Source organism: Toxorhynchites rutilus, chromosome 2, assembly GCF_029784135.1.
Source record: "Toxorhynchites rutilus septentrionalis strain SRP chromosome 2, ASM2978413v1, whole genome shotgun sequence".
Taxonomy (NCBI): Eukaryota; Metazoa; Arthropoda; class Insecta; order Diptera; family Culicidae; genus Toxorhynchites; species Toxorhynchites rutilus.
The window spans coordinates 256,071,168-256,189,752 of record NC_073745.1 but is presented as its reverse complement, the minus strand read 5'-3'; the positions used below and the strand labels follow the sequence as shown (position 1 = coordinate 256,189,752).

At 37.6% G+C, this 118,585-nt stretch overlaps 6 protein-coding genes across 6 annotated transcripts; 1 reads left to right on the top strand and 5 right to left on the bottom strand.

The window, feature by feature from the left end:
• Positions 1–21,613: 21,613 nt before the first annotated feature.
• On the bottom strand, positions 21,614–23,653 carry LOC129767487 (farnesol dehydrogenase-like). The gene is made up of 2 exons (XM_055768456.1): positions 22,604–23,653; positions 21,614–22,464 (listed from the first exon to the last, which is right to left on the bottom strand). Exons 1-2 carry the CDS (start codon positions 23,165–23,167, stop codon positions 22,288–22,290), a joined length of 741 nt encoding a protein of 246 aa, XP_055624431.1. The 5' UTR covers positions 23,168–23,653; the 3' UTR covers positions 21,614–22,287.
• A 4,864-nt stretch (positions 23,654–28,517) lies between these two features.
• On the bottom strand, positions 28,518–29,106 carry LOC129766831 (uncharacterized; the record flags this gene model as incomplete). Its single annotated transcript, XM_055767430.1, has 2 exons — positions 28,518–28,562; positions 29,059–29,106. Coding segments are annotated over 2 exons (93 nt in total), but the record flags the coding sequence as incomplete, so codon positions are not given.
• Positions 29,107–43,858: 14,752 nt separating this feature from the next.
• LOC129766830 (elongin-C-like) lies at positions 43,859–44,206 on the bottom strand. Its single transcript, XM_055767429.1, has one exon. It carries the CDS (start codon positions 44,204–44,206, stop codon positions 43,859–43,861), a length of 348 nt encoding a protein of 115 aa, XP_055623404.1.
• Positions 44,207–56,344: 12,138 nt separating this feature from the next.
• LOC129768117 (uncharacterized) lies at positions 56,345–97,334 on the bottom strand. The gene is made up of 4 exons (XM_055769549.1): positions 97,050–97,334; positions 96,844–96,921; positions 69,084–69,253; positions 56,345–57,614 (listed from the first exon to the last, which is right to left on the bottom strand). Exons 1-4 carry the CDS (start codon positions 97,200–97,202, stop codon positions 56,489–56,491), a joined length of 1,527 nt encoding a protein of 508 aa, XP_055625524.1. The 5' UTR covers positions 97,203–97,334; the 3' UTR covers positions 56,345–56,488.
• On the bottom strand, positions 69,355–87,471 carry LOC129768116 (little elongation complex subunit 1). Its single transcript, XM_055769548.1, has 3 exons — positions 85,281–87,471; positions 77,398–78,255; positions 69,355–71,254 (listed from the first exon to the last, which is right to left on the bottom strand). Exons 1-3 carry the CDS (start codon positions 86,938–86,940, stop codon positions 69,708–69,710), a joined length of 4,065 nt encoding a protein of 1,354 aa, XP_055625523.1. The 5' UTR covers positions 86,941–87,471; the 3' UTR covers positions 69,355–69,707.
• An 8,246-nt stretch (positions 97,335–105,580) lies between the features above and the next one.
• LOC129768903 (cytochrome b5) lies at positions 105,581–117,439 on the top strand. The gene is made up of 3 exons (XM_055770845.1): positions 105,581–105,840; positions 107,124–107,317; positions 116,679–117,439. Exons 1-3 carry the CDS (start codon positions 105,724–105,726, stop codon positions 116,755–116,757), a joined length of 390 nt encoding a protein of 129 aa, XP_055626820.1. The 5' UTR covers positions 105,581–105,723; the 3' UTR covers positions 116,758–117,439.
• The last annotated feature ends 1,146 nt before the right edge of the window (positions 117,440–118,585 follow it).

Sequence of the window (118,585 nt, the reverse complement as noted above, 5' to 3'; positions counted from 1 at the left end):
TGGGGCCGGGGAAGGTTTTCGTGATAGTTTGAGACCCCTCCCCCCCTCTAAGGGGGGGGGGGGGGGGGCTGCCACACAAATTAAACACTAATTTCTAAATTACTCCAGAATTAATCCAGCAAATGAAACCAAATTAGGCGTATGGAGGTTTTAGGGTGCAATAAATGATTCCATGGTAGTTAGATACTCCACCTTACCGCACCCCCCCCCCCCCCCTTTCTTAAGATGGGCTGTCATACAAATGAAAAACAAATTTCTGCATAACTCGAAAACTAATGAAGCAATTAGAGCCAAATTTGGCTTTTAAGATTTTAGGGGGCACGAAACGTTTCTATGGTGAATGGACACTCTTCCCCCTCTCTATGGGGAGAAGAGGGAGGGGTTTGTTTTTATTCTATCATATTTTCTGTATCAAACACTTATTCCATGTAACGGAGAAACGTGTTTTTTGCAAGTGGTTGAAAAATCTTTAACGAGAATTGTGTCTGAAAATAATCTGATATTATAATGATGAGTTTTGGTAGAAGTACTAGGAATTTTTTAGCAAAAGGTAAATTCAACGGGGTCGATTTGAAGATCAATCAATGAACAGTTCTGCGATTGGACTCATGAACTTGCGCTTAGTAAGAAAACGTGAATGTTTGAAGGTATATATAACCAAAACAAATTGTGGGCGGGACGAAGTTTGCCGGGTCAGCTAGTTAAAAAAATAAAAGAATTTAATTTTTGATTCATCCCCTTAAAGTCAGAAAATACCTTTCTCAATTTTTTTTTTAAATTGTAATTATTAATTTTATCCCAAAAACTTATACTAAACTTGATTGTTTCTATCAATTAAATAAAAGCTCTCTAACTCCTCTACAATTTGTTTTTTGACGCCAAACTTCTATCTCTCTTAATTTCGCTGCAATATCAATATAAACAATTACTGATGAAAAATCAAAATTTTCAAAAATCGCGATTTTTAACTCACTGTACTTATAAAAGCCACTTAAATTCCGCTTTAATTTTGAAAAGAGTAATTTTTTTTCTTGAAGTTATTCATATTTGAATTATAAAAAAAAATGTTTCAAACTGTATATAATCGAGTCCTAAATTTTACATAATCGAATCATATATAATCGAGTCCGACCTGCATGAGGAACTAGGTTAACAAAGAAAATATTGATTAAGTATGTTATTCAAACTAAATTGTAACGATCACGCAGGAACTGTTCAATCACAAAGAAATGTTCGAATAGTTTCATAGGAACATTTTCAGTTGATTCCAATATTCCGGACATATTCGTCAGGTTTGATTTAACGTTCGAAGATGTAAATTCTGAACCTTCCTGAATATTCTCCATCTCAATAGAACTACTATCTTCAGCGTTTTTCTTAGCTTTTTCCACACTTTCCAGTATATCGGTATCTGGCATCAGGTCACAGCAAATCAGGTTTTGGTCCTTTTTGCACTAATCAGTGCAAATCGAGCAATCGAACGGTATTGTACTGTCGACATCAGCAAGCTCACGACGCATAAATTATGCCAGCGGAATATCACCATCATCATTGAAGGAAAATTCGGCTTCCTGAAGCAATTTTAAAGATTTAACCTTATTGATTCTAGAGGGTGAATGTATTTCAATTGTATCCAATACCAATATATCTGAAGGGTCCTGGAGTGCATTCGAATACAGTAATAATGCTGAATAACATGAAGGTTGAAGAGGACAAATATCCTCCATTTTTTGCAATCTTCGTTTAACTAATCGAACTAATTAATCGAAGATGGCGAAAGTACTGATTCAGGCTCTTGATTATGTCGACGTCCAGCTGCTGAGTTACGAAAGTAAAAATTTGTGGAAAAATTGTAAACCTATCGATTTGAGCTTTGGTCGGAGAGATTTTGGGCTCGCTAAATAGTTATCAACGAACATGACCACCTTTGAAAAGAAATAGAATAACACATAATCCCAGAAATAATACCTTCCAATTTCCATTTGAAAATTGTTCGTCAAATTGCATGATCCATTCCTCGAAAAGCATTAGGGCCATCCAGACCATCGTGGGTTTTTTTCTCTTTCCATTGATCAGCAACGGTAGTTTACCGCTTCCGTCCATATTGGTTGTGCTTTAATGTTGGGAATTCCCATTTTCTGGACTAATTCGCAAGCAATATCCCGAAGAATAGAACCTGAGAGAGGTAAATAATTCTCTCTGGCTTGATAAGACAGAAATCCATTGACCGCTCCATCTTTTCGATTCCGACCAACCTTATTTGCTTTTGGTCTAGATTCAATTTTCCATTCCGATTCCATTTTTTCCATTTTCTTTAGATTGATTGAACAGTGTTGATACCGTACTTTGTGCAATACTGAAATCTTTTGCAGCTTCATACCCCTTCCGCCCATACTTTTCGACCTGCTCGATGACGCTCAAACGTTGCGCTATGGTTAGCGTTTTAATTGTTCGCTTGAAATGTTTTTCATGGTTTTACATACTTGAAAAGATATTGCTTGATGACACGAACACTTCGTATTCACTTCCAAGAGCAATTGAAATCAGAGTTGATAACACACAAAAAACATGTACGCGAAAATCAATCGAGTTAGGGAGGTGAAAATCCATGAAAAATGAATCAAAATGCATCGAGTTAGGGAGGTATCGAGTTATGGAGAAAAGACTGCTTGTAAAATCGAAGGTGCCATGAAATCCATCGAGTTAAAGAAAATATCGAGACACAGAACATCGAGTTAGAGAGAGTTGACTGTATAATCGAGTCAAAAAAAAATTTTTTCATCCGTTTGTTATGCATATGTTTTTTGTTTATTGAAAATAAATGAAGAATTGAATTTTTGATTCATCCCCTCAAAGTCAGAAAATATCCTTCTCACATGAAAAAAGCATTCTTTTCCAGTATCTCTCAGTATCCAAAAGCGTTGACGTAGTACGAAATGAAGACCACTTGGACCAATGATCATCTGAATCGGTCCAGTAGTTCAAAAGTACTAAATTTTTGAAGAAAGTAATTTTTGGGAAAAAAGGGGAAAATTATTTTTTGGACCATCGGGTAACTTTGAAAAATCATAACTCAAAAAACGAAAAAAAACGTCTCCCTGGTTTCGAGATATGTGAAAAATTCTCAGCTTTCCAGAAAAAATATAAAAAACTATAGCGCTTTTGGTCCCGAGAATATGAAAACAATAAAAAACAAATACAATCAATAATAACGGGAGCAGAATTCAAATTTTCTGCAGGTGTAAAATTTTTCAAAAAAGACCAGGTGATTGGCTTTAATTTTATATGTCGATCATCTGAATCGGTCTAGTGGTTCAAAAGTTATGAATTTTTGAAAAAAGTCATTGTTGGCAAAAATGCGAAAAATTGGTTTATTTGGACCACCCTAAAATGGAAAAGGTCACCCTAACAAAAAAAAATAAAAAAATACGGGTCTCATAATTTGCGATAAAGAACAAAACTACCACTTTTGACGAAAATCTGAGAACCACTATATCGGTTGGCATGGAATGGCTGTATATATCTACAAACAAGAGTAGTACCGAATCTCAGAATCAAAAAATTAAAATTTAATTTAAAACAAAAATAAAAATTAGTTTTAATATTTTTCAATATTTGATTTTTTGATGATGAAAGTGTTTGAAAATATTGATAGATACACCTTAGTAAGATGTACCTTCAGTATTTTTTTTCCATATTTTTGTCTCAAAGCTATTGAGATTGGCGTGAAAAAAACGAAAAGGTTTGCATTTTTCATTTTGCATTTTTCACCGTAGATCCTATGGTACACCATATAAGGACTCAAATATATGGTACTACTGCCCCATTTGTTTTATTTATTACCCTATACAATATTTTCCATAAGGCTGGTGATTTGGTTTGGGGGCACTTTTTACTCCCTTACCCAGAATCAAAATTCAGTATTTTTTTTAGTACTTCAATCTTTGATAATTTTTCTTGATACACTGTAGTAAGATGCACATTCAATATTTTTTTCAAATTTTCATCTCGAAGCTTTTGAGGATGGCGTGAAATACGCGAAAAAGTACGTTGTTCACTATAGATCCTATGTTAAACCACATAGGGGTTCAAATAAACCGCCAAAATTTATTATTTAATATCCTATACAATACAGCTGGTGATTTGGTTTGGGGGCACTTTTTACTCCCTTACCCAGTCAGGCCAGATTCTTTGATCCATTTTTGCAATAGGCTTTGATGGTCCAAACACGTGTAAGAAAAGCAGTTGTCAAAAATTAACTGAAGATTCAAAATAGTCGTACTTGTCAGCATAAGTGAGAGACATGAGTACCAACATAATGCCACAAAAAATCTAAAACCGATTATACGTAACCCGCGTAAATTCGAAAGCCGCGATACTTTTTGAACAGACCTTGTACATAGTATTCTAAATTGTAGGCTCGCTCGCTCGCTCGTTTAAAAACAAAAAACTTTGAAGTAGCTCCATACATACAAACCAAATGTGAAATTTCGTGGTATGGGTGCGTTCGTAATTCATCGGATCGTTTGACATTTATTCGCAACCGAGTTACTCACAACCAGCGTTGCCAATGTTCCAGTTTAAACTGGATTCTTCCAGTTTTTTTCAAATATCATCCAGTTTTATCCAGTTATTATATGTGTGCCTCAGTTTTACCCATTTTATGTAAAATAAATTAATAATGTATGAACAATATCCCTCACTCACCTTTCCTGTCCCTGGCCCAATTTAGTTTTTTTGACATTGATCGTTCGTTAGATCCAATTTGCATTTACCTTGGATCAATCTTTCTTTTATTTCACACTCAACTCAGTGTTATTTTTCTCTTGCTTACACTTCCGAATTTGATACGGTATGCGCGCAGTGTTTTTTAATTTATATAAGGGTGCTCATACACTGTTTGACCGAAGCCAAATATTTGACTCTTTTTGACAGATAAAATTTTGTCAACGTGTACTGATCAAATATATTCTACACAAAACACGACAAGCAAATATTCAATTATTGGATGTCTAAAATATTTTTTTCAGTCTGTTCTTCGAACCTGTCGATACATGGTTAGGTTACCTTGAATATTTCAGCGGATTTTTTCCATGTTCGGTGTTTGACATTGTTTACCACTGTTGAAAATTGAAGAGTGGCAAACAAAATAGTGTTTGTACAATTATCAGGTTTGAACCTTATCTGTAAAAAATATCAAATATTTGACCTCCGGGCAAACAGTGTACGGCCACCTTAAGAATCAGATATTGTAGGTTCTTCAAAACATTCTGAATTCGAGACTAATTGAATTATCATTCAACCACGACTAGCAATTCATAGCATCATAGCAAGAAATCAAGTTCATTCGCGTTGACGGCAGAATGGTGTCGACATCTGGATACGACATTAGTTTGTGTGAGGCCAACTCTTCTCTATCAGATTAGTCGGCCTAAGGCAGTTTTCAATTACTAAAATTTGTATGAAATTTTTTTTCGGCGTTATTTACCTACAAAAAGTACGTTGTTCTGACCCTAATTTAAACTATTTTTTATGAATTTTCAGTTATTCTCACCAAAACTTACCATTATAATATGAAATTATATTTGAACACCATTTTTGTACGGTATTTTTCACTATTTGAAATCGAAAGTGATTTTCATTTACATAGAGTACCAATTTGGTTTGAGAAAAATAATTTTCATGCATAATTTTGATTTTAAAAGTGTGTTCATTTTTTGTGCAAACCCATATTGTCATGCCTACTCTCCCATTTCGTAATACGAAGCTCAATGCCGTCAATGCTATGCTGGCTTTGAGTTTATATAATCATCAAATGTAATAGGTCCTCCAAATCATTTTCAATTTCTGAAGACCTTAGAGTCAATGAGTTTCATTGACTTTGATTGATATGAGCATAACATCCAAGTAATCTTGTCCCCGTTTATATCAATGGGATTTTAGTTTCTCAAGGTCTCTCAAAGGATTTTTAGTTCTAAATAGCAATAATATTACGCATGATCTCTCCTATTTCATGCATATTTCGAAAAAAATGTATACACTGCATAATATACATAAGCACTACAGTGTTTGTTTAGCAAGGGTGTATACTATAGTTTTCTTTCCAAAAGTATAGTTTCGAGCAGGAGGAAATACTTAAGGATACCTCTTTTTGATCTTGATAACCAAAGTTGGACAAGTCTGATATAAAAGTAAAATACCAAAGAATAATATCAAAATTGGAGAGAAATAGCTTTTCAATACCAATATTGTATACCTTCAATACCACAGTCCCCTTGTTGCTTTGGTATTGGATGTGCTCTTTTTAGTATTGAAATAATATTATGAGACCTGATGAAAAATTATTTTCCAGAATTTAGACACATAGATCACTGCATGAATTAATGCACGGAGACGTCTGTTTGGCAGATTTGTGTGTTTTGTTTGAGTTCCCATTCGTTGCAATTTTCAACTAGCAAATGGGAGCTGAAACAAACCACGCAAAAACGTCACACCGAAGAAGGATTTTTCTTATTCTACGTTCATCGTGAGGGAGAAAAAGATAGCAACGAATATGGTCAAACGGAACACTACAGAAATCGAAATTCGCGTCAGTAGAAAAAGGACAGAGGATTGGAGTTAAATTCCGTATCCCTATGCCCCTCGTCATACATCATCGTCGTACGTCATTTTGATATCCTCGACTGATATGATTAATTAATTATTTCGCCATTTTATGAACTGCATATGAATACGAAATGAAGTTTCAAAGGAGATTCTATTTCTCAATCATTAGAATCGGTAAAAAAATCATTTTAAAGCCGATCTTTTTGAAACAAAACGGTTTAACAGGATCGTTTTTTAAAGAGCTATCTTTCAGTTTTTTGAAAACTATGGGCCCTATTCCAGAAAAAGAGTCGAGGAGACGAGCCCTCGTCTGGTTTGTTTTGGTATTCCAGATGACGAGCTCGACAAAAAACATCGTCTGACTCAACGAAAAACAAACGAGAAACTCGTCTGGCTCGACGGATTAAAATCCAGTGTCTGAACTGTCAGCCCGACGAGCTGAGTTTGTTTTGATCCAGGTGTGTATATATGAATAAGGTATGTATATATAAATTTCAGGTGATGTAATCATGCGATATGTACTATGAACCATACTGGAATTGCTGTCGGTATTGTTCACAAACAGATTTTCCCGACTACGTCACTCATAGAATATACAGATTGGAGATACTAAACAATCTAATACGGAGTCTTAGCTTTAGTTGCTTTTAGTTTGTAAATTTACACTAAACCAACCGATATTTCATGTACAGCTATTCCTACCACAGCGGGTCAAATGAACCATCTTTAAAATGTCGTTTATATTACTATTATAGCGAAAAATATAATATTTAGCACAATTTGATAAGGAGTAAATTAAGTACAAGGTTTTATGCATCCAATATTGGATACGAAAATATCCTACTGATGGGGAAGAATAATCTTCAGAAGCTATCCTGTTAATTGCGATTGATTAAAAAATCACAAAACCAAATGTATTTGGTCACAGTGTTACATGGATAGAAAACATTCAAATAAACTCTTTCACATGAATGTAATTTTAAATTCCCAGAGGAACTGGCAGATTATTTTCAGTAACGATTAGATATTTCCACATTTTCCTCGATACTGGAACCCCACCAGTGGTTTATGCTAACTCTATAATCATCTGTTAATAGCACTTGATTGAAACATTTTTGGTCACAGTGTTACATGGATAGAAAACATTCAAATAAACTCTTTCACATGAATGTATTTTTAAATCCCCAGAGGAACTGGCAGATTATTTTCAGTAACGATTAGATATTTCCACATTTTCCTCGATACTGGAAGCCCACCAGTGGTTTATGTTAACTCGATAACCATCTGTTAATAGCACTTGATTGAAACATATTTGATCACAGTGTTACATGGATAGAAAACATTCAAATAAACTCTTTCACATGAATGTATTTTTAAATTCCCAGAGGAACTGGCAGATTATTTTCCGGATCTTTCTCGATGCTGATTGGCATCCAAACGGAAAGAATTCCGCGCGTGTATGTGTGTGTGTGTATAGCGGCTGCTTCGAGATCTTCCCGGGGAACCGTTTGTGGCATCACTCTCCTCCTGATGGATTCATGTCTGGCCTAAGGTGCACAAACAGGCTCTTGGTGACACCGTTCATCAGCGCTTTCATGATAAATGAAGAGCTTCACCACAACAGCGACAACATGCTCCAATCGCTGTTCAATTAGAACTGAGTGGATTTCCGAGCGGCGCTCGCTTATATACCGATTGGTGATTTCAATAGCCTGTTTTGAAAGCAATTTTAAGACTATTGAAACAAGTTTTTGGATCAAAAAGTAACAAGTATAGAACGCGTAGACATTTTATCTTTCGAATGAAGTGTTTCTCATACCATTTTGTTCAGTTGTTTAGGAGCTATTAACGCTCAAAATCTCGGTCTCCGGCGTAACGCTTTCGTTTTCGAAACTTTGATTTTACACCCGGTATAGAAATGAAAGACGTAGTCCTACGTCAAAATAGCTCTTAAACAACTGAACGAAATGGTATGATCAACACTTCATTCGAAAGATAAAATGTCTACGCGTTATATACTTGTTCCTTTTTCATCCAAAAACTTGTTTCAATAGCGTTAAAATAGCTTTCAAAACAGGCTATTCAAATCACCAATCGGTATATAAGCGAGCGCCGCTCGGAAATCCACTCATTCGTTGCGTGGACACCGACTGGACAACGTCGTTGCCGGACGGCGAGGGATCGAGTGCCTGTCTCAAGACAATGAGGGTGGAGGTGTAATGCTGGAGTAGAGTGAAGTTTTCCAAAGCCCCTTTCTCAAGGCTAGAGACGAATGAACTGAAAAAGTTTAAAGTCTCTATAATACAAAACCTAACCTAACCTAAATCCACCCAGTTATAATTGAACAGCGATTAGAGCATGTTGTCGCTGTTGTGGTGAAGCTAATTTCGTTTATCATGAAAGCGCTGATGAACGGTGTCACCAAGACACCGTTGTGCAGGCCAGAAGGGAATCCATCAGTAGGAGAGCGATGCCACAAACGGTTCTGCTTGAGACATCGGAGCAGCCATCATACACGCGCGGACCTTTTTTGTTTGGTTGCCATCCAGCATCGAGAAGATTCCGGAAAGATGTAATCATTGCTAAAAAATAATCTGCCACTTCCCTTGGAATTGAAAATTACATTCAAGCGAAAGAGTTTATTATGTTTTCTATTCATATAATACTGCGATTTGTGACTTTTCAATCAAGTGCGATCAACGTAAGACCACGTCTTCCGGCAATTTATTAAAGGTGCAATGAATCTTAAGAAGGAATTCCCGCTCTACGCGCACTGGCAAACGATATTTACTCAAAAATTTCTCAAACGAGAAATGAAATTGTTAGAAAGGATGAGCGAACGCAAAAATTATGTAGACTGATTTGATGCAACAGATATTTTGTCTATTGGAAATGGAATACAAATCGTATCACAATACAACCAATGCATTATGTATTATACAACTTTTGGGTGAATGCTTCTTTTGCTGAACATTGTGCCTCCAACGTAACGCTCTCGTTTTCGAAGTCCCCCAAATATTCATTTATTTATTCATTCAGAAGAAACTAAAAACAAATGATCACTAAACCAACGATAGTCCTACGTCGCCCTTGCGGTTATACCACAGATATAACCCACTTCCTGTTTTTTAAGAAACCGTTTCATTACAAGCCGTGTTTTTAATTCGTATGTGTGTGACATCTATCACCCATTGCGTTCTGGGAAGCCGAATCATTCTTTCGTTGCTATTGGTATGTCAAATGAGGCGATGCTTGTTGCTGTACGACTGGAAATGGATAACGTTCGTGTGTATGTGCATCATAAGAGAGATATTACTGTGAGACATAACAGGCGATATCAGCAAGGTTATTATTATAGCTTATGGTGCCACACAGTATGGATATTCAATAGTGACCAATGCGCTCACCATCAACAGCAGATACTAAAACCTGTCCTGCAGAAATTGAGCAATTTCACTCCCCAGTTAGGTAGTTATCCTACGTGCGACAAATGCCACCAAGAGTTCATAACCGTCAACAACATTTCCGAGATGGAGCCAGAATTATTGACTGATGGCCACCAGCTGTCAAATAATCATAACATTTCCGAGACGGATTCAATCGCACAGAAATCCGAAACGTTAATCAAGAGACAAAACGAAAAACTCTTTTCAGGAAAATAGACGGAGATGAAAACAACACGTTAATAATTCAGGCTGCAAGAAAAGGTAGCTTGGATCCTCCGCAAAAGAAAATCCGTCATTAAAGTAGAAAAGACTCGCGGACGGAGGTTTGATGAAATACAACATACCATTACACACAGGTAACAACATGTTGTTTTCATATTGTAAACATTGACAGATAATCTATTTCAGGAAAAAAATCATTAAAATTTGAAAGACGTTGAAATTTGAAACACGAACTTTAATTGCAAGTTGAAACTCATTCGAGTTGATTAAAACGATTCAATAGTTCATTCATATTTCATCCACATTTTCCGAAGACCTTTAACGCTCTACAACCTGCCTAACCTTGCCTTTAGAAGGGCTTCACGGATTTTTCACGGAGACGGGCTTCACAGACTTATTTTTTGGTCTGGACATCAGAATTCAGGCAATAACAAAACAAACAACCCCTGCTCTACAAACAATATTTCCCTTCATATTAAAGTGACGATGATGCTGGTGTACATATATATATACACACCTATACACATTTATATACACCTTCATCAAAACCAATATACACATCTTGGTCACAACCAAATGTAAATATTGATATTGATATCCGCCAAAAATGAATAAGCTCTACTAGTCTACCTAATAAAACATTTCAATGAAACTCGTGTACTGGAATAGAATATTTTGCTCGTCTCGTCAGTGACTGAAGCCGAGACGAGACGAGACGAATTGCTCGTCTCGTTTTCTGGAATAGGGCCCTATTATTGGCAACCCTGCTCACATCTAATCGCGGCTTATATTTATGACAGACATACAACTGTACTAGCGTTGTACTTCGAAAATTGTATGTCTGTCACCATGTACAGCGCTAGAACCATGCAAGCAACTCAGTACAATCGCTGTACCTGTACCGACCTATTTTACCGCTGTACATGGTTACAGTTGTACTGTGCGCAGCGCCATAGACGGTTGGTGGTGGGTAGCATGAACAAACCGCACTTGGTAAACGTTCTTTTCATTGATTTTCTCATAAGTTAATTGGAGGCTTTTTTGTAGTGTTTGATAGTTTAGACGTTAAATAGAAACCCTTTTCATTGAAATATGTGGTGAAAATTGGGAAAATTTCTTATTGTCAGTTTGACACACGGTACAATGTACAACCAAAGTATGTCTGTCATGGTACGATGGTACCTGTACAACGCTGTACACGTACAACGCAAGTACAGCTGTATGTCTGTCCCTGGTATTAAGTGAGCACATAAATGGTCAGAACCAATGTATGAGAAACTGGGAAAGCTTCCAAATTTCGCTAATTTGAACCGTTTACGGATTCGGAGATCATAATGTATAGCACACCAATCAAAATCTTAAAGAATTCGATTGGTATGCAAATCATCAAAACCCGTTCGTAGCGAAAATAGTTGTTAACGTTAAAATAATTTCATAAAATCGTTATCTGTTTTCTGGTTTGAAACCCTTACTGGATGACGTAGTTCTACGTCAAAACCTCCATATACAGTGGCAGGATTCTCCGCCATTCCACTCCAGCATCAAGCCGTGTTTTGCAGTGGATGTACCAAGACGCCTAGAAGTATATCCTAAGTTGGGCCAACTTGCTAAAACCACTCTTCAGCCATCTTGGAAGTCTACTGTGTGTTGTTTGTAAACAAAACACAATACGCTTGTGTTCAAGCTCGCTCGTGATCAGTCTTTCACGCTTCAAGCAAATAATTCCCCTTCTGCTTTCCTCCGTAGTGTTTTCATATACCGATCCCCAAACCAACTTAGCATGGAAACACACTAGACGGCTCTACCGCGCGATTTTCACAATGACAAGTCGCAGCAGGAGCTTGATGTAAAACACATTCAGCGGCTTTCGGCGGTTTCACTATCCGCCATTACCATATTTTTATAGACGGATGCAAGACGAGTCTATGGTACAAGGTACAACTGTTTGGACAGTAAGTGGATCAGAGGGGTGGTATATAAAGACAGAATGATGGGAAACTGAAGAGGGGATGTTTACTTGAGCGAGAGGGTGTATAAATATGATAAACTCGTTGTTGAATGATTCTAGTGACTGGTTTATTGTCTAATCAAAGTATATGTATAAAAGTATTGCAAGTAATTAGTTTCAAGGTATTTAGAATACAACATCCTCCTCCTTCTGAAAAGCAATTGAATCAAAGAACAAATGAATGGAATTTTATAAGGATTACAAACATTAGGTGACAAAATCTGAAAATCTAGTAGGAATTCTGATTTCTCTTTTAGGTCGACCTACACGCGCTGTCAGATCCGTTGGTTGTTGGTCTACCTCCTCACTCGATGTGCTGGCTAGATCTTTATCGTTTCCAGTAGAAGATGGCTCAGCGTTATCCCGTTCATCGCGATTGTGTCGGTCAAAGACACTTTTCGTTGAACTCCCATGTGTATTCTGATCAGAATCACTTCTGTTTCCATTTCCTCGAACATCAACATTTTGGCCGGATTTCACATGCGTAGCACTTCGACGAAATATTCCACCGTCTTGTGTTTTTACTTCACATGATCTGTCTGGAAGTTACCTAACAAGAGTAGCTCTCTCCCAGTCCGATATAATATCTGGTCGACGCTGCACGAATACATTGTCCCCAACCCGCAATTTTGGTAATTCCTTGGAACGCTTGTCATAACTTGCTTTGGTCACTTGTTTCTTCTCTGTAATACGTTGTTTCACTGCCGCAGACTTTGGAGGTTGTAACTTATTAGTGATCCGAGGTATTACGTCTCGCGTGTCCCTTGAAAACGAGCGTTGGTTTGGACTGGATCCAATTGTATTGGGAGTATTTCGATGTTGTAATAGGGTTTTCCAGAAATCAGTGCCACTTTTTGAGCATTTTCGATACAATTGCTTCATAGATTTGATGGCTGACTCGGATTTACCATTTCCTTGGGCATGGTACGGTGCTGACGTGACGTGTTAAAACCCCCAAACCTTCCCGAAATCACACCATTCCTCATTATTAAACTGTGGACCATTTTTTTTGTCCCTTTTATTTATTTTAGGCTCATTGGCATTTTAGTTGCCGAATTTAGAGCCGAATTTTAATCGTGTACATGTCACATATTTATCATATCTATAATTAGCACATTACACAGTTGCCATTTTTCGGCGTTAGAGTATTCCCTTCTATACCATTCCATATGGTACACATTTACACAGTAGCAGCCATTTAGGCGTGAGAGTTTTCTATCTGTTCTTCCATTATCCAGTTAGACCCGGAGACAGTTGATTGATCACAGCGGACAGCGGAGACAGTTGATTGATCATTGTTAAGTTATTTATAGAACAGCAGCCCGATGTGTCATGCAGAGCAGAGCAGTTGTATGGATGAATCGATCATATTTCGACCGTGGATCGATCTCCATCGCTGATGATTGTTGCGTGGACGTAGTTATTCTGTAACAACACAAAGATGGTCAATGAGGGCCCTGAGTTTCGAACTCACGATCGATCGCTTACTAAGCGAACGCGCAACCAATGTGGCTACGGAGGCCCCCAACTGTGGACCATTGTCCGTAACGATAACCTCGGGTACTCCATGCCTAGCAAAATGACGCTTGCAAATTTGGATGATCGTTGGTGTTTTAGTATCGTTCAGGAAATCTACTTCAATGAAATCAGAAAAACTATCCGCCATGACCATCATGTGGAACTTTTTTCCGTCCTTCTTCGCTTCGCCGAGATCGATATTTACACGTTAAAAAGGAAAATCAGGTATCTGATGTGTACTCATAGGTCCGACATGTTTATATATTCGACGATATTGACATGTGCTACTTCTGCAAATGCCGCATTTACTTTTTCCATCGCAAAAGTTTCAACTTTTGATTCGTTGGACGTCGAATCTGTAGCCGTTCTTGACAATAGGTCAGCAATATGCATCTCCACACCTTTCTTGTATATCAGCGTGATATCGTGACGTTGAAGTGTCATCCTCATGCGTTGTAATCTCAGCGGAGCCTCTGTGATTGGTATCCTAAATATGTCTTCTAGTGGCTTGTGATCGGATTCTATCAGTACTTGACGTCCCGTTACATACTGTTCAAATCGTTTACACGCAAATACTATCGCCAAACATTCACGTTCTATTGGTGCGTATTTGCTCTCTGTCTTCGTTAGTGTTCGCGACGCATATGCGATAGGTCGTCCTTCTTGTAACAGGACACAACCTACACCATACATGCTTGCGTCACATTGTATAGTCAAGCTCTCAGTGACATCATAATATCGTAGCACCGGCACCTGTGTTGCTAAGCATTTAATCATCTGAAAAGCTTTCTCTGCCTCTTCCTGCCATACGAATTCACTGTTGTTTTTAATTAATTTGCGCAAAGGAGCACTGATGTCAGCTAACCTCGGTAGAAACTTTCCCAAATGGTGACCGGAATAAATCGCCACAGTAAACAACTGCAACAGAAACAACCGCTTAGAAAAAGTGTAGTAGGCTAGAAATATTTGGCGCGGGAAAAACATCATGTGCCTCACATTTCTATTATAAATTTATTCTCTTGTTCTCGTTTTTCGAAATTTATTCTGAGGACAATGTAATGGGGACGAAGTCCCCATTTGGCGAGGATAAGGAATCGAGGCGGCCCATGCCGCCAAGATGACGCAATCCGAGTCCACCGCCGACCCGCCGTCGGAAGCGGCGGTGTCTCGCACGCAAACCTGGGATCCACTGATTGCCCGGTTAGTTTGAAACATAGGATACGATCCTTTAGCAATGTCCGACCGAGCTCTAGCGAGCGTCGGACGGTATACGTCTGCCCGGGGCGTTACGTTTGCCTGGGGCGATACGTTTGCCCGGTTAATTCTTGTTTTGAAATACAATACCGCGCCACAATATTTATAGCCTACTACACATTTTATAAGCGGTGGTTTCTGTTGCAGTCGTTTTCTGTGGCGATTTATTCCGGGAACCTTCCCAAATACGTGCTTAATCCCAGGAACGTCATTAACTTCTTATTTTTTGAAGTTTCTATATTCAGCACAGCTGAAATCTTCGCAGGGTCTGGTTTCACTCCGTTATCCGTCAGCATGTGACCAAAAACGGTATGGAAGACAGTGCTATCTTCACTCTTTCTCCCTTGGATGATTTCCCCCACAATAAAAACAAGGCTTCTCCAGTTTCTTTGATGTGGTCACTCGTTTCATTTGAATTTGCTTTACTTGATGACATATGTTCATATTTCCTGGCGAGATCTTCAATTTGCTGGTGTTCTTGAACTTTCTTCACCATATCGCTCACGAAGAGATTCCCTGCCCGCAGCAGCTCCTTTCGCATCTGATGGTCCTGCATGCCCGCTATGATTCTGTCTTTAAGAATTCCCTCTTGTTGAGCCGCCGTATATCCACATTTTGCCGCTTTTTTCATTAGACGCTTGACAAACTCGTTTATTTTTTCCTCATCCTGTTGACAAATCGTGTTGAATTCCGCTCGCTATACACGCTGATCACGAACAGGAACAAGACATTCCTCTATTTTTTGTAGAATCGTTGCATAGTAGAATCGGTGTAAGATTTAGCTCTTCCACTAAAATGACGCCTTCAACATCAATGACTGCCATCAAAGTCGCGACTTGCTGCTCCGGTGTTTTTGCGTTCACCCCTGTGGCTAGTGCATGATAGCTCCACTGCAATTTAAAAACTTTGACAGCTCCGTCGTCATCCACTCCCAGCTTCAGAGGCGCTGGAACGGGAATGTTGGTCATTTTAGGTTATGTCATACAAGCCGACTAAATACAATCCTAAATCGTTGCTGAAAATTTGGTTCACTCCCAAAATTTCACTTTCAAACGACTTTTCGCGAGTTCATCTACGTTTTGATTATACATTCGTCTGTCCCAAAAGCATTCATTGCTTCAAAATCGATAAACTTCTGACACCATGTTATCAACTAAAGTAACTCGTTGTTGAATGATGCTAGTGACTGGTTTATTGTCTAATCAAAGTATATGTATGAAGATATTGCAAGTAATTAGTTTCAAGGTATTTAGAATACAACAGAGGGAAAGAGAACTTGATCACAAACGTCTGAAATATTGCATTTCTCGACAATTTGGATGAAATACAATTATCTGCAGCTACATGACCGCAGAGTGGTGTGTTTTATATCATACACATTCCATTATCGAGGCTCCGCGGCGGTCTGTCATTGCAAAATCCACGCGGGAGAGCCGTCCAGTGTGTTCTTAGGGTAAGGTGACACTGGCTCGGAGTACGCACGAAAATTTGATTGTACGAATAGAAACAAACAATTTTGTTCGATAGAAGCTGAATTCGAACGAAGCAAGGGGGAAGCAATGTAACCACATCAATACAACTCAATGTGGTTGTTTTCTCTCACTATTGCATACAATTTGTACGACCACTTTTCTGCATCCAGTGTTACCGCCGCCTTATGCTTAGTGACGAAACGGCCTCGAAACGGGATGTATCACACTCGATGTTAGGGTGGGTTTAGACTAGTAATATATTCATGTGAAGAAATATGATGGGATTTATAGAAATCGTATCAACCGTTTACACTAGCGTGAACTTATATGATGAATATATTCATATTTTCAGTGAATTTATTCACCTGAAATACAACTGCATCCAACTTTAGTGATTTCTCACCAGTGAGAAATTCATAAGCGTTTACATATGCTGAATTCATTCAAGGTCTATATACCTCGAAAGGGTGTATCATATATATTCTCGCCCGTTTACATCTATTTTCGCGTGAATAAATCCATCTATAGCTATAGATCTTTCAACGACGTTGACGCGCCCCTTAGAGGGAAATAGTAGTCGAAAAAATCAAAACAGTAAAGTAAGTAGAATTAGTCTTTCAAAAACTTATCCGCCTTCTCAACAGAATGCGACTGAAATTTTGATATACTGTCAAAACTTCAATCGCATGAAAAGCCCAGCAAAAATGAAGGAAATTCATCAAAATCTTTTACCCGCTTCTTTCAATGTAATTCTTGCAACTGAAACTAGCTGGGACGAAAGCGTAAGAAGCGAAGAAGTTTTTGGAAATAATTTTAACGTATTCCGGCACGACCGCAACTTATCGTTATCTCAGAAGAAGTCTGGAGGAGGGGTCCTCATTGCCATTAATGCAAATTTCACTTCTGAGGAACTTATAACCGAAAACATATAGAATTTGAGCATGTATGGGCAAAATTATCTATAGCTGGCGAAGTACACATATTTGCTTCTGTGTATTTCCCACCCGAACATGCAAATAAAAAGTCGTATGAATTATTTTTTCAGACGGCAAATCGAATTGCAGAAACACTAGAACCAGAAGTGAAATTGCATATCTATGGCGACTTCAATCAAAATAAAGTAGACTTCATTCCCGATAATGATAATGAATGCATTCTACTCCCAGTCGTCGGGGAAAATGAAACCCTACAATATATATTTGACGAAATAGCACATCTCGGTCTTAACCAAATAAATCATGTAAAAAATTTCCAAAAATATTATCTAGACCTATTATTCACTAACATCACCGACGACTTTTGTGTGAATGAGTCCATGACTCCTCTTTGGAAAAAAAATTTCACACAGCAATTGAATACTCAATCTTTATACATAATAGACAATTGCCCATCGACTGGGAGTATGAAGAAGTACCGGAATATAACAAGACGAACTTTAACAATCAAATGTAGCCTACAAGCCATAGAATGGCAAACTTTATTAAACAGCGAACGAGATGTCAACTTAACTGTACATATTCTTCACGAAATTCTGAATAACATAATATCAGAATTTGTGCCGAAGAAAAGAAGACGAAGAAATTTAACCAGCAAATATCCTATTTGGTTTAACGTTCAAATAAGAAATCTAAAGAATAAAAAACAAAAAGCACATAAAAAATACAAAATGGACAAAAGTCATCAAAATTTGCTTGAATATCAAAATATTTCCCAAGAATTAAATTTTGCAATTAAAAGTGCACACGAAGAGTACAATAGAAAGGTCGAAACTGAAGTCAAATCATGCCCGAAGAAATTCTTCAATTACGTAAAGTCTAAGCTCAAAAGCAATAACTTCCCATCGCAGATGCATCTCGTTGAGGATGTGAGGAATTCTTCGAACGAAATTTGTAATCTCTTTGCAAATTTCTTTCAGGAAGTATATACATTTTCCGAAGAAAATCGCGATCGGAACTACTTTTCATTTTTACCGGATGGAGGCGATCTGGCGTAGTGGTAACATCCATGCCTCTCACGCTAAAGGTCACGAGTTCAATTCTCACTCCCGACATTCTTCCAAAAATGGAAGTAAAAAGTGACGAACCAGCCAAATGAGTTGAAAATCACTATAATACAGATAAAAAAAAAAAAATATTTTTACCGGATTATCCAAATGACATATCGGTGAACTATCTTTCACAACAGGAAATATGCCATGCACTAAAAAAATTAGACGGAACAAAAGGACCAGGACCTGACGGAATAGCACCTATATTCCTAAAGAACCTGGCTGAGGAACTCACCCTTCCCTTACATTGCATTTTCAATATGTCACTACAAACTGGAATATTCCCAGAAAAATGGAAACAATCTTTTTTGGTACCTATCTTTAAATCAGGCGCTAAATCTGACGTACGTAATTATCGTGGAATTGCCATTATCTCTTGCATTCCTAAACTATTCGAAGCAATAGTCAACGAAAAAGTCTTCCAACATGTAAAGAATAGAATTACGTGTATGCAACATGGCTTCTTCAAACGCCGTTCAACTGCAACTAATCTGTTGGCTTTTGTGACTTTTATTTTGAATGCAATGGAAAATGGCAAACACGTAGAAACTCTTTACACTGACTTCAGTAAAGCATTTGACCGCATCGACATTCCATTACTACTCTTCAAATTGCAGAAAATAGGAATGGAACAAAGACTCTTAAACTGGCTCAATTCTTATCTAACAAACCGTGAACAAATTGTTCATTTTCAAAATTCTCTTTCAAATTCAGTAAAAGTCACTTCGGGAGTCCCACAAGGCTCTCATCTTGGTCCCCTTCTTTTCATTCTGTACGTTAATGACATCTCCTTCGTTCTCAAGCGTATCAATGTACTAGTGTATGCCGACGACATGAAGCTTTTCGCGGAAATTGGAAATGAAAACGACATCGAAGCATTTCGAAACGAAATACATGTATTCCATACTTGGTGTGATAAAAATCTACTAACACTGAATGTGAAAAAGTGCAACTCTATAACATTTAGCAGAAAAAAAATTAGTGGGTTATATCTATGATATAACCGCAAGGTTCACGTGGAACTACCTTAGCTTAGCAATCATTCGTTTGTATTGATTAAATTCTTGATTGAATGAAACAGTTTCCAAATTCAATTGAGTTCAATATATTTGCTCTGTGAGTGAAAAAAATGAACAAATGCCGTGTAAAGTCAATTCATTTATTGTGATTGATTGTTCTTCGTTACAAGTAAATTTAATGACGGACCTTTTACGTTTGGTATGATGACTAGAACAAAATATATGTACGGAAGAATTATCAAACGTTTGATGAACCAGCCTAAGGCTGAAAATCTTTCCAATAAAGACAAAAAAAAATTATCAAACGATTATTTTATTTTACATTTCCCTCTGAAGTTTACATCCCAAAAGTGTACATACTTCTCGAATCTCGAATTTGCTTGAAACTGGGAAGTTCATTCGCTTCTAGTGGCTGCACGATTTTCCCAGGTTCCTAAGTTTAGAAGATCATGTTAGGACAGACATATTCCACTCTGCACAAAGGCAAGCGAGGACAAAAGTACTCGCAGTTTGCATTTATTTGCAGAGCCGATTTCCCCAGAAACCTTGGTTTTGAAGTCTGTGTTAGGGAAACACATTTCAATCGGAACAAAAATACCCCCGATTTGTATGATTTCTTAATGCCGATTTCCCCACGCTTCATGGATTTGAAGTCTGTGTTAGGGAAACACATTCCAGTCGGAATAAAAATACCCCCGACTTGCATGAATTTGAAATACCGATTTCTCCAGGCACCTTGGTTTAGAAATCTCTATTAGGGAACACATTTCGGTGGGAACAAAAGATCCCCCTACTTTCGTGTGTTCTTTTTCTTCTTTTTGGCTTTAAGAGGGTTTAAACTTTTCAGTTCACTCGCCTCTAGGCTCTTTCGTGTGCTTGCAATGCCGATTTCGCTGCTTGGTTTTAAAGTCTGTGTTAGGGAATCGGGACAATCAAAACGATGCAGTTAGGGCGTTTAGATAACGCCTAATATTTTACAGTTATTCAATTGTTTATCTAATGAAAAACAACATTTTGTTAGTTGCGATAGATGCGTAGAAATATTCCCTATCAAGTGATGCAAACATCTCTCCTATCCAGTACGAAATGTTCGAGCTATAAGCATTCGAAATCTTTCATTTTTTCCTGCATGTTCTGTGTTTAGGTTTTCATTTTACCCTCCATATATTCCGGTTAGACGTAGTCCCACGTCAAAACATGTACCAAATATTGTAATATGTCTTGGAAATCAAAATGTAGAAAAATGTGAAATAGTTAGAGATCTAGGCGTCGTCCTGGACTGTAAACTCACATTCATAGAACACTACAACTCTGTAAAAAATAAGGCGAATAGTATGTTAAGTTTTGTCAAACGCTTCTCACATAACTTCCAGGACCCATACACAATAAAGCTTTTATATATTACATATGTAAGGCCAATTCTGGAATACTGTAACATCGTTTGGAACCCGTATATGGTCGTACATGAAGAACGCATTGAGTCAGTCCAGAAACAGTTTCTCCTATTTGCACTTCGTAAACTCAACTGGACCTCATTTCCACTTCCTTCATATGAAGCACGTTGCATGCTCATAAACATCCAAACACTAAAAGAACGACGTGAATTTGCAATGCTTTCTTTTGTTAATGACCTAATTTCGCAACGAGTACAGTCAGCTGAATTACTAGAAAAACTAAATTTCTATGTACCTGGGCGTCAACTAAGAACGCGAAATTTGTTTCTAACCAAAACATCCAGAACAAATTTTGCAAATAACGCCCCTATCAATCGCATGATGCGTATATACAATCAGCACTGCGAAATAATTGACACAACAATGAATAAAAAACAGCTAAAAAGAAACATGTACCGCAAAAATAATATTTAACCTAAGAAAACATTGTAACATTAGTGTATAAGTGTGTAGTCTACATTTGTTTGACGAAAATGAATAAATAAATAAATAAATGTAAACCCGCCATTATCTAACAATTTAATATTCATAAATGCAAAAACTTGCCCACTGTTTGATTAAGCGATTGGATTTTATTATTTTTTTTATTAATTCGTTTATTTTTACAGGCTCAATTACATAAGTTTAAAGGAGCCGAATTCTTAACTAAACATATTATGTTAACTATATCTATATATCTATGAACAATTTTCCTTAATTCTATTGTTAATAAGGTAGAAAACCGATTACTCGCGGTAGACTCGAGTTTAGAAAGGTGACATATTTTTATCAGGAATAGGATGGGATATAAGGATATGTTGACAATGTTCATACTCACACTCTCACTCACACTCATCACACTCAATTCTTAAACCTATCTTATAACTACTATGTATTTACATTTCAACTTATTCTATTGTTAGTAAGAAGAGAACCGATTGCTCGTGAAGGAAGAAAAGGAGGGGATAAGGGTATAAGGACAATCACACACGATGATCGATTTAATTATTTGTTGCTGTTAGATCGTAATTCCGCGGCAGGATCCTATTTTGGATTTTAACTGGAGAATTTCCGAGCCAAAGTGAGATAGCAAAAATTTTCAATTCCATTGATTTAATGCATCATTTAGTTTTGTTTAATGGTTAAGATTTTATTGTGATACCACTATGCAGACATTCTTGGAACTATGAATTATTTCATGAGAACGTACCCAAAACAATTTCGTGCGTTGTGTTCTAATGTTTGCAAACTTCCGAATCAACTCATAGCACATCCTCTCCGACTGGTTTGATGGTCAGTTCATGGATCTGTACATGTGGGGGTGTTCCTAATACGTACACAATGGCATCAGCAATGTCTTCCGGTTGCAACGTGGCAATATCAGCTGCCCAACCCTCTTTAGGTAGCATATCGGTTCTAACGGCTCCCGGACTGATACTCTGAAATTATTTTCATAAGCTGTAAGCTGTTGTGCAACAAGCGAGAGCGAACATCTTTGAATTATTCATTCCTAGATCAACTGTTGCGTCGTGCTGCATTTTGATTGCGTTTTATTTTTTCTAAGTTTTAATAACTTACCGTGACCTTGATCTTTGTGCCTTCCATTCTAAGCTCCTGTCGTGTGGTTTCCGTGATTGCAGTAATGGCAAATTTGGAAGCCGGATATATGTTGAACTCGGGAAATGCAGGCACGTTATGACCAGCAATGCTATTGATGTACACAATATGACCATCCACTGAACGTGTTTTCATAGAATGAAATGCTTCCCGAGTGCACAGGACCGATCCTAAAACATTGGTGTTCAAGGTTTCTCGCAACATGCTGGTATTCCCTGGGGTCAACAAATTAGTATCAAAACTCACTGCAGCATTATTGATCAAGATATGCACGCCACCAAGCTTTTCATCAATCCAACGAAATGAGCTTATGATATCGCTTTCCTTCGAAACATCACACTTTATCGCGTGAAGACGATCGCGATCGGTTTCGTCCAGTTTTTTTTTTAACGCCTCAACTCGGTCCACACGGCGTGCAAGCCCGACCACAATTAAACCGCTATCGATCAGTTTCTTCACCGTGGCAGAGCCAATTCCCGCACTAGCTCCAGTTACGACGGCCACCTTTCCAATCCATCGATCCATGTTTTGTCCCAGCGAAAGATTGTCTCTTCAGTTTGAGCTTAAACCTCAGAATGTCTGAGTACATTCAATTGTATGTCTCCGAAGGTATGCTCTTGACACGGGACCTTGTTTTGGGGTTAAAAATGAAAGTATTCATCTATTCGATTATTTTTTTTAAGACGCAACATTCGCGAAGAACAAGTGGAAGAGAACTGGGCAAAAATGTGCAATCAAAGAGTATAAGAGGGATGCAGAGACCCTGTTAATCCGGTTCAATCGATTCAACCGTTTTTCATCGACGTGCGACTCGAATCACACCTTAAGCGGACCTTACACCACGGCAGTGGAACTTCATGCAAATCACTCGTCGAAAAGTGTCTCCTTTTTCACCGCTTGTTTACATCGACGAATATATTTTTTTCCACTATGTTTCGTAGGAGAGTGTATGCATACTGACAGATTTCTACTACGAGGTGTTTAATGAAGGATGAAAGGTGGGATTGTTTATGTTTATATATGATTTATCGTACAATTTAATTGAATGCATAAAAGATGTTAACAAAACTGGAGTTCAGCACCTTTTGACGTAGGATTACGTCTTTCGGGAACATATTGGGGTACAAATTGAAAATCGAAAATCGATTACATCGTGAAAATTGTCCAATTTCAAACGCTTTTTGCTCATTTCATGATGGATTGATTAAATTTTTGCGTCAATCGATTTCGGCACTCCATAACAATTTTTTATATTGAAGAAAATAATATATGTCATGAAACCAACTATCGAAGAATTGAAAAATCTCATCGCCTATCCTAACGGAAATACCCACTTCTGATTGGTCAAAATTGACGATACATGCGGCGGGTCCCTAACAGAGACATCAAAATCAAGCTGCCCGGGGGAAATCGACATTGCAAATACATGAAAGTAGGGGGAACTTTTGTTCCTACCCAAATGTGTTCCCTAACAGAGACATCAAAATCAAGCTGCCTAGGGGAAATCGACATTGCAAATACATGCAAGTCGGGGGTTGCTTCGTGAAATTTCATCGTTTATTGTGAAAAATTTAACACAAGTGTAAGTGTAAAATTGTATATGGTAGCAGTTGTGTTAAAAATGACTTGATATATGAAACGATTAATTTTATTTCCTAAAATTAAAAACCAAGGTGTGTTCCCGCTCGAGAACGGGTCGTTTGGTTTAAGCTGTCTGTTTTGTTGTGCCTCATTTTCACCCAAGTGAAGTTTAAACGGCGAGAAAAATTGGAAAAGTGAAGAAATATCAGAAAAAGTGATTTCTCATATCCTCTACATATAGTATTAAGTGTTGTTAGTCCAATTAAAATTCGCATTTTATTGAATAAACACTCAGAAATTAAAAATTATAAAAAAAATCCTTTTCCATTTCAAATATGTTTTCTCATGTTTAACATGTTTTTACTGATGAGAAAAAATAATGACTGTGTTCGGTATTGGTAATTATCTTATATTACATTGGTGATTTTTTTTCTTTATTTCATCCATACATATCACAGGAGGCATCTCGTCTAGGATCACAGAGGACGGTTTTCATCATATCTCGTTCCACTTCGGTATCTTCTAACTGATACGCACCATCAACGACTGTTTACCATCCTTCTGCCATCATCACTCGGTAAACACTGGTGGAGTTAACATACAATACCCAACAACCAAACAAAACGGTCCTTTTCAGGGCCACCAAATCATTATCAAAGAGTTTAACGATGTAATTCTTCAAACATATCCAAAATCAACAGATAGTCTAATGGAATCCTACGTCAACTATGCGGTCGTGCCTCGGACACAACCCTCCTGTGAATTTTTAAATTTGAACAAATATTGATAAGAGATTCCCAGCAATTCTCGATGTTTATTGCGTAATTTGGTTACTGTAAAAGTTGTTTGAAACGAAGGTTTAGTGTAATGATTTTATTTTGAGGATTATATTCACAAACATACAAGTATGAAAAATATAAATTGCATGTACATGATGCGCCGCTAGCCCATACATGCAAACGTGGAGACGATATACATACATCCTAGAAAAACAGGAAGTGGGTTATATCTATGGTATAACCGCAAGGGTGACGTAGGACTATCGTTGATTTTGTTTGAAGTTGAATCTAAATCCATCCTGAATGAATGAATAAATAAATATTTGGGTGACTTCAAAAACGAGAGTGTTACTTTGAAGACTCAAGGTTTTATGCATCCAATATTGGATACAAAAAACCTTGTTCTGAAGAATAATCTTCAGAAGCTTTCCTGTTAACTGCACTTGATTGACAAATCACAAAACCAAATGTATGTGGTCGCAGTATTATATGGATAGAAAACATTAAAATAAACTCGCTTGAATGTAATTTTCAATTCCAAGGGGAACTGGCAGATTATTTTTCAGCAACGATCATTTCTTTCCAGGTTTCCTCTCGATAACCAGCAAACGAATAGAGTTGCGCGCGTGTATGTGTGTGTGTGGCGGCTGCTTCTATGTCTTTCCGAGGAACCGTATTTCGATGCTGATACTCTCTTGGTCACCTTCTCTTCTCCTTCTGATCGATCGGCTTTTCTGCGCTCCCTCACAGTCAAAACAAACTGATTGCATTTCAGGTCAGGTCAAGCCAGGTAATGAATACCTCGATCCCTCGCCGTTCAGCTCGTTCAGTAACGATGTTGTCTTGTCGATGTCCTCAGGCGTCGTGCACTAATTACGTAACGCAAAAATCCGGATTTTGAACCTCCCCCCCTTTCGTAACGCAATTTCCTATCTCTAATAAACAGAACGTAACGCAACATCTAACCCCTCCCCCCTTATCGCGTTACGTAATTTGTGCACGACGCCTCACGAAAAATGAATGGGTTTCACCACCAGAATATCATTTCAGTATGCTTTTCGTGCGTGATTGAATCGAGAGAAGGTGTGGTTTACGATGGCAATTTGGAAGGCAAACTAGAGGAGAATGAACTCTCTGAGTATGAAAATTTCGGCGACTGAGCAATAATCGATTGAAAATTATATAATTTTGGCGATACGAAACATTTTCCGTTTTTCATGTTATGCATCCATTATTGGATACGAAAATATCCTACCGATGGGAAAGAATAATCTTCAGAAGCTTTCCAGCTAATTACACTTGATTGACAAATTACGAAATCAAATGTATTTGGTCGCTGTGTTCGCCATATAATTAGAAAACATTAAAATAAACTCTTTCGCATAGATGTATTCTTCAATTCCCAGGGAACTGGCAGATTATTTTTCAGCAACGATTAGATCTTTCCGGAATTTTCTCGATGCTGTATGGCATCCAAACGAAAATTCTCGTTTCAGTTTGGCCTGCAAAAAACTTTTCTGAACTCTAATCCATCAAATTTAGAGCCCTGAAAAGGGCCGTTGATTATATGCTAAGCTAATATAGCACCCTCTCCTTGGATTCGACGGGCCAGCTGAATGTCCTTGGGCATGATGTGACGCGTTTTACGTGGATAGCACACAAATTTGTATCTTCGAATAAGCCTCCTGCAGCGTCATAACCGCGGAACTTTGGAAGCACAAGTCGGTTTTGAAGTCCTGAGCACGATCCAAAAGCTGCAAAGGTAGCTTGCGGATCAGCAATTCGGTCGACTTCCGATAGCGATGAATTTCACGCAAAGTTCCCGGTCGATAGCGATGTGGCTTCTTCACCTATCCTGCGGCTGGTGCGCTTATCCGAGCTGCTTTCGTGTGCCTTACCACTGAAAGACTAACCTGCTATCTGCTTGGTCCCAAACAAACGAGTCGTCACGGTGCGAGAGTAGAGTAAGAAATGAACGAAAGCAAAGGAAGCGTCATTTTATAACCTGTTTTCGAAGCTATCATTAAGCTATTGAAACAATTTTCCGACTCAATAAATAGCAATCATATAACTCTTGGACATTTTATCGTTTGTATGAAATGATTATCACTGTTCCGTTGATCCGAAGCAGAATGAATCACGCTTAAAGAAGGAATGGATTTTTTCTTGGAATTTACTCAGCAAAAATAATGCCCTTTCCCAACACTTAAAAACGACAAACGGTAAACAGTTTCATCAAAGTGATTTCTTCGATATGGGGATATATTCACTACATCATGTCATGTATTTCATATTCTTCATTATGAAATCCATATCCATGGCACCTATCGGTATCGAATTATCATCGACACCACGATTTTCGCTAAATGCTCCTTTCAGTTCGGCCTGTAAAAAACTTTTCTGTACTCTAATCCATCAAATTTGGAGCCCTGAAAAGGGCTGTTGATTATATGCTAAGCTAATATAGCACGCTCTCCTCGGATACGATGGGCCAGCTGGATGTCCTTGGGCATGATGTGACGCGTTTTACATGGATAGCACACAAATTGGTATCTTCGAATAAGCCTCCTGCAGCGTCATAACCGCGGAACTTTGGAAGCGCAAGTCGGTTTTGAAGTCCTGAGCAATTCCACGAACCAAATGCTGCAAAGGTAGCTTGCGGATCAGCAATTCGGTCGACTTCTGATAGCGACGAATTTCATGCGAAGTTCCCGGTCGATAGCGATGTGGCTTCTTCACGCTTCCTGCGGCTGGTGCGCTTATCCGAGCTGCTTTCGTGGTGCCTTACCACCGAAAGACTAACGCCCAAGGACATCCAGCTGGCTCATCGTATCCGAGGAGAGCGTGCTATATTAATTTAGCATATAATCAACGGCCCTTTTCAGGGCTCCAAATTTGATGGATTAGAGTACAGAAAAGTTTTTTACAGGCCGAACTGAAAGGAGCATTTAGCGAAAATCGTGGTTTCGATAATAATTCGTTACCGATAGGTACCATGGATATGGATTTCTTAATGAAGAATATGAAATACATGACATGATGTAGTGAATATATCCGAAGAAATCACTTTGGTGAAACTGCATTATAAAATTATTTGTGTACGAATGCCGCAATCGATAGTCGACTCTAATTTGCGCTGGGTAATTTCCTCGGAGGACTCGATTCCTCCTTTGAACATTAATAATCTCTTTCTGGCAAAACGATGTGGTATGAATCACATTATTTGAATGATAGAATGAAGAAGTTTTCTGCCAATTTCCTTCAACCTCCAAACGTATCTTTCTCCCGTTTGTCGTTTTCGCGTTCGCTAATCCTTTCTCACAACACCCATTTCTCGTTTGAGAAATTGTTGAGTAAACATTGTTTGCCAGTGCGCGTAGAGCGGGAATTCCTAAAGATTCATTGCACCTCTAATAAATTGCCGAAAGACGTGGTCTTACGTTTATCGCACTTGATTGAAAAAATCCAAAACGAAATGTATTTGGTCGCAGATTTATATGAGTAGAAAGCAAATAATCGCTCGAAAATGACTTGATTTTCGCGATGTGAAACATTTTCCGTTTTTCATGTTATGCATCCAATATTGGATACGAAAATTTCCACTGATGGGGAAAAAAATATTCAGAAGTTTTCCTGTTAATTGCGATTGATTGAAAAATAACAAAACCAAATGTATTTGGTTGCAGTGTTATATGGATAGAAAACATTAAAATAAACTCTTTCGCATGAATGTATTTTTCAATTCCCAGGGGAACTGGCAGATTATTTTTCAGCAACGATGATAGCAACGAGAATTCCGCGCGTGTATGTGTGTATGTGTGTGTGTGTGGCGGCTGCTCCGATGTTTCAAGCGGAACCGTGGCATCACTCTCCTCCTGATGGATTCCCTTTTGGCCTTAGGTGCACAAACAGGCTCTTGGTGACACCGTTCATCAGCGTTTTCATGATAAACGAAATTAGCTTCACAACAACAGCGACAACATGCTCCAATCGCTGTTCAATCATAACTGAGTGGGTTTACGAGCGGCGCTCGCTTATATACCGATTGGTGATTTCAATAGCCTGTTTTGAAAGCAATTTTAAGACTATTGAAACAAGTTTTTGGATGAAAAAGTAACAAGTATATGACGCGTAGACATTTTATCTTTCAAATGAAGTGTTTATCATACCATTTCGTTCAGTTGTTTAAGAGCTATTAACGCTCAAAATCTCGGTCTCCAGCGTAACGCTTTCGTTCTCGAAACTTTGGTTTTACACCCCGGTATAGAAATGAAAGACGTAGTCCTACGTCAAAACTTAAATCGTATAATTATCGTTTATATTACATCATATACCTCATATACAAATTCATATGCATATGCCAGTTATACACATCATAATGTGTCCTGGATGTATGTATATCGCCTCCAATTTTAGATTTTTGACGTAGGACTACGTCTTACATTAAAGGTGCTAAATCAGAAAACAGGTCACGTTTCTATGAAATAAAGTTAACGTTAATAACTATTTTTTCTACGAACGGATTTAATCGATTTGCATATCAATCAAATTGGAAATTTTCTAAGATTTTTTTTTGTTTGATATGCTATACATGACAATCCCATATATATGGTTTAAATTGATGAAAATTGGAAGCATTCCCATTTTTCCATACATTTGTTCTGTCCATTTGTGTACTTTCCCGAACAGAGCTGTCAATAAGGGGTATCTTATGCAGCCGCTAAAACAGAAACAACGAAGGGGGATAGCGGAAAAAGAAAACTTGCGAAGTAAACTCCACCCTTGCATAATTAGTAAGCTGTCGTTAGCGTATAAGTATTGCATCTCCTCTGAGGAAAATTCTCAGAATCTTTCTGTGCCCGAAACAACAAAGGTCGCTTATTCTGTTCGTTTTGTGTTTAATGTTTCGCTACCGAATATTTCACTTGGAGTGCATCTGGCAATGCAATTAACATAACCATCCGAGTCATGGCAATGAAGGCGAAAAAAGAGAAGAGTGCAAATGATTATAGGTCGCTTCTAAACATCGATGTTTGGTTTTTTGTGTGTTGCTTGTTTTCGTTGCGCGAAACATAGAAACTTAGAGAAACTTTGTTGACGGTTTTGACCAAGAGTCGAGAAACGATTTTTCATAAACGGTCATTCTCGCGATGTTTCATTTTTAGCACTGCAACTGTGCGCATCTGTTAGACGCGTGTCTGTTAAATGCTTGTTGAATGACGATGCACTTCTTCTTTTTCTTTTGAGTTATACACATATCGAATCGGTCCCACTTTTTTGCTTGAAGCCTGTTATCTTCGTGTTGACGGCATTGAGCTTTGTTTACCAGTTTAGGGGCGCCAAAAATAATAATTGACTTTCAGGCAGAATGAACACGTTTTTAAAATGAAAAATTATGAATGACAATTAACATCTGTGTATTAAATTAGTATTCTATTTCAATGAAAAACATTTTGTTTGTAGGCGGTGAAAAAATTTCATAAGAAAATTCTTTTTGAAGACAATTTTATATTATAATGAAAAGTCTCAGTAAAAATGTCGCAAATGTATAGACAAATGGTTTTTTTTTATCTGTATTATAGTGACTTTCAAATAATTTGGCTGGTTCGTCACTTTTACTTCCATTTTTGGCAGAATGTCGGGAGTGAGAATTGAACTCGTTACCTACAGCGTGAGAGGCATGGATGTTACCACTACGCCAGATCGCCTCCCACATAGACAAATGGTTCATAAAGAACAGATCTTTTAGATGAGCTGTTCATCATGATGAGCTGGATTGCACACCTCTAAAGCACGATTTTAGACTCCCCCCTCCCCCTCCGTGGACAAGCGTGGACATTTTCATACCCCTCCCCCTGTTGTCCACGTGGACATTCTTCCTTATTTTATTAGAATAATTTAGAAAATAACTGAATGAAAATTCGGAAAATTCCAAAATGGCGACTAATTGTTAAAAATTAGTTATTTTTCATGCAAAATCACTGTTCAGAATCTCATAAAAAATCGAAAAAATGAGGCTTTGTGACGCTTTAGATAATCCATTTTTAAATGCTGATAAAAAAATTCAGCCAAATCGGTCGAGACCACCAGTTGAAAAAACATGGTTTCGAGAAAAATTCGTACAGCAATACGATATTCCTTGAGGGGACCTCATATTTTTGGCTGTAACTTTCCAACGAAATCATATAGCACATTGAGGTTTTACGACAGAGAAATGAGTAGCAAAATGAATACGGTCCGCATCCGAATATGAATCATACAATTCCAACGATTGATCTTGAGCATTCCCAATCGAATAAAAATAAATGGATTCAAAATCATTATCAAATACAATTTTAGTTCACGATTTTTAAACACTTTCAAAGAAATGTGCTGCCATCACATAAAATACATATTCAATACTAGAAAATTAATTTACTTCCACAGCATAATTTCAGAAGTGTGCTCATTCAATCTGGAAATCTTAAAGGTTCCAGAGGCGTTGGCAGTAGCAACAACAATATTTGAAGTGGATTGCATAATGTATCATAATATGTATTCCATCAGTGCCGAACATTTCGATTTTTTGAAGCGCACAAAAACGAACCGAACAGTTTTATATGCATGGATTATTTTTTATCAATTAAAAAAAAATTCAAGAAATGAAAAGATTAGATAGAGAGCATGCGCTGATATCTATTGATCCTTTGTCTAGATTGAGGAGTAAGAGTCGAAATTTTTAAGGGATTTTGCAACACTTTCAGCTTCGACATAAAAGATGACATGAAGAGAAAAAAAAAGCATTTTCAAGCTACGAATTTCTAGTTCAGGGATATCGTATGTACATATTTTTAATTTGATGTGTATATGCGTTGTAGACAAAAGACATTGGGCCCTATTGTAGAAATCGAGGTGATAAGAATTTTGCTCGTTAGCTCTGTTTTACTATTATATAAATCGAGCAATTCGATAGCAACGAGCGAGTGATAGTTATCGATGCAAGTGTCAGAACTTTTCGAGTTGTTAGGTTCGCTTGTTGCATATCTTCAGAGAATTATTTTGTTTTGGTTTGCGTCCTTAATATTTTCCTTTGGGAAACATTTCAGAAACGCTTGAATATATGCAATTTTCAACACATGTTCGTTTGTTTTGATCAGTATTTGTTTTACGGTGCTGCCAGAATAGTCTATACAAGGTAAGTGTTCAATCCACCATTATTTATATTAATCAAGTTATAATTAAGAATGCAGAACTTACTTCCAGAGCATAATTCAGTGGCTGAAAATGAGTGGACAGACAAATCACCAATCGTTGAACCAATGAAAGCGAATGTATACATTGCTCGAGGTATTTGTGGAGGCAGTTCAAATAGAATCCCGGTTAAAGAAAATTGGAAGGAATTCATTGAGGAGCCTCATGCACTGAGACCTGAAATGTCTTGCAAAACAATGTTTTTTTTTAATTACAGATTTGGATTGACATGAGGTGAAAGGTAAAGAAAACACTAGCACACAACAAGCGAGAATTTAGGGCCACAGGTGGTGGCCCAATACAATAAAGCTATTGACGCCGCTACAACAAGAAATCGGCGCTAAAAGAGTATCACATGCAACAACAAAATTTTTTTGTCAAGAAAAGTGGGATTCGTGCGTGACTCCTTACGAATTCCATAGATTGCAGTTGTGAAAATACATGAGAAAGTTCATTTTCTAATACTTATATTTTTTGTAAAGCAAATTGTTCCATGATGTCGTTTTTATTACACATCCATGCGTGCATTACGTCTATTATGCTTCATACGTCGAGGGAATATCAGTTTTCTCCAAAACATAACCATATTAACACTTTTGGAAATATAGATATTTATAATTTTCATAGCAGATGTCTCAAAAAAAGATTTGGCATCCTTTCTATAGTACTTTGTGAAACATTTCGCACTCGTTTTAAAATATTTTAGCACGGCCACTGACATTCGAGCAGAGTAACGAATCGAGCTGTTTTCCTCGATTTCTATAATTCCAGATTTTACTCGGTGTGATAGTGATAGTGATTATATCGAATCCTCTATTCGATTTCTATAATAGAGCCCATTGTCAGAAAGGATAAAGCGTTCTTTGTTTGCTTTCAAAATTTCTATAGATTTCGAAAATAAATGCACAATAACAATCCAATCAACCTGATTGTTTCGCTTCCATTTGGTTCATAGAAAGTTTCAGTAGAACTATTTACTACAGAGGTATTCTCTATCGAATGAAAAATTATCCTTTATTTTGTATTATGAATATTTCATGCACATGCACAACGCACAAAAAATCGATGGTCAAATATGCCCACCGCAAACTTGAAAATATTTTATACAAGTTCCAGTTGTGGCTTTGACGAATGCATTTTTTTATAACAGAGTTATAGCGTTTTAAAAATCACTCAAAATTTTCGAAGTCGCATTTTGCTCCTCTATTTTTATTTTTTGTCGAGTGTAATTCTTTGCCCACTTCGGAATACGATCGGTCACAGGAAATGTCGGTTCACTTTTGGTCATTAACGCAATACGAAACTGCTGATCCGGAATATTTAGGTTATAGAGGATCATAAAAAATCTCTCATGCTTATGGTTAAATCTCAACTACGAAAGAATTATTGGACTTTTTCTCGAGACCGGCTTTTACCTTAAACTGACTATAATTCGAGAAGTACGCTGCTTATCACAATTCAATCGCTTCCATTTGAGGAAATTTTGCATAAAATTCTGCTGTGAAACATTCAAATTAGTGGAAGATAACAAGAAGGATAACAGTGTGGTGTCAAGGAAGGAATTGTAGAGTGGTTGGAGAGCTTTAATTTAGTTGATAGAAACAAACCAGTTTATCATGCACATTTGGAAAATTAACAAAAAAAACACAATATTTAAAATTTGTTCTTTTCGCTACATCTAAAAGTTACTTCGTTTCATTAATTTAAATGTTCTACAACTGCATTCAACGCAAAATTCTCTAATCTTTTAAATGAACAGCATAATTATTCTAAGTAGTGTACTTTCTAAATTTTAGTCAGTTCAAGACATAAAAATTAGGCTCAAGAAAAGTTCAACAATGTCCTAGTGACTAGTGATGCATGGGCAATCTCATACAAATATGAATATTGATTCCCTTGAAATTTCTGAAATTGAAATACTTTAGAAAAATGTATGATAAACTATGCAGATGTTATTATCCTAAGACTAGTTGTTCTCGAGATATAACAAAATGTATAGAAAATTATATTTGATAAAAAATCATTCACCCATATCATTGAATCTCAACTCATAATGGTTACGATTTCATGATATGGATCGATTAGTTTTAATTAGTTTTGGACTATAAGGGTCTATGCATACCCCTCAACTACAAAAGTTCGATCATAGGAAATAGTTTGGTCATTCACAGTTCACGTGAAATATTTTTATAATACAGATTTCACTGAAGATCAATGATATTAGAAAAAATATATGGCATGCTCATCAGATGGATGTCAAGAGTGCGTTCCTTAACGGCACCCTTGACGAGGAAATTTTAATGCGTCAACCCGCTGGGTTTGAAAAGTGGAAGAACCTTGTTTGCAGACTGAATGAGGCTATTTACGGTCTAAAGCAAGCTTCCCGGAATTGGATCCAGCGGTTTCATGACTTCATTAGCAAACTGAGGTTCAAACGCAGCGAGTATGACATCTGCTGTTACCAGTTGTCACGCGATGGAGTCATCGTTTTGGTTGTCATATACGTGGATGATATATTGATAGTGAGCAATTCCATTAAGGCGATCGGTGGAATAAAGAAGTTGTCAAAGATGTCAAAAGCTTTCTCGGGTTGAACATCCAGCGAGACTTGCAAACAGGAACAATGACCATCGATCAAAGAGCGTACGTTCAGAGCGTCCTCGAGCGGTTTGGTATGGAAGAGTGCAAGCCATCGCCCATCCCGATGGCCCCACATCTGAAGCTAATGAAGGGTAGCAAGGAGCATGCTGCAGATAAGTCGTATAGAGAGCTCGTAGGGTGTTTGATGTACCTAATGGTGACCTCGAGACCAGATCTTTGTGTGGCAGTGAGTTACTTTTCTGGGTTCCAGTGCGGTGCGACTGAAGAGCACTGGGTGCACCTAAACACCTAAAACGTGTATTGAGATATTTGAAGGGATCTATCGACTATAAGTTGGTGTATCGTCGAGCGGATTTATCTGAGATGTTGGAAGCGTACGCGGACGCGGATTGGGGTAACGATCCTAATGACCGGCGTTCGGTATCCGGATTTGTCGTGAAGCTGTTTGGATCAACGGTAACGTGGGCTACGAAGAAGCAAACGTCAGTGGCCTTATCAACCACGGCTCTGTGTCAGGTCAGTTGCGAGGTTGTTTGGATCCTGAATCTGCTCAATTCTGTCGGCGTAAAGGTAGTGGAACCTATAAGTGTTTACGAGGATAATCAGCCTTGTATATCTGTCACAGTGGAACCACGTAAGAATAAGAGAATGAAGCACGTTGAAATACAGAACTTCTTTGTACGAGAGCTTATGCAGAAAGGAAGATTAAAATTGAAATATATATCGACCGAGGATCAATTGGCGGATGTAATGACGAAGGGGTTGGCATCGTCAAGATTCCGTAAACTCAGAGACGTACTTGGGGTAATTAATTGAGAGGGGATATTAACAGTGTAAATGAGTAAAACGCAATTGAATTACCTAAAGTTGATTTACCTTGTATCTAGAGAAACGTCAAATAAAAATATAGTTGTTATTGAGCCTTCTGCGAAACACACGCGTTTTATTTTCTCTGCTGATGACACTTTTTCAGCATAGAGATAGTGAGATAGGCGTTGACGGTAGATAGAGTGAGATAGCGATAATCGTGCCATACGGCTGGTGTAAACACACTAGACGGCTCTGCCGCGCGATTTTCGCAATGACAAGTCACAGCAGGAGCTTGGTGTGAAACACGTTCAGCTGCTTTCGACGGTTTCACCATCTGCCATTATTATATTTTTATAAACGTATGCAAGACGAGTCTATGATACAAGGAACAACTGTTTGGTCAGTAAGCGGATTCACATTCCATTATCGAGGACCCGCGGCGGTCTGTCATTGCAAAATCCACGCGGGAGAGCCGTCCAGTGTGTTTTTACGCTTAAGGTGGCCGTACCAGGGGTATGACTAAAACGTCAAATCTCTCATATTGCCAGTGTACCCAATATTGCTGCGGTTCACTGACATTTTGGTTCTGTCAATTACTGTTGTTTACAACTCGGTCCGGTTATATAGTCGAATAGTGGCTAACTCTAAACTCCATGTTAAATATGAACACCTCCATGTGAAACCGAAATATGAAAATCGCTCATGCAGTTAGAAATAAAGCATACTATCTCCCTGATTGTTGAAATCAGGGAGATAGTATGCTTTATATTTCAGTCCTCGCAAATGATATGTTGGTAAACAAATGACGTCATATTGATTTTGATTTTGGGTAGCCTATATTCAATTGATGTCTAACCCCTATGTGTTAACGCGGTTAACACATAGTACACTGTTTGTCGAGTCGGATACTTTTTTGTGTCCGTCCGCTGTCATTTTTCAAAGAAGAAAATATTTATAAATGAAAATGGCTTATCCAGTAGCATCATATGGCGCTATAGCCGTAGCTCTGGCCACTGCAGCTATGATCATTGAGGAGGATAGACCAAGAAAACAAATACCGTTCCGTTATAGTTATATTTATAAGAACATAAAGGGTGTGTCAAATCAAATTGCATCACGGAAAAAACGCTGTAGAAATTTAATTTTTAGGAATTATATCTTCAGCTTTCGCTTATAATCAGATAAGAGTGCATAGATCACGTTGGCCATGCTTCACTGTCAATTTTTCGTAAATTTGGAAAAATGTCGTCGAATGAAAAAGAGCGTCGTGAATCAATCCTGCGCACTCATTTCGAGAATCCGGAGTTGTCACATCGGGACATCGGTAAGATGCTGGGAATCGTCCAATCCACGGTCAGCAGAGTACTAAAACGATACTTCGAGAACCTAACCATCGACCGGAAGGTGAAGAACGGCAAAAATGGATGCTCCGTCAGTGAAAAAGATCACAAGCGCGTAGTTAAGCAGTTTAGACGTGATCCGAGAAGTTCGGTCCGGGATGTCGCCAATAAGCTGAATTTGTCAAGTTCATTCGTCCAGCGGACCAAGCAGCGGGAGGGCCTGCGTACATACAAGGTTCAGGAGGCTCCTAACCGCGACGAAATACAAAACATGGTGGGGAAGACGCGAGCCCGGAAGCTATACACCGAAATGCTGTCGAAGCCGCATTGCCTGGTAATGGACGACGAAACCTACGTCAAAGCGGACTTTCGTCAGCTGCCGGGCCTGTTGTTCTTCTCCGCAGAGGACAAATTCAGCGTTCCGGAGGAGATTCGCAAGCAGAAACTATCCAAGTTTGCCGAAAAGTACATGGTGTGGCAAGCGATCTGCTCTTGCGGAAAGTGGAGCGCCCCCTTCGTGATGACCGGCACGGTAAATGGACAGGTTTACCTTAAGGAGTGCCTACAGAAGCGCTTACTACCACTATTGAAGCAGCCCGAGGGCCCGACCATCTTCTGGCCGGATCTCGCTTCGTGCCACTATTCAAAGGACGTGTTGGAGTGGAACGAAGCCAACGGGGTCACCTTCGTGCCAAAGGAAATGAACCCGCCCAACGCGCCGGAGCTTCGCCCAATAGAGAAATATTGAGCGATTATGAAGCAGGCCTTCCGGAAGAACCCAAAAGTTGTCAAATCGGAGGCGGACTTCAAGAGAAAATGGATTTCTGTTCAAAAAAACTACAACCTGAAGTTGTACAGAACCTTATGGACGGGGTAAAGAGGAAGGTGCGAGCATACGGGCTTGGGCTCGAAATATGAATAAAAAGAAAATGCCAAAAGTTGTTTAATAGTTTTTATTTTACTGTCTAAAATTTTCAAAAGGATCGGTCTACTGGGCGAATTTCTACAGCGTTTTTTCCGTGATGCAATTTGATGCGACACACCCTTTATATATATATATATATATATATATATATATATATATATATATATATATATATATATATATCACATTTATTGAAATAAACTTTAAAACCTCAAAGTAAGTTTAATGAATGCTCTATGTACAACAATTATTGTAAACCAAGCATTGTTCAAAATTAAGTTATGAATTTTAGTTTCCTTCAATATGACTGTGAAGATTGCCGACACACATCGCGCGCGACACGACATGCTAGGTTGAATCGAACAAGTTGGTCCGACCTGAATTGCCAGTTGCCTAGTGTGTGCGTCCATGTGCGTCCTTGCTTTTTGTAGATGCCTTGTGTGTACATTTGGAAGACAAAACGACACAGCTGGATTGATAAACAGCAAAAACCAGGGAATTAAGAACCGGCAAAAAAAGTAGACTCGGCAACCTGTATTATAGCGAATAAAAATGTATTTAGAGAAGTGTTTTATTTTCGACAAGGTGGATGCACTTTCGTAACTTTACTACAAAGCGCACGTGTGCTAAAATGAAATATGAAAAGTTATTTGACGGAGCATTTTCCAAGCATCTCTATAATGATAGGGAAAATGGGGGGACTGTGGTCACCCTAAGGGAAATGCGCATTTCCTGTGTCCACATACTACTACGGTTTCCGTTTTTCAAAGAATATTGTAGCTCAACTTATTGTTAATCAAGATAGCAAGCGGTTTTTATTATGAAAATTCAAAATAGTACGTTTTTCATCATTAGAAAAAAAATTTAAAAATCGAACATTTTTTAGTGATAAGGTAAAGTGATCACTCTCACATATCATGCTTGAAGGGATAGATTTATGCGTGTTTTCTTGTCCAAATTTGTTTAAACCATTTTTGAAATAGTAGGTAATGTATGAAATGAGCTAGGCCTATTCATCTAGAGTCGTAATTTAAATTTTCTCATGCGTGCAAAAACGTGGTAGGAAACACATAACGTTTTTCATAATGAGGCTTGGTTTTCGTTGGTGTGGCATATTTTTTCTGGTTCAAAACCACAAAAGGGACCCCTTTAATAGCAGTTAGGACCCCGTATAATAGTTTTTGAAAACAGGACATTGTCCGTAGTAATCCTCCACTGACACCTGTTGAGGTTGGAGTTGATCGTCCTTCTCCAACGGTAGTCCTACGTTGTGTATTTTTGATTTCCCTTTACTACACGCCGGTAGCAAGGGTTCTCTGGTTCGTGTTAATGGTGAGGGCGATTTCTTGCCTGATGATTCTCCAGACAAATTGAACAGGCAGCATCCTGCGATTATCTGGGACGATGAGATTCCTTCTGATGCCAGCGGTGGCACCAGATTTGGTTGTGCTTGTTGCCGCTGCTGGGATATGACAATCTCCTCAGCAGGGGCTTTGGATTTTTCGCCGCCCATTGGAACGAATCAAACACGATGCATGATGTCCGAACTACACTCTAATACTAACTTTATTTTATTCATTTGAATTGACGCGACGACAGGCGGACCCCAATGCTGAGGCACGCAGTCCTACGGTTTACATTGCCTTATCGCAATCTGACACTCTGCTGACTCGGCTCACGCGGCGCAAAACTGTGGGAACTGATCCAGCACAGTGGGAAAGTGAATATACTAATTGGACATAACAACACCTTTGCCCCCGAACAAAAAAGTAATTTCTATGGGAAATAATCGCTGAAATTGAACAAAATATCTGTTCACCTCTCCTATAATATGTAAACAGTTGTATAAACTGTTGATTTGTCTGAAATATCAGGTCATTGAATTTCACTACAAATTTCTTAAATTCGGAACGCACAAAACTATGGCCAAATAGCTACCGAGAGAGCGATTTTCGTTTTTATTTATATTTTCACATCCGACAGCTCCATTTAAGTACAGGGTGACTCAAAAGTCATAAAATTCTTCAAACATAAGGTGATACGGTATCAATAGTCAATAGTTATTCTACCAAACAAGCGGGTGATCACTTTACCCCACGTGACCACTTTCCCCCACTACCCCGATATGGAAATGATTAGAGCCGCTTCAACACTATCGGTGACTAAATGCTGAAGGAAAAAATATACGGAAGGAGTGGTAAAGACGGACACCCTAAGTAAATGTTGATTTTTTTTGTGAATCTCACAAAAAAGTATATAGCTGTCTCACCACAAATTGATAGTCTAGGTCTCTTTTCATAATAAAATTAGTCTGTGAGGCAGAAATTTTGAAAAATGAATGTGTCCGGCTTCTTTGAAAAAAAATATTGAGTCGGGAAAGATGCACACTAACTGAAATTCAAGTTTATGTAATCGATAAGTTTTGGAGGTCTTCAAATATGCCTTAAAAATAATCGAACAAAAAGGCTCGACTAGAATCACCTAGAAGTGCTTGTAATTTTTCTCATTTTTTCATGTCTAAAATAGCTTCCGGCATTTAGAATGACAAACTCGGATTATGTTTTAAAAACCGCTCTGCTGATTTGTCCATATCTGGTTGCTCTTGCAAACGTAGCTAGAGGGCATCTGTTATAAAAAAACAAAGAGGAGATAATCAAATTGTTTTCGAAACATAATGTTTGCTTTTCCCTTCGGTGGGGTGTCCGTCTTACCCGACTTGATTAGTATTTTATTTTCGTCAACATTTCTGGAGCAAAATTGAGAAAACTTCACCGCTGATTCGATAAACGGGAAGAGAAGTAATGGTAAAACATTCACGTTACGAAAAATACCCAAAAAAATTACTCGATCACAATGAGAACCTTATTTTCTGCGGAAGAAAATTTACATCGAGTTGCTTACTTTTTTGTTTTTTTATCAGTTTTAACAGAAAGCCAGCTAGGTGTAAACAGTAAGCGTCAAACGTATTGATACACTGTATTTCAAGTTTGTACATCATTAAAATTTAAAATAAAAATGTAATTTATCAATTATACAGAGGTGTCCGTCTTTCCCGACTTTCTCCTACTTAACTCTTTGTGATCGTAAGTCTGTTCTCAGCCACCAAACATTTTTCACCGTCCCGGTCGTTTGCCAATTTTAAAGTCTAGTGAACTTGTTCACGGATTAATACGCTATGAATAATAGATAACATTACTCGGTATAAAGAAAAGATTTTTCGCGTGGAAAGATGAATGGATAGTCACGATGGTGAGTAGCTAAGGACACAATAGCTATAGTAAAAAAAAGGTTGAAACTAGGCGGCACCATTTACCATTTATTTAATTTTATTATAAATTACAATATGGATATGAGAGGAATACGAAAATTTGAACGAAAATTGGTGGAACTTCTTGTAGGTGATTTTCGTGATGGATACCACACGAAGGATAATTATAAGGTACAATTTTTATGTAAAAACAAAACATTCAAACACATTGCACAGTAAATTCATACCTACATACCTACCATTCTACGTGTCAATTTAATACGACCGCAAAGGGTTGTTCAGTTGTTTGAAACTTATATTCATTCGTTTGATTGAAATTCCATCACCAGCAGTGATAGAACATTCTCGAAGACAAAAAGCGACGCTTATAGCAGTAGTACGAACTCATACAGAACTACAACGGTCGGAACAACTAGACATAGTTGTTATAGGTTCATTGTGATTATCACCCTTATTCTTTTTTACGGCCGTATTTGGCTTCCGTTCGACGAACTTGATTCGAGCAATTTCGTAAAATACAATCTTGTTTTCGTACGAATCCGTTCGAACAAGAGCTTTTTCGAACGTAAACATGTTGAAGTAATCAGATGCAAGACATCATGCATCACGCAAATTTCATGCAAGATTTCATGAAAGCAACGAGGGAAGTGTAACCCATACTGTGATCGTTCGTTAGTTGAGCTGGAAAATCGATACAATTATTGAGTTTTACTCGCTAACTGGACTGCAATATATCAAATTGAAGAAATCTATTATTGATACATAACAGCTTTGCAGCCCTGTTATAGATAAGTTCAGTTGAAGATACTCCAGTTAGCGAATGACTTCCGTACTATGAGGATGGCAGCGATATTATGTTAGCACTAATTGAGATCGGTGATGCGATGTAATGCATCACAAAAATGAAACAAAATGAAATATAAATAATCTTCATGACTCATATTCATAATTCTCAATGGCTCAATTTCTTCTGTGATGGATTGAGCAGTAGAAACAAAACGACTTGATCTCGAATTATCCGAAAAACGTAAATACTTATTTAACAAACGAACAGGATTTGCAAGAAAAAAGTGACGTTTGGTAGGCAGATGAAAAAACTCATTCGTACGAAAACTAGAATAGGCGTTCCGTTTGAATTGTTTAATTGTATGAAGTTCGAATGGATGGATTTGATTCGTACGGCAATAAGAATACAATTGGGGCATACATTCGAGCGTTTTCTATTCGTTTGAAAACAAAAATGAGGGTGATAGTCTGCAAACAAACAATATTTCACCGAAAAAGCTATTGCTCCCGATGGCTTAGAATAAGACTTATAATAAGAATAAGACAATGGAAAGAAATCACAATACCATAGCTATCCATAAAAATGAAAGTAACTGCATAATTTCATGTGTATTTTACCTCAAAATATCAAGAAATCGTAAGTATTTTCAACTCGTTTTTTTGTTTCTTCCCCATAAACATATTCAATGTAATCAATGGCGATATATTTTTTTTTTTGTTTAACGATTCATATGTACTCCATATGGTGAAACCCTGTTATGTGTCACACTGATATTCATTAATCATTTTCAGTGAAACAGTTGAACTTCCTGCCAGAAGCTAATTTTCTTTTTTTGCTCGTAACAAACCGTTTGACGGTTATGAGCACATATAACAAACGGCCCTCTTCAGGGCTACTATTTAGAGTTTCAAAAGAGTTAAAATAACAGATTTCTGAACAATGAACATTTAAAAAAAATTGTTCTGAACAATCACAGTCCTACATCAAACTTCTGTCCGTGCCCCTAGACTCAGACCCTTCTACTTTTATATGAGGGGCTCAAAATGAAAGAGGTGTAAGTGGTATCATCGATTTCTCTACATCGACTCTCTCATTTGATCATAACTTAACTGCAAACACACTCCCAGCTGTATTTGAGAATGTGGAAAATAGGTCAGAACCTTATCTATCGGATTCTATAGCATACTCAAATTGGAGCGTTTTTGTAGTTGAGTTATTAACTAAAGAAAAAGTTGATGAAGAAAAATCGATTAAATCACTTATTCCCCCTTCATTCTGAATCCTTCATATAGGAGGGTCGTTCAAAAAGTAAGTTTAAGTGCCCCAGCGCCATCTCATATGAAAAGTTGGAACTACAAAATCTTTACCATGTTATTTCACAACATTTCTGAGCAGCTTGCAAGAAACCTTGGTCGGATCGGACGCTTCGTTCGTGTTTTATTAAGTTTCAAAATGGAAGTGCCGCTTAAAAAAATGTTTTTGAACGACCCTCGTAATTAATTATGTCTTTCGGTATTAGTAATCAAGAAGCCTTAGAGGATTATTCTGGTCTAAAATCAAAAATAGAAGTATTTTATTTTTGGACAATTTTTCATAGCGTTGGGTGTAAAAAAGAAAACACATTATTTCTATATGAAATTGAAATTTTTATTCATCGTTCTGAATGAACATAGTCGTTATATTCTTGCAAATTATTATAACTATTATAACTACAGCACTCGAAAATTCCCATTGATTTATCGTCTTTCCAATTCATATTAGGAGAGAGCTTGATTACAAATATTTTTAAACCTGACTAAAACAATGTTATCAATTGTACTTTTCGAAATAATTTCTAACTATACCGGTAGTATCACACACCCTAGATCCTTGCATCCGCAATCGAGTTTGAGTTTTCATATATTCAAGAAATCGGCAGCCATCAACAGCTCGATCACAATATTATCTGAAATGGGAAATTCGGGGACCTCCTCCAGGCTGTTCATGTAGCGATGTTTAAATGCTAAGTATTCGCATATCTTTTCGAGTATTGTAGATGATATTTCCTTGAAATGGATGATATTTGTTTCGGTTTCGGAAAATTGACCCGGACCGGAGAGCATAGCTTGGATGGTGTCTGAGATGAAGGCATGCTTGCGCTTCACAATGAACTCTGCTCCCTCCGCTGAAACAAGTTTTATGAATTCCGATACTGGTCCCTTGCAGTCCAAAAGGGAATATTTTGATTCCGTGCATTTGTTCATTGTTGGTCAACTTGATTGTTTGATGATGATCGAGATGAATGTGCTGTGTTTCAGACAACGGTATCGTATTTTTATACGATCGCCAGGGTATACTTTAGCAGATGATCTTTACCTGCGACGAATTGATTATATAAGAAGCCTACGTTACATTTTTTACCCACTGGGGCATACAAAAACAAGAAAATATTTCTTCTCCTTAACACTCCTACACTCGTGCAAAAAATCGTAATTTGTGTACTCTGGATTGTGCGCGTCTCTCTGATATTGCTATTGTGTATTTTCAGGAGTTATTGGTTTTTATTCAAATGAAAGAATATCATTGAGTGAAAAAAACTCCAGAAGTAATAATTGTGATTGTTTCTGTGGTTCGAGATTTACTAACTTAAAAAGGAACAATCGATACTGTCTTCGTGGCGTAAGTATGTATGGGTTGATGGAATGGGATCTGGTATCCGCTGAATATAATCTGGTATAATTCAGAGTGCTACGTACAAGCAGAATTCAGAGTAGGCAGAACAGGGTGATTATATTAGTTTAACGCAAATCATTTGTTGTTCTCAATTGTTGACGAATATATACTGGTCAAGCTGCATTTGAAGAGCTCGGTCCAAGTCAGTTTTTCCCAGATAGTATATATCTATATATCTTTAATCCGCGCGGCGAATGACATGAGACTGCGAAGTTTCTTCTTTTTTTCTGGAAGCCACCTTATTTATAGCTCCTTTGAAGTCGTGTTATCGATTCGACTATCAAGAATCAATAACACAACTTCAAATCTCACCAAATGACAAACCATAACACGTTATTCGCCTGTGGGAACACCGTGGCTTGAACTATCTCACGTCATTCACCGCGAATAATAAAGGGGATAGTGAAATATTGGGCGCTCGTTAGGGCATCGTTCTATAGACATTGTGGTAAATACAACTTCTCCAATAGCCCTGTCATATCGTATCAAAAATTGATAAAAATCAAGGTTTATCAGCTGCAAAAATCCAAAACAAGTAAAGAGTAAGGTTTCCATCCATGTGACACCTCAAACGGTGCGAAATCGAATTCAAAAAACCAGGTTTTAAGGGTCGAGGGCACCTAAGGAACCATGACGATCAGAGGAAAACATTTGGAAAACGGCTCAACTCGACACAAGAAAACATTATACTGGATTCTGGATTCTCTTCTCTCGAAATTTTAATTTTTTAAAAGCGATTTAATTTTTTGTGCGCACGCATCAGTCACGTAAAAAAAATCAGTATAATAAGCCAATTGATGACTAGAAGGAGGTAATTTGTTCAGATGAGATGAAAATAACGTTATTTGAGTCTGATGTTATCGCGCACAAACAGAAAGTATTTGAAGTTAGCAGTCAAACATGGAGGAAGTAAATTATAAAAATCAGAAAGTTAGATTTTTTATTTAATCGAAAATTTTGGTCACCCTATTTTTGATAACATAAAAATTAGCGCTCTATTATATGTAACAACTTTGTCGAAGACAGTCTTTGTCTAGAGAATAACTGTCAAGCTATAAATGATAATTTCCACTTAAATGCATCTCCTAGACCATTGTGCATTGGGCAACGTAAATACATTCATTATAATTAATATTTCGTGTACATATATATATATATTAATATTTCGTGTACATATAAAAATGTAATGGTAGTGTTGCCATGAATCGGTCACCCTGGCGACTGTTAGCACACCACGTACTGGTCCTGCCGAAGAGCAGGTCACGTATATGACAGAAGGATAACGTTAGGAAATTATATTAAGAGAATGGAAAAGATGACCTAACAAAAGAAAAATATAAACAAAGTATTGATTGAATATGGTTGATTGTGCAACTTACACTTATTTCGATATACTTAAAACTAATCCTTAGAAGTAGCCTAACTAACATAAATTAGTGCTTATAATAAAACGGGATTGAACGTAAGTGGAACTTAAAAACAAACGACATCTTATGAAACTAAACATATATGTACATTTATAGTATATTAAACTTAACCTATTGTTACCGTGAGTAAACGAAGTACAAATCGAAGCCAACACTGAATTTGTAAGTTATAGGTAGTAATGAATTAAAAAATAACATAAAAAGATTAAACTGGAGAAATGTCCGCGCTTGAGAAGGGCACATAAAGTTACTGTCGGGTTTTTAAATAAGAGCGTTACAAAAGTTTTTTTTTAATAAAACAAAAACGGTTTTGGATATCAATGAAATTTGTTATTCATGTGAAAGATTATTTGATGCAATTTCACGTTAGATATTCGTTCGAATTTCATCAATCGTCGCTGGCTTGTTGGAATAGACCATAGACTTGACGTAGCTCATTCAAAGTAACGTGCCGGTCTTGATCATCACGGTAGAAGTACGGCCCAATGATGCCGCCGGATTATAAACCGCACCAAACCGTATTTTGCAATGCAATGGTGACTCAAGAAGTACGTGTGGATTGCTGCCTGACCAATAACGCATATTTTGCTTATTGACGAAGAAATTCAGCCAGCCTCATCGCTGAAAATGAGTTTTCGATGAAAATCCGGATCATTTTCAAGTTGTTGCTCAGCCCGATTCACGAACATACGACGCTTCTGGTGGTCATGCGGCTTCAGTTCTTGCGTCAATTTGATCTTGATATGCTATAAATTACAATCCCATAGTCTGTATATAGTTTAAATTTATGAAAATCGGAAGCATTCCCATTTCCTCGTACATTTGTTCTGTCCATTTGTGTGCTTTCCCGAACAGAGCTGTCAATAACGGGCAACCTATGCAGCTGCTAGAATAGAAACAACGAAGGGTGATAGCGAATAGAGAACATATGCGAAGTAAACTACACACTTGCATATTAAGTATGCTGTCACTAGCGTATAGCGTAAGTATTGGCGATCTAACGTACAAATCTACACCTAGACGGCGCTGCGGTAAAAGTGATGATGGTTTTAAATTTTGCAATGTTAGTTTATGGAAGGTTTGTAGTTCTTTCCATAACTCACAATGTTATTGTCGTAAAAGATTATTTGATTGCGCAATTTTATATATAACATGTTATTTTCTTACTCATTAATATAAAGAAAATAAATTGCGATATATGACCAATTAGTGCATTGTTCTCGCAAAAGCAAAAAGGATTGTTACTTCTCGAAATGACTCTACAGAACCACACAAGCCATTAAACCTTTCCAAGGCCCCCGGAACTTTTTACTAAAGAGTTATTCAAGAAATTTCGACGTATTCGCAAATAATAGCTGAAATGATAAACCAAAAAATTTAAAAAAAATATTGCGTAGTCCTAAGTCCCAAGCGGTCGTGTCTCGGATAAAAACCCCTCGAATTTTTTCACTAGACGCTCAATTGTTGATCTGGCAGGACGATTATGACGACCATAAATTGGACGCAGCGCTCTTAAAGTTGAGGCCATTGACTCCGAATTTCGGTAGTGAATATATCTCTCCATTATGAAATGGCAAACCTTACTGAAGAGAAATGTCAAGAGGCGTATGGCGTCGTTTGCTGCCCCTATCGAACTACTTTTGTAGCGTCCGTATTGAAATACCCGTTATATAGCAAATGCTTAGGATATATACAGGACAGGAATTTTTCATTCTGAACAAATTAATCGGATATGTTTTTATTTGAATTTCTATTATTATTATTATTCAAACTTTAGTCATTTTGTTCACTCCTAGTTCTGTAGCTTCTATTTCTACATCTTCAACAACTACGTAGATTTAATAATAAAATGATGATGGTCCCACCACATTCCCCTGCAAAGGTCTGAGCGAGACGAGTTATCTTATTGATAATAATTATATTACGGTATATAAATTTTTCCATCAACTAACCAGTGAGCAAATTAAATTTAACAAGAAAACGGACTGGTTATTTCGCAGACATAAATTACTAAAGTGCACCCGTGGCCGAGTGGTTCGCGTCCCACACTATCATGCCGGGTGTTCGGGTTCGATTCCCGTTCTGGTTGGGGGATTTTTCGTCAAAGAAAATTCTTCCGGCTTGCACTGTGGTCACGCGTATTCTAGAGCTTGCCACTCCAGAGTACATTCAAGGCGTGTTATTCGGCATAGAAATCTCAACCAAGTATTAATGAACGACGCTAGTTAATGAATACGTTGAGACGGCAAAAGTTCCACAGGGAACGTTAACGCCATTCAAGAAGAAGAAGATTACTAAACGAACGAACAATTTAATCCATTATCTAAACGTATTTATTCCATGGCATGTCGAGAGAATTTCCAACCCGGGAAGACCCTAGACCGATCGGGAATTGAACCCAATACCTATGTCAGTATTAGCCAAGAATTTACAAGGGAATTCCCGCTTTATCAGATCCCCGGTCACGGTACTATCGTTTCCGAGTTCGAGCAGCTGAGCATACCCAAGACTAATTCTAGCCGATACTTCAGGCCCATTACTTATCCCAAGGCATGTCAAGAAAGTTTGCAACCCGAAAAAATACTTGACCGATCAGGAATTGAACCCAATATACCTATGTCAGCATTAGCTCTGAATTTACAAAAGAATTCCCGCTTTACTAGATACCCGACAACGACCTACTAATGCGATCCTTTTCGAGACCAGACAGCTGAGCAAACCTAAGCCTAATTCCAGCCGATCATTCAGGCCCTACATTCAACCTAGGGTGTAACGTGTCAACCCGAATCTGCAATGAGATCTGCCACAACACAGAAAAATCTTGTTATAATTATCTGTTGAGAAGATGAATTTACAAGTATTTCGATCGAGCTATCCCTAGCCTCACTCCGGTTTCCACATTAAACCCCTTGGAATGCTTTTATTTTATTCGCGGAAAACTGCTTTTGCTTATGTTCTATCTCATGCTTTTCTATGTGTTTCAACACGCGCGGACTCAAACTATTGTTTAAATTAAGTGGAGGTCACGACTAATGGAGAATAAAAAATTCAAATTAAACAAACTTATAACGTACCATCATCATCATAGTAATAAGATAAGAACACAAATATCCGTTAAAACTTCGTCATCTTACATACTAACAATGGTTAATATTGATTTTATACCGGGTTAAAAATCTAAATCATATTTCAAAAACTCTTTACAAATACTACGGAACGTTCGAAGGCTAGTTGCTGTCTTTGTTTCATTGGGTAATGTGTTGTACAGTCGATATCCCGTTTAAAAAAGTGAGTTTTGGGTACACGACATTCGAAAATTCATGGTTCTGAGGCACTTGCTTGTCTTGTGTTATATCGATGCATATCTCTTCCATGCGTTATCGCGTTTTGTAGATAATTCGGTGTCATACCGTTAGTCATCTTATATATGAACGTAAGCGTACAATATTTAATACGCTGTCCCACTGACATCCATTGCAGGCATTCGAGCATAAATCTCCGTGGAGTTAGACGATCACATCTCAATATCAGGCGCATCGCCTTGTTTTGCAAAATTTGCATTCTTTGCATTTGCCTCTTATTTGTGAGAAATAGCACAGAGGTACAATAATCAAAATGTGGAGCAATGAGTGCCTTGTAGATCGTGATTTTACTTTCAAAGGTCAGGAATCGATTGATTCTACATAGCACTCCATATTTTTGAGCTGCCTTCTTTATAGTATAGTTTTTATGTTCGTCGAAGTGCAGCGTTTCGTCAAGAATAACGCCAAGATATTTAATCGATGATGCTCTCTCCACCATTTTCCCATCAATACTTATACTAAGACCTTCGTTTTCAAGATAACGTGTCGATACTACCATGTACTTTGTTTTATTTATGTTTAACTTGAGTTTTTTCCATTTCAACCTTTTTTCGTCTAAGTTTTGCAGTTCATGGTTCATTTTTATGTAGCAATCTTGCAATGTCTCAGCTTCAACGAATATTACAGTGTCATCAGCAAATAAGTTTACGTCACTGTCATTCAACACATGTTTGATGTCATTGATATAAAGCAAGAAAAGTAGCGGCCCCAGAACACTTCCTTGAGGCACACCCAGATTCACTGGTTCCGCCGACGATTTACTGTCCCTATAAACAGTGATTTGTGTTCGCCCTTTCAGGTAACTTTCAAACTAGTTCAATACAGGTCCAGTTACATTATAATTAGAAAGCAATTTTAATAATTCTATTGTTTCAAAAGCCCTTTTCAAATCAATAAATACTGCCAATACTACTTTTTTCGACTCTATGGCCTGTTTAGGAGATGGCCTGTAGATATCTTCAAATGCTTTGCTAAATCTCCAAGGTCCTGAAACATCATATTTGATGTATTATTCATGGCATATATTACTCATGAAAGTAAGATAAAGTGTTCTGGTGTCCGAAGTAATCTGAGTGAATTCAGGTGTTTCAGTTTGGTTTGTTAAATTCAACAATCAATAGCAAAACGTATTTCAAAAACAAAAAAAAAAGGATTTTGGTCGTAGTTGAATCTCGCTAGGTTATTTTTAACGACGGATTCCAGTGAGAGCGTGCGAATTCATCATTTTCAGTGGTTCGAGCTTCAATATTCCTGAACTGATTTAATCCCTTCTTTTCGCTTTGAGCTATGTATTTTCAATTCATTTGAAACATAACCTTTCAAAGGCAATGAATTCACGACAGTACACATTAAGTAACGCAACCTTCACGTTGTATTCAGAAATTGTCTTTAGTTCACGCAGCTAATTCGTGTGTATGTCTTTAATGCTGTTAATGCTGTAAAAACGGGTCCCACGAAGTGGTAATTTAGGTTTCGGGAATAGTAACAAGTCACACGGGGCCATATCTGAGAGTTGGATTAACGTGGGTTCAGAATTTGATCGTTCAAGCATGCCTTCGGCCACTTGATTGCGATGAAATTTTTGACGAAAATTGAGTTCTTTTGGCACTGGTCGTGTTGCGTCTTTTTTTAATGCCCAAAACATCAATCGAAATCATAATTTAATTCGCGGGCTAGCTATCTCAAACTTAAATGACGATTTCCGAGTACCATTCCTTTGATTTGGACGACGTTCCCATCAGTTAAGAGGTGGATGGCTGTTCTGAACGTGGCAAATCGTTCATCTCTTCTTGGCCGTCCTTGAATGCCTTATACTATTCATACACCCGTGTTTTCGACATAGTTGGGTCACCAAATGGATTCTGTAGCAATTTTAACGTTTCGGCACAAGGAATTTTGTTTGCAACACAAAATTTCACACAATATCTTTGTCCAATAGAATTATCCATAATATGTGTGACAGTGAAGCTAACTACTCGACCACGGGAGCACTCCGTTTATAACTTATTGGGTATAAATAAACAATCCACGACATCCAATACTCTATTAGAGGCGAATGAACTGAAAAGTTTAAAGTCTCTTTAATTCAACATCATCATCATCTAATACTCAGTCTCGCTCCAACTAGCGAGCAGTTAGTAGTCTCTCCTAAAGCTGATGTCATACACAACGGCTTTGCTCGATACAAAGTTCAAGAGCAAAATCACTTTGGAGGATCGAAAAAATTTTTTTGGAAACAATCAGTCAGTGAAATGAAACAAAATCTTTTGTCGCTTTTTTAACATTCAATGCGCTGAATCAGACTCAGATGCTGAAACTGTTAAAAATTTGTATACTGTAACATTTGGAAAGTGTAAATCTAGTACATTTGGGTTTCCTTGGAATAGAAACCACCCAATACCGAAACTTCTGCATGTTTGCATCCCCACTCAGGTAGAAGCGATAGAAATAAAAATAGTTTAGTCACTTGGCGATAATTTACTTCCTCCATGTTTGACTGCTGGCTTCAAATACTTTCTTTTTGTGTGCGATAACATCAGACTCAAATAACGCATTGAATGTTAAAATGGCGACAAGAGACTCTGTTTCATTTCACTGAGTGATTGTTTCCAAAAAAGATTTTTCCGATCCTCCAAAGTGATTTTGCTCTTGAACTTTGTATCGAGCAAAGCCGTTGTGTATGACATCAGCTTCAGGAGAGACTACTAACTGCTCGCTAGTTGGAGCGAGACTGAGTATTAGATGATGATGATGTTGAATTAAAGAGACTTTAAACTTTTCAGTTCATTCGCCTCTAATAGAGTATTGGATGTCGTGGATTGTTTATTTATACCCAATAAGTTATAAACAGAGTGCTCCCGTGGTCGAGTAGTTAGCGTCACTGTCACACATATTATGGATAATTCTATTGGACAAAGATATTGTGTGAAATTTTGTGTTGCAAACAAAATTCCTTGTGCCGAAACGTTAAAATTGCTACAGAATACATTTGGTGACCCAACTATGTCGAAAACACGGGTGTATGAATAGTATAAGGCATTCAAGGACGGCCAAGAAGAGATGAACGATTTGCCATTTTTTGTACTCGGAAATCGTCATTTAAGTTTGAGATAGCTAGCCCGCGAATTAAATTATGATTTCGATTGATGTTTTGGGCATTAAAAAAAGACGCAACACGACCAGTGCCAAAAGAACTCAATTTTCGTCAAAAATGTCATCGCAATCAAGTGGCTGAAGCCATGCTTGAACGATCAAATTCTGAACCCACGTTAATCCAACTCTCAGATATGGCCCCGTGTGACTTGTTCCTATTCCCGAAACTTAAATTACCGCTTCGTGGTGATTTAATACCGTTACTTAATGTGCACTATCCTGAAAATTCATTTCTTTTGAAAATTTTTTTTTTATCCAAAATATATATTTTTATTAAGGCTCATATGGCGTCAACCTGACGGGGCCGGGAGTTCAATATTTCGACAATGTTTGCCTTATAACTATGTTAGTAATATGTAACCGATTACTCGCGGTTGGCTCGAGGTTAGTATTACAAGTGTTTTCGTAATTGTGATGTTGCTGTCTCCAATGCTCTGTACCTGTGCCCGACACGGGATACTTCCTTTTGGGATGCAGCTGACCATTAATCAGCAACGCCCCCTAGTCTGTACCCCATATCTAGCGTGGTGCGTCTTCTCGACTCGAGGAATCCAGGATAGAATGGTCACTAGCCGGCGCAAACATCAGCTCGTGTAGAGTTGTCATGAGCGGTACAACCTTTGGCTCTTGTTGAATGATCAGTGGACTGCACAACCTTTGGCCCGTGTATCTGTAAAGAGTGTGTGTATGTATTGCCTCGACTAAGTAAAAGTTTATAGATCGGATAGGAGGGATATGAAACAGGGACACAACGAAGGAAACATCATTAAACGTTGACATCGGCGTTTCTGAGGAACAGGTATAGATGAAGCAGAAGATCAGGATCACGGCTCCTAAGATATCCCGGACGGCGATATCCGATTGTCTGCCTTTTGCTCTCAGTGCTCTAGAGAGCTGAGAGCGAGCAGCATGGAACCGGATACACGACCAGACAACATGCTCGATGTCGTGGTAGCCATCGCCACAATCACAAAGATTGTTTGCTGCGAGCCCAATGCGATAGAGATGCGCGTTTAGGTTGTAGTGATTGGACATAAGCCGAGATATCACGCGAATGAAATCACGACTTACATTCAATCCCTTAAACCAAGCTTTCGTCGAAACCTTAGGAATAATCGTGTGTAACCAGCGACCGAACTCATCTTCACTCCACATGCGCTGCCAACTAACGAGTGTGTCCTGACGAGGAATGTGAAAAAATTCATTATAGGCAATTTGCCTTTCAAAAAGTGTGCCTTCTGAAGCGCCCACCTTAGCTAGCGAGTCCGCTTTCTCATTCCCCGGAATCGAGCAATGAGAAGGAACCCATGCTAAGGTAATGTTGAATAATTTTTCATATTTATGTTTCAAATGAATTGAAAATACACAGCTCAAAGCGAAAAGAAGGGATTAAATCAGTTCAGGAAATATTGAAGCTCGAACCATTGAAAATGCTAAATTCGCACGCTCCCACTGGAATCCGTCGTTAAAAATAACCTAGAGAGATTCAACTACGACCAAAATCCATTTTTTTTTTGTTTTTGTATTACGTTTTGCTGTTGATTGTTGAATTGAACAAAACAAACTGAAACACCTGAATTCACTCGGATTACTTCGGACACCAGAACACTTTATCTTACTTTCATGAGTAATATATGCCAAGAATAACGCATCAAATATGATGTTTCAGGACCAGACTTTGGAGATTTAGCAAAGCATTTGAAGTTATCTACGTAGTTGTTGAAGATGTAGAAATAGAAGCTACAGAACTAGGAGTGAACAAAATGACTAAAGTTTGAATAATAATAATAATAGAAATTCAAATAAAAACATATCCGATTAATTTGTTCAGAATGAAAAATTCCTGTCCTGTCTATATCCTAATCATTTGCTATATAACGGGTATTCCAATACGGACGCTACAAAAGTAGATCGATAGAGGCAGCAAACGACGCCATACGCCTCTTGACATTTCTCTTCAGTAAGGTTTGCCATTTCATAATGGAGAGATATATTCACTACCGAAATTCGGAGTCAATGGCCTCAACTTTAAGAGCGCTGCGTCCAATTTATGGTCGTCATAATCGTCCTGCCAGATCAACAATTGAGCGTCTAGTGAAAAAATTCGAGGGGTTGTATCCGAGACACGACCGCTTGGGACGTAGGACTACGCAATATTTTTTTTAAATTTTTTGGTTTATCATTTCGGATATTATTTCCGAATACGTCGAAATTTCTTGAATAACTCTTTAGTAAAAAGTTCCGGGGGCCTTGGAAAGGTTTAATGGCTTGTGTGGTTCTGTAGAGTCATTTCGAGAAGTAACAATTCTTTCTTGCTTTTGCGAGAACAATGCACTAATTGGTCATATATCGCAATTTATTTTCTTTATATTAATGAGTAAGAAAATAACATCTTATATATAATATAAAATTGCGCAGAATTAATTTTCTTCCAAACTCATCGCAATCAAATAATCTTTTATGACAATAACATTGTGAGTTATGGAAAGAACTACTAACCTTCCATAAACTAACATTGCAAAATTTAAAACCATCATCACTTTTACCGCCGCGCCGTCTAGGTGTAGATTTGTACGTTAGATCGCCAATACTTATACGCTAGTGACAGCTTACTTAATATGCAAGGGTGGAGTTTACTTCGCATGTTCTCTTTTCGCTATCCCCTTTCGTTGTTTCTATTCTAGCGGCTGCATAAGCTGCCCGTTATTGACAGCTCTGTTCGGGAAAGCAAACAAATGGACAGAACAAATGTGTGGGGAAATAGGAATGCTTCCAATTTTCATCAAATTACACCATATACAGGCTATGGGATTGTAATGTATAGCATATCAAACAAACAAACAAACAAAAAAATCTATCCGATTCGATTGGTATGCAAACCATTAGAATTCGGTCGCAGCAAAAATAGTTATTAACACTTTGACGGCCATGAGTGCAGTACTGCAACGCGAAATCTTCCAAAGTTTCAAACGTTTGCGCTACAGCACACGTTTTACGTTAAAACTAATGTGTTTTTCGTTTCCTACTGGCCTGAATACATAGTAGGACACTTCGATCTCATAATTTGGAGTCACTGCTTGTAATGTAATAATATCAATCTACCAATCTACCAATTACAATTTATCACTGCCCGAAATGCTCCGAAAAGTTTTTATGCCTGGATTATTTTGAAAGAAGACATTATACGAGTTTAAAATAATGTTATAAAAAAAGTAAATTCGAAAAAATAAATTGTTTTATAATGATTTTTATCGATATTTTACTCGTTTACCTTGATCTGGGGCCGGGTAGTTTTTACCACTATATGGCAGATGGGGATGAAGTTTTACACTAGATGGGTTTCTGGGACCATCTGGTATATGAATCAACCATTGGACCCTCCAGATTTTTACGAACTTTTCGGTTAAAACACCTATTTCCGTCAAAGTGTTAATTCTAACTTTATTTCATAAAAACGTGACCTGTTTTCTGATTTGGCACCTATAATGTAAGACGTAGTCCTACGTCAAAAATTTCATTTCTTCGTTTTAAAAATGGCTAGTCATGAAACTTTACAATAAAAAAAATCTTCAGAAAATATGATAAAATAATGGATACTTCGCCGTTACGAAGTGGTATTCCAGTTTCAGTTTTCAGACTTTCTGATTTATCCACCTAATTGATACAAACAACTAGGTACATAAAATAAGTTGGATGGAAATAAATTAAATGCACGATAAACCAAATTGGATGGTTTCAAGAAGAGCAACTTTAAGATCTTGGAACATAAAACAACGAGCGTGAATGAAGCAAATAAAGATTTTTTTCTGAATAAAGAAATATGCATTTTTTATTATCTAATCTATAAGATACACCCGTAGAAACCCATTCTTCATTCCCATAGCTCGTCCTCGTCATCAACCATTGCTTCAGGTTGACGATTAACATCGTTGAGAACCTCGTCATCTCCCTCCGCTTGATTGTAATCATACTCGAAATCTTCTTCGCTACCGAATGGCGATTCATCCAGGGCACTCACATTGATAATATTGTCATCCGATATACGATAGGAAGCTCCCACCAAAATCGGCCTTAACTCCTCCAACGTTGTTTCAGTTTTAAGCGTCACGCGATCCACAACTGTCTGAAGAGGAATCAAATGCTCGCCCCGTTCGTAATCGTAGAACTCGTCATCACGAAATTTGAGTATTCGTATCTGATGCCCAGCATCGTCCAACAAACGTTGAGACCGTGTCCGTGGGTCCGGCTCTTCAACTGGATAATCTACAGTCAATAACAGCTTGTACTCATCGCAAGTCGGATCCAGCTGTTCGTCATCATAATTACCACTGTCATTACGGGCTCTGTTGACAGGCATATAACAATCAATGATTCTGGGCTGATCATCATCACCGTCCGCTTCATCGCTATCTACTTCAGGAGATTCAGGAGATTCTTCAAAGGCGTCCCGAAAAACTTCTGGATTTTCAATTTGGTCTGCTGCATTCGCCTCTTCCTGGTCTTCGCTACTCATCATCACTATCTCGCCCATTTCTTCATTGAAGTACATTTTCGAAAGTAATACTTCTGCCTGAGTGCAACCATTCGTAGCTGAGGTTGTACTTTGTTCCTCCTCGACGGGAGCCGAAGCACCTGGATCGTTCTCAGTCTGTTCATCTTTGGGAAAATTCAATCCTTCTAGGAAATCTTTTCTCACAAACACCGCCAGTTGGCTCACACAACCAATGTCCATTGATTCATTGGGTGGAGGCCCTATACCGAGGTATTTTACCGTGTAATCCGAAAAGCGTAGACAAATGTTTTGGCACCACTCCTGGAACTGTGCCCGAGTCCACTCGAACTTGTGGTCCTCATGTCGGAAACCACTCGGGAAGAGAGCATCGAACAGGACATTATACTCCGAATTCGGGGTACTGAACATGGCTACCTTCGGACGTATAAAACCGAACACATTCTGTGGAACTTCCTCGAGAACCGATGGGAAGAGATGCTCGATGCTGAAAAGATAGACAATAATTTTTATTAATTATTGCTTCAGATTAGTGCGACAACTCGAATGTGTAGGACAGTTTCTTCAAATTTAACTTTACATTCAATCAAGATTCAATTTGCTACTCCGCCGTTTCTCAAAAAATCAGGGGTTTATTGCAAGTTAAACATTAATGATTCAATTGTCTTCCGTCTCCCGAATCTACCAATCCCGCTAAAAAGACATCAAACACGATCCACGATTATTTTTACAATTCTTTCCACTTCTTCATATAGGGGAGCCGCGGGTAAGACGGACAGTGGGGGTATGATGGACAGGTGGTTGATTTGTATAGTTTCATTATCAATTTCAGATTTATGTTGATGGGAAACCCTTCTACATGCTATTCTATAATATTTAAACCATCCTATGACAATGAATGCTGATCAAAAGTGGAATAGAGAAACAAAAACCGAAAATCAAACATGATTCCGCGTGTGGATGTAACTTTTGCGGCTTCGATATTAAGCATTTTGAGTGGTTTAATTGCAAAAATGAATTCGTTGATGGTTATATTTCGGTTTGTGAGTTGACAGAGAAGCGTTATTAGGTATGTACGGAAAAGTCAATTCATTCGTCAGTGGTAAACTTGAATTATTGAAATAATTGCACATTTGAAATGGACAGTCATATCCATAATCACATCCAATGCATGATGGAAAGTGAAGGGTAGAAGGGATTGAACTCTTTTTTATATTGCTTTCTCTTTTTGTTCTATTTCAGTTACTGGACGCACAAACACTGGGAGAGAGTGAAATTATTTCTCTCATTAGCGATAAACCTCTACGCTTCGTATATTATGAACCTGTCCATATACCCCCCACTACATGTCCATTCTACCCGCACCGATAAAAATGTTGTACTTTTCGGCTTGTTTTAATTTCAGTAAAAAAACATGGAAAAACACATTTTTATAAAACATTTGGCCAGTTATTTCGAAAACCAGTATATTGAACTGTAAGAAACTGCTTTTAATTTTTTGAAAACATGAGTTTCCAAAGATACAATTGACAGACCATTGACCAAAATAAGTGATAACCAGAAAAGCAGAGTTTTAAGTACGGATTTCATTTTGTTTTTTTTTTGCATCTGAATCATCACCATGGTTTTGATGTTTTGAAATCGTTTGCGAAAGCACTTCAGTACCAACAAAATCATCAAATACTTCTATTCCTAAGACTTAGCACCATAGTAAACTGAAGAAGAACTGGAGCGATCGATCGAAAATTCTCCGTTCAATGTGATGAAATGAAGTTAGAATTGTTTCTTCGAACACCATATTTACTAGATCAAACCACCAGCAATTATAATCTTTTTCTTAACCTTGAAAAACTAGAAGTTATATTTGTGATATAGTTTAACTTTTCCAGTGAAATGATTATCATGCTACTTTGTTCAGGCCCGGAAAGGAATTATTTATTACTTCTTCCAAATAATACGGTTTCTTCGATATGGTGAAATATTATCTACACCATATCAAATCAATATCGTGTTCTCCGCTATCGAATCCATAGCCACTTTTTGTACACAATCGGTATTATCATCGATACTTTGCTTTTCGGTAAAGACTCCGTTCAGTCCGGCGGCATGAAAGAAATGGGATTGGGAGAGAAGTGTTAGAGGCGAATGAACTGGAAAGTTGAAAGCCTCTTTAGAACAAAGAAGAAGAAGAAAAGAAGAGCATAGTTCTTAGGGGCTATCCACATACCACGTGGACAACTTTAGGGGAGGTAGGGGTTACGAAAATGTCCACGGTGGGGGGGGAGGGGATTTAGATAATGTCCACGTGGACACGTGAAGTATATTTTTAAGCAAAACATTCATATTTATAGTCAAAATTCAATGAGATCTGCTCTATATTTACAAGATATTTTGAACTTTACGCCCACCCTGAATACTCTGTACTGAAAAATAAATAGATTGAGTTGCCTGAGAGTGCTACCCGGTCAGACATCCATATTTTTTCATATGGCTGGACTTCTTTCCGGAGATGTATATTCTGAAAGAAACGCGCATGAACTGGCATCGATCAATTTATTCCAATCGGTAATAGAGGACCATGTATTCCGTCAGGATAAAGACAAAAAAGAATTTTGTAATTTTTGTAGTATGAAAAATCACGACTTATGTGCAGGTTTCGATTCAGCTTCTGCTCTTCATGACAAAACGTATTCGTATTTATTTTCCGAGAGCTCCCAGCTTCTTGCATGAGTGCACGGGTCGTTTCTGTGGAGATCTGTTTCTTGCAATGATGTTCTTCTTTATTGATATCTGGTAATTTTTGTAATACGCTTCTAGTGACTTGCAAGGTTGCAACCGACTCACGATTCGTTTCATGACTTGACTTGGATGGCACTAACGTTCCCAGTGGAACTTTAGGCTTCTCAACATAGGTATTACTTGCGTCATTTTTATTAGTACATAGTAGTTATTTGAGATTTCTATGCCGAAGAACACGCCTTGAATGTATTCAGGAGTGTAAAGCTCTAGAATACGCGTAACCTCAGTGTAAATCGAACTCGCACCCCCAGCATGATAATTACCCCAATTCTGTATTTCGCCGGATTTGCATTTTGTTCGAAACCATCATTTCGTTCGAATTATAATTTCGTTTTCTCTATCTCGAATGTTTTGCCCATTTATTTTTCGAAGAGAAGCAGATCGAACGAAATGCAAAAACAACTCGAACGGAATACAGCATGAAATTCTATCAAGTCGTTCGAAATATTTCGAATCGATCGGAATACAGAATAGAGGTGAATGTGTAACGCTAGCCACTCGGCCACGGGAGCACAAAAATACATATTTATAGCAAATTGTGAACAGCAAATCATTCACAATAAGGTTGAGTTAAACAAATATTGGGCAAGTGAATATAACCCCGAAGCAGGTTTTCTGGGTCTGGTAGGACTGGAAGAAAATTTGCATTATGAGTTTCTACCATGCAACTAGTCTCGGTGAATTCCAACAAGTACTGTTCGCAGCTGGACGTATTAGAATCAACGATCTAGAACGCTTCAAGAGCGCTTCTAAAACTACACCCGCCTTATTCACCAGATATTGATTATCAACTGTTAGGCGGCTCGCACACCGCAGCAATAAGCAACTAGCAAACTGCAGTACACAATATGCAACAGGAAACATATTTTGTTGTTCTTCGCATACCAGAGCAATAAAAACCCCTGACATTATGCAAACAATCGCCTTAATGTACGAAACTTGTCAAAATATGAGCGATAAGTTGCTATTCAACCGACACGCCGTGTTGCTAGCGACATGTGTTGCTCTGTAAAGGCGACAGCGATATCGTATTGCGTCGGTGTGCGAGATCAACAAAGATTAAATGGAAAAATCCATTGGTGATAATATTGCTTATTGCATGTTGACAGTTGCTAGTTGCTCATTGCTCCGGTGTGCGAGCCGCCTTAAGATCTCTGTAAGACGAGAAAATATTAGGCTGTCAAAAAAGTCCTGCGGTATTTTTTTTGAATTTTCATTTGTTCATAAAATTAGTTACAATCATCTGTTTTAAGTCAAATATGCGCCGTTTTGTTCGATGACTTGTTCCCAACGAGATGCCAACTTCATAATACCCCTGTTATAGAAGCTCGCTTGCTTATTGGCAAAAAACTCGGATAGCCAATTTTCACAGGCCTCTTTTGTGGTTAACTTCTGACTACCTAGCTCGTTCGCCATGGACAAAAACAGGTGGTAGTCACTTGGTGCAAGGTCCGGACTATACGGCGGATGCAAAAGAACCTCCCATCCGAGCTCCCGGAGCTTCTGGCGCGTCACCAAAGAAGTGTGTGGCCTGGCGTTGTCCTGATGGAAGACAATGCGGCCTCTGTTTATCAAAGATGGCCTCTTCTTCATGAGTGCTACCTTCAAGCGGTCCAGTTGTTGGCAGTACAGGTCCGAATTGAGCGTTTGGCCATAGGGAAGCAGCTCATAATAGATTATTCCTTGACAATCCCACCAAACACACAGCAGAACCTTCCTGGCCGTTAATGAGGGCTTGGCCACCGTCTGAGCCGCTTCAGCGGGCTTCGACCACGACCGTTTGCGCTTCGCGTTGTCGTAAGTGACCCACCTTTCACCGCCAGTCACCATCCGCTTCAGAAACGGGTCGATTTTGTTGCGATACAGCAGCGATTCACATGCGTCGATACGGTCAAAGATGTTTTTTTGCGTCAACGTGTGTGGCACCCATACATCGAGCTTCTTTGTGAATCCAAGCTTCTTCAAATGGTTAATAACGGTTTGATGACTTATCCCCAGCTCTTGGCCGATGCTACGGCTGCGACTATGCCGGTCTTTCTCGGCAAATTCAGCGATTTTGTCGCAATTTTCGACGACAGGCCTTCCGGAGCGTGGCGCATCTTCGACGACCTCTACACCAGAACGAAAACGTTGAAACCATCGTTGTGCGGTGGAAATGGAAACTGTATCGGGTCCATAAACTGCACAAATTTTATTGACAGCTTGAGATGCATTTTTGCCTTTGTCATAGTAGTACTGTAAAATATGTCGGATTTTCTCTTTATTTTGCTCCATATTTGCGACACTATAACTCACGAACGACTTAACCAAACAAAACACTGTCAAGGACTATATTACCTTTCCAACAAGCTATAGTATGATTCGATACAATGAATACAACTAGAACTACGCGCTTACAACGACACCTCGCGGAAATACCGCAGGACTTTTTTGACAGTCTAATATTTCGCAATCCGCGACCATGAATGTACATGAATAGATTCTGAGACATATTACGTTCATATTGGAATTTAAAAAAATTAAATGGAAATTTTGACTTGGTTTTATTTGATTACTTGAAACCCGTAGTCCTGACCTCGACTGAAATACTATGATATTACCGCTAAAATTGATTATTATAATATAAAATCATTATTTGACATAACCTTCCTTGAAAATTTTTCAACACTCGAAAATTAATATAATTTTAAATTACATAGAATACATATTTGATACGGAGAAGTAAATTTTAATTAACAATTTTTATTTTCAAAGTGTGTTCAATCCACCAATTCATTGTCATTATCCCTTCCCAGTAACGAAGCACAAAGTTTAATGCAGTCAATACAAATAACGTTTTTTCCTTTGACAGTTCGGGTGTGTTGAACGATCCAAAACTAGCAATACATTACAATATTTAGACGATTTGAACAGCACGATGATATCAACGTCGGTGAATTAAAAGCATATCGTTACTAATAAGGCTATTAATTCTATTAAGAAAACATGTAATAGAAAATTGAAACAAACTTGAAATTCGATTTAAGCGAAAAATATAGGATTCTCTTCATTTTCTTCCAAAAAATGGAGAAATGTCCACGTGGACAACAGAGGGATGTCCACGCTTGTCCACGGTGGGGGAGGGGGGTGACTAAAATCATGCTTTTTCTGTCCACGTGGTATGTGGACAGCCCCTTAGGCGAGTGAGCGAGAGCATCCTCATGTCACTTCGCAATCACAACTAAAAGGATTTCCGAGCGGGCACCGGCTTATATACTGATTTGTTTGATTTCAATAGCCTGTTTACAAAGCAATATTTAAGCTATTGAAACAAGTTTTCGGGTCAATAATCACCAAGCTTATAACTCTTGGAAATTTTACCTTTCGAAAGAAGTGATTATCATACCACTCCGTTCAACCGGCAAAGAGGTATTAATGTTCAAAACCTTGCACTCCAAGTGTAACGCTCTCGTTTTCGAAACATTGAACTTACACCCCGGTACAGAAATGAGAGACGTAGTACTACGTCAAAATGATTCGTTGACGAATCGGACTATCAAAATGATAAGGCTGCGTCAGAGAACCGTTGTGAGAAATATAGCACTCGGAATGATTCCTTTGCCGGGTTGTCATTGTTTCGAAAAAACTCAAAATTTTGAATAAACATTATTCTTCTTTGTTCATTCCATAGAGGTATTACACTCGAAAGATAATTCGCGTTTGTTAAGTGATTGGTGGTATTATTATTTTGAATAAACATTATTCTTCTTTGTTCATTTCATAGAGGTATTACACTCGAAAGTTGATTCGCGTTTGTTTAGTGATTGGTGGTATTATTTAGTAAGAAATTTCACCATGGAAATAATCATGTGAAAGAATCATTCTTGGTTTTATTTTTGTTTTGGATGAGAGAAAGGTTGCTGATACAAGTGAAGCAGGGTTGCCACATTTAATTCTGTAAAATTAAAAAAAAACTGGATATCTGTATTTTTAGCAAAAAAATCTGTATTGAAAAATTAAGGAAAAAAATGAAAATAAAGGTATATTCATTTTTCTTATTTATTGGTGGTTAAAGTCGTATCAATTCATCAAAATAAATCATAATCCTCTGAATTGTATGATGTTTATACATGGTTTTGTTGAACTCAAATTTTTCATCGATTTCATCCATGGAGTTCCTCCTTGACCTCCTTGTCATAGTTCTTCGCTTTCAAAACAGAGTCTATAATTGTGATTGCCAACCAATTTCCGGACTTTGTTTTGTTGGTATTGTAAAGCGAAATATTCGCTCAACATACGCTGGTGAATATTTTCAAAAAATGTCTTACAACCGACAATAGCAATGGATACAGAATTATCATTTCAAATTCATGCATTTTTGCATGCTGATAAAAAATTTCAGCCCAATCGGTCGATTAGATCCTAAGATATCGATACCACCAGCTGAAAAAACATGGTTTCGAGAAAAACGCATTTAAAAAATTCGTACATCAATACTATATCCCTTGAGGTGACCTCATACTTTTGGATATAACTTTCCAATGAAATTAAATATCGAAAAATCCATTTAGGACAACATTTCAGAGGGCATAAGCTTCCCAAAAATGCAAAAAATAATAATTCCATCTTTTTGACCTTCCAGACCGGAGTTCCCCCTTAAGAACCCCACCCGTAATGAATGAGCGATTTCGTTTCGACAACACCAGTAACTGCTCCTGCATTCGTGATTGCATCGTATACGATTCTCTGTGTCATACTACCTGGGGTTGGTTTACTATCAAACCCTTTTCGTTGATAGAAAATCCTTTCTCCAATGATGCCTTACCATGCGATAGAATTAGAGCTTTTTTCACATACAACGTCAAATTTGGAAGCTCCTTCTTCGACTGAGCGATAAGTTCCATCCAAAAATTGTCCAGTCCTTGAACTTTTCTTTGATATGCAGATAATATGATTTCAGCAGAAGGCGTTGAACACGATTGTCCATACTCATTATTTATTTTATCTGCACAAGCACCAGGCAAATGTTGTTTATCGACGAATACTTCCAAGCATTACTCTATCTGTTTCTTCGCTATATCTGGAAAGTTGAAAATCACATCCGGTTTAATACACGTTAACTAACGAGCGATGGGATATCTCAAAGATGATCGTATGAACAATTACTTTAAAAATTCGCTTTAAAACTCACGACAGCTAGTACGAAATATTAGGACATCTTCATCGGAAATTTTGGCGGATCCCTTGCTGTTTTGATTGCGGATTTCGTTGCAAATCCAATTTCAATTTTTGCAGTTTTGGAGATGATGATTAACTTACCTAAAATAACTGGAAAGTTCTAAACTACACTACACGCACCAGAGTTCTGCTATGAAGAAAAATTTCTAAATGTTTTCAACCAAATTTTTAACGGGACCCACAAGAAGAAAACTGATTTGAAGAAATGCACTCCAGACTGGCTCGAATGGCCCGACAGAGGCTTCGGAAAGGAGTCTCAAAGCGTCGTATTGCGGCAGACCTCGATATTTCTGAATCAGCTCTGAGGAAGAGGCAGAACTGGCAGGAAGAGATTGGGATTCTAGCTTCATGAGGAACCATTGTCTGTCTCTTCGAACCCCACAACAGCGCTCCAAGGCAAAGCGTCGGAATCCTCAGAACCGAATCCAAGATAAGGAAGAAAAATAAACAATTGTTTAAAAATAGTTCAAAATGAATTTAAAATTTGAAATATTTTTATCTCACCATGAATTCAATTCAATAACGGTTATGTTTCGTTTATGTTTATGTTTTCACAATGAACTTTAAATAAATATTGTTTTTTTTTCAACAATGAGTTTCAAGTAAATCAAGTGAAGCTAACTATGTATTTATAAACTTGATCTATATTAATAAAAATGATTTGGTGTCCGTTCCTCACGATTTAACTCAAGAACGGAGCAACGGATTTAAACAGTCAGTATCAGGATTGATGCGTCTTAGTCTGCATCAGGTTTATATGTCAAAAAAGAAATTATATACCGCGAGTATAGATTATGTATTATTATTATAGAATAAATTTCTGTGGGAACTTGAGTGTTCGAAATGACTCATATCAATATATCAATTTTGGGCGGGACGAAGTTCGTCGGGTCAGCTAGTTTGTTAATAAAAAAGAATTCTGTTTCAAATGTTGAGCATTTCCAGATATCTTATATTGTCAGTCTCTTCCCTCCCAAAAAATTCCACGTGGTATGTTCGACCATAAATCCCCCATAAAACATCATACAGCACCCCTCTCCTCCCCACTGGATGGTGCCTACACACTCTGGTAATGACGCTTCTTCCGCTAGTAATGAGAAAGCGTTTATTTTTGTTACAAGTTACCTTGGAAGTACAATTCAATAAGTGTGTACTTTTGCCCCATACGGTGCGCACCTTTGCCCCCACTATGGGGCAAAAGTACGCATTTGTCATTTTGTATCAAAATACGTTTTTGTCAACAAACAAAAATCTAGAAATTCTTGTACTACGTTATGAAGGTAATATATATAGTAACAATTTGGTAAGCAAACTGAATTTTATTTGCTTTTAATTCAAGAGTTATTGGACGACTGCAGTTAGGTGCGCACCTTTGCCCGCACTACTCTACTGCTGTGCTATCCATGAAACATTGAATTACTTTCTTCAACAGAGCAGGATTTTTTGGAGAAAAAAAATCACTTTGCTTAGAAGGTCGTAACAGGTCGTAACGCACTAGAACACATACAGTAACATTTTAGAGCGCCACAAAAAAAAACACTGAACGACAAAATCCCGATTTCGTGAAGCAATTCCCGACTTTTTCCCGATGGATATTGATTCCCAACTTTTTCTCGCTTTTCTCGAATGTAGTAGGTCTTCTGTCCTACATACGACGGATTTCGCGCCAACTCTCCTATGGGATTGGCATGACTTAATGACACTTTCTGGACGTGAAGACCTTACCTAATTAAGCAACTTGGCATACTTAGTTTTACGAAAATTTATCTAGACTAACATAAAAGTTTCAGGAAAATAATTGAATAAAAAAAAATACTGAAAAAAATTGATTTCAAAAACTAAAAGTCGATTGGTCATCACAGATTTTGATGATATGGTAGATAAATTGTTGTCCTCATCTATACGTGGTTTTTTTTTTCTTTGGAACACATCTATTGTTCTAAATCACTGCCATACAAGTTTCACAAATTCGCATTGTATCATCCAACGGATGGGTATATCCCGGTAAATGTTTTTTCTCGATTACTGTTGATGCTAACCGACGTTGTTTACAATGGTTACACTTGGGGAAAGGGTTAATCCCGTACAACATCTAGTCTCACTCGTAGTGTACTTGCATAATATAGGGCGCTGGAACGCTCAGTAGAGTAGTGAAATCATTTGATGTGTGACGCATAAAATAATACGGGAGGTGGTTAATACCAGCACTGCATTTGCAATCCTTGCAAATCCTGGAGATCACGGCTTGACTAATGTTGTTAAATAATGTCACACTTTTCTTTGTTGAATTCTGATGATTACGCAGAAATGAAATAATGCTATTTCTTTTTCGCCACTTTACATTTGCTGCCGGTCACGACTGGTAATTTTCAAACAACTGCATTTTATTCATTCTTTAGGTATCTATACAATCCATTTATTATTATCATATCTACAGTGACCTACAGTGACTCTTCATAGATACCTAAATCTACAACAACTATTCGATAACTGATCGACCGATCAAGAAATTTTTGGCAGATGGCTATTGTTGAGAGCTGTCGTTGCTCTCTGAATTGAAACATATTGTATCTGACTACAAAAACAAGCTGAAAACTGTACTATAGCATCCAAGGGTCATCATCAATCCATTTCTACCTGTTATTGATTTTTTTCTATAACTGTACAGTTTCTATGGTGGTTAGACACTCCACCACCCTCTCTAAGGGGGGGCTGTCATACAAATGAAACACAAATTTCTACATTACTAGAGAATTAATCAAGCGAATGCAACCAAATTAGGCATCTGGAGGTTTTAGGGTGCAATAAATGTTTCTATGGTGGTTAGATACTCCTCCCCCTCTCTTAGGGGATGATACAAATGAAACACAAATTTCTGCATTACTCGAGAATTATTCAAGCAAATGAAAACAAATTAGGCATCTGAAGGTTTTAGGGTGCAATAAATGTTTCTATGGTGGTTAGACACTTCACCCGCCTCTCCAGGGGAGAATTAATCAAGCAAACGAAACCAAAGTTGGCATGTGGAGGTTTTAGGGCGCAATAAAACATCCAATGGTGGTTAGGTACTCCTACTTCCTCTCTTAGAGGCGGTTTTTGTCTGCCATACAAATGAAAGACAAATTTCTGCAGGAGTCGAAAACTAATGCGAAGGTTTTAAGGGATACAAAACGTTTCTATGGCGAAAAGACACTCCTCCCGTCTCTCTGAAGGGGGAGGGGGGCTGCCATACGAATGAAGCATACATTTCCGCATAATTAAAGAACTAATCAAGCAAAGCAAACGGAATTAAATTTGGTAAATTTGGTAAGAGGGGAACTAGTCTGTCTTTATTCTATCATATTTTCTGTATAAAACATTTATTCCATGTAACGGAGAAACATGTTATTTGCAAGTGGTTGAAAAATCTTAAACGAGAATTGTGTCTGAAAATAATCTGATATTATAATGTTGAGTTTTGTTAGAAATACTAGGAATTATAGTAAAAGCTAAATTCAACGGGGTCGAATAGAAGATCATTCAATGAACAGTTCTACGATTGGACTCATGAACTTGCGCTTAGTAAGAAAACGTGAATGTTTGAAGGTATTGATAATAAAAAACAAATTTTTGGCGGTACAAAGTTTGACGGGTCAGCTAGTAATTAATAATAAAATATAATTAAATCCAAAAGAGCTTCGAGCAATGTATTGTTGGAATTTGTTAATGGGAAGGGCTCTGATTGAATCAGATCGCCATATTACGAGAATAGGACCTCATTGAAATCGAGCACCTTGACAAAATTACGTAACATATAGCGTAGTGGAACTAATTCCGAACGAATCATCATGCTGACAACTTGCTCGGTTTATACAGGTGTTTTACCCAAAAAAAAAGAACTTACGTTCTCGTCGTCCAGTCACTGAACCCTCAAAAACAATAATCAATTTAATCAACTTACAGTTCGATGCCGATGACAACATCAGTGCCTTCCAAGCACTCATGCGGTTGGGCAACACTTCCGCGCCACACCTCAACACGAAACTCGTGCGGCCTCCGTTTTGTGTAATCTCCAAATTGTGGTTGAATACTGTACATCCATTCGGTGAGCAAATCCTCGTCCATATCCACCTTGATAAAGTAAAACGGAACCATCATATTTTAGTTGAACACAAAAAAAAATAAATAACACGTTTAAGGGCAGTATTCGAAATTTAAAAGCCTCGTTCTGTTTTACAAACTTGATTGATTCTCAGTAATAATTTATTAGCTATTTTCTTAAGCTCTATGTACAATTTAGTCATTACAAAACTAGTTGTCTATTCGGTAGACTGCTTAAAACATTTCAATTTACACGAAAACCCAATTTCACACGCTCATACTCCATTCTTTCTGGATTAAACTCACGCATCGATGTTACTTTGTTTAGAAAAAAGTTCAACTTGCAATTTTCTATAGAAAAATAAATTCAACTTTATGTCACGACAAAACTAGTTCCATGTTCAGACAATGTCCGCAGGAAACACTATCATTCCTGCATGTATTAGTAAAATAAATAATTTAGATTTTTTTCATCAATCACAGACTACACGATCTCCCGTTGGTTTAGTTGCTGCCAGAACCGGTTCTCTTTCCGGTGGACAAAAGTTGCCAGCAAAAGCTTTATTTTGCCGCTGACTCGGTAGCGAGGACACCACCGGCACAACCACTCATAGATGTCTGTGTAAACGAAACGAGTGAACCGCAGCAGACCAGCAACAGCTGCTTCCTGTATCTTCTGATTTCCGTCAGCCATTTCTACGATACTGCCAAGAATTTGCATTATTCCAGTAACATCTTCGAAGTTTGGCTGGGTTTTAAGAATCGCGGTGATAACAAATATAAGACAGCAGATGCGATCATCCAGCGATCCGTCCGGATCCATTTGCTTGAGGTAGTCATTGAGGAGAGGAAAGAGATACTTCTCGACGATGTGGTCTTTGGCCCAAACGTATCCCTTACGCTTTGCCAACAGAATCATACAATAGTCTACGTTCTTCAGTTTGTTAGCTTTAATTTTGTCGACCAAGTTGATTATCAGTTCCTGATAGGTAGGCATCCCCGGCTGATAGCCGTAGAAATATTTGAGTAACTTGAGCATTTCGGCCTTTTTATATACATGAGCGTTGGGACTGCTCGAACGCTCCAAATAGTTGATGTTCATCAGAACTGTTCGAATAGTGCTTACCATAGCATCGGAGTTATCATAGTATTGACTGCCTTTTTTCGGTAAGGCATGCGGGAAGGCTTTCAGTACGTTGTAAATCAAGGGCAGCCCCTTAAAATTGTAGTAGTACAGACACTTGTAAATATACAGCCTTGCTGTACAACCGAGCAGTCGATTGCTATCGGCGATACCTACATACAAATGGGTCAGCGCTGTAGTTGCTTCGATATTCCCGGTTTCGGATTTGAAAGTGAAAACTTTTTTGTCTAGCTCCTGAATAATTATTTTGTCCATGGTAAATAACGAATCGTTCAGCGTTTTGACCAACAGCACCAGCCGCTGGATACTCTTCGGCAGTGCAGGTGCTGGAGGGGAACATTGGCTATCCAACTCTACGTCTCCACAGGAGACAGCACAATCCATAACAGCCAGAGATAGTAATCTCGTGTCGCTAGTCACTGCCAGCAATTCTACGCTGCTCTTGTTGACACTTTCTACCGTCCATTCGTTCTCGAGATATGTTTTGATTACTTCCACCGCTCGGCGTACCAAGTTAGCTTCCTTATCACAGATTCCCGAAGTTATTTTCCGAACTACCTCCCTCCGCCTGACGTTATTGTATCTAACAATGGTTTTGCCTATCGGCGTGTTGTCATATTCCAGGGACAATCGATTCGCAATAACATTCTCCAAGGGAATGATCCTTGGTTCAATCTCCTCGCTGTACATCGAAACACGCCCTTCAAGCGGAGGAGACATAGGAGAATCAGCGCAACTGAAGCCGCTGAGCGTAGTTTTTGTTGAGCTCAGGATCGGAGACATAGGCGAATCCGCCAACGGTGGTGACTCCGGTGAGTCCGAGACACTCTGGATCGATTCACGAGTATCAATTCTGAGAGGTACCTTGAAATCATTCCATTGGATGTCTGAAAAATGAAGATTTTAATTAGTTTCAATTAGTTATCGGACTTTTAACTATTTCCACTGTTACGGTGAAAACCATAGAGCAGATGATGGTGTTCCTGTCGCAAAGTGAGAATTTATTCATTGACAGACGGCGAAAAAACAGAGATAAGGACTAATTGAAAATATTACAAAGCAAACAGATTCAGAGTTAGAGATGACGGATTTTGCGCCCTCTCATAACTTAATGAAACTTTCTGGGCGTGAAGACCTTACCTAATTAAGCAATTGGAATACTTAGTTTCCGAAAATTTATCTAGACTAACATATAGAAAAGGCCAAATATTTTTAATATTTTTTTTAATCGAAAATGGTAAGTCCTATAAAAAAGTAATCTCTGGAAGAGTTTTAGGAAAATAATTGAATTTTCAAGAAAAAAAATACTGAAAAAATATTTTTTTAAATCCTACACTGAAAAAAATCGATTTTAAAAACTAAAAGTCGATTTTCTCAAAATGGTCATCTAAGTTTTTGATAAAATTGTAGATAAATATGTGCCCTACATCTCTTCCATACATTGCAACTTGTGCATATTTAAGGCAAAAAAGTTTTTCTAACAATAACTTTTTCAATATTTTATTGAAATTAAGTTTATTTCTCTTTTCAGTGCAGAAAGCCAACCCAAAATAAAAAAAAAAAAAATAATAATAAAAATGTTTAATGAGTGTTTTAGAGGTCTGTATTTCAAATCAAATGTAATAAAACTTTTGACATTTTTTGACATTAACTTCATTTTTAATTCATCTGATCTTATACCATGCACATGGTAACTTATATTCTAAGAGTTCATCATATATTTCCTATATTTTCTTTTTATCTAACATTCTGAAGATTTTGGGATCATGTACTGAATTTTAAAACCTTCTAGCTGCGATTTTATTTTCATCTACAGGAAAAAAGCAATTAATTTTTTGTGTGTATGATTGGGCAGTTAACCCTTTCAGGACCATAAGGTTACGGTACCTTATTAAATCAATTTAGCTATATGTTATGAATCAATAGGCACCCTAAAAACATAATTTATACTAAAAATTCAAAAAACTTTTACCTTTTTTTTTGTTAAATTTATGGCACAAATATGTCCCTATGGTCGCTATTATGTATTGCCAGTAAAAATAATAAAAAGGTACATTCCGAAATATTAAAATAAAAAAATAATTTACAATGGTTACGTGAATATTTAATTAATCCATGATTTTTGCTTGGGACATCGGCGTCCCCGTGGTCGTGAAAGGGTTAAACAAAATGACAAATGTATCACGAAATTGAATTTCTGTTACGTATCCAAAGAACAACATACAAAAAGGCAAATGAGCTTAAGGAACCATTCAATCACGCAAAAACAATATCGGGAACACAAAAAATTCATTGCTTTATTCCTGTAGATGAAAATAAAATCGCAGCTAAAAGTTTTCAAACAGTAGATGATCCCGAAATCTTCAAAATGTTAGATAAAAAGAAAAAAAATAGGAAAGATATGATGATTGTATCTCTTAGAATATAAGTTAACATGAACATGGTACAAGATCAGATGAATAAAAATGAATTTAATGTTAAAAAATATCGTAAGTTTTATTCCTCTTCTTTTTTGACATTAAGAAGGTTCAAACTTTTCAGTTCATTCGCCTCTAGATAAGTTTTATTACATTTGATTTGAAATGAAGACCTCTAAAACACTCATTACACATTTTTATTATTATTATTATTTTTCTATAGCCAACCCAATAAAAAAATAAACTGAAAAAAGAAATAAACTTAATTTCAATAAGATATTGAAAAAGTTTTTGTTAGAAAACTTTTTTGCCTTAAATATGCACAAGTTGCAATGTATGGAAGAGTTGTAGGGTACATATTTATTTACCATTTATCTATCATTTCATCAAAATCTGAGATGAACATTTTGAGAAAGTCGACTTCTAGTTTTTCAAATCGATTTTTTTCAGTGTAGGATATCAAAAAATATTTTTTCAATATCTGAAAAATTCAATTATTTTCTTAAAACTCTTCCAGAGATCACTTTTTTGTAGGACTTACCATTTTTGAGTAAAAAAAAATATAATAAAATGGTCAAAAATATTTGACCCTTTCCATATGTTAGTCTAGATAAATTTTCGGAAAACTAAGTATGCCAAGCTGCTTAATTAGGTAAGGTCTTGTCGCCTCGAAAGTTGCATTAAGTTCTGAGAGGGTCATGCCAACATCTAGTCGAGTTGGCGCGAAATCCGTCACATGAAAATACAAGACAGAAGAATTATTTTAAAAGGTAGTTCGATTGAATTCCAGATCATTTCAGTTCCTTTTGTGTAAGTAGCAAATAAAATGATGATTACTTGAGAATATGTTCAATCAGAGGCGTAGTGTGTGGGTGGCAAACCCGGCATTTGCCGGGGGCGCTAACCCTTTAGGGCGCCGAAATCCAAAAATTTTCAAAGGCATTTCTTTCCCGAATTATTATTAAAAGACATCCATCATGAGGTAGTTGCTTCTTTCCGTATTATAGTGATAAGTTTGAAAAAAGTGGTATTTTTTGGGCACCATTTTCATAGTTTGCCAGGGGCGCTGTCTACCCTCACTACGCTGCTGTGTTCAATTACGAACTTATACAGGAAACATTACATTTATATCAGCAGAACCGAATCATATTTACGACACCTCTGCAAATATGATTTTGTTCTGCCGATATAGCTGCAATGTTTTTTGTAAAAAATCGTAGTTGAACAGATGTTCAAGTAATAATCATTTCATTTGCTGCTTACACAAAACGAAATGAAATTATCATAAATTCAATGGAAATATTTTTTTATAACTCTTCTACTTTGTATTTTCACCTCTAACTCTGATTCTGTTCGCTTTGTAATGTTTTATCTACTCCTAATCTCTGTTATCAGAAACTAAATTTGTAAGACGTAGGACTACGTCTTTCATTTCTATACTGTTGTGTTGTGCTGTTGAACTTTCAAAGTGTTTTAAAAACGAGAGCGTTAGAGAAACTAGATTTTGAGCGTTGATACCTCTTTGTCGGCTGAACGAAATGGTATGATTACCGCTTAATTCGATAGATAAAATGTCTACGCGTTATATGCTTGCTATCCAAATCCAAAAACTGGTTTCAATAGTTCAAAAATTGCTTTGGAAGCAAGCAGGTGCCAGCTCGGAAACCCACTCAGTTATAATTATACAGCATTTTATCGTTGCTCAAGATTAATGTGGCGAAGCCAACTTCGTACATCAAGAAAACGTTTATGAACGGTGTCTGAGCCTGTTTATTTGAACGAAGGGCACTGGTATCTTAGGGGGAAGCTCGTCCAAGCTTCCCCCTAAGATTAGAAAGGAGTTCGCCGGAGAGCAGAATGTTACCGCTAAGAAGACAACCAAGAAAACGCTAGCATCGAAAAAGGACACAATTTCCGGGAATAAGGACAGGGCATAGAAGACAGCCGCCGAGAAGAATCCGAAAAATGTCATCGCTGCTACCGGGCAAGCAAACAGTAACCATTACAACCCAAACTTGCTACTGTGAAGAAGGTGACCAGCAAAAAGAGAGCTGCTGCTACTGCCGGTGCGGTTGCCCGAAACTAAATCCTCAAAAATCGCTGCAGAAGCCGAAAACGCCGAAATCAAAGAAATCAGCAGCGGCTTCGTATCTTAGAAAAATGGAAAAAATGGAAACTTCGCCGTCGCCACCGTCAAATTGGTCAAATTGCATTACGAACTGCTGCCCTACCCACCGCATTCTCCAAATTTTGCCCCTGCGACTTTTTTTTTGTTTCCAAACTTGAAATAGTCACTAGTCGAGCAGAAATTTAAGTCGAATGAGGAGCCACCACGGAGGCCTACTTTGCAGACCTCAAGAAAATGTATTTTTCAAATGGATTAAAGGAAGTTGGAGCATCGCTGGGTCAAGTGTATCGAGCTAAAAGGAAACCATGTTGAAGAATAAATCGCCACTTTTCCAAAATTTTGTTTTTTTGTAGGGCAAGTACAAAATATAGGGCAGGCAGGCAGGCAGGTAGGGCAGTATAGGATAGGTAAATGTCGGCTTGCGAAACCAACTGTATCTGCAGAGATGAAAAAAAAAGAACAGACGAAGAATTAAACACCTAACCTAATTCTCTACGCGAGGATTTGAGTTACTTTCTTGCAGGAAACTTTTTTTATGCGGACCCTATCTACCGCACAAAATTTTTTTTTCCAAAATTGTGTACCGAACACGATTTTTAAAGCTACTGGCGAAGTTTTGCACGATCTTTTTATGCGATTTTTTTTTGTGCGGTCCCTATCCCCCGCACAAACAAAAGTTTGCCTGTATTGGAATTAGGAACACTAATTAACTGAATGAGAAAAAAAGATGTTTTTGCCGGTTGAAATTAGGACCAAAGGGTGCAAGATACTTTTCATCATTAAAAATAGTATGAATGCGGCAACGCTCTCATTCATATGCTTATCAGTAATGGAACAAATTGCAAGCAAGTAGCACGTTTAAGAAACATCATACAATAGAACCCCGATTATCCGCGAGCGGATGATCCGCGGTGCGAATTATTCGCGACAGCAAGTTCCATATCGGCCTTCCCGGAATTGATCAGTGAGTGATAGACTCATGATCTTTATTTTTTGGTAATGACTGTATACGCAAAAGCATGTTTTAGAGTATTCAAACGATATATACTGTCTTAGCTAAGCAGTATCTGAGTACATCTCGGTACATTCTTTTTGTAATTTCTACGATCATGAGCGATCAACGTAAGATTACGTCTTTCGGGAACTCATTATAGGTGAATTGTGTACAACGAATCATGAGAAAGACAATTCATTCCCGTTCGACGGTCTTCGGCAAACGATGTTCACTTAGCAATTTCTCAAAGGGGAAGTGGGTCTTGTGAGGAAGAGCAAAGCGAGTGCAACATTTACGTAGACAGATTGGATGCGAAAGATATTTTGTCCATTGGAAATGGTCACACACAAAAGGGGAGAAAGCGGAGAATAAATTTTGCTAAATATTTTTCTTTCACTACATACAAGTTTTTCGACGACGTTGTGCATAAAACGAACGACAATCTAGCTTTGCCAGTCGTATTATCCGGATATTAATCATAACTGAAATAGAATTTCATACAGCCATATTTATAGATTTCTGTGATTTCAATAATTTGTTGTTGTTGTCTTGAAATAAAAAGACTTTGAAATTTTTCAGTATTCTACCTTAATCAAAAAGTTCCCGGAATCACCACCGTGTAGCACTCTCAGTCACCCGTTTCTATTTTTCTTTTTTTTTTTTTGAAGGTTGGTAGTGTGATAGTTTTACATTTCTAAAAGTTATGCTGTATTGAGTACACCTGCTATTGTGCGTGACTCGATTTTGTACAAATTGCAAAATCAATAGTTATTTGTGAACATTAGGCTAAACACGAAACGAATACCATTCAGCAACCACTGAATTCACCTGATTTGGCTCCCTGCGACTTTTTCCTATTCGAACGACTCAAGAAACCACGTTTCAGCCACCCGAGATGGAATAAAGGAAAAATCGAAGATGGCGCTGATGGTCAAACCGCAAATCGAATATTATAAATGTTTCGAGGATTGGATCAAGCGCTGGCATAAGTGCGTTGCAGTCGATGGGGAGTACTTTGAAGGTACTCTATATTGATGTATAATCTTGTATTTTTCATTTCCTGAATAAATTCCAGGCACTTTTTGATCAACGTGGCATTCGTCACAATAGTTTGCTTTCAAAGAACATAACTCCTGGACGTTTTATCTTTTGAATCAAGTGATTATCATGTCACTTCGTTCAGTAGACAAAGAGGTATAAAGGCTCAAAACCTAGTGCCTCCAACGCAACGCTCTCGTTTTCGAAACACAGAAAAAGACAGCCATTAATTCATTCATTGAGAATTGATTCAGATGCAACTTCCAGCAATTGATTACTAAATCAACGGTAGTCCTACGTCCACCTTGCGGTTATATCGCAGATAAAATTCACCTCTGGTTTTCAAAAAAATATTCAAATTGTAACTGTAAAAAGACCAAATATAACAGCTTTGGTGGTTAAAAAAAATAGCTGATTTTGCCTTGAACTAGTGTTAGAAATTCGAACACTTACCTTTGGCTGGGAGAATTTCAGGAGAAACTTTTAACACTGGTACGTTGGTTTCAGTTCGGATAGGTGGAACCGCTTCTTCACTACGTCCGTTTATGTGCTGAACTACCTCATCTTCGCAGTCGCCGTCTTCCTCCTCGTCAGAATCATCCTCAATCGGATTCAAACTCAGCGGGAGTGCAAAGTAATCCTTTATATGGGAAAACTTTCGATCCCAGTCGTCACCTAGCAGTGCTTCTGTGGTTGGAGACATTCGTCCTCGTTTTGCTGCTGGTGAACCTTCGAGCTTATCTCTGAGCTTTCGCTTGCTTATCGCCGGACTTATTGGAGTTTTGAACTGATCCTTGACGAGTTCGTTTGTTTCCTTCACCTTGATGGGCGAAATCAAGGTGCCGTTGCTCCCGATGGACGTGCAATTTAAGCTGCCTCTCGGTGGAGAGGTTTGGACGATTGACATGCAATCGCCTTCGTCGTCATCAGTGGACGTCACCAATTCTTCCACCCGTTCTACATCGAGATAATGCTTTCCGCTGACTGCGGAGAGATTTGGCACATCGGGAGCATTACCGTCCTCCATTCTTTGGAGCTCGTTTGCGATATCGTCGAGTTCTACTTCATTCTGAGCATTATTTACAGTATCAGAGTCATTGCTTGTTGCCGCCAGAGAAACATTGTCGCTGGGCGCTTCGGAAAGTTGAGCAATCGTAATAATCGGGCGAGTATTTGAAAGATTAGCTTCTGAACAAAACGAGAAGGAAGACGGTGCATCTTTTGTAGAAGAAGTTTGAACCTCTTCGGCTTCCTTCGACAGATCAGGAATGCTTTGTTGCGCTGCTGAGTCGTCAGCCGGAGAAGAGTCATCTTAAATGTGTGAGTCATAAATATACAATGAAATAAATAAACGATTATAACGGACTTCGCGCCAACTCGACCAGATGTTGGCATGACCTTCTCAAAACTTAATGAAATTTTCTGGGCGTGAAGACCTTACCTAATTAAGCAATTTAGAATACTTAGTTTTCCGCAAATTCATCTAGACTAGCATATGGAAAGGGCTAAATATGTTTTTATCATTATTTTATAATTTTTTTACTCGAAAATAGTAAGTCCTACAAAAAAGTGATCTATGGAAGAGTTTTAGGAAAATAATTGAATTTTCACAAAAAAATACAGAAAGAATATTTTTTGAAATCATACACTGAAAAAATCGATTTCAATAGCTAAACGTCGATTTTCCCAAAATGGTCATCTCAGATATTAATGAAATGGCAGTTAAACGGTAGATAAGTATGTGCCCTACAACTCTTCCATACATCGCAACCTGTGCATATTTAAGGTGAAGGTGGAAGCTAGCCATTGTAGTAGTATAGGTAAACCCACGTGTAAAAATGGGGTAATAGTGTTTGTGAGAGAAGAGCAAAGCAAACGTAAATAGATTAATTCACTTATCAGACTGTGTGGCGCTTCATTGACACGAGTCTTTGAATACATTTGAAAAAAAATACAATTCAATACTAAAGTAAAATGTATGCATTTGCATATGAAGTAAAATTCTGATTATACGCGAGTGTAGCATGAGCAAATTTATAACACATGCGAAATGGGGGCTCTTTTGGTATTAACAAGTTCTTCCGCATAGTAACTCGATGTTGATAATTTCTCTATATTTTCCTTCCTTGATCGTATTGTTTTCACATATTCACGTTGGAGAGCCTTAACCCTTCTCTTCGTTGGCCGAGGCATTTTGATTGAATGTAATACTTTTCCGTTTACTGTTTTTGAAAGCATAGGCAGCCGTGGCAGTGTTCCGAACTCTGCAATACAATTTTCTTACCCAATGTTAATGTTGCTAAAACTTACATTATATACCCATTAAACGTAAAAATAATAATTGATATCAATCAACACAATTTTATTCTATTGATTTTCATGACATGAAACGCTATGACTCAGGAACAACATTTTATTGGGTGGTTTTTATAGCTGTTTCGATGATGTTGTCTGGCATCAGTGTCGAAAAAATAACGATGCTTTCACCAATATAAACAAAACCATTGCCGAAGATTGAAAAATGAAAATTTAACTTTCAGAGCACTTGCTCGAGTTTTCCGACGTTTTTCACTATACAGTGCGACAGCAGAAGAAAATTTAATATCTTGTGAGTAATCGATTAGAGTTTGGTTGATATTACTTGATGGGAAGTGTGCGAAAACGATCATTTTCTTCACACTGTTTCGCAAAACTATTGATTTTCGGGCGAGGGGTGAGGGAGGGAGATGATAGAAATGAGCGCCATTGTGGCAGCCATTTGTGGCTAGCTTCCACCTTCACCTTAAGGCAAAAAAAGTTTTTCAAACAAAAAAAATTCAAGATTTTTTCTCGAAAATTTTCTATTTTTTTGTTTTTGTTTACAGTTATAAAAAAATAATAACAGGAAGAAATGGATTTATGGTGACCGTCGGATGCTTAAGTACAGTTTTTAGCTTGTTTTTTGTAGTCAAATTTTGTTTCAATTCAGAGAGCAACAATAATAGAGAAAATACGTTTACTGGGATATACCCATCCGTTGGATGATACAATGAGTGATTAAACGGATAGTGCTTTGGTGATATCCGGAGGCCGGATATTCGCCTCTCTATTTGCGAATACAAAACTGGGAGAAACAGCATGTGTGCATGAATCTAATAAAAGATTACATTTTAGGAAGTAATAAACACATCTTTACATAAAATAATGAATTATGATTTAATTTTCGGTATAAAATGAATATCGCTCAATAGAGTATCATGTTTTCTGCAATAAATATTGAACAATTTTTTTCTGTCAAGGATTTTTTATCACCATGATGAAATTTTTGTGGATGTATTGAAATAATTTTAATTCTAGTCGAGATAGAATAAGTACATACTACGAATTCAAACAAACAAAGAACATCAATGAAATATTTTCATTCAAGATTCTTTTGAAACCGTTTCAACGAAGTGACAAATGAAAATGATAGTCATCGTCGTGTTCAGGGAAAAAATCCCATTGCTAACGAAGTCGACAGTTATGCGAAAACATTTCGAATGGATCGCAATCACGTTCCTTACGTTTGATAATCATTAAACTCTAAGCAGTACCCCAAAATTGGCTAGATTTACTAGAGTTTATCTTTCAGCTCCTTACAGTAGTGTTTACAAAGAAAGACTGTTCTCTGAAGCTGACATAGTGTGCGGAGCAAAGCGTAATCGGTCAGTTAAAAAAATTATAATAAAAGTAATAGTGTTAATGAACTTATGTTATGAGTAAATAATAATTTAATTTGGAAAAAAAATATTTATCTTGTGTAAAGAAACCCACTGATCTGGCCACATTGTTTGGGGCAAAAGCCGGTCTAGTGGGAATTGACATCATTAGGTAGGAAGAATAGAGTAGAAAGGAGATGAACAGAACCAAAACAAAAACAAAACGAATAGAAGTGATTAGATTGGAAGTTTGGAAAGTTGTAAAATAAATATTTAAAATTTGTGCGTTTCTGCAATATTAATAGCAGTAGTGCCATTTAATTAATTGCACGGTTACACCGGAAGGCAAGGGCCAATTACAGGGTAACAATTCAAATTAAACTGCCAATAGTTATCTGGCTAGTGTTTTGAAGCTAAATAATTGGAGCACTCGTTGTAGGAGGTAAAGCGGAGAAACTATCTTTGTAAGTAGTAATTATGATAAAATTTGTAATTGAGCAATGTATTGAGCTAAATTAAATTTGCAGTTTGAGCTGCTGAAGTTTGCTGCTACAAAACGGTAGTGTATTCCCTACAATCCGAACATCTTGTGTTAATAAGAAATTATTGATTTTTCTTATAATATCCGGTATCCGGCCGCATAGTAGGTCACTATCCGGTATCCAGCCGGATAGCAAATGTTGGCCGGATACCGGATAGCTACCGGATATCCGATTCATCTCTAATACAATGCGAATTTGTGAATCTTGTTTCAGTGATTTGGCACAATAGGAGTGTTCCAAAGAAAAAACGACGTATAGATGAAGATAAAACTGACTAAAATATTGAAGATTCACAAGTTCCATCAAATGGATACCTTTAGGTGTCTATACAATCCATTTATTATTATCATATCTACGGTAACTCTAAATAGATACCTAAATCTACAATAACTATTCGATACCTGATCGACCGATCAAGAGATTTTTGGCGGATGGCTATTGTTTGAGAGCTTTCGCTGCTCTCTAAATTGGAATATTGTATTTGACCACAAAAAATTATAGGAGGTTCTATCCAAGACACGTTTTTGACGTAGAACTACGCTGTAATTTAATGCAAGTCGTTTGTTTATTACTTCGGACAATATTTTATAATGCTACAGAATTTTAAAAATAACTGTTTAGTAGAATGGTTTCATCATTGTTTTTTTTTTTATTGTAGAATCAGTTGACAATAACTTATTAATGATTCATTCTTGCAATACACTAGATGATCGTATGTTGCAATTTATTTCATGTCAATGCATTGAAATTTTACCTCGAACGCTATTCCGGTGGCCTTTTTCGTAATTGACATACACTCGACTACAGTCGTTTTTATACTTGTTGCACCAGCACCATTATTCTACATCTCATAACTACAACAATCTTTCTTTGGCACCGCATGAATCAACAACAATGAAAATACTTGCAAGTATCAACAACGTAAGCCAATTAGCACCAAACAAACGTTCAACATAGCATGCATACAGAGCCATCAGGCTTGAATCGACTAGGAATAAAAAGACAAACATCATTTTGAGCTATTCTCAAAAGAAACGCTTCTGTTAATATTATATTGAATGGCGTTATTGTTCCCTATGGAACTTTTGCCGTCTTAACGTATGCATTAACTAGCGTCATTTACTAATACTTAGTTGAGATTTCTTAAGCCAAATACCATGCCTTGAATGTATTCCGAGGGGCAAGCTCTAGAATACGCGTGACCACAGTGCAAGTCGAAGGAAAAAAAATTCTTTGACAAAATATCTCCCGGCCAGAACAGGAATCAAACCCGAACATACAGCATGATAATGTGAGACGCTAACCACTCGGCCACGGGTGCACTGTTAATATTTCTGGCCTCGAAAAAAGTTGAATTACTTCTCCGTGCTCGATGTAAGCGCAATTCCAAAAAGAATCGTAGGCAAACGAAGGTCAAGATCAGAATCACGTGTTTTTCCCTATTTTCATTCATAGCTTCTTGAACAGTTGGCGCGTAGATCTTTATCGCTTTGAGCGAGCGTATTTTTGACGCAGCTAGGAATATAGCTAGAGCAACATGTCAAAAGGGTCTATCTTCTTTGATCGATTCTCTTCATCTACATTCTCTTTCATTAATACCTCATCGGTAGAAGCATTTCCTAATGTACTCGACGATAAGAAGTGTAATAGGTAACCCCGTTTATCAAACTACATGGCAAAATTGGAGCAAAAACTGTCTGAAAGGCCGTGGTTATCGAAAGAGAAAGTCGCTGAAGAGAACCGATCAAAGAAGATAGACCCTTTTGACATGTTGCTCTAGATAGTTTAAAATTTAGTACGGTGCAAGGACGCACGCCGCACATAGAACCAAAACAAACCATAAAATAGGCGAGCACGCGAGCGATCGTAAGCCCAAAGGCCGGTTGTGGCTGCAACAAAAACAAAAGGATCATTCATATCGATATTCGCTCTGATTCTTGACCAAGTGACACATAGAATTTTTGGCTATATGAAGAAGCATTACTCACTTTCTTCTTCACTCTCAGTGTTTGACCTAGGATTAGGATATATCATGTAAGCAAAAATTCTGTATAAAAACCCGACCAAAAATATATAAAGTAAGTAGTCTCAGGCTGCCTTCTGCAGCCAGAAGTTCTCTTAAGAAGAATTGAGACCCGTGTTGTTCCTTGAATATATCACAATCTTGAGTCCGCTAACGAGAGATCAGCAGTATCCAGACTTCCAACGTTCGAAGCAATAACTGTATAATTTGCGCTCGGAGTTCGTGAAGATCTTGTTCTCGTTGATCCTCCCGCTTAGCGGATTTCGATAAATTGTACAAACTCTCGTTCGTCACGCGTTCCACAAGGGATTAGTGCGAAGGCAGTTGAATCAACTTGTTGAGAGAATAATTTCGATGGATTGATTGACCTCCGTTCGTTACACGTTACGTAAGGAATTATTGCGAAGGTGGTCTACCCAGTTTATTCTTAATAAAATTCATACAACACTCTACTTCGAAATCTGTAACGTACAAGCCAAATTCATTACGGTTGATTCCTTCGCGCAACCGAGCTTGCTGCTTCGTTCGCACGCTTACAGTCATCCTTAGTGAAGAAAATTTTGTTACTAGCAAGCGAAACCAAATCACATACAAAATTCCAGAACGACATTTGCTTTCTTGGTGACTAAATAAGCCTGTTGATTTCCCACACAATTGTGTTCACAACCTTGAGGGGGGACCCCTGTCTGGAAGGTCGGAAAATAATGAGTTTTCGTGAATTTTTTTCGGATGGTAGCAATAGAGTGAAGTGTTTGGGTATTTTAGTTATTGGTGCTCCGCGGGAAATAAGTGCTCCGCGAAGTTATAGCAATTGCTCCCACTTGAAAACCCACCTTGAGAAAAACCCTGGTTTAAGGTATATTTGAAGATGTAGATGTTTAAAGTCCATTTTTTCAGTGCACGAATAATGATTATTTTGCTGTTGACAGCTGGATGCGTAGATGCTGTCTGAAAATCGGTACCTTGCTGGTGGTATCGGTTCTGAAGCAACGGGGTGTCACAGAACGAATTCCAATGATTATTTTGAAACATCTGACAATACCTAAAGCGTTACATAGGGTTTTTTGATAATTCGAAAAATTGACAAAACGACGGCCATTTTTGTTAAAAATTAGTTATTTTCCATGAAAAATAGCTGTTTAATAGCTCATAAAAAATCGAAAAAATTAGATAAAAAAAAACCGCTATGAAACGCTTTAGATAATCCATAATCAGTCGAGTAGATCCTGCGATATCGATACCACCACGCCTTGAGAAACGCATTCGATCACTCGCTGAGGCCCGTCCAGCAAACGATGCTCATCAGTCGAGTTTCCCACGAAGAATGGAAAGTTAGTCTCAGCGAGATTCGATATTTATACTCTAGGCAAATATTCGCCTTCGTTGATCGTGGTTATTGACGGCATGGGTAGGAAATCTCACAAATGAGCAGAACAAAATATATGGGAAAATGGAAATGCTCTAGTTTTTATCAATTTAACCATTTACACACCAGTGGATTGTAATGCAATGTATATCAAACAAATATTCCGAATTTCCGATTCGTTTGATTTGTAAATCTCCAATATACGAGCGCGGCAAAGATAGTTATTAACGTTAACTTTAATTCATAAAAAGATGACCTGATTTATGATTTGGCACCCTTAATGGAAGACGTAGTTCTACGTCAAAATAAGCTAAAAACTGTACTTCAGCATCCAAGAGTCACATTTCTATAACTGTACTGTAACTGTACACCATTTTGGGAAAATCGACTTTTAGTTTTTGAAATTGATTTTTTTTTTTCAGTGTAGGATTTCAAAAAATATTTTTTCAGTATTTTTTTCTGTAAATTCAATTATTTTCCTAAAACTCTTCCGTAGATCACTTTTTTACCATTTTCGATATTATTAAAATTAAAAATAAAGTGATCAAAAATATTTAGCCCTTTCCATATGTTAGTCTAGATAAATTTTTGGAATACTAAGTATGGCAAGTTGCTTGATTAGGTAAGGTCTTCACGCCCATAAAGTTTCATTAAGTTCTGAGAGGGTCATACCAATCCCATAGACGAGTTGGCGCGAAATCCGTCAAATAGACGATCATAATATATACCTGATTTTTTAGGAGACACAGATGATACATCGTCTATCGGAATCTCCGGGCTATTGTTTGGATCAATTTCCATTTCCGGACAATCCATAGGATACAGCATGTTCTCCACTTCACCAACATCATCAGTGCTTGGAGCATTCGAGTCCGAACCAAGTTCGTCCTCTGGACGCTCAATTTCCCTCTCATTCATTTCCGTCGCTTCACACTCGTAATCATCCGTGCACTTGACTCGTTTATCCTGATCGGTGCATTCACCCACGCCATCCTTCTGCCGGAGGGAATCTATAGCAGCTGATGCAGCCGCTGCGGCAAATACTTCACTCATCATTTCCGAACTCGGCGGAATATCCGGATCGGCCATACTATGTATCATCGCTAACCTTTCGTTGATCGTTTTGTAGCACTGACTATCTAATATGCGATTGTTGCCTAGCAGACGGAACATTGTATCCCCCAACAATCCCCATATATGGGTGAGCTGTGGGTTAATCATTCCAACATCTTCGCCAGGATGGAAAGCAGCGTGCAAATGCTGAAATGAACCCATCGGGGGAATAATTTCCTCCTTCTTGATATTGGCGAGAAGTTGACTGCTGGATTGATTCACAGATTTGCGGACAAAATCTAATTTCCGACGAATGTTACACAAATTGGTAATCGTTCCACAGGATACTCTTTGGTGGTGCTGTTGTTCCTTTGCATCCAACGCAAAATCTGTCTGGGTTTGCACCGACTCTTTCTGGACGGGAATCTCATCCAAGATCGGAGAAAGCAGCGACGGAAGTTCGATGACACATTCTCGCAATATATCGTTGACATGTCGAGGAGTCACTTCTGGATAGTTAACGCCAACGTCAACCCGTTTTATGAAGGCAGACGTACACGTTGATCGAGTAACGGTCGCACTGGAATACATAGTTGCTTTGTCAACCGTTTTCTTCGGCAGGGATTTTTGTTCGTGGTGCGCTACCAAATCTTCTGTACATGTCGATGAAGACTTTAATACTGGTTTAACCGTGATTGTGTTAACGCCGATTGAATTCGTTGAAAAAATGGTCATCGTTGACTGATCACGTAATTCGACGTCCGCTTTCCGTTTCTTTTTAGAAACTCTCCTCCTAGCCAAACAAGCAGCAACATCTTCCGGCACATCACTCCCACTGTGAATCATATTCTGAACATGACTTTTCAAATCACGAAATTTAGCATGCTGATCACCAGTCAGCAGAGAGTTTTCGGCTAGCAGTGTATAGTTCTTTACCGCGTCCATTGCAAGTACATCGTACTTCACCCGTTTCTCCTCCAGTTTCCGCTCCAATTCAGCAACCGCTTCCTTCGCAAGCAACTCCGCATTGACCTTTGCATTTTCCGCTGCCGAAGCCCTAATCTCCAGCTCTTTTAGCTGCCTTATGTAATCCTCCTCACGGTTCACCGTTTCACGGTTCTTATCAACTTCCGCTTCGTACAGTTTCTTAATCTGCAGAGCGGACGTCCTGAGGGAAGCGATCTTCTCCTTGAGATTGCCATTCTCCGCCTGCTGTGCCTTAATCTGCCGAATTAACAAATCCGTGTTCGCCAGCGTGGTGGCTATTACATTTACATCCAGTTGTGCTACGTTATCAGCGTCAATCACACTATAAATAAACTCTTCGGCACTCATTCTTATCCCTCCTGTTTGCCGTTTCGCAAAAATTCCTGAATTTGACAGATGGGATGGTTATGCTTGTTCCCCCCTTCCTAGCTTCTCACTCATGCATGCGTTTTTCTTTTATTGTTTAGTTAGACCGAGCGCTTCCGGAAATTGCTTCATATCCCTAAGTACACTTGCTGCAGCTCAACCTCGCGTTGCTCCATTGTAGAATAGTGCTATCGTTTTGCCAGCCCGAAAGATGTAATGTAATGGCCACTAAACTACTCGCACCAAACAGTCCAGCAAAACGAACTACAATCGTCACTTCACGCGTGAAGCAGAAACGAAAAATGACACCGATATTGACAGACGTCCAAGGCAAGTGACAGAACAGCGGCTAGCCATGCTGATTTTATTTTGTCTCAGTTATTTTGGGTAGTGCAATTATGGCATTATGGCAAAATGAAAAACAAACATTACATCGTAATATTTCAGAAGGGCTTATCTTCTAAAACACGATGTCAATGTTTTTTTTTTATTTGTATCACTATTATTTGTGCACTTAATGTACAATGAAGTCTCGATAAAATATCTCTGCGCGTTTTTATAACTTATCCTTTTTATCACTGAAAATGTTTCGATCATATCACGTTTCTCGAAATGTTTTTGAAGCAAATGTACTCTTGTATAAATCTTATTCAAGGTGCTTTAAAAATCTCATTTTGTCTCATATTCCAAACACTTAATTTTTTAATGTAAATTTACTAAACTCTTATGATAAAAATAATTGAATAATGAAAACACAGGCATTCTTTGGAGTATAGGCTTCATTTTGACATTATTCGAAGATATCGATATAGCCTATAATTTATAATATTGAACATTTGCAAAAAGTGACAATCAAAACCAATGATAAAATGATTTCGTTAGCAAATTTCGTGGAAAACAAGCATCGTTCATTTTTCAATTTTTGTAGTTGTTTCTACTACAGGGTAACTGTTATATCGAAGTACATTCCAATTTCAAAATTGTACGTTATATCGAAGCATAATAAAGGACTCACAGCGTAGCCTATAATACATTATTGTGTTGCTGTTTCAGTAAAGGTCATGAACAAATTCAATTAGAAGACGAAGCCAGCTAGCCTTTGATTCATTTAGAATCAAGAATCACAAAACCAGCTGTATTTTTTTTCGATCAAAGGTACAAAACATGTTTCAACATCACAATACAGATAGTTCATTGTTCTTCCAGAAAAAAAATATTTTAAAAAAAATTCCTTTACCTTTTGGAAATGTACGTTATATCGAGGTAAAATATACGTTATTTCGAGTGACGTTATATCGAGGGTACGTTATATCGGAGTTTACCTATATTTTGTTTGTCGTTTTCATGTTAGGTGCTAGAGAATGTAAGAATCTACAATAAATGGATAAAAAAATGATGTTGTATGCAGAAATCTTCATTAAAATTAGTGTTGAAGTATTGTTCGGAATATGAATTGAGTTTCTACTCATGGTTTTAATTCCGAACACTTCATTTTCAAATGTAAACTAACTGAACTTTAATTGTATAACTAATTGAATAAACAAAACCCTGACATTCTTTGGCCTATAGTCTTCATTTTAACATCATTTACAGGTATCGATACAATTGCAAAAAAGTTTAGTTAAAACCATAAAATGTTTGCGTTCTGCAAATTCTGTAAAAAACAAGCATCGTTGATTTTTCAGTTCTTGTAGTTTTTTCAACTATTTTGTTTGCTGTTTTCATATTAAGTGCTAGAAATGGTAAGAATCTACAAGAAATGGTTGAAAAAATTACTTTTTATGCAGAAATATTCATTAGAATTAGTTTTGAAGTAGTATTTGGTATATGAATCAAGTTTCCACGCATGATTAAAATTTCGAACACTTCATTTTTAAATACAATTTTACTAAACATTTATGTTATAAATAATTGAATAATGAAAACACAGACATTCTTTGGGGTATAGACTTCATTTTGACATCCTTTACAGGTATCGATACAGCCTAAAATTTATAATATTAAACGTTTACAAAAAAGTGACAACCTAACCAATAATAAAATGTTTGCGTTAGCAAATTCCGTAAAAAAAGCATCTTTCACTTTTCAGTTTTTGTAGTTGTTTCAACTATTTCAACATTCTCTAGCATTTAATACTTCATGTTAAATGCTAGAGAATGTAACAATCAACAAAAACCGGATGAGTAAAGTGATATTTTATGAACAAATCTTTATTAAAATATTGAAGTAGTGTTCGGAATATGAATCAAGTTTCGACACATGATTCATATTTCGAACAGAAGATGTTTAGGCAAATACTGCTATTTTCAGACAAATACAGCAATAGTTCATAAATTGGGATATAAGTACAATCCAATACCGGAGCAAAAAAATAAAAATGCAATTTATTAACAAATGTTTGGGAGCTCTTTTCTTGCAAAACGAGACGTAAAATTGATTTTCTTGGTCAGGTTTTGTGTGGAATGACGTATGAAGCCGTCAGCTGTTCCCAAAGTACTCGGACTTGGACGTCGCCTGATAGAGGGCGCTTCGTGTCATATATGTGACCAAAGCCTCAACCACACCTCTCTTAAACTGTCACCTGGCATATATACACAGCCTCTTTTATGGACCTTAACTTCCAAAGATACGAGGAACATATCATATGCATTTTTTCTGTTCGGAATTTGAATCAGTGACATATTTTCAATGGAAAAAAGGCTATATTGTATCCAAAAATCTAATTAATTTCGCGAAAGAGTACCATTTTGAGTAATGAGACACTGTTTAATGGCCAACAAAGCTTAAGTATTGAACTTTTTCAAAAATTCATGACTTTTGAACTACTGGACCGATTCATACGATTGACATAATAAATTAAACACAATTAGCCGGTCTTTTTCGAAAAAATATTAGACTTGCAGGAAAACTGGATTTCCCATGTTCTTATTTTCTATCTAACAAGTTACTGCAACCAAAACATCTCAACTTTGGAAAATCATAACTCAAAAACGAAAAAAAATCATATCTCTGATATTTGGATACCTCAGCTCTTAAGAAAAAATATAAAAAATAGCACCCATGGTCCCGAAACCATATAAACTATAAAAACAGATACAATCAAAAATTACAAATAGAAAATTCAAATTTTTTGAGTATTTTTTAAAAAAATCTCACAGTCACATTCATGTGATATATCGATCAAATGAATCGGTCCAATAATTCAAAAGTTATGATTTGAAAAAAAAAATCATTTTCGCTGTTTGGAATTTGAGAAAAAAGTGTTTGGAAAATGACACAGTGACAAAAATGGTGTTCGGAAATTGAAACAAATGTAATTAAACATTTTTTTTAGTTTTTCACTATGAATAAGTATTTGTAAATCAATTTTATGGCAGTCAAATGAGAAAGAAGGCTCTATTGGAACCAAAAACCAAATTAATTTCGCGGAAAAGTACCATTTTGAGTAATGAGACACTGTATAATGGCCATCAAAGCTTAAGTGTTCGAAATTTGAGACAAAACGGTATACTACGTATTTTTACAAAACCCTGCGCGCGATGTCATTATGCTTAGGTTCAGAAACTATGTATAAGTTTGAGCGACTCTCACGATCAAGCAAGTGCCGTCCACCCAGTTCAAACCGTGGGAGAAGCGATAGTTGAGTATTTTATTTTTGATAAACTTATCAAAATAGCTGGGTAGTTGATTCGCTAACGAAATCAAAGTTTGTATTTTACATTGTGTAGCGATAAGTAGACTAGATAAACTAATTAAAAAATATCCAGAGGGCGGAATACCTAGTGGTAAAATATTGGCCGGTTGTGACTTGTATTTTAACGGTATCCAACACATCTAACACGCCCCGGGCAAGAGGATATAATCCGCGAGTCAAGATTAGTGATCCCCGATAATCGTTCGATTAATCGATTAATCGAATACTTCCTACAGAAATCGATTATTAACCGAAGGAATACTGCGCAACCAATAATCGAAGCGAACGAATAATTTACGTCGATTAATCGATCCAAAAAAACATACGGCCACTGCAGTTTTATCCTGAAAATCAATCATTATCTTTGACGATCCCCTAAACTCGTAAACGAAACTTAATGCCGTCAACGCGAATTGAGATTCGTTTACGAGTTTAGGGGAGCGTACAAGATAATAATTGATTATCAGGCGGAATGAACACTTTTTTGATTCAAAATGGCTTTCTAGCAGAATGAGAAATATTAGTCTAACTAATTATTTGTCTCAGTGTGACGATTAATCGATTATTCGATTATTTGGGGCAATTAATCGTATCGAATAACAAACTGCTGAAAAGTATTCGATTAGCTGATGAACGATTAATTTCAAAAATCGGGGATCACTAGTCAAGATGTGCTGCACATTAAGCTGTCATTGCCAAGCGTCTCAAACTACTCGATGAGCTCAAGGCAGATCTATGGAACAAGGTGCCCCTATTCGCTAAGAAAATCATTGAAGTTTAATATTATTTCATAATTTGCGAGAAAACGTCTTACTCTATTTAAATTTAGAATGCTGAAAATGCATTATTTATTTCGTTTTCTGAATTTTGACCCACCTGATAGTTATTAAGCTTGATTTACGCCAGCTTGAGAGTTTAGGCCCATTTATACGTTGCTAGTAGCTGACTTGACAATGAGCAGCTACTGACCCGGTGGACTCGCTTGACAATTGGTTGACTCGCCTTGTCCGTTCACACAGTGTGAGCTGCTGGCGAGAAACTAGATACTACGGCACGGGTTTACCAGGGATGCCAGGCGACTTTTCAAATGTCCATCAAATAGTCAGAAACAGCAATCAGGTCCGAATTTGTCAAATGATTGGTCCAAAATCGACTTCTTTATTGGCAGTTTTCATCTTAGGTTTTCAGTTGAATGTATCATCACACAATTTTATAGCAAAACAAACGCTGATCGTGTTTAAAAATACATACTTTGTGCTGAATTTCTTTGAACTGAAGGTACTATCCGAAAAAGCAGAAAGAGAAAAGGATTCGGGCCAGGAATTAGATGCAAAGAAAAGGAGCAACAAATACAATATTGAAGGAACTCTACGATGAGGATCCCCGAGATTACAGAGCAGTGTTGATAATAACACCTGAACAAGTGAAAAAACTGTTGGATTTAATTGCTCCACGAATACAACGCCAAGATACAGTCATGAGGGATGCTGTACCTGCAAGAGTTAAATTAGAAATGACATTGATGTGCCTTTGTTTTGGAATATCGTTGGGATTGTTGTCGATATTTTTTAGAATCTCGAAAACATCCATAGCTCAGATAATTCCGAAAGGATGTGATGTTATAAATGGTAGTCTAAAAGATTTTTTTTTTTAATTTTATTTATTTTGTGAAATGAAAATGATAGTCGATTTGCAGGTGCAATAAATACGCTTCAAAAATTTTAATAATGAATGAAAATGTACTTTTTTAAATCGAATATGTATTCTGTTTCTTAGAACAATACTTTTTTTTGTAAGTTGTGATCTGATAATGATTCTATATTAGAGATTCTCAAGAAAACTATCTCAAAAAGAAAGCGTGCCCCGCCAGCGTGCAAAACGAAATAACAATTATTTCGTTTAGAAACTATGAGGGTTTTATTTGTTTTTCCAATAATTTTCAAGTCTATAAATATCTTCACATATTTTCAAATATCTTAAAAATAGAGACATTTCATTACATTTGGCATCACTGATTCGAACGCTAAATTCTGTTTTTGACGTTGTGAAGCATGCAAGTGCGAGTAAATTCAAAAAACTTTGAAGTAGCTCGCACGCCGGATCACACATGACAATAACTGGCATGATGTGTTCACACGGTGTGAGTAGCTGCACTGCAGTAACTGACTAGACCGACTCGTATGCTTACTCGCACCGTCTGAACCCGGCTTTTGGCAGTTCTCGCGAGTGACAGGGATGCCAGGTGATTTTTTCAAATGTTTTCACATGGTACGAAAAAATGTCTTCAAATGTCTTCACAATCATATCGGAGAAAACTGAAATTCAAAACTTACTTTTGAAAAAAAAGGTTTATTAACTTATTCAATGCTTATTCTAATTAGTATTATTATATAGCGCATTTCATTAAATTTTGATGTTTATTTCAATGAATTTGAACAAAGAATATATTGCGTGAACTAAATTTTAAAAGTTTAGAAATGATAATTGGCTTGATAAACCGTTGATTGAGTGAATATAGCCCCAGTTCTTTCCCAAACATGGAACTTTGATAACCATACTCATAAAACTAATTGTTGAAACCTAATGTAACCGAAAAACCTTCGATTTATGAAGTGGTCGTTTGAAAAATCTAGCTTAATCTTTTGTATAGTATAGGCCCAAAATAATAAAAATACTATGTCACAATCAATTGAATTGACGAGCGCAAATGAACTAATGTCTTCTATAGACAATATGTATTCAGAACGTTTGAATTTCTCCAGAATGGTAAGTGAATAAATGAAGTAAAAGTCGCTTTGTTGTTGAATTCATTATATATGCTTGTGGATTTTCTGCTTGGAAAAGTTTGAAAAAAGCAAGTGAATGACCGCGAGACAAAAGTTTCCGTTAATTACAAAAAACAAAAGTAAACAAATGACACTGATAAAAAACGAGCGAATAACACTGAGACAGAAGTCGTACTTCTTTCGACGATATTGTTGGCCAGTAGTTACAATTTCATGGAAATAATATCTCTCAAAAACCCACGTACGCTATCATACTGAAATATCTTCACATATTTCATAATGTCTTCAAAATGTCTTCACAAAATCAAATGTCTTCACAGTAAGTCAAATGTCTTCAAAATTGAGACATGTTTTTATAACCGAGATATTATTGTTCTGTAAAAAAAAAGTACGATAATGTGCTGAATCTCTTCAATCACATTGTTATTAATTGTAATGCAATTGATTGTCATTTCTAGAATCAAGCCAATTATAATTTTAAGACCTATTCGACAAGGTTTATAATTTTTATACTAACTTTTTATACTTTTATACTAACTTTTCTTCTAGAATCCGATCGCATCAAAATTACCGGAGCGGAATGCAATTTCATTCTACAATATGTTCGTCAACAATATTCAATCGAAAAACTAACGTATTCCGCAATCGTGTTGACGCTATTGCGCCCATGTTCCGTTTTTGTAAAGCGAAAATAGTACAAAAACACATTTTTCAAATCAAAAACTAAACTTTTAAAAATCAACTTTTCCGTATCAAAAATGTGTGAACGAAAATTGTGTATATTTAACGATGCAGTGACCATCTTCCACGAATAGAACATCTCAGATAATTTCAATATGAATAAGTATTTACAATAAGAAAGGTTCCTACTGAAGATAGGGGAGAATCCAACCAAGGATTTTCCAACAGGAACGATGGAATTTTCCATAATGTGCAAGTTGAAAATTCCCTACACATAGCAGGTAGCCAGTAAGTTAGTTCTAACGTTTTTAGAGTTCTGTACATCCTCACAGAGGGATCGAGGATTAGAGAGAAAAAATAAATCAGTTGATAGTTGAACATCGAGAAGAACAGTTGTTTCTCTCGATAGAACAAAAAAGAAAAGTGCCCCAGACCGCTCGGGCGTTACAACGAAAATTGTGCCTAATTATGATTCTATATGATGATTAAATGCGATAAAATGATGAAATTTATTTAGTGTTAACTCTTTGCGTTCGCTTGTCTGCTCTCAGCCACCATACCTTTTTCACCGTTCTGGTCGTTTGTCTGCTCTCAGCAACCACAGCGTGTACAGGGGAACTTCGATATAACGTGCTATCGTTATAACGAACCCTCGATATAACGTCACTCGATTTTTTCAAAGCGATTTTACTTTTTGCGCGCATGCATCAGTCGCGTAAAAAAAAGAATTCAGTGTACATCGGACCAGGGCCTGACAATTTCACTTCAATTAGCACATCGTCACTCAATAATGTGTCTATCGCTTCTCAAAACAGAACCAGAACCATGCAGGCTAAAAATATATCTATTCTCTCTTCACGCCCAATAAGGAAAATATCTCGTCTCTTTCATACATATTCCTTTCATTTCACGTTCATTCCTTTCATTCTGCAAACAAAAGCGACGTTAGAAATCGTCACTTGGAAATTAATTTGAAGCATCCATGTATTCGGGCAGTTTGTATACAAATGAATGTTTCCTTGCTGCATTCGAAACTTATTCACTGAAACTAATGGAAACAGTGAGGGTTGTGTAGTATGCCTGCAGGAGTAATTATTTACCGGCGCTAGTTGTAAGCGTGAAATTAGTGATGAAACGGATAGTGGTTTGGTCGGATACTGGATACCGGTCAGCTTCGAGTCCGGATAGCCGAGTATTCGACAGCCCGATGTTTATGTTTGTGCTTGTTTGTGTGCGCGCATGTATGTGTGTGTTTGTGCGTGCACGTGTATTTGTGTATGTTCGCGCGTTTTTTGGGTGTTTGTGTGCGTGTTTGTGTGCGCGTATGCACGTGCGTTTGCGCGTTTTTTTCTTGCTTGCGCGCAGGTGTGCGCGTTTTTTTTGTGCATGGGCATGTGTGTGCGCACGTGTGCACGTATTTGTGCGTATTTGTGTGCGTGAGTGCACGTGCGTGCTCGTTTCTTTCCGTGCGTGCGTCTGTGCGTATGTATGTGCATGTGTGTGCGTGTTTGTGCGCACCTGTGCGTCCATTTGTATGTTTGTGTGCGCTCGTGTTTTTGTGCACATGTTTGCGCGTGTGTGTGCGTGTTTGTGCACGCATTTGGTATGTGCGTGTGCGTGCTTCCGGCGTTGTGTATGCGTTTGTGCGTGCGCTCGCAATTCTGCGTGGGCACGCTAAAAGCGCAGACCTAGTCGAAAATCGCGTAATTTCGAGCAAATCGTGTAAAAAAATCGTGTAATTTCAAGCAAATCGCATAAAAAATCGCGTTATTTTGAGCGAATAACGTAAAAAATATCACGCAAAAAAAACGCATAAAAAAGAATCCAGTGTACTTGCAAATAACATGTTTCTTCGTAACATGGAATACATGTTTGATACAGGAAATATAATAAAATGAAGACAGCTCAAATCGGACTATTCCTTTCACCCTTAGAGAGGGTAGAAATCATAGAAATATTTCTTGCCCCCTAAAACTCGAGATAGGCATAGTCCGATCTGTGCCGTCTTTCATTTTATTATATTTTCTGTAACAAACATGTATTCCAAAAAACAGAGAAACATGTTATTTACAAGTGATTGAACAATTTTGAACACGGTCCGCGACGATCCATTTTGGTAAAATAAAACTTACGTTTGGAAGCAGCAAGCATCCTCTAACATGCGAAATGAAAATAAATATAACCCGTTCAAGCAGTTTTAATCGTAGCTGCGTAATCGTAACGTTACCGATATAGTTAATTTTTAGTGCATTCGATATCTGCTGACAGCTTGACTGGCATAGTCTTGGTCGACGAGTTGCCAAATTTCATAGACATTTTCAGTAATTGGCCGAACATAAAATTCATCAAAAACATCTCGAACATAAAATTTTCCAGAACGGAATCGAGAAACAACTTCTGCGTCCCGTGTTCACTTACAGATATCACAGATTTTTCCACATATGCTGCGCATTTTCTTTTTCTGTAAAAATATTAAACTAATATATCTTCCGACAAGATGGTATTGTGTTTTGTTTACAAACACAGTACAATATTTGATATTTAGGTTGACCCGCCATTTCCATTAATTCGGTCATATTTCCATGGGAAAATATCTTATGTTGCGTTACTTTACGTAAACGTTATGTTGTATGTGAATAGCACTTAAGCAGGCACTAAGCATAATTTTATGAAGCTTCTCTAATAGCATTAATATGTTAACTAATTAGACATAAGCATACTTACCAACAAGAGCCGTTCCACGTCGGACAACCTCTTCAATATTTTGAAAAACTTCATATCTGCACAGCCGAAATCTATTATCTGAAAATTATACCGGATTTTAAACTCATGGAATCAAGCACGATATGAATCATTCAGTCAGCTTTCTTGGCACTACGATCAGTCTACAATGTAGAAATGAACATACAACATAAATATAACCAACATACCTTTTTGAATGAATTGGCAAAAAATTCTCGGGTCAATATTTGGAAAACGGTGAAATATCGTTGTTCATATACCGGCGTTCGGAAACGGATCTTATTTTGATCATCATAATAACAGCTTCCATCGAAATTTTCCAACGGCTTGATGTGTTCCATAATTTATGGATTTATGAAATGCCTTATTCCCTTAACGCGAAAATGTACAATGAGTTTTACTTCTATTTCGAAACGAACACAAGAACTAAAATTTTAAATATTACCGCCTCACGAACAGAATATAAACAATCTGCTGGAATGTAAACATTCAATAAGTGCTGCCAGATCGCCAATTACGAATGAAAATACATATAAATTTTAGAGAGGCTAAATGATACGGAGAACCGGTACGGCAAAAACAAAGTTTGATATTTTTCTCTCTTTGATTTCTCGCATAACTTTTGAAAAGGTCCAATGTGACAAATATAAACAAATCGAGTTAATGGATACACACTATCAGTCTTCCATCATATAACGTATTGTAAAAACAATCGTTCAGGTTTCCTACTCGTTCAGGTAAAACCTCCGGAGTTTTTATGTAATTTTAAAACAATTTTTTTGACGGAGAACTACGTCTTTCAGGAAGGGTGCCAAATCAGAAAACAGGTCACGTTTTTATGAAACAAAGTTAACGTTTATAACTATTTTCACTGTGAACGAATTATCATGATTTGCATACCAATCGAATCGAAAATTCTCTAAGATTTGTTTGATATGCTATATATTACAATTCGCTAATCTTTAAACGGTTTAAATTATTATATATTTCTACGCGTCTATCACAATTAATAAAATGTTATAGTTCATGAGATTACCAATTGAATAACTGTAAAATGTCAAGCGTTATCTAAACGCCCCAACTACCAAGTTTTGGTTGGCCCCTGAGAGAGAGGAGCCAGCTGAATGACAGATAGTTTGTTTTCTTCTTATTCTTCTTACGCATCATCATCAAGAAAATTCCAATCTGACAATTTCAATCAAGCATGTTGTTGTCATTCATTTATGAGAAAAGTGTTCAAACTTGACGTGAACCTTTGTTTGTGAGTATTTTTGTGCGTTTTTATCCCCGATTTGATTTTTGACGTAGGACTGCGTCTAACAGGAATATATGGGGGGTATAAGAAGGATCATGTAGGAAATAATAAAAGATGTATCAGGCCAGCCCACATCATGGCTTCCAGCAGCATCGGCCCATTCCAACATTTTTTTTACTTTTCATAATTTCGATATAGGTGTTCTAAAGAATTATTTCGATGATTACTAAAACAATATCCGAAATTTTTTTCATTCTTTCATTCATTCTTTCACTGGTTCCAGGTTGATCTATTGCTGCAAGCTCAGTGAATCGATTTTTGCAATGTGGGCGATGATTGTATATTCTCCGATGCAATTTGAATATGCAACGTATGTGGAATATATAAAATAAGTGCTAATCTTCCAATTAAAAGAGTCAACATTGATTTCTCTCAGGTGCATTTTGATGGAATTTTGTTTGTGTCCGATGGAAATAATAGTAGGTTGACTAAAAAGGATGCTGTGTCTGCAATTTTAACAGGCAGTGATCACGATTCGGATGAAGATGAGAATTATCCTACCAGTCTCTCGTCATCTTTGCCATGATATTCCTGCCCATCACTGATGGATCATTCATATGCATATTTTAAATTTGACATGCAGGTTGCTAATCAAGGCAATAGTATCACTGAAGATCCAATCGAATTGACCGATAGTGAAGGTGAACCAATTGGTCTTGTCCACAAAACTAAAAGGGTCAAGATTCTTTCTCCCCTTTATGTGTGATTTAATTTGTATACCATTTCCCATAGACAACATAACTGTCGCTTCCAAACAGTCTACATAAATGAAGCGCTCACTCTGCTCTCCCTCACAACACTCACTTTCCTTTTGTGACATTGATGAGTGAACATTGTTTGTGTGAGTGTCGATCCGGAATGAATTGTCTTTCTCAAGATTCATTGTACCCCTAAAAAGTGCTCGAAAGATGTAATCTTACGTTGATCGCACTTGATCGAAGAAATTACAAAAAGAATGTATTTGACCGCAATATTTGATAAACTCTTTCTGAAAAGAACTGGATTTGATTTGCTGAAAACACTATCTTGTTTTCTCTCGTGTTGTGCGTTATGTGTGGCTATGGTAGTTTTTTTCGAAGCTGCTACTGATTTCTATGGCTTCGGCGTTTTCGGCTTGCATGCAGCGATTTTTGAGGATTTGTTTGACTTTTGCTTTCGGGCAGCCACACCAGTAGTATCAGCAGCTTTCTTCTTGCTGGTCGCCTTCTTCACAGTAGCAAGTTTTTTTTTTGTAGCAGTAACTGTTCCAAAATGATCTAACCGCTGTACAATTATAATTGAGTGCATTTCCGAGCTTGCACCTTATATTCCTTATATACAGATTTTTGTGATTTCAATTGCTTGCCTTCAAAGCAATTTTTTAGCTATTGAAACAAGTTTTTGGATCAATAAGTAACACACATATAACGCGTAGACATTTTATCTTTCGAATGAAGCGGTTATCATTACATTTCTTTCAACCGGCGAAGAGGTTTTATTGCTCAAAATCTTGTTTCTCCAATGTAACACTCTTGTTTTCGAAGCTTTGAACTTACACCCCTGTATAGAAATGAAGGATGTAGTCCGACGTCAAAATTATTTTCACATAAAATGTCTTGCAAAAAAATGTCATTTTGAAATTTTCTACATATTTCAATACTTCCCCTTAGTTCACCGTGACTGGTCCGCGCTGACATAAGGGTGATCACAACAAAAGCGAGCTGGCTCCTCTCTCTCAGGTTGGCCCGATATACGGTTTCCCCAACACAGACTTCAAAATCGATGTACCTGTGGAAATCCGCTCTGCAAATATACATGCAAATCGGAGGTATTTTTGTTCCCACCGAGCTGTGTTTCCTTAACACGGATTTCAAAATCAATGTGCCTGGGGGAATCCGCTTTGCAAATACGTGCAAGTCGGGGGTATTTTTTGGTGTTAAGAGCTTTTGTACTCGCTTGTCGTTGTGCAGACCGGAATATGTTTCCCTAAATCGTACTTTTAAACTGACAAGCCTGGGAAAATCGCCATTCCAGACACTAGAGGTGAACGAACTTTCGCGGTTCGAGAACTACGTAAACATGAGATGTGCAATAATTTCAGAGGGAAATGTAAAATACAATGATCGTTTGACAATTCTTCCGTTCACATATTTTGGTAGTCCTAGGCAACATATCAAACGTAAAAGGACGTTCATCAAATTTATTTGTAACGAAAAACATTATATACCACAAAAACTTCGATGCATCCGTTTAAATGTAATGGTGTTCAACAGGTCGTGAGGCGACGCTGTCCAGCGCCCAGTATATCGTTGCCAATTCAGCAATATATACTGAGCAAGGATTCTGAAGACTGTGTGAGGTGCTAAAAAATACGTTGAACACTCCAAATCCTGTGGACTCATTCATAGAGGACCCATTAGTAAAGTACATATTATCACAATTGATACGCCCATACTTTGCATTGAAGATCGTAGGAACGATCCCCGATAGAAGATAATCTGGAATATCATGAATTTTCTCCTTCATGAACAGATCAAAATGCACAGAGGAATTGATGTAGTCAGGAAAACAAACACCCCAGCAAACATTAAATCGTATAATTTTGCACGTGCCAAGTCTTACAAGAAATCCAAATAAATCATAATCGCATATAATATCAATCGGAGTATGTATCGTGTATATTTGATATCGCATAAAATGTAAAAACTCGATTTTATATACCATTATCAAATTAAGTCGCATATCGGTATAATAAACATCAATTTTATGATGTACATTGTCGTAAAATATATTTAATCCGCATCATGTGCGTATATTACGCTGATGCAGTTTGTGTGTCGTATACGCGTATAATTTAAATCGATTCAGTACTGTAGTAAATCGTGTTGCATGCTGAAGAAAATCATGAAACAGTAAATCATATTAGATCCTAATAAAGAACATATTACATCATATTGAAATGTCAATGAAATGCTGATGCACTCGAAAGTTTTAATCGCTGTTGAATGATAATGGATGATAATCCAGACGACCGGAGTTCGAACCCACATCGGAGTTTTCGCCTAACATCAATCTGTGCCATTTTAAACATTCATATTCCACTCCCAACACAAGTCAATCAAACAATTATTATTTCTACTAACATAAATACTCATATATAAAAATGGCGATTCGTGAAATACTCATATATAAAAATGGCGTTTGCATATTCATCCAAACAAATTCGGTAAGCATTTGCCATGTATGTATATGGCCTCCACTTTTGCATGCATATGCCAGTTCGGCGCATTATATGCCAACCAAATTTTAGGGCATATGATGTTATATATACGCTTGTTATGCGATTTAATGTTTGCTGAGACGGTTGGGAATATACGAAGAAGGATCAACCTGCATGGAGATGAATTCATGATATGAACTCATGAATCCGAGTGAAAATTTAGCTCGATCAGCTGCTCAAAATTTCCGATCACCAATGGGTTCATGACCTTACACCGGATGAAGAACCGAAGAGGTAATAAATTGAAGCGATCTTTTAGTGGGAGTACGCCTGCCAAAACCTCGAGACTCATGGTATGCGTTGAGGGCATACATCCCAACACAATACGGAGACAAAGATACTGAATTCGATCGAGTTTAAGAGGTGTGCTTTGGCAGCTGATTGAAAACAGAAACTGCCGTACTCCTTCACTGAGAGAATAGTTTTTCGATACAACCGGTAACTGATGCCGGTAATTGTACGGAGAAAGTTTATTCTTTGTTGGCTCTTTTTACTCAGATACCTAATATGGGCCCCCCAAGTACATTTGGAGTCGAACCAGATCCCAAGATACTTGAATGACATAGCATAAGTGATCGGTTTACCCAAAAGTTGGAGCTTTGGTTTTGCTGGTCTATGCTTCCTAGAAAAAACCACCATCTCTGTTTTCTCCGTGGAAAAATCGAACCCTAGCCCAATGGCCCAGGTTGAAAAATTGTTCAAAGTATCTTGTAAGGGTCCTTGCAGGTCGGATTCGTTTGATCCTTCGACAGACACCACTCCATCATCCGCAAGTTTTGTAATTTTGTGTAAGGCAATTGTCAATATGGCTTACATAGAAGTTGTGCCATGGGGGAGGCCCATGTAAGAGAACCGACTTACTGCCGAATCTCCGTGAGAAAAGTTCAAATGTTTCTCACAAAGCAAGTTATATAACATGTTATTCAATAGAGGCGGCAGACCCCGAGAGTGTAATTTGTCTAACAAAACCTCTATTGAAACAGAATCAAAGGCCTCCTTTATGTCCAAGAATACTGAAGCCATTTGTTTTTTTTCTGCGTAAGCCATTTGAATTTCTGAAGAAAGCAACGCAAGACAACCATTCGTCCCCTTGCCCCTACGGAACCCATATTGTGTATCTGAAAGTAAGCCATTCGTTTCAACCCATCGATCAAGGCGAATTGAAGTCGGACGCGGGCTTTTCGGGTTTTTGAATAACTATAACTCGTACTTGTCTCCAATCATCAGGTTTTTCTGCAAGTTGAACTTAATTCTATCCGATCCCGGAGCAGAATTGTTACATGAAAGGAGAGCAAGAGAGAATTCTACCATCGAAAACTCGGAATCAAGATCGCACCTATCTTGTGGTATATCTCGAACAATTTTTTGCACGGGAGCGGAATCGGGACAAACCTTTCGTGCAAGATTAAAAATCCATCGATGTGAATATTCTTCGCTTTCATTCGTTGAAGAGCGATTTCTCATGTTTCGAGCCACTTTCCATATTTTTTTCATTTACGGTTCTCCCACGAAATTTCGCCAATAAGCACGCTTTTCCCTTTGATCATGTTTTTAAATTGATTTTCATGGGCTAAATACGTTTCATAATTTTCAATGGTTCCACGTTTTCGAAAAACTTTAAATGCATTCGATTTATCCTGATAAAGCTTCGAACACTGGCTATCCCACCATAGATTGGGAGGCCTTCGACGAATAGTGGAACCTGGGATGGGTTTCGTTTGAGCGCGAACCGCGCTGTCATAGATCAAACGAGAAAGGAAATTATGCTCCTCCAATGGAGGTAAGCCATCTCTGGAATTGATGGCTAGAGCAAGCGCGTCCGCATATTTTTCCAGTCAATGTGTCTTGTGAGGTCATATGCCATGTTTATAGATTCAGAAGAATTCGACCCAATGGTGATGGAAATTTTGATTTGCAAGTAATCACTACCGTTGGGGTCCTGGATTACATTCCACTTGCAATCTAACGATAGTGAATTCGAGCAAAGCGAGATGTCAAGAGCACTTGGGTTAGCAGGAGGTTTAGGTACACGTGTTGTTTCCCCAGTATTCAAAACGGTCATATTGAAGCTGTTACAAAGGTCATATATCAACAATGACGGGTCTGACGAGCGAACAAATAAGAACAGAAGGAAAGGGCAAGTTCAAGAGGCTCCCCTCAATGGAAGTGAAAATCTTGGACTGTCGCCAACTCGGGAAACTTTCCCATGATGGGGCCAAACTAAATTTACGCCGTCCGACTTCAGTTATCACCCCCCCAATTTCTACGTTATGGGAGGGTATAAATGTTCGATATTCGAGAGTGAAATGTTAATCAGCAACAATCTCGTTTGCGTGTTTCCGGTCATTCACGACAACTCGCAATTTGTTCGGTCTAACCCTGCGAATTTCAGATACAGAAGTGTATCTGGCCAGATATTTCATGATCTGAATCACGTTAAGGCTTTTTCCTTTCGGTTTTGGCCGGAGGAAAACAACCCACGGGCCAGTTTCAGGTACATCTTCTGGATAAAGTCTGACACGTAGAGCGGTGACAACAGAGGGGGAAGACGAAGATGTGGACGAGGACGAGGATTGGGTTGGATCGGAAATATCAGAAGGGGGAAGCGAAATCGATGATGGGAGATGGGGAGTGGGAGTAACAGTGGGTTGAGAAGGAAGGCTTGCAATTTTCTTAGAGGGGGGCTTGGTAGGATGAGCGAATTCGTATCTTCCTTATGAGGGACTCGTTTATGTTTATTCCCAGATCTTGTATGGGATTCATTATCGGAGATCTTCTTCTCTGGAGATCCTCCACTATTCTCCATTTTACAAAAAATTCTGTCTTATTTCTAACTTTTTATTGATTTTAACAATAATCTCAAAAAAATAGCAAAACAAAAAAAAATAAGATAATAATATTAAAAATGAACAAATAAGTTGAATAATAATATTCATGATAAATATGTGTACCTTAATATATAAGTTGTTCCGATAATGCGCTCTACTGCCCTAATCAGGGAGAGACAGAGGCTACGCGCTACGGAGACAACACAATAGCGCAAGAATAGCTTACATGGCCACGTGATGATGAATCCCGTTTGCAACAGTCACGCGATAGCGATCCCGTTATGCCGACTCAGTTCAACAGCCGCAATCTGGGTCGCCACAAGAGCGCTGCTTCTTTTGTTCATTTATTCCACTTCACAAAAGGTCAGTTCGAAAGCGGACAGCAATGAGCTTTACTCGTACACTATACCAATATCACAATAGGAAAAGTGGCAACGCACAATACCAACACTGAACTTTACTCGTCCAGAGTTGGATAGCGAATGGAAAAATAAATCAAGGAGTTACGCAAATAACTTCACGGTCAATATTGGAAAAAGAATCAAAGAATTGAGTACAAACCGCTAATATTAATAAACTATTAATAAACTTCTTTATCAATGTTTAAACATAACATAGAAAATAGAAACGAACTAAAAATGGAATTGACGCGCAGTTCAATTACTTTCCCAATTTTTATTCCAAAAAAATGGAAAAATGTTCTCGTGGAAAACAGGGGGAGGGGTATAAGAAATGTCCACGCTTGTCCATGGAGGGGGAAGGGGTTGTTCAAAATCGTGCGTCGTGAAATGACCCTGCTTTTTCACCACCTGTTCGCATCCGCGATCATCCCATGTCTAAGGGTGGGTTTAGACTAGGGATATATTCATGTGAAGAAACATGATGAGATTTATAGAAATCGCATCAACCGTTTACACTAGCGTGAACTTCTATAATGAATATATTCATATTTTCGGTGAATTTATTCACCTGAAGTAGAACTACATCCAACTTTAGTGATTTCTCACCAGTGAGAAATTCACAAGCGTTTACATATGCTGAATTTATTCAAGTCATATATACCTCGAATAAGTGTATCATATTTATTCTCACCCGTTTACACAGGTTTACACCTATTTTCACGTGAATAAATCCATCTATAGCTATAGATCTCCCTAATGTAAACCCGCCATAAATCAGGGTTCAGCACTGTGTTTAATGCACACCGTGGTTTCAGCTGTTCTGTCAATAAAGGTGGATTCTATAAAATTCACTGCTGCAATGTAAAACTATCTGGCAACACTCCATCATCCATGCACGGCGAACAAAACTTAATGCTTTCTCACCTCCCTCTTAGTAGTTCCATACTGGATGTCAACGAAAGCATATTAAAATATTAATCAGCACGTGTGTTCTCAAGTGGCGATATAAGTGCCAGTCATCTCTAGCAGTAACTATCATTCGAAGTAAACATAATAGGAATGGCTGCTGAAGTGAAAACTTACTCGCTGGCTGAGATCAAAGCCCACAACACAAATAAGTCCACCTGGCTAGTGATTCACAACAGTATCTACGATGTGACGGAGTTTCTCAACGAGGTAATTACTGGTTTTTGCGTTACCGTGGTCTACGTGGACATCGTTCTTTGCTTATCGTCGCGAGCATGAATTCCGTTTTTCACTCCCTGATAGTCACCTCAGAGCGATAAGTGATTTTCAATTGCATTTGTTCCAGGTTTCACAAGCAAATTCGTGACGTTACATAACGTAATGCAGTTTAGTTGTATTATTTTTGGTGTTGTGCTAGTTGGTAAACTTGTAGTCAGCAACAATGTTTTCGATTGACACATTTCAATCAAGCGGGTAATACGGAAGTGTGAAAAATTGTTATTTTTTCGGAACATAAACATTGGCAATTTCGTGTGCGTCATTCTGAATAAAACGCACACAGCAATAAACGCTGGATATATGCGTGCAAAGTTTATTGTAAATTCGGTGTACAAAGTTCAAGGTCACCATGAGAAAAATCAGCCAAAGTATTCATCAATGAGATTTAATCACTGCTGAGATCTGATCACTGAGGAATGAAAACCACACCCTACAGATATGGCATATGAAATAGATATCGAATCTTCGTGAATTCACTCGAGACTAATCCGAGACTCATAACGGAAATCGTTTGCACATTCATACCACAAGTTGAATATGCAACAACTTTCTTTTCTAACATTTTTCCACAAGGTGAAGGTTCGATGGAGAGAAGGCGGTATGTGCGCATAGACCGAAACAAGTTGTTATTGGGAATAAAGTAAAAGAAAGTTTGTCGGCCTCAGATGATAATCAGCAAATGAGTGGCTTAAACGGGTATAGAATAAATAAAATAATCACTTCTAATGCCTGTATCAGTTGCTAATGCTGGAATTCTCTTGATGCCTCTGATTATCTGGTACACTCACTATGGAATCGAGAAGTTCGAGTATATGATATGATTATTTTTATTTATTCGTCATAGATGATGATATAGGAAAACTGATGCATACAGTGATTACTATTTTCCAAGATCAAGGTTTATTGAACAATGAGATAGCACAATGCTAAAATGCAAGTCATTTTGTTGGAATAGCATCGATATTTAATTTACTACCGCTGTTTAAATTTTGCTCGCTTCCTATTACTTGTGAAAAAGAACCTCTTGTCTGCAAGAAAATTTTAATCTTGTGAGCCTTCTGATAACAGCCGCGATTATCATGTTGTTTCATTTTTTCGGTGATAAAAAAATTGCGAGTCATACTGAGACAGAAAAGGAAAAAAGTCATATCACACAAAATACAGATAATAATTTTACAACGGTGATCACATATTAATATGCTCAATTCTTACAGCATCCCGGTGGCGAGGAAGTACTTCTGGAACAGGCCGGTAAGGAAGCAACGGAAGCTTTCGAAGATGTTGGCCATAGCACAGATGCCCGTGATATGATGAAGAAATTCAAGATAGGCGAACTGATCGAATCAGAGCGTAAACAGGTGCCAATCAAGAAGGAACCCGACTGGAACACCGAGCAAAAGGACGAAAAGTAAGAAGACTCAAATTATGCATAAGCACAAGCGACGAGTAAAATGAAGTGGGAGTGCAATTCGCAAAGTACTGTGTCTCTGAACTCGAAAAGCAACCACATTCAGTTAATTGTTTTTGAAGCATCGTTCTATAACGCTACCATATTGATAGTCGACTGATTAGGAGTGCAATTATTGGCGCTTCTGATGTGATTCACATGAACGAAGCGCACGCTGGGAATTTCTCTTCTGTATTCGTCGACGGTTCAATTGTGTTTGTCACGAGGAAAAGTGCTGTCCTAACAGTGCGCTCATACAGATAAATTTATTTAATTATTTACGACGTAGGTTTTCTAAAGGTGGGACCACAATGCCGCGCTATGCGTCGCATTGCGACAATTGTGCTTTGACACTTCATTTTAAATATGTGTGTTTCCATTTAGTCAAACACAATAATGCGTTGCGTCATTAGCATCGTTGTACTAAACGCTAGCATTTGTTCTAAACTGCTTGCGCCGAATTATCGATGGCAGTGGCATGGTGTCGACATCTGGTGGCAACTTCAAATTAGGGCCATAATTTGGGTCCCAAACTCGTTAGTGTAATCTCTATCAGATTAGATGACACGAAGCCGGTTTTCAAATTCTAAAATTTGAATGAAAATTTTCACATCATGTTATTTGATTATTTGAAACACGTGTTTCTGACTTTCATTCAACCATATGGCTAAACAATTCCAACATTGTTGCTGAATTTTTTCATCATAATATAGAGTTGTCTTCATAATCAATTTTCGTATGAGACTTTTTCACCACCTGCAAACAAAAATGTTTTTCATTTAAATGGAATACTAGTTTGATATGGAAAAGCTAATTTACATTCATAATTTTAATTTTGAAAACGGTGTTCATTCCGACTGAAAACAGCTATTCTTTCACGCTCCCCTAAACTAGTGAACGAAGTTCAATGCCGCCAGCGCGGATATGGTAATATGTTGTTTTTAAAAACATTCAACTGATCCGTGGACACTATAAGAACAAGATTTTCATACGAATTTTATTTTGTTTTTGTTTACATTAAAAGCGGTGACGCGAATGCTAGATTGTGACTGCAAATCAACAGACTGCGTCGGGCAAATGTTTTAGTACAAAACGCAAGCAACGACAGCTGATGAGAAGCAACGCACAACGCGGCATTCTGTTTCCACCTTAAGACGCTATTGCGTCAAAAGCCGTAGAAAAAACTAAATTTATTGATGTTTGGTTCAAATTTTTGGATTTATTGGCTTTTATGGTTAAAACTCGATCCGTTGATAACAACATTAGCTATTTTCGATGTCAGTTATGCACATTCCGTCCTTCATATGATTACACTTGATTGTGATGCCCCGTCAATCTAATTCTAACGAACATGTATGACTCAAGAATCCGGACGAATACATTAACTACGACAAGAACGGCCGACGAGTCACTATCATCGATGTCGCTATTCCATTGAACCAAAAGCTAGAGCAGACCCATGGTTGCAAAATTTGCGAATATCGACCATTGGCCATGGAACTCAAGGAACTGTGGGGATTAAGAAAAGTCCCGATGATTATTCCAATCGTTCTCTTTCATGATGATCAGTTTGATGTTGGTCTCTTGATGGTCATCTGAATGACAAGATGTCATGCTTAACTGTTGCGTATCAGGACTTTTTATTTATCGTGCTCCCGTGGCCGAGTGGTTAGCGTCAAAAACCTAACATGCCGGGGGTTCGGGTTCGATTCCCGTTCTGGTCGGGGAAATTTTTCTTCAAAGAAATTTCCTCTGACTTGCACTGTGGTCACGCGTATTCTAGAGCTTGCCACTCAGAATACATTCAAGGCGTGTTATTTGGCATAGAAATCTCAACTAAGTACTAATAAAAATGACGCAAGTAATACTACGTTGAGACGGCGGAGTTCCTCTAGGAACGTTAGTGCCATATAAGAAGAAGAAGATCAGGACCATAGACACTATCCACTACTATTCACTCTTCACATTTCAGCCGCATAGCTCGCGCTTTCGCCTTTATCGATGTGAAATCTAAAAACTGGATGTATTTTCGATGTTGTTTGTGTATACTACACCCAGGTTTTTTACGCGGTTTTTTGCGCGGATTTTCCAATTAACGCATTTTTTTACGAGGTACATATCCCCGCGTAAAAAAACCTGGGTGTACCTTAATCAAAAAGTTCCGGAATCATAGCCGTGTGGCGCTCTTAGTAACCCGTTTTTGTTTTTCAATTCTCTGTAGGTTGGTACATTTGCCATTGAAATTCTATAAAATTTGTAGTGTGATAGTTTAACATTTTTAAAAGCTACGGTGTATTGAGTACATCTGCTATTGTGCGTGCCTCGATTTTGTACATTTTGCAAAACTTGCAAAATCAATCATTCGTGAATATTTGGCTAAAAACGAAAAGAAAACCATTCAGCAAACATCGAATTCACCTGATTTGGCTCCCTGCGACTTTTTCCTATTCGAACGACTCAAGCAACCACGTTTCAGCACCCGAAATGAGATAATAGAAAAATCGAAGATGGCGCTGATGACCATACCGCAATTCGAATATGTATAATAAATGTTTCGAGGATCGGATCAAGCGCTGGCATGAGTGCGTTGCAGTCGATGGGAAGTACTTTGCACAATGATTGCATGATATTGATTTATAATCTTGTATTTTTCATTTCCTAAATAAATTCTGGGAACTTTTTGATCAAGGTGGCAGCTTTGACGAGCTAATCAAAACGCACGAATGTTGGATTTTGTCTTGGTGAATGAAACTATGCTCTCTCGGTGCCACAACCATCCTGCTTTTGAGGTAACAATTAGTTTCTCAGAATCCAGCGTACATGAGAATATTCGGGATGAACTTGGACTTGACTTTCATCGAACCAACTTTGAAGGATTACTAGAAACCCTTTGCCAACCAGATTGGCATTTCCTAGAATTCGCAGTTGATACAAACGTCGCAGTTGATTGATTTACAAGCTTTCGGAATTCACGCGGTTTTTTGCGCAGCACGTACCAACCGTGTAAAAAGTGACTCCAGTAATTGATGTGACTTTTCATGGAATAAGTTTGTATTGTATCACTGATTAGTAACTGAGAAATAAAAGGATATCTTGAATGTAACATGCAAATAAAATCAGTTAATCAATTGTTAGAATAATGGTTTGCATTTTAAACTAATAATTCACTGTTTGTTACATTTTTACACGGATTTTGGCTTTTTTTTATTTATTTAATCTGATTCTACATCCCATTGAGATTATATATGATTCACTACTCTTCTCCAATAAACCCGGACCATGGCTGCAGTTCTCCAACTCCCGGCTGCACCGATTCTTGCCAAGTCCTGCTCCACCTGGTCCAACCACCTCGCTCGCTGATCTCCTCTCCTTCTTGTTCCTACCGAATTCAATGCGAACACCAGCTTTGCGGGGCTGCTGTCCGGAAATCTTGCAACGTGCCCTGCCCATCGCACTCGTCCAGTCTTGGCGACTTTCTGGATGCTGGGTTCGCCGTAGAGTTGCGCTAGTTCGTGGTTCATTCTCCTTCTTCATACTTTTCCTGTACACCACCGTATATTGTTCTGAGCACTCGGCGTTCGAAAACACCAAGTGCTTGTGAGTCCTCTTCAAGCATCGTCCATGCTACGTGCCCATAGAGAACAACCGGTCGAATTAGGGATTTGTACATGGTACACTTCGTACGGGGTCGGAGTTTGTTGGACCTCGAGGACTTGCGGAGCCCATAGTAGGCACGACTTCCATTGACAATGCGTCTTCGAATTTCACGGCTGTTGTTGTTGTCAGTTGCTATCAACGAACAAAGGTAGACAAATTTCTCTATCACCTCGAGCTCGTCGCCGTCGATCACAACACTACCACCAAGAAGAATTCTGTTGTGATCAGTCCCTCCAGCTAGCATGTATTTTGTCTGAGACGCATTGATCCCAAGCCTAATCATCTCTGCTTCGTGTTTCAGTCGGGTATAAAAGTCGGCTACCGTCGCATGTGTTCTTCCGATTATGTTCACGTTGTCGGTGAACCAGATAGATTGACTAGACTTGTTGAAAATCGTGCCCCGCATGTTGAAGCCTGCTTTCCGCATAACACCTTCCAGCGCCACGTTGAAGAGCAGACAGGAGAATCTATCGCCTTGTCGAAGTTCCTTGTGAGTCTTAAACTATTCCGACAGATCGCCTGAAATCCGCACACTGTTCATTGTTGCCTGAATCAGTCTTGTCAGCTTTCGAGGAAAGCAGTGTTAGTCTATGATTCTTCACAGCTGTCGTCGATTGATTGTATCATATGCGGCCTTGAAGTCGACGAAGATACGGTGGCACTTTTGGAGGATCTGCCGCAGTGTAAACATCTGGTTCGTCGTCGAGCAACTGAGCATAATTCGGCCTGATAACCTCCCACAAATCTACTTAATATTGGCGATAGACGGCGAAAGAGGATCTGAGACATAATTTTGTAGGCACCATTCAGGATCGTGATTGCACGGTAGTTCCCACAATCTAACTTGTCAACTTTTTTATAGAGAGGACGGATTCCCCCTTCCTTCCACTCCTCCGGTAGCTGTTCTGTGCCACAGTTCCTGACTATCAGCCACTGCATACATTCTACAAGTTTTCCCGGACCTCCCTTGAAGAGTTCCGCTACGAGGGCATCCTTACCAGCTGCTTTGTGGTTCATTAGTTGATTAACGGCCTACTTAACTTTAAATTTAACGGGGTTGGTACGCCGTCGTTGTTCACTGCACCGATGTAGTCCTCATCAACGCCGTCTTGGTCTACGCGCCGTTCTGGTTTTCATCGTAGTGCTACCTCCACCTTTCAATCACCTCGCGTTCGTTCGTCAAGATGCCTTCTTTCTTGTCCCTGCACATTTCGGCCCGCGGCACAAAGCCTTTGTGCAAGGCGATTAGTGTCTTGAAGAACAATTCCATCTCCTCACACTCTTTCTCTTTCAGGCGGCGCTTTCCCGAAAGAGATGTGTCTGCGGCCTTCGTTTCAGTATGTGTTAGAGATGGGCGAGCGCTCACGAGCCGCTCATTTGTTCCGGTACATCAGAAATAGCGTACGATCCACGGTTCTTTAAAAATGAGCCGCGGCTCTCAAATGAACGGCTCTTGAATGAACCACGGTTCAAAAAAAACCCACGGTTCTTTTATGAGCCGTAGCTCTTTTTGAACCGCGGTTCATTTAAGAGCCGTTCATTTTAGAACCACGGTTCAAAAAAGAAGTACGGTTCATAAAAGAACCGTGTTTCTTTTTAGAGCCGGCTTATTGATAAAGAACCGTGAATCGGACCCTTGTTCTGACGAACAGTGGCTTGCGGCAGTGCGGAAGAAATATATGTTTCCCGTGCTGTTTTTTAAGCGGTTTCATTTAACTGTTTGTATGTTTGTAAATTTTGGCGGATTACATATTTTCTTGAAACCCCATAAATATGGGTATCTAATGAAAGGACTTGATTAGTAGGACATAGTTATTTATGTAAAGTGGAAATCCAAGATAGCGGCCGTTATAAAATGACAAACTACATATTTTGCCAAAACCACATCAATATGGGTATCAAATGAAAGGACTTGACTAGTAGATCGCAGTTATTTATGAAAAATGTAAATCCAAAATGGCCGCCACCTCAAAATGGCGAAACATGTATTTTTTTCAAAACCCCCTCAATATGAGTATCTAATGAAAGTACTTGACTAGTAGGACATTGTTATTTATGTGAAATGGAAATCCAAGATGGCGGCCGTTATAAAATGACAGACTACATATTTTGCCAAAACCTCATCAATATGGGTATCAAATGAAAGTACTTGACTAGTAGAACACAGTTATTCATGAAAAATGTAAATCCAGAATGGCGACCGTTACGAAATGGCAGACTACATTTCCTCTGAAAAGCCCATCATATGGGTATCAGATGAACGGGCTTGACTGGTAAATAACAGTTATTTATGATAAATCCAACCCGCATAAGGGTATCGAATGAAATGATGCGATTAATATAATATACTTAATCATGAAAACATTCCATTCGATATAAAACGGGAAGAAAACTGTGTCGTTATCGAAAACTGCTATACTCTCCCGACTGATAATTTGACATGATCAACATTATATGGATCAAGAGAAATCAGTTCTAGTGATTATTTAAACTTGTGTAATGAATTGATTTCTGAGCTGGTAAAGTGATTTACAAATCTTGAGTTAGACGAATTAGTAGCCTAACCAATACTGCTAGATCCTCATTTCAAGCAGAAAGGTTTTCGGGATAACAGAAAGTACAACTATGCACAACAGTCGTTAAGGATGCTAATAATGACATCTATAGAATACACATTTACGAAACTACCACAAATCGTTGGTGATGAAGCGCTGTCATCTGTATGGGAGGAGTTTGATGCATTGGTTGGCAATCTTCGATCCTCACATGATCCAAAAGCTGCTGCAACATCTATTGTAGATAATCATTTAGCGGAACCACATTTGCTGAGACTAAGCGACCCTTCGTTCCGGTGGAATGAAAGGAAATTTATCTCTACGCAGCTCTATCTTTTTTTTTGAAAATATGTGTTCCGGCGACTTCAGTACCATGTGAGCGAGTTTTTCCGAAAACAAGACAAGTTTGCAGTGAAAGATGTAGTAGACTTCCATCAGATAACATTGAAAAGATAATGTTTATAAATAAAAAAACAAAGAAGATCATTGTGATGGAAATGTACCCTTCGGGCGCGAGGAAGGCAGCCCATGGTGCCGGTGAGAGACGTGTTGGCTCGGTTAGACCTTAATTACATGTCCCAAATATATGTATTCCTTAAAGCTATCGATCTTCGTTTGTGATTGTCCTTATACCCTTAGTTTTTCCTTTTCCTTTTCCTTTGTGAGAGATCGGATCCCTTCTTAAGAATAAGATGAAATGTAAATACATATTAGATATAAGATAGGTTTAAGAATTGAGTGTGATGAGTGTGATTGAGAGTGTGAGTGTGATCATTGTCAACATATCCTCATATCCCCTCCTTTTCCTGAAGAAAATATGTCACTCTTCTAAGCTCGAGTCGACCGCGAGTAATCGGTTTCCTATATTATTAACATTATAATTAAGGAAAAATGTATATATACTAGTAACAATACAGTAAGGAGTTCGGCTTCTTTAAACCTATGTAACTGAGCTTGTAAAAATAAACGATTTAAATAAAATAAATTATGATGGAAATATATCAGAGAAAACCTTCAGTAAAGTAATATTTTTACTTTTCTCTGCACTGATTATTGTTTTAAACATTATTTTTTACGTCTTCCATTATTTACATATCCGAATAAACCAGTTCTTGAAAAGAGCCGTCGAGCCGCTCAAATGAGCCGGCTCTTTTCATTGAGCGCACGGCACTGAGCCGCTCACTGAACGAACCGTTTTGCCCATCTCTATTGTATAGGGTACTTCACATGAAATTTTGACAGTAGTACCATATATTTGAGTTCTTTTATGATACAACATAGGATCTATGGTGAAAAATGCACCTTTTCGTTTTTTTTCACGCTATTCTCGATGACTTTGAGACAAAAATATGAAACAAAAAATACTGAAAGTACATCTTTGCTAAGGTGTATAGATCAATATTTTCAAACAATTTTTTCATCAAAAAATTAAATACTAAAAAAAATTTAAGTTGATTTTCATTTTTATTTTAAATTAAATTTTATTTTTTTCTACATTGAGACTCAGTACTACTCTAGTTTGTATTCAAATTTCTTCCTAAGTATATTTTAGGTATTTTTGATATTTTTCAGAATTTTTAGAGTGTTTTTCGCGGTACAAAAAATTATATATATATTTTCAGGCATTTCGAAATTCTGAAAAAAATATTGCTTTGAGACTCACTTTTGCTCTAATTTTTATTTTAATGCGTTCGTATGTGTTGTTTTTTCCACATGCAGCGTAATTTTTTTTTTATTTTAATAGGATTGCGCAAAAAAATACTTGTTTGGCCTTTGGACATTTTTAATTTATTTTGAATTGAGAGGCCCAGTACTGCTCTAATATTTATTTAAATTTTGTTTTTTATATGTCTAAATTTTGTCGGTATATTCAGAGCATTGCGCTGTAGAAAGATTTTTTTCCTCGTATCTTAAAATGTATGAGATTATCTTTACATTGGATTTAGATGGTTTATCAAATTCATAGGAGTCAGCAGTGCGATAGAGCTCTGTGAGAAAAAATAAAGTCCTTGTGTAAAGATCATTCGGATTAATGAGAAGAACACTTAAAAAATCCGAATTATTATGTTTTGTTAATTTTAATCTTACAATTGAAAACCACGAATACAATAAAATGATCGATTTCAAGGAAATAAAAATAATAATGCAGACGAAGAACAAAACTATCTTTGTGTCTCACAATGCTCTTAAAAAATCAGAAAAAAATTACGTCACATGTAAATAAAAACAACGAAAAGATGCATTTTTCACCATAGAGCCTATGTTGTCCCATATAAGGACCCAAATATATGGTACTACTGCCAACATGTTTTATTTAGTATCCTATACACTATTTTCCATACAGCTGGTGATTTGGTTTGGGGGCACTTTTTACTTCCTTACCCAGCCAGACCCTTTAAAAATAGAACAAAAATATTTTTTGTACCGCGCAACACTCAAAAAACTTTGAAAAAAAATCACACATATCTAAAAAAAGCCGTAGGAACACATTTAAATATGAATAAGAGTAGTACTGAATCTCTAAATCCCGAAAAAAAAATTCAAAATTTCAATATTTTTTTAGTACTTTCTTTCTTACTTTCTTATTTAATATTCTATACAATTTTGCCATAGAGCTACTGATTTGGTGTGGGGGCACTTTTTACTCCCTTACCCGGCCAGGTCGTTTGGTTATTTTTCATGTTATAGAAAGCTTATCTATTAGCTACCACTAACCATCAGTATCATTCAAAATTGTATAACATTATTGTGTGGAAATTGTTTCAATAATATAACCTAACAAATATCAAAACCTAAATAATTCTTCAAACTTTACTCTAACACCAATAGTCTAATAAATTACACCAATGTTTTTGGCTAATAATTTTTGGGTTAATAATGTTTTGTAGGTGCTGGACAGGAAATTTATTAAGTGATATTAGTAATATTAGTGATTTTCATTATGGGACTCAAGATGAGCAAAAAAATCACAGAAAACGCAGACTCACGAATAACAAGATAAATCAATCAAGACAATTCTAATGATGATGATTTTGGATTAAAGAGGCTTGAAACTTTTCAGTTCATTCGCCTCTAACGACAATTCTAATAAATCTTCTTTATCGTTACAGCTCCCTGAAATCCTGGATCGTGCCACTGATCCTCGGGTTGTTAGCTACCATTGTCTACCGGTTCTATTTTACCCAGTAACACACTCTGTATTGGTGTTCAATAGAAGTACGTGCCGAACGCTTTCTTCATTCCAAATGAAACAAGATTTTTGAACGCAGCAACACAACACACAACATACGCTACATACACATAATAATAGTATTTTGTAAGTGACACAATACAGTCGACAATTTGTCTTGTGTTTTACATATAATGTATACAATAATACAAGCGTGCGCGTAGAGAACGAAATCGTACCGAAGCCACAGAATGTTCGCAGTTCATCTTGTCTCATGTTATTCCATCGATATTTGGGCGGAAGAAATACGAGTTTCATGTTTCCTGTAGCATTTTTTTAAACACATTTTTCCTATTATTGGGCTTTGACTGTGAGATTCAAATTGCAAGGAACTAAAATGATATAGCTTACTTTTAGGTACCCTTCATCATGAAGGGATTTTATCTTTTTTCGACCTACTAAACATTATTCTATTTTGACCACAGAATGAAACTAGGGACGAGTTTTTTTCTTATATCTTTGTTGAAGATCGAAAGGGAAAATGTTGTTAGATAACGGTTTGTAGTAGGTGGTAATACGTTTTATTCCAGAATAAAATCAATAGGAATGATATATTTCATGGCTGAATGATTTGTTTTTTTTTTTACATTTAACAAATTATACGTAAACTGTTTCTCGGGAATAAATCTATATTTGTATGTATATGAGTGTTTTACTTGTATCCGAAATGTAAGCATGATTTAATGATACACATTAGAAACAAAAAAGGAGCTTTCCACAGTCGAGATCCCATCTTGTTTCATTCCACCTCACAGTTTTTTTTATAGACTAGCTGACCAGGCAAACTTCGTCCCCCTCACAAAATTTACTTTTCGTTATCACATTCACGTTTTCTTACTAAGCGCACGTTCATGGGTCCAATCGCAGAACTGAGCATTGATTGATCTTCTAATCTACCCTATAAAATTACCTTTTACTATAAAATTCCTAGTACTTCTACCAAAGCTCGTCATTCTAATATCAGATTATTTTCAGACACAATTCTCGTTCAAGTTTCTCAAAAAACTCCAGTACAAACCTTCTGTACTATAAATTGATAAAAAGTATAGTATAAACATTACATTAATATGATTATGATTTTTTTATTTTTCTACATATCATATAGTTCCATTTAGGTGCCTATACTGTAAAATTCCTTTTGAAAATCCTATTAAATTTGAACGAGGAAAGCGTCACCCATATCTGGGTGACGGGGCGACGAAAGGGTTATATAGATAGAAGTAGCTGAGTTTTATCACATTAAAATCAATTTCCACTTTCGAACAAAGATCAATTCCGTTAGCGCAAACATCAAATAGACTAATAATGCTTGTCACTATGAAATTGTAGAACATATGAGAATTGAATTTTCGCAAATTTTCTCATTTTTAATTTTTTGGAACCACTCCTATATTCCAGAGGAGGGAGGGGTGTCTTACCATCATAGAAACGTGTATTACCCCCTACAACCTCCATATACCGAAATTGGTTCCAGTTCCAGATCAGTTCTTGAGTTATGCAGAAACTTATTGTAGTGTTGTGACTAAACGAAAGCAATAACAACTCAATTATAGTTTAATTGTACATTTATTGTATAACGGTAATAGATGGATGTTTCCTTGTTACGATCTTATACTTGAATGGCTGAAAGTCTTTTTTCGCCTTTCTTCTGTGCTTAGAGGTTGGTAGCTTGTCGGTAACAGTGTTGCTAAGCTGCTGATCATACATATCTTACACCCCCGCACTAATTCTTCTTTATTTTATTATTGTAAAGTGAATTTACTTCAGTCAAGAGCATCTGTAACAAAT

Excerpts from the sequence above, each read along its gene's own strand:
- LOC129767487 (XM_055768456.1), bottom strand. The coding sequence starts at position 23,167 with ATGGATCGATGGATTGGAAAGGTGGCCGTCGTAACTGGAGCTAGTGCG. Across the intron at positions 22,465-22,603 it reads GCACAAAGATCAAGGTCACG|AGTATCAGTCCGGGAGCCGT; the intron begins GTAAGTTATTAA and ends AAATAATTTCAG.
- LOC129766830 (XM_055767429.1), bottom strand. The coding sequence starts at position 44,206 with ATGAACAAATGCACGGAATCAAAATATTCCCTTTTGGACTGCAAGGGA.
- LOC129768116 (XM_055769548.1), bottom strand. The coding sequence starts at position 86,940 with ATGAGTGCCGAAGAGTTTATTTATAGTGTGATTGACGCTGATAACGTA. Across the intron at positions 78,256-85,280 it reads TGTGTCTCCTAAAAAATCAG|ATGACTCTTCTCCGGCTGAC; the intron begins GTATATATTATG and ends CACACATTTAAG. Across the intron at positions 71,255-77,397 it reads TGAAATTCTCCCAGCCAAAG|ACATCCAATGGAATGATTTC; the intron begins GTAAGTGTTCGA and ends TTCATTTTTCAG.
- LOC129768117 (XM_055769549.1), bottom strand. The coding sequence starts at position 97,202 with ATGGAACACATCAAGCCGTTGGAAAATTTCGATGGAAGCTGTTATTAT. Across the intron at positions 96,922-97,049 it reads TTGCCAATTCATTCAAAAAG|ATAATAGATTTCGGCTGTGC; the intron begins GTATGTTGGTTA and ends TATAATTTTCAG. Across the intron at positions 57,615-69,083 it reads GTTGTCATCGGCATCGAACT|CATCGAGCATCTCTTCCCAT; the intron begins GTAAGTTGATTA and ends CTATCTTTTCAG.
- LOC129768903 (XM_055770845.1), top strand. The coding sequence starts at position 105,724 with ATGGCTGCTGAAGTGAAAACTTACTCGCTGGCTGAGATCAAAGCCCAC. Across the intron at positions 105,841-107,123 it reads TGACGGAGTTTCTCAACGAG|CATCCCGGTGGCGAGGAAGT; the intron begins GTAATTACTGGT and ends CAATTCTTACAG. Across the intron at positions 107,318-116,678 it reads ACCGAGCAAAAGGACGAAAA|CTCCCTGAAATCCTGGATCG; the intron begins GTAAGAAGACTC and ends TTATCGTTACAG.